Source organism: Simochromis diagramma, unplaced genomic scaffold (genome assembly GCF_900408965.1).
Source record: "Simochromis diagramma unplaced genomic scaffold, fSimDia1.1 OVJJ01000557.1, whole genome shotgun sequence".
Lineage (NCBI taxonomy): Eukaryota > Metazoa > Chordata > Actinopteri > Cichliformes > Cichlidae > Simochromis > Simochromis diagramma.
The window spans coordinates 1,705,842-1,814,047 of record NW_024387156.1 but is presented as its reverse complement, the minus strand read 5'-3'; the positions used below and the strand labels follow the sequence as shown (position 1 = coordinate 1,814,047).

Genomic DNA, 108,206 nt, shown 5'->3' with positions numbered 1-108,206 from the left:
CACCATCTCAAGCTCCTCCCGCAGGGCGCAGATGGCTCTCTCCTTACTGGAAACCAACTCCTCCAGGTACTGGTACCTTAGCTTCTTCCGGGCTCGGCACTCGCGGGCGCTCTGCCGGCTTCGCTCCAGTTTGGCCTTCAGGTCGATTTTGGCAGGTTTACGGCCGCGTTTTCCCGGCTTCTTCACTTTGCCCGCCATCTGATGACAAGCAGACACGAGCGATAAATTAGACACAGGACAGAGACACCACCAGCAGACACCACCAGGTCTGTTAATGTGCTTTGAGCAGAGAGGTGATACCTGTTATTTCTGACTGGATTGGTTGAGCCAGCCTGGATGTGCTAAAGTTCATTTACAGTGAAAGCTCTCAAATTAGCTTCCAGATTAGACCTGAATGAGCAGAGTTGGCAAAAGTACACACATTCTCTACAATACTACTGTTAAAAAAATACTCCAGTAAAAGTTGAAATTTTATTCAAGTAAAAGTAAAAAAAAAAGTACCTGCTCTGAAATGTACTCAGAGAAAGAAAAAGTAGCTCCTCAAAGAACATTTCCTCCATCTATTTTTATGCAGCATTGACTGAACCTTGTGTTATATGAATGTCATGACATAACAATATTAGTTGATATGAATACAAACTTTATTTCAGTCTAAATTTTATTTCCAATAATTGTACTCAGCTTGAATCGGTTAAGTAGAACATGAGCAGGAAGGAAAATAAAAACTCTGTTTTCTGGTGCCTGCATTGTAGAGGGTGACTTTACTTTTAAACAGCAAAATGAATGCAGTCAGGGGCTAAAGTGGATTCAGCAGGTGGGTGAACACTAAAATCAGTTTTAATTGCTCAGTGTTGGGGGAAAAAAATCATAACTCACTATATTTTCTACTGAGAGCTCCAGTAAATTTTCTTAGTGTACAGGCTGTGATCAGCTGACCTGCTGCTCTTTGTGGATTTACACACCTGAATTCAACCAGATGTTTCATGAGTTGTCCTGGCTGATTTCCATACACTCACAGTACACTGTTTATGCTGTCTTTATATTAGACACTATAAAGTTGGTATGAAGGTGGAATTCAGTGAATGAGTCTCAGCATCATAAGCTAAAATTCAAATGAATCTCTGCTACACTTCATGTAAAGTAAATCTGACCATGGAACCACAGCCACTGTGCACCAGTCACATACTGTTCTTTACTTTAAATCCATCACAGTTTAGCAAACTAACCTGTTTATCCTGCACTAACCTGCAGATGATTTTCATGCAGGCCTTAAATAACACAGTTAAGTCTACCTAAGTTTGTTTAGCATGTTTCACAATATGAAAAAACACAGTTGCACATGTACAGACCCAATATCTGATTGGATAACATACTTGATGAGGACTTACGAGTAAGCTTTAAATGAGCCGTCCTTTTAAATCTAAGCTCTCTTCTTCGTTTCCTGTCCTTTCTTATCTTTCTCCATCTCTGAGTGTAGTTAGCCCTCTTTCTTTTCTCTCCCTGTGAAATACAGAAGCTAAACCTTTAGCTAGCAACTGTGTGACAAACTGCACACAAACAGTTCGTGTGTTTGCTGATGTTTGTTAAAGTGCTGCATTTCAAATTACCTAACACAAAATGTTACTCCCTTTATACTCGCTCCTCTTCAGTAGCTAGCTAGATGCTGAAGTACCGTGAACACAACCTATGGACACCTGCAGTCGTTCTAGTGTTGTGTTAAAAAATAAAAATTTAAAAACGTAATAAATGAATAAATAAATCAAAACTCCGGCCCACTGTAACCCCTGACTACATCTCTTTTTATGCCACATCGCCTGGTGATTAATAAACGAACGGGATTTCCTTTTATGTGTTTCTGTTTAGGCTCAGATCGGTTTTAAGTTTGGAGGCTCGCAGTGACTGAAATAATGACTCCCCTCAAATCAGTTAAAGGAAAAGTAATGAGCCTGTCTGAAACAGTGACGAGTAGAAAGTTAAGATATTTGTTTAAACATGCAGGGAGTAAAAGTTAAAAAGTAGTCAGGAAAAAAAAACCTACTCAAGTAAACTACAGATACAGTAACAAAGTATTTCTGACTGACTTCTACTCACCAATCAGAACACTGGAAAACAGCGTCAGCAGTCCTGAAGTCCCCCAGACCTCGGTGTGAGGACAGCAGGAAGGTTTTTTTTTAATAATATCTGACAGCTGATGAATATCAGCATTAAATAAATAAACTTCTTGTGAGCTGCAGACAGTCTACAGCAGGTTTGTTGTTCTATAAATAATAATTTCTTATCCTTCCTGAAATAAACATGTTTACGGCACGGGGAGCTAACGTAGCCTCGGTTAGCACACAGGATACACTGCTGTAATCTAGCTCATTAAAGTAATTCCTTCTTTAACCTCCTAAGACCCGAACTCTTCCACTGAATGCATTTTTAATTTCTCTTTGATATTTGGGTATATTGGGGCCCGATGGATGTAAAAACAATTTTTGTTTTTAAGAAAAATGAGAGCCATATATAAGCATAGTCGTTTAAATTTTTGATAGACCAGTAGCAGTATGTCCTTGTAAGTGGATATCAGGCCCTTGTAGAGCAAAATTCAGTATTTTGGTCTAAATAACCCAAAATGTGATGTCCACATATGTGGACGGCAGGTCCTAGGAGGTTAACGACACTATCGACACTGACAAAGGTGAAGTGACCAGACGTTGACTAGTTAAAGCTACTAATTAGTACCCCGCAGTTTCCTTTAGCCGTTAGCAGTCCTTAGCTAGCTCACCTTGTTGTCTTCCATGTTGCTAACGCGCAGGCTGCCGTTAGGTCCGCTCAGAGATCACACTGTGTTCCCGGAAGTCTGGACGGAACGAACCGGCTCGGTATCATCAGCGAGGGCTCCAGAAGCAGCTCATCAATCAGTCTGATCACCGATCAGTCTGACAGCTCCCTGCTTTGTTTACATCTGCTGACGTCTACGCGTTTACGTCACTTTTTTTTTTTACAAACAAAACTTTATTAAATAAAATAATGGAACAAAGACAGCTACCACCAAACCGGAAATAGTGAGATGGTAAAATAAATAAATAACGTCAAACCCGAGTAAATAGTCAGATAAAAACTAATTATATTCTTAACAAGTATATTAAAATATATCTGACACACTCAAACGTTTAATGTTCAGAAGCCAAATATTAACAATTCGAAAATCTGTAAGTTAGCAGTAACAAATTATATTTATATGTAATAAATAAGCTCCAGCTTTAGTTTAATATTGAATGTATTTATACCATTTTATATGTTTAATGTGCATAAACAGTATATCTACTTAAACCCTAGTGTAATCAAAGAAGTTACCACGCCTCGTGATATCGCCTTTAAAAAGCTTGTTCATTTTACTCTGGTGAAGAAATGAATTGTTGTGATATCGTCTTCATGATTTGCAGTAGAGCACAGAGCAGGTCTTGAAAAGTGCGTTCTCTAACTACACGATAAAACTCTGGGTTTCCCAAAATGAGGGAACAATAAAACTTCTGCTTTTCTCCGACCCGTTCCCTTTTCCTTTCCCAACCCTCCTCTGACCAGAAATTCTCACTTTTCACAATGACGGTCTGAATTTGGACGTTCAGTTAAAGTTTCAGTCTGAGATCACGCCATGTGAATGAGTGAAGTTGTTTTTTAGAATCTCATAATTTGGATCTTAAAAGTAAAACGCTTTACTGTCTCTCTGATGAGTTTTGCCTCTAAAATTTAAAAAGTCTCCTCAGTGAATTAAATATCAAACTTTAGAATCTGAGGCTGAAAGTTCACACTATTTACCCAAATGCTTTACGAAGTTGATACATACAGATATATTTTTCAACCTTTGATGTTTTAAATAAAGTTTTTCACCTGCATTCTGCCGTCATCTGGTGTAAAGAAAACAGAATAATATGAAGAAGGTTTGTAAGGGTCGCTGTTGTCACAGAGAACAGATGGTCAGTGTGTGCAGGACAGAAACTGATGAAGAGTCTGAGCTCATCTTTACTGCTCAGTCTTCAGTATACACCAATTCACTGTTGGATATAAATGCACATATATTTTATTATTTTACTTAAAGTCTTTAAAGAGCCATAACTTATAACCATAACCACCTCTCCTCTTCCACAATCATCTCATCATCGCATTCAGAGGGTTAGAATTCATTCATTCATTCATTCATTCATTCATTCATTCATTCATTCAATTATTTATATTAAGAAAACACATCCTGCTGTCCCTGAGAGTGGATTCTATGATGACATCTCCTCACAGGCCAAAGGGTCAAATGTATGTTAATCTACCCATGACCTGCTGACTAATCCTGTTACATCAGCTGCTGGAAATTTAGAGGAAATGAAGATGATGTTGTGGAAGAAGGTTATACAAATATCAGAGCTTCTGTTCTGAGTTTACTTCCTCAGCAAGCTTTAGTGGGATTAGCACAAAGAGACATGGAGAGCAATCATGGTGGTGCTGAGACTGTTCAGGTGAAGTATGAAGTCATCAGGCTACTGTTACACACACTTTGTTCATTCCTCTGATGTCACTGACAGTAGATGTTATTTTAAAGATCATGCCCAGTTCTGTCATGATACGTGTGAACACGTGTGAAGAGAGCCAGAGATTAATAACTTAACAATAACTAATGATTAAATGCAGAGAGGTGTATAAGCACATAGTGAGTGAAGAAGAAACACTCAGTGCATCATAGTGTAGCACCCAACCCATGTAGCTAGTATTCAAATTAGATCAAAGGGGTGTTGTAGCACTGAGTAGGGCCGTGGGTTCTTTAATTTAGTGGCTTGCCCTACTAACCTGTAATGCTGATGTACCAGATAACACTTCAGAAAGTGCAAGCTGTCAGTAATGCCTGGGGTTGCTGTCGGTGAGGCAGCTCTCTATGCTCCTCCTGTAGGCCTCCTTGCCCTGTTTGATGCCCCTGCTACGTTGGCTCATGCAGTGCTGTACAGGGAACTATCCCTGTTCTGATTAGAGCCTGTACTCCACTTGTCAACCAAGGTTTTCCATTAGGAACAACCCAGATGGTTTTAGTCACTGTCACAGTCTCTACGAAGCACTTAATGTAGAAAAGGACTGACTGATGATAAGCCAATATTGGAGAATTCTGCTCTCCCTTTCTAGTCCCTGTCAGTACTCTTGCTGCGGCATTTTGTATTAACTGAAGGCTTTTCATCAAACTTTTAGGACATCCTGATAATAACGAATTACAGTAGTTCATCCTAGAAGTAATAAATGCATGAACTAGTTTTTTCAGCGTCACTCTGACACAGGATATTTCTAATTTTAGAGATATTTCAGAAATGGAAGACACAAAACAAGACACAAGAAGACACAGGCTTACATATTTGTTTAATTAGTGCATTAAAGGACATATCCTGGTCAAAAATGATTCCAAGATTCAAATGTCCAGCTGGGATAACCACATTTACTCAGAGCCTTCTTGATATGTTCTTCTGCTTCCCTGGGCCCTGTGTCTGTGGGGATGTTGTTCACTCTGTGTTGTAGTGTCCTAATGACACCCAGTTTGTGCTCCAGTGGATAATGAGAGTCAAACCTTAAATACTGATCTGATTTACGGTATACATCAACTTTTAAATGTCCCCCATTATTGATGGAAATCTCACAGTCTAAGAAGGCTAACCTGCTACTTTTCATATTCTCCCCAGTGAATTTGATGTCTTGGTCCATTGAGTTAATGTGACCACTGAATTGTGGTATGTCCTGAGATTTAATTTTCACCCAGGTTTCAGCCACATACCTGAACTAATGACTTGGGGGTGTTCCAGGGTAGCATAACAGAGCCATCTTTTCCACTTCTTCCATGCACAAGTTGGCCACAATGGGTGAAACTGAGGAACCTCAGTTAGCACTGGAACCCTAGGTAGTACTGACCCTTGTATGTGAAATAGGTGGAATGAAGACAGTTCCAAAAGCAAACACACTTGGTCTATGCTGAAGAGTGGTCCTGTTGCTGAGGTTGGGGTCATCCTGTAATCTCTTACGAACTACCTTCAATGCTTCCGTGACTGGGATGCAAGTGAAGAGAGATGTAACATCGTACGAGACCATGGTTTCATCTGCCTCCATAATGACGTCTCTCACCTTCTCAACAAAATCTAAGGTGTTCTGGATGTGGTGTTCAGAGCTGCCTACCAACAGGTTGAGCATCAAAGCCAGAAACTTTGAGATGTTATAGGTGACCGAGTTGATCATACAGACAAGTGATCTTAAAGGTACACCCCTAGAAATAGCCTGTGGTATGCGGTCCGGTCAGTAGCGTTATCTTGTTCTACCTGCTCCAGAAAATCTATCACCCTGTTCCTGTAGTCACTTCCTGGGTCTCGTTTCTGGGCTCATGAGTATTTTTGTCACTGAACAAATTTTCTCATGATAGTCTATATGGTTTAGCAAAACTGTGCACCTACCCTTGTCTGGCAGAAGGATGATAATGTTGTCATTACAAACTGATGTAAGTGCCTTCCTCCGTCATGCTGATGTTGGATGCTGGGGGCTTTGCATTGCTGAGACATGCAGAAACTTTTGTCCGCAGCTGCTCTGCTTCTACGTCTGCAATGTTGTTGTTTCAAATTTCTCTTTCTGTGGCTGTGATCAGTTCAACTAGTGGGATTTGCTTCAAGAAGCTGGTCAGGGACTTCGTTTGCTCTTCACTACCCGACTCACTGGACCCTCTACAATTTGCATACTGCCACAACAGGTCCACTGATGATGCCATAGCCCTGACACTACACACTGCCCTGTCACACCTGGAGAAGAGAGACACGTATGTGAGAATGCTGTTTGTAGATTACAGCTCAGCATTCAACACCATCGTTCCCTCGAAGCTGGACAGGAAACTGCAGGATCTAGGACTGAGCAGCTCCCTCTACACCTGGATCCTTAGCTTCCTGTCTGACAGACGCCAAGTGGTCAGACTGGGCAGCATCACCTCATCCTAATGAACACTGGTGCTCCACAGGGGTGTGTACTGAGCCCTCTCCTGTACTCACTCTACACCTACGACTGCACGGCCACTAGCAACTCCAACGTCATTGTGAAGTTTGCGGACGACACTACAGTGGTGGGTCTTATCACCAACGGTGATGAGACGGCCTACAGGGAGGAGGTCAGCGCCCTGACCCACTGGTGTCAAGACAACCATCTCACCCTCAATGTCGCAAAGACAAAGGAGCTGATAGTGGACTTCCAGAGGTGCAGAGAAGCACACACCCCCATCACCATCAACGGCGCTGCTTTGGAGAGAGTGAGCAGCTTCCGGTTCCTTGGTGTACATCCGGCTGAGGATCTTACGTGGTCAGTACACATAAACAAAACAGTGAAGAAGGCGCAGCAGCGCCTCTTCTTTCTCAGGAGACTGAAAAGATTTGGCATGCATCCTCTGGACCTTCTACCGCTGTGCCATTGAGAGCATCCTCACTGGATGCATCACCACCTGGTATGGCAACAGCACCGCTTACAACCGCAAAGCTCTCCAGAGAGTAGTGCAATGTTCTGAACGGATAATTGGAGGTGAGCTTCCCTCCCTCCAGGACATCTACAGGAAGCGGTGCCTGAGGAAAGCGGGGAGGATCATCAAGGACTCCAGTCACCCCAGCCATAAACTGTTCAGACTACTTCCATCAGGAAGGAGGTTCTGCAGTATCCGGTCCCGTACCAGCAGACTGAGAGACAGCTTTTCCCACCAGGCCATCAGACTGCTGAACACTTCATAGACACCTCACCTTCACTACTGGAACTTCAACATTATTCACTCCACACTGTATATAAATGCCACTGTTTTGCACATGTCCAACTACCAACCTCTGTATATTTTATATATTTTATTTTATTGTTTACTCTATTTAATTTGTAAAATATGTATACACACACACACACACACACGTAGAAAAACATATTTAGTATACACATCCAGTAATGCATACACTCTTATATTGTACATATATTTATTACTCTCAGATTTAGCCATTCTTATATTTTGCTTGTTTTATGTTATTGTATTGTTGCACAACTCTGTTGCTTGTGAAACTCGCACACAAGAATTTCATTCGCATGTACTGTACCAGTGTACCTGGACTTGTGACGTGACAATAAAAGTGAATTGATTTGATTTGTCTCTGCATCACAGATACCACCATGACTGTCACATTTACCTGCCGTTCCTCCTCAGGTGTGGCTGTCATCTTCACTGTACCTGTACTACATTAGAGCTACGATCAAACCTCTTCATGCAGTGTGATTCTAACTAGTTGCTATGGTTATACCTCTGACCTCTGTACCTCCTGTGGTACCATTAGAGAAAGTGATGTAGTGAAACACTGTGTTAGAATAAAAGACATAACACTGATATTATTCTTCAGGCTTACCGTTTAGAGCAGCTGCGAGGCAGAACATGTGAGCCCATCACTACTCTCTGTGCTCGTTGATCAGATCCTAATCTCTGGTCTGCCTCAGCAATCAGCTTCTCTCTGAATCGAACCGAGCTGCCGATCTTCTCACAGCTTGTTCACGCGTGTTTTAGCGTTCATTACTTTAGATTTATGGTCTGCATCATAACTACAACGTAGCCACAAACTCCCCTAATTCCACACTCTAACCTAACCTGCACCTCTAAAAAGGTAACTGTACGTCAGGTTGATGCAGCTGCTGTGATTGGTCTGTTGAACACCGTTGATTCTTCCTGTGCATTTCCAGCTACTTTTTCAGCAGCCAGAAATTCTTTTAATTATTTATATTTTAAACCTGTTGGCGTGAGCTGAACCAAAGATGAAAGTCTTTACTGTGAGAAGAAACAAGTGTGCTCAGAGCATCTGAAAGCAGGCATGAGATGACAACCGTCTGTCTGATGCCTTCATCAGTGAGAGTTAGTCATGCGTCCTAATTGCTCCAGTATGAGAGAGCTTTCAGTTTTCTTCTGCTTGTGTCGCTTCCATTGTCATCTCTGTGCTCGCCATCCCAAGACAACTAGCTGATTCAGAAACATTACACAATCAGCAAGGTTACACAAACACACAAAAATATCCCATCCACCACAATCTGACATTTTACCAGCATGCTGGCAGTATTTTTTAGTGCTCCAAGTACACAGGTTCCAGATTAATGCTTTCACTGTTTTTCCAACACTTTGAGTGCACCAGAACACATGAAAGTCTCAAGCCTGAAAAACACTATCAGGCTCCGTTAGATCAGGTTTACACTGCATTCGTCACGAGAGCAGGACTTTTATTCTGTGAGTAGCACCTGTGTGATTGATCAAAGTCTGAATAAACTGTTTCTGTGTCGGAGAGGAGCAAAACTGCGTCCGTGTTTGATCTGTGTTCCTCACAAAGTGCATTCTGGGTAAACTTTCAGGCTCATATGAGTATAGGTGTCTGCGGAAAACAGGTGAGAACAGATGGAAGGTCTTCTTTCATCTGAAACCAGGATCATCTTCTGCTGTGACTTACACTTTGCAGTATATTGTACAGTGAACTTGTCTGTCTATTTCACAGTATAATTTGCAGTATATACAGTATATTTCGGAATATATTGTACAGTATATCTTGCAATATATTTGGCAGTATAATTTACAGTATAACTTGCAGTATATTTCGCAATATAATTTGCAGTATATACACTATATTTTGCAGGACACAGCACTCTCGGGCTTTTCCAGAGGCAGTATTTTGCGCATGCGCACTGCATCGCTGCCTGCGCCTTTAAGAGCCCGCTGCGCCGGGCTGAGCAGCTCTGACGATGACGCCATGCTGTTATTTTTATCGCGGTGACCTCATCGTTCTATGGCAGCACCAGGACTTCACCGAGTCCCTCCGCCGCTTCTGCTCTCCTCTGCGACCCGTCCTCTCCGGTACACCAGGCGGACTCCCCCGGTTTGTCCAGCCGGGTCGGAGGAGCTGCTGTCCGGACTCTGACGTCGAGTTTTCAGACGGTGAGTTCACCAAAATTTCTGGTTAAAGAGTGACCGAGCGGCGGCTGAAGTTCCGTTACCGGGCCTAAAGTTAAAGTTCGCTCCGTGTGTCAGCCCGGGCTAACCCCGCGTCTGAGGGGAACTTAGCGGGAAAACGTCGCTGTTCGTCGGTTTCTTTTTAGGTGAGCCGGAGTGGCGGTCAGACGGTCCTAAACGCGGAGACACACCGATAAAATGCGAGAGAGCAGCGGGCTGAGAGAGTTATAAAACGGCCAACGTAACATCCGAAATGTCGCCCACACCGCCCGAAGCTCCCAGAACCAGCGAGGAGCCTCCAACAGCAGCCAGGCCTCCCTTAAATCAAACTCACACTACAACAGCACAGGTTAGCTCGTATTAGACAGTCTGTGACTGCGCTAAAATATACCGAAACTGCCTTAAAATAAAGACAGAACAATATTTGTGGGTAGTAATGTCCTTTTAAATAATAGTAAATTTACTTATTTATTTAAATTACCCTTAAACTCTGCTGACACCACTCATATTAGCTCATATTACAGTTCCAGTGCCTGTAAGTTCCCTTAAATATGCCAGAACTTCCTTAAAATGAAAACTAGCGTTATGTATGTGTATTAACATCCTTATAAATAATAACTAACCCAGTCTATGCAGGCAGATATCCATTTATTACCGCAGAAACTCTTTTTATCTGCTCATCTCAATTTCATTTTGACCAGTCTTCCTTAAACATGGTGAAACTTCCTCAAAGGTAAAGTATGAGCATTAATCTCCTCGTGATTCACTCAGATAACCCTGAACACCACCGATGACATAGCTGTAAACATTAAGTTCTCCTTAAACCTGCCCAAACCTCCTAAAATAAAAGATAAAGCCTATTTGTTTATATTAATGTCTGATAAATGAAGCACCCTTCAGACTCTCAGATAACCTTTAAACTGCTGAGCATGCTTTTAACAGCACACACTAGACTTCCCTTACTAAATGTCCTTAAAGTTAAAGGTACATTTATTTTAAATATAAATAATATATGTAATGGAAATGTTCCATTATTTTTTTAAGTGAAATAAACCTCCAACTGTAAATAAGTTATTACAAAGTTAACAGGTGACCATTAGGTGTGTGAATCAGGTAAGCTGAGTAAATGAAGCTCACACTTCTCTGAGTGATCTGACCTCAGAGTCACGTTTCAGACTTCAGAAGAAGGTTTGACATTTAAATTTGAGAACTGTCTCTGTTGCATCATCTCTGCACACTGTCAGTACAAACGCAGGCAGCAAATAAGCATGATCAACATACTGAAGGATAATATGAGCATCAGAGGCTCCACACAGCATGTATAATAATAAAACTTTGGATTGAAATACTGCAGGGTTAGATCAACCTAGCCGGCTGCTGTAGGTGTGTGCTGTACAGCTATACCGGTCCAGACAGTCCCCTGAGAGTCTGTGTTCTTACAGATATGCAGACTGTGACGGAACAGAGTTAATGAAATAAAACAATTGTGGTTCATCTCAGTGGTAATAACAGTCTAAAGGAACTGAAAACTGATGGTTTAAGCTGCCAATAATCAATCTGTCAGTAATCAATACTCACCTGTGAGGGTGGACCTTTATCAGCCTAACCTGTGTTAGATTATTTCATAAGCACTGTCAGGTAAGTGAAACCCAGCTAACTCACTTATTATCTGTGTGTTTCCTTCAGGAGAGGAAAACCTCGCCGTTTTCAGTGGTTTGTTTTTAAACGTTTGCACCGATGTTGAGAGGTGTCAGTTTAGAGCCGGTGGGTCACATGACCAGAGCAGTGAATTATTTTTATTTATGCGTTTAAGTTTAGTGAGTCTGCTCAGTGAGGAAATTTAAGTGTCATGCAGGTCAGTAGGATGGTGGTGAAGCCTGATCAGTGTCCTTGAGGGAACCGGAAGTGATGTCAGGGTGACGGCCAGCTGCTGACAGCGTTTCCACCAATTACAATTAAACGCTCAATCATGGCGTTGTTTATAGCCATCACAGCGCTGGTTTACTTCCTCTTCAGCACAATGAGCTGATCATGTGTTGGGGCTGAACCACAAGTTCCTCTCTGTAGCGGCTTTGGAAGCCTCATTTTAAATTTTTTTTATTTTAATTAATAGTTAAAAAAAATCTGCTGCAGCATGCCCCACCCACCTTTTTACCAGCTTCTTATTTTGAATGCTTGCCTCCGGGTGATTGGTCGACACTCCAACGTCATTTTCAGAGTGTTGGCTCAGGTGAGCACAGCGGGAGTCTAACCTGTCTGTGTGTGATGTCAGCACAGGGCTAAAGTCCTGTGATTGGCTGCTTTTAACCTCAGGTCATTCACCTTTGACCGGTCTCCACTGTCAGCTCAAGCTCTGAGCGCACCTGTCACATGTAGAGGCGCAGAGGAGCAGGAAGTGGCAGCGCTCTTTATCTGATGGTGTTTGAAGATGAGGGCTCTCTGTGTCTCAGAGGCCCGACTTCACCGCTCTGTTACACCTGATAACAGCCTCTACCTGGACTCTTACCCGTGGTGTAGAGCTGAGGACGAGGCCGGCGCCCACCACTCAGATTATTTTTGTTTTTCTGCTTTAGTGACAGTGACATCGGCTTGTCACACAAATAACACTCCAGGGCTATTTTTAGGTTTTTGAGTCAGAATGACGACCAAGCAGCCTGTTTGTCTCTCTGAATCTAAATGCAGTAGTGATGTTATACAAGGCGCCTGGTCACCTCACTTCCTGTCACAGATCTCCTGCCGCAGGGGTTCATGTTTAACATGAAAGTTTTATAGGTGGGTTCCAATTAAGATTAATGGTCATGGCTATGGTGGGTCACGTGACCCCGGCATGCCGCCTGAGCTCAGTGTGTGATGTTGCAGGAGGCTGGCAGGTGATTTGGGTCGAGGCGTTTCTGCAGACCGGTGCCCGTGATGCCATCTGTTCCTGCGGCTCGTAGCCGGTAATTTGACAGATCGGGTGTCAGAGCAGGAATGTCCTGGCATGGAAAAACATCAGCGGGATCCGAATTATTGGACTGAAGTGGAACCTGATGTTGGAGACACAGCCAGAAGCTCCAGCTGCTGTTTAAAGGCTTCAGAAAACACAATCGTCCTCTTTCTTCCTGGTTCATGGCTCCAGGCTGGTCTCCTCTTGATTTTACATTCCTCCTTGCAGGCGCTAATTTAGTTCCTCCACATAAACCATCCGTTCTGTCGGGGGGGAATGTAGGTCAGTGCTCTTTGGAGGGATGGCTGTAGTTTACACAATCGTTTTAATGTGGACGTGATGCTAACACACCTGAAGGTTGATGTTGGAGCTGCAGTCTTGTGTGTGCAGCTCACTGTGGACATGTTAACTCTTTAAACACCATCACAGCTCTGCAACCACTGTCCACACTCCTTCAATCATTGGTTTCATTTAACCATCACAGGTACCACTTTCATCAGTCTCATCTCCACCTCATCCTCTTTCTCCTCAAGCTTCTCCTGAGTGAAGTCTAACACATGAAAACAAAGATAAACGTGCTCATATATTCTTGTCGTTGTCAGCAGCTCAGACATGTGACCCTCACGTCTCCCCACAGCTGACAGCGACCCAGCTAAACAGCAGCAGCTGGTTATAAGCTAACATTGTGCACCTGATGTCAGGCTCGAGTGTCTAAAGCAAGGGTCTCAAACTTAAATGACCTGAAGCTCACTTTAGTGTTTTCAAGTAGTAGTAAAAAACAAACAAACAAACAAACAGGAAAACACCCACAAATATTTCCAAAAATGTAGTGTCTTTTGTTTGTTTGTTTGTTTTTTAGATTTCAAATATTGTATAAAAGACAAAACTGCAAACGTGAACACAATTGTTTCCCCCTCACTCTTAACTAACTGAAGCCTTACAATGAACTACCAAATAAATAAATTGTTACTCTCTTTCTGGCCAAACACATGGCAGCACATCTCCTATAATTTTGTTCGTATTTAACAAAATAAGACAGACATTAGTTTTTACACTTTACACATTAGTTTTTGACTGCTGGTGTTTTCTTTACAAATAACGCTCTCACTAACACAGTCAATCCTTAAACATGTTTGTACTCTCTGTTCATATTGCCTTCATATTAAAATGTTTTTTTGCTTTTTAAAGAACTTATTTTAACATTAAATTCAACAACACGTGGGCTGCAAGGGGACCCAGGGCTGCGAGTTTGACACCCCTGGTCTAAAGTCACACTTTCCCTCTGATAAAGTGTCTTAATTACATCTCACATAAATTTATTCATCAACAGTCCAGCAAAGTTAGAGCCACTCCAGAGATGCTGGTGAGTCTGTGGAGCTACAGCGTTGCCTCCGTCTCGTTAACATGTTGTAAATGTGGTGCCGCCAACAGAAGGAAATAAAATGTGGGGACTTTTTCTGGGTCTCCTGGCTGTATACAGGTCAGTCCTGCTTACAGTTACCTGTGAAGGTGATTTGGGATTCCTGCTCTCCGCTGTGTTATCTGCAGCTGTAGAGACCTGGGACCACTCCATCTATCCCAGGTGGATGGTTTCACTTTCCTTTGGCTGGGACCGCGAGTTTAACGGTTGACCACTTGTGCGCTGAACCTCGGTGACATCACTAAAATGAAGCAGCAGGACCCTTTACAGATGTGCCAAGCAACTAAGTCCCACTCTGAGGAGGAGGTGTAACAAGTTTGGGGATTTTTCGGCTCTAACTTTTACAGCATGAGGGAGTGTCCTGGTGCAGAGCTGTGAGTCATCCTGAGACCAGCTTCTGTCATACCTGCACAGCTGGATCAAGTCAAGTCAAGTGGCTTTATTGTCACTTCAACCATGTGCAATGGTACAGTACACAGTAAAGCGAGACAGCGTTCGTCCAAGACCATGGTGCTACATATAACAGACAATCAACACAGGACTACATAAAGTGCAAGTGTGCAAAAATTGCAAAAAAACAAAACAAAGACAGTGCAACACCAGACAGAACAGAACGATACAGACACAAGACAGTGCAATTGAAAGGTGCAACAATGACAGTGGGTTGTGCAAAAAACTGAACATTGTGCAAAAAGTAATTTGATGTATGAAGGTGTGTGTGCGTGTGTGTGTGTGTGTGTGTGAGATTGTGCAGATAAGTGCTTCAACACCTGAGCTCAAAGAAGCAGCTCAATCATTCGTCACACTTTTACGAGCTCGAGCACAGAAACCAGTGCATCGCTGATTTCTTACACAGCTCAGTATGAGGGTGTTATTTGATAATTATTTTCAGCTGGAAGGTGAGATCACCTGCATGTAGTGTACCTCCTCCCAACAAACAACTGATTTAAATCTTTATTACTGACTGTAAGGCCCACTCCAAAATAGGGCTGCTCAATTAATCGAATTTTAATCACGATTACGATCTGGGCTTTCAACGATCATTAAAAATGACTGAGCCGATTATTAGCCCCTCCCTCGTGCTTTACTCTCGCGCTGCTCCATGTGGCAAATCAAGCGCACCTCTCTGCATTTCGAACACACGTCACAACAATTAAGAGGACCCAAGGGAAGCTCGGAAAGCTAAGCAGAAGTTATTTGGAGAGGAGAGTGACTGCCATTGGTTGAAAAGAGAGGTAAAAAAAAAAACTTCAGTGGTGTGGAAACATTATGGGTTCGCGGAGTCAGACATGGATCAAGTAGACATAGTGTGTAAACTTTGCTACGGTGTCGTAGCTGCACCACAGAGCAACACTGCAAAGTTCACTAAACATAGATGTTTACATTTTTCATTTATTTTTTATATTGCAAACATTTGCACTGTTATCAGTATTTGCACACTATTTTATATTATTTTTTAAAGTCATTATTCAATACATTGTTATTGTTAACCCTTTAAATCCCTGTAGAACCTGAACCGTGTAAACTAGCGCAATAATTTGTTTTGCATATGAAACCAGAGGAGTTGTACTTACATCTTATGCCATCAGCTTGTACTCGGTCACGGTTTCCTTCCACATATAGCTTTGCAAAAATTGCATAAAAAGCGCTTGCAGGAACAAAAATATAATATTCCAGAAACACGCTTTGCCGATCCGATCAGCTGTTCGTAACACTTCCCACAATGAAAACGACGTCAACGCGAACTATCTCATGTCCGCCATTTCCTGTCCGAAACCGGAAGTGACGTCATTTTTGCGGAAAATGTAGTTTTTTACTTGTAGGCCTTAAAAGCCTATACTGGTGTTTTTATAAGTCATGTTTGACTCTATACTTTTCTGAATAGTTTCTGGGATGCTTAGAACTCGAATTGCACTGCTGGAAATAGTTTATTTTGATGCACATGCTGTTTTCTTTGCAAATTTGCATCATAGGATTGTTTTTTGTTTTTCCTGCAGTATATAAAAATTGCTGTATCTCCAAAATAAAACTATGAAGACACTCAAAATAAATTTCCTGTGGTGGGAAACTATTTTTTGCAACTTTTTTGTATTTAAAGTTTTGAGGGATAAGCCTCTTAAATTTCCCCAAGTAGAAATATATGTAAAAAAACAAAAACGATTTTCAATTTTTTTGTAGTTTATTGCACTTTTTTGTAATTAATGTAATTACTATGGACTTAATGCATACATATTATTAAAATATGGGCTATAACAGTTGTATTGATGTATAGCAACTTGAAATGCTCCCAAAAATGGCACTACATCATGTAAAAAAAAAAAAATAATAATAATATAAGCTCTGGCAGACTTGGTTCTATGGTAGGTCTTAAAGGGTTAAATAAATATCGTCAAATAATCGAGATCTCAATTTCAGTGAAAATAATCGTGATTATCATTTTTGCCATAATCGAGCAGCCCTACTCCAAAACGCACGTCTGTTTTTCACGGTTTTCAGGAAAGCAATGAGAACAGCGCCGTAACTCTCCAGCTCCTTCCTCTGCTCATGTTTCAGGCTCTCTATAAAGTTTAGTGAAATTGGGCGCGATGCGTTTTGTGTCATCCTGATGTGCCGGACAACCAGACCCACCTGTCTCACGGTCATGGTTTTCTGTGTGAATAAGGTTTGTCCTGATTTGGCGTGGCGTCGTTGAATGTTTCTGAAGCGACTGTGATGCAGACTCACTCTGACTCTGTTTGTGTTTCAGATTTTAAAACTCAGAGTGATGTCATCAGGAGAAAAGACGGCTGTTGGAGTGAATGAAAGCCCCTCCCCCTCGCTGCAAACACACACACTGATGGACTGAACACACACACACACTCTGAACCACCATCTCACACACAGTTGGGATTGGCTCTCTCTCCCTCTCTCTCTCTCTCTCTCTCTCTGGGGCTGCCATCGGGATGACATCATACCCGGCCGACACAATGGAGCTCTTCATCCTCTGAGGTTCCTGGCCAGACTGCATCACTGTGCTGGACTGCCGGCCGGGACGCCCACAAGGAGGGGGGGAGGAGGAGGATTACTACCAGGGAGGGGGGGGGGGGGGTGGTAGGGAAGTGAGAGGAGGCAGCTCACATGTGTGAGCGTGCGGGGTCGCGGACTGGACTGGGTATGGCAAGGCCCGGGACTGTGCGCCCTATCGGGCCAGAAGCTCTGGTAGCGCTGCTGGAGGGGGCGCTGGACCGGGTGGTGCTGATTGACAGCCGGCCCTTCGTTGACTACAATACCTCCCACATCCTGGAGGCCGTAAACGTGAACTGCTCCAAGCTGATGAAGAGGAGGCTGCAGCAGGACAAGGTGCAGATTGCCGAGCTGCTGCAGCATTCAGCCAAGAAGAAGGTGAGTAGTGGTGGTGGTGGTGGGAGGGTGGGGGCTGCTCCGGTGTGGTTAGAATACGGCTCAGATTCAGAACGATGCGTTAGGTTAAAGTACGGAGCAGGCCAGGGGACAAATGACTGGTCACTGTGTCACAAACTGTATATAAAAGATGGACACAGCTGTCGCTTTAAGTGCTGCTGCAATGTTTTCAGAGTCAGACGTGACCGTACCTGATGTGGTGAGTGGAGTTGTTGGGTGATGCTGACATGATTTGCCATTCATCTGCACATGCTCACTGAGGCATTGTTTCTAGTTTCAAGTTGATGGGAATTTTTTATTTATTTTTTTTACAAGCTCAATATCCTTTATTATTATGTACAGATTTATTTTCTCTTTTCCTGATCCTGGATGTACCTGTGTATCTGTGTTGCAGTTGGAACTGCAGGCCGATCAGGAGGTGGTGGTGTACGATCAGAGCTCTGCCGACCCAGCCGCTCTAAGCTCCGAGTCCTTTATCAGTGTCCTGCTGGTTAAACTGGAGAGGAGCTTCCCCTCCGTACACCTGCTCTCAGGTGAGCCTCCCTGCACCTGCGTCGCTCTGCCATAACTAAAGTTCAGAGTGTGGCCTGTAGGGAACGTTTAACTGTGGGGGGTGAGCAGTTCGCTGGGTTCACTGAGTCGCGACGATGAATCTTGAGCTTCTGACTCTGGCATGCAGCTGTAATCTAAGTTTAAACAGGAAACCTCTGAAAGCGAGCGGCTGCTTCCTGCTGGACGTCTCTGCGACGCCATTAAACCTCATTTACACTCGTTAAAGGTGATTAAAGTGAGATGGCAGCAGCTAATGGGAAGGAACCGATCAGATTATTGATTTCTGATCGGCTCTAGCTCTGAGTGAGCATGCTGCAGCTGCCTGCAGCTATTTCTACTGAGTGTGGCGTTATGTAACGATGATGTAATGCTGCACGGTGGCTCCACCCTCACATCAGAAAAACCAAACAAAGTGCTCGCTCTGAGGTTTCAGTTACACAACAGCCACTTCCACTGGGAGACCAGAGTCTTCATCAGCGCCGAGGATCACAGAACACGCCCGCCAGCGAACTGAGTCAGACAGGCATGTGAGCAGGAAGTGCTCATATGCTATGTTTAAATCCATAAACAGACAAGCTGTTAAAATTAGCTACAAAAACACAGAATATTTAATTTTTTAAAATTAAAATAAGAATGTAAAAGAAATGCTTAAAAATAAAAGAAAAAACACAAATCATAAAAAATTGAAAAAAGTAAAAAAAAAAAAGTCAAAAATGGAAGAAAATCAGTCAGTAAATTTAAAAAAATTGTGACAGAATTTAATTGATTAAATGTATTTATTTATTTTTTAAAAAGTACCAGGACATTTAAACCAGCAGTGTTTGGGCCTCAGTTACAAACTGTGTGAACATCTTTCAGGTTCTGTCTTTGGATTGTGTACAATCATGATCACAGGTGTAGTTATAGATCAGAACGTTTTCTTTACATGATCAATAGCTGGACTCACCTGGCACTCTCTGCTGGAAATAAAGCGGTTTCCAAAGGAGGCTGCAGAACATCGATGCTCTGGCTTGTTGCCTGGCAACAGGTGATGAGGATGTTTGAGTCGAGCAGAGACAAAGATTCAGTCTGATTCCTGCAGGAAGGAAAGGAACACGACAGCACAGCTGTTGACCTCATTATTATTTTACTGTCAGTTGACTGTGTGTGTGTGTGTGTGTGTGTGTGTGTGTGTGTGTGTGTGTGTGTGTGTGTGTGTGGTCTCAGGTGGGTTCTCCGAGTTCTCTCACCTTTTTCCTGGTCTCTGTGAGGGGAAGTCCACCCTGGTTCCTTCCTGCATCTCTCAACCCTGCCTGCCCGTCACCAACATCGGGCCGACCCGTATTCTGCCTCACCTGTACCTGGGCTGCCAGAGGGATGTCCTCAACAAGGTGACACAGCACCACCCCCACATCACAGCCCTGCCCCCGAACGCTTTTTAAAAAAAAATGTATTTTATTTTTTTAAATTCCAGCTCTTCTTGGGGTCCAGCCTCTCTGGTCCGGCTCTGATCCAAACCTGTGTTTGTTTTCCAGGACCTGATACAGCAGAACGACATTGCCTACGTCCTGAACGCCAGCAACACCTGCCCCAAACCGGACTTCATCCCAGACTCCCACTTCCTCCGAGTCCCCGTCAACGATTCGTTCTGTGAGAAGATCCTGCCGTGGCTGGATCGCTCGGTGGAGTTCATAGGTCAGCATCACTTGCCCACCTCTCTTGTGTGACTGAATAAACCAGACCCTACTGCTCTCTGCTCAGTCTGAACTTTGTTGTGTTTCAGAGAAGGCCAAAGCCTCCAACGCCCGAGTCCTAGTCCACTGCCTGGCTGGAATCTCCCGCTCGGCCACCATCGCCATTGCCTACATCATGAAGAGGATGGACATGTCACTGGACGAGGCGTACAGGTGAGAAGTCAGGACTTCTGAATCTGACCTGGGACCAAGTCTGTTTGTTAGTTTAAAATGTTTGAATGCTCAGTTTTCTGAGTTCTTCCCCCTGTGATGTCATCAGAGGTCACTGAACTCTGAACATAACCAGGTTGTAGTCATCAGTCAGCCGTTGACGAGGTTTCTGAAGCCCCAACGAGCAACCAGAGACAAGTTTAGACATTTATTTTACATCCACGTAATGTTTGCACAGAATCTGGAGCTCAGACACTCTGTTAGTACGCGAGCCTCACAGCAGCTATATAATTGGGCAGATTATTCAGACGCCACCAGATGGAGCATCGTTGGTGAGAAACACCATCCAAGCTTATCCTTTTTCAGGGTTGCGGGGGGCCCAGGTCGCCAGTCTGTCACAGGGCTAACGCACAGGGACAGACAACCATTCTCGCTCACATTCACTCCCGCATTCACACCTATGGGCAATTTGGATTAACCAGTTAACCTATCCCCACTAACTGCATGTCTTTGGACGGTGGGAGGAAGCTGGAGTACCCAGAGGGAACCCACGCAAACACAGGGAGAACATGCAAACTCCACACAGAAAGACCCTGGCCTGATGGTGGAATTGAACTCAGGACCTTCTTGCTGTGCGGCAACAGTGCTACCGATTGTGCTACCGTGCTGCCCGAGAAACACCATGCATCAGTTAATCTCGGCCTGATGTTTGTTAACACTGTAGTTAGTTCTTTTAAAGGTGAAAGAACTAGATTGAAGGCACAAGTGGCAGAAATTAGCTTTCCCCTAGGAGTGGATGGACTCTGCCTTGTGATAGTGTGAGGAGTTCAGTCATTCATTCAGTCTAAGCTGGAGGAGGGGGTGAGAGGGAGGTCTGGGCTCCCCTGACAACTCCAGATAAGCAGAAGAAAATGGCTGATTTTTGTGCCACGCTTTTCTGTCGCAGTTTAGTTTTCAGATGATAATTTGTCATTAAGCGGCATTTGTTTTTATTGAATACTTACTTTTAGACGAGTCGGTTCATCTTGTTTTTTTCTCAACTAAGAAACAGTCACTAGGACGATCCCTAACAAACACGGTTAGCAGCTACAGCTGCATGTGTCAGCCTCCACCTGTCAGTCAGAGGCCACGCCCCTAATAATGCAAACTTTAAATGTGCGCATGTTTGGTATTGAATGACGCTGACAGCCGTAAGTGTTTGATCCTCATTAACCTGTCATGTTGCTTCCTGTCCATAGTCATGCTCCTGTTTCTCTTCCTCATTCAGGTTTGTGAAGGAAAAGCGGCCGACTATCTCGCCCAACTTTAACTTCCTGGGTCAGCTGCTGGACTTTGAGAAGAAGATAAAAAGTCCTCCTGGTACGGACGCCAAACCCAAGTGTCTCCATCCTCCGGAGCCCAGCAGCGAGGCCTGCGCTCAGCCTGAGGATGCGGTCCCAACGCCTGGCGTGACACTGCTGGAACCTTTGACCCTGCCATGCGTTTTAGCCAATGCCCCCGAGGAGCGCCTGCTGGCTCAGGCTCTGAGTGGCCTGCAGCTCGCCGACGGCTCAGAAGACAGTGCCCGGTTGAAACGCTCCTTCTCTTTGGACATCAAGTCATATGGCGAGCCTGGCGGGGGCAGCACCCATCGAGTTTTTGCGCCTCACAGCGGGTCGGGGGACAGCAATGACTTCTACAAGCCGCCATCCTTCAAAGAGACAACGAGTAAACCCTGCCAGTTCTCGCCAGTGGAGGAGGTTTCAGAGCAGTCCACGCCGGAGCAGAGCCCTGATAAGGAGGAGGCAGGCAGCCCGCAGCCAGCGGTGTCATCGGCCTCCAGCGGCTTTGCTAAGCCACCCGCCGCTCCAACCAACTGCTCCCACCACTTGCACCGGAGCGGGAGCATGGAGGAGAACGCCACCAGCTTCCTGTTCGGCCTCTCGCGGAGCCAGCAGCACCTCGCCAAACCAGGAGGTGGCAGCGCCCTGAAGGGCTGGCACTCGGACATCCTACTGGGCCCTGTCACCGTTTCCACCTCCTCTTTGGCCAGCGGATGGTACCTCTCCTCAGAGTCCACGCGCTTCTACTCTACGTCGGCTATCCTGAGCGGCGGCGGCTTCACGACGTACAGCTGCAACCACGGCTTGGAGGCGGTACGGCGGCGGCAGCGGACACATGACCGCGGTGACTCGAGGAGGAGCTGGCACGAAGAGAGCAGCTTTGAGAAGCAGCTGAAGCGGCGCAGCTGCCAGATGGAGTTTGGAGACGGGATGGCGGACAGCCGCTCCCGCGAGGAAATGGGCACGGCAGGGAGTCAATCAAGCTTCTCGGGCAGTATGGAGGTCATCGAGGTGTCGTGAGTTCACGCACGCAACACAAACCAACGATTCTGTGTTGTGTCAGGGCCGACCCTGACAGTGGAGGACAAGGAGGGGACGAAGCCAGCAGTTGAATGGTTTTTAAATGCAGGTAAAAGTCGAATAAATCAAACCAGCTATGACTCGATCAGGTCAGATTCACGGTGACGGAACTTCCTGTGTGAGTGGCATTCAGGGGCATACAGGTAGTGTAGCAGCTCTTAATCGATGACAGCTGGGTCTAATGGCAGGTTTCTGCTGGGGTAACAACCTTTCATGAAGGTCAGACCATCTGAGTGGTCTCACAGCTCGGCAGCCATCTTGGTAACGCCTCTGAGCGGTTGGCTTTAATCTAATTTGTCACAGTAATGATCGTCTTTCTGCTTTCCACAACGATCCACTCAGTGTGATCGGAGATTGGCCCTCCAATCACATATTTGACATCATCTGTACAGCGTAATCTGTCAGGTCAAATAAATCTGACCCCTGACCTGACTCTACCTCTGACCAGTCTGATTGTTCCCTGACCTTCATGTTCCACAGTAACTGCCTAATAAGTGCCTTTATGCGTTTCAAGATGGCTGCCGAGTGGTGAAGGAGTTTGTGATGAAGCTCATCTGTTTATCTGGTGGCAGGGGCTTGAGAGAGTACTGCAGCTTTACGTGGGCATATCCATAGGGCGGGTTAGAACCATAGGTTGGCGTGACCTCTGAGCTAATATCAGGATATGAGGTCTGGAAGAAGCACTTTGGGAACTGGTAGACATGTCCGTGCTGCTGTGGTAACTCGTTAAAGGGCCAAAACGTCACTCCAACAGTTTAAAAACAGGAAATGCTGAAATGCGTCGAATCAGAGAGCTGCTGTGACTGAACACTCACCGCTGCTTTAACATGTCGTGTGCAGACCTGTCTGAGGGACTCGCACTTTAAACTTTTTTTTTCATTTTTAATCAATTCGTGATTGAAAATTGTGGCTGTAGTAATCAGTACCTCCACCGGAGGCAGTACTCACTGCAGCCTGTCAGCTTTGGAACGATTTTTTCTGTTTTCTGACATTAGTCCATTGGGAATAGTTTGTTCATGGGACGTTAAATCAATACACTGATGTCAGACATCGCCTATGTGTGTTGCCGTGGTGGCTATTCCTGCCACGCTTGGACCTTGTGATTGACGACAGGAAGTGAAACAAAGACTGCCAAGACTCTCGGGGGGGGGGTCAAAGGAGCTTGTTGGCAGGTTAACTCTCAGGTGTCCTCTGAGGCAATCAGAGGGGATCTCTGGCCTCACCTGGATGGACAGCAGGTCATGTGATCAGACGTATTCACAGGTAATCTTGCACTACTGTGGTATAGAGGTTGGTTTGATTCAGTGTTTAAAAAGAATAAAAAATATGACTTTTCAGATGTGTAAGTTTGTCTGCTTCATCTTTAAACTTCTAATCTCGCACTGTATGGAAGACCAACACTGCCAAAAAATACAAAATACATGCTCTGACGTGTAATTAAAGTGGACGTGAAACTACACATACAAAGGCTAATTTACACCTCTGAGCCCTGCTCTCAGACACTGACATAGATGTAACTCTATCTGTGAAGCTTGATTTTTAGAAATAAATTCTTAAAGTTTTAAAAACATGTTTAGCACAATGTTCTGTCAGTACGGAACACATTTTTTTTCCCATATTCATTTTCCTTTGGATTTATTGAGCATAAAAATAAAGTGGACAAATTATTGATTATAAAATAATCAGCTAATTTCACCTTGTAGAATAAAATTAATTGAGTGTAAAAAAAAAAAAATCATAATAATAATTTCTGTAATTGTTTTTCCCATATTTATCAATAAATGAGAAATATGAATAGATCTAATGTAGTCAAACAGTTTGAAATTTTAACAAAAGTTTATACGCTATCAAAAATGATACATTAATTAAACAGATACTCCTGTTTTATTTTCTTATGTGTTTCCTGTATGGGAGTCTGAAATGTACAAAACATAAAAGAAAAAGTATAAATAAATCAGAATATATGATTCAGTTTTTTTTTTCATGCAGTTTTCATCTGTATGAAACGTTGCTTCATCATCCTCGTACTGTAAGTCAGGTTTAATGTAGTTTTTGTATTTTACATGTAAATATTTTCCTCCTGCAGATTTGTAAGTAAACAACGTCGATGATGCTGTTTTATTCCAGAGCAGTTTAAAGATTTAAAGCGACCGGTAATGTTGCTAATGGACCAATCAGAAGGCTCCGGTCAATGACCGCTCCTCTGGATGCTGAGGCTGTGGTGACGCATGCTTCAGTAACAAACAGGAAACTGTGTTTAAAGGTTACCCTCCACTGAAGCTTTCACCAGCAGGGGTCAGCATTGGCTGCATTACCTGCATGTCCTCAGCAGGCTTCCCTGTTTCCAGCCAGCCAGGAACAGGCTGTTAATGACTCACCTGGTAAATGAAGGCCACACTGACTCGTTTAAACAGGATTCAGATGTGCACTGTGATTGGTCCAAACCTGACCACAGTCATTAGGGTCAGCTATTTATGAAGCTCTAAGAACGGGGTGCGTTCCAAGTATCTGCATGATGGCCATAATCTGAGCTGTTCCAGTTCTCCAAAACACTAAGGAAAGGAGCGTCAGTGCTTCTTGTATTGTTTCCTTTAGCAGAGGAGATGCTGGACCATCCTTTATGAAAGGGGAGGAGAAGACACCACCCTATAATAATAATGAATTCTATTCTATTCTATTCTATTCTATAATTCATAGTGACTGAGCATCTCACCCTTTATGACAATGACAATACACAGCAGAAATGAGCATATAAATGTTCAACATAACAGTATTTTCCATTTCACCCATAACCTTCTGACATATTCAGTTTTTATCAGCAGCTGTTAAAATGACATGCTACATTTAAACGTCACACCAGTGGAAGAAAAACTGCTTTCTGTTGACCTGCTGCTGCGTGCAGAACGCTGTATGAGCTCAACATTATGATCTATAACAACTGATCAGAGTGTGTTTAAGGTTCTGTGTGGTCACTGTTCAACCCATCAGGGGAGAAAAGGAATTATACACAGCAGGTAAACATAAGAGAATAAGACAGGTTTTACTTTACGGACTACTGGACAGATTTACTAAGTGGGGCAAATTATTGTGATGTCACAACTGAAGATGATCTGACAATGCGCTTTAAAGTTTCACACAAGTGTTTCTCTTTGAAAACAGGCAGGATTTTTCAGATTTTGTGCAGTTTGCAATTGTGTGTCAGACTTAATTCACATTTGCCATATTTGTGTGACTCATTAAGATATTCTCCTCCTGAAGGTGAAACTCTTACAAACACGTGTGCATAAGGCTAGCCGCAGTCACGAACTCTGAGTCTTTTCACAAAAGGTTTTACAGAAATTCCAGTCACATGACTTCCTGTTTTCATTGTCGTCACCATGACAATTGACTGATTTTTGGATTATTTTCATTACATTATTTCATCATTCACAGCTCTTCTCCCTGAGGATTCTGGCTAACAAACTGATCTCTGGGTTCAGGCCACGTGGAAGAGTCCTGACTATAGTCGGATACTTTTACTGAGTACTAGTACCATGGTGTTGTTTTACTGCAGGCAGAGGTTCTGCCTCTCTGTTGCTGAGTGTGTCCTGTCCCAGCAGGGGGGGCCCTCGCTGCCTTATCACTGCGAGGGCCCCTTCTTCCCTGAGTGTAGGCTGGAAGGCAGCTTTAGGTGACCTGATCAGCACTGTCTCAATAAATTGAAGATTATTGGTTTATTGAGACATTTATAGATCAAAAATCAATATGTCCCTCATTTTGGAATATTTTTAAGATATTTATAGCTTTCAGTGGCGAGCACTGAACTGGTGCACTAATAACATTCAATCCACAATAATGTAAAATCCATCTAATGTAAAAACAGGTTAATTACGTTTTTACACTGTGTTATAGACAGGGCTAACAGATGCTAACAGAAGCTAATGGAGGTTAGTAGCAGCTAACGTAGCCCAGCAGTGGAACAAACAGCAGTGTTACGGCAGAAAAGTTCAGCATATCCTCAGCAGCTCACCTATAGTTTTTATCAGTGGGATCTGAGCTTAATAACTGAGTCATCGACTCATGTCTGAGTCCTTTCATGAAGTTTTGCAGCCTCCTCCAGAGTAAACAGATACACACTGCCAGCCTTTACAAGAGGGAAAACTCCGAGCCAGATCTGAACCTCCAACTTTGCAGATGAACAGTAGCCCACATTTTTGAGGTGAACCCAACATATCTAATTGACACATTTCTGGGTTTTATTCCAGATTTATTGCTAAGTATTGATATTATTCAAATGTGTTTATAATGTATTTTTTAAAAAGTAGTAGAAATATGCCAGTTGTTATGAGGTAAAATCTAGATTCAGTGTCTTTGATCTCTCTTGGCTGATTAAAACATTTTTGTCCTACAGCAGCCACCGTAGCTAGGATTATGCTCTTGATTTGGGAGGGTTAAGAACACAAAACTCAGCAGACTCCAGCTACTGACATCTGTTAGTGAAAAATTGACACACTGTAACTTAAATAAAAAAATATTGATAATAAAATGTTTCCAGTTATTTTTGTTTTTTATTTCTCTGTATTACCAATATCATAACTATTTCATTAGTTCATATTATCCGATTGTTCAGTCTGACGTCACTAGCCGTGTCTGGGCCTAAACTCTGCTGCAGGTCCATATATCAAATGATCACTGTGGCATTACTGAGAGTTAAAACACTGTCTAAAGTCTTTCATCTTTAATAAAATGATCAGCGTTCTGCTCTACCAGGTGTAACAATTGAGTTTAACATCCAGGCATCCATGAAAACGGAATTTATGACATTTAACGGAGTTAGAAGTTAGCAGGAAGTTAGCTCGCTAGCTTCTATCTAAATACAATATAGCATGTCCTGACTGCGGGGTTTTGGAAACAAATTAAAAGGTACAGCTCTGTTATCACGTCCAACATAAATGAAGACAGAAAACTAAACAGCAGTGACGTTTGTAGGGCTACTGAAGTTTGGCTAGCTGGTATATAATGATGTGCTACGTGACCGCTAGCGACACAGCTATGTTAGCATAATATAAACAAGCTAACTTTTTTTCCACTCGATAAAAGTTAACGTGACTGTTCTCGGTGGTCAGGAACAAATGTCAGGATGACGTGACGAATCCTACTTCCGGGCCTAAAGTAGTCTGCGTTTAATATGGCTTTTGTGTTGTTAACATGTTTAATGTTTTGTATTTTCTTCTATTTAATCTCAAAAAGCTCCTAAAACAGTCAGTGATCATTGTTGACCTCCCTCGGCTTTTATTACCGCTAATCATTTATTTAAGCTCAGTTTTTGAAAACCTTACGATGTAACTACAGCCCAGCCCATGCAGCAGTATATGAATGACTAACCTCGTATTGTGGATGGATTATCTCAGTTGTTCTCCTGGCTGAAGTTTGGTCCTTTTACAGCATCCTGCCATGCGATTACATTTGTTCCTGACCACCGAGAACACTCACGTTAACTTTTATCGAGTGGAAAAAAAGTTAGCTTGTTTATATTATGCTAACATAGCTGTGTCGCTAGCGGTCATGTAGCACATCATTATATACCACCTAGCCAAACTTCAGTAACCCTACAAACGTCACTGCTGTTTAGTGTCTTCATTTATGTTGGAAGTGATAACAGAGCTGTACCTTTTAATTTGTTTCCAAAACCCCGCAGTCAGGACATGCTATATTGATATATATATAGATAGAAGCTAGCGAGCTAACTTCCTGCTAACTTCTAACTCCGTTAAATGTCATAAATTCTGTTTTCATGGATGCCTGGATGTTAAACTCAATTGTTACACCTGGTAGAGCAGAACGCTGATCATTTTATTAAAGATGAAAGACTTTAGACAGTTTTTCAACTCTCAGTAATGCTGAGTAATCATTTGATATATGGACCTGCAGCAGAGTTTAGGCCCAGACACGGCTAGTGACGTCAGACTTAACAACCGGATTGGCGTGAAGGGGGCGTGGTCAAGTAGGCAGACTGTCCTGTCAGTCCTCACTCAGGGCACACACCGCCCTCTACTGCGGTCCGTTGCTTTAAAGCTGATCCAGAGTCAGCCGCAGATTAATCTCCGCTGGAAGCTCCCGCAGCCGAACAGGAGTGCAGTTATTCAGACACAGAGTGCAGGCAGGAGCCGGTGAAGCGCCCGGAGCTCTCAGCGCAGACTGTGCCATGTCTCTGTGACCTCGGGATTTTTGAAGCCGCACCTGCAGGTGAGTCTTCTGATCCGCCGCGGAGGGGGGGCGTTGAGGTCCGGGTTAGTCCGGCGGCTCTGAGCCGTGGGTGGTGGTCTGTGAGCGGCTTCGAGCCTCTGACCTCAGTGGAACTGCGGACCGGAGCAGCTGAGCTGCCCTCTGCTCTGTGGCAGCAGCCCTGCGGTCACGGGCTCCCACACCAGATTCCGCCGGAAAGATCACACACAGTGAAGCTGTGACCGCGCGCGCGCGCACACACATACCCGAGTCCTCTTTACCTGAAGCTCCAGTGTCTCGGCCTCAGTTCGGCTTCACTCAAAAACACAGACAGGGCTCAAGTGAGTGTAAATTAAACTTTTATGGCCGCTCTCTCTGTTGCTGTTGGTGTGTCTCAAAGAGACTTAGTGGACGGGTGACTGGAGCTAAAGACCAACTTTAATGCCAGTTTATTCCGGATAGAGGGGCTAGGAGCGGGCAGTGTGTGCGCCGGAATGGGTGGAAGCTTCCATTTCAGCTCCCAGCTTCTCATTTACAGCCCACACCTTCATTTATTCTGGCTGGAGTCCAGTTCTTCTTAAATCAACAGAATCTTAAATGGAGTTTGGCACGCTGTGTGTTCATAATAGTAAATGAAGGTGAAGGGCAGCTCCTCCCTGCGCCCGGGTGCTCGCTCTCTCCGGAATAAAAACACCTGCCTGCTTTTGATGGCGGATCCGAGCAGTCAGCGGGCAGGTGTGTGAGGCGGCCCAGGCAGCAGGCGACCCTCCCCGGCTATATGCACAGGGCTGCCCGGTGCTCCACTTGTTCGGCTCGGCCTGGAAGCTCTCTGCTCCTCCCGGTGGTACCGGCTAACACCTGGAATCATGTGGTGCACTGAACCTCGTGCCATCACTGCCGAGAGCAGAGCAGCTAGGTGAGTGACCTGACCGGGTCACAGTCACCTGATGTTTATCAGAAAGCTCCTTCCCCCATACACCATAATGAGCCTCTCTGAGGTCACGTCTAGGTCACTGTTACTTCACTGAAGTGGTTCTGACAGAAGGTGTGATCAGACCTGCTTCAGCTGTGTGTGTTTACTGCTGGAAGATGGGGTTGTTTTTCCTGCAGGTCAAAGGTCAGCGGGCTCTGAAGCTGAACAGTTGGAGGACCTTTGAGCTGGTTGTGTAATCGAGTGTTTGTATGTGGGCTTCCTGTCAGGCTGCTGCAGGCCACAGCTGGTCTTGGATCAGTGCTCTTCATGGGAACCATCGTCAGCCTGCCATCCTCCTGAGAGCCTCGCAGGATATTTCTGGATGTTTCCATGCCTGTGCTGCTCCACTCCACCTCTGATTGTGTTCAGCTTGGTGGTTGGAGGGATTTGTCCATGGTGAGCGGGTCTTAACTGTGCTGTACTGTGCACCATAACTGACTCCAGGGTCAGTGGACGTGTTGTCATGAGGGTCTGTGTGTGATGTCAACAGCAGGTACAAATGGAGTGGAAACACGCATTATGATGATATCACTTATAAACTTTTCCCATGAACTCTGAGATCAAAGTGAAAAACGTCTGTCCCATCTTCTGGGCGTCTCCCTGGAGCTGTCCCTGTTTGGCTGTGTGTGGTTGTGTGGTTGCTGTGACGACAGTGTGATGTAACCGTACCTGCCAGGTGTTGCTACAGGATTATGGCTTTGAAATGGGAAACTGGGGGCGGTTGGGAGTCGGGTTTCGGACTGAGCCAGCGGTCTGATTTTTAGCAGAACAAAGAGGAGGCAAGGGCGTCGGCGCACCTGTTTCACCTGAGACTCACCTGTCTCACCTAACACCAGGTGTCACACGCTGTCGTAAGGAGCAGAGACAGGAAGTAAAGGAGCTCAGGACCTCCTGAGGGACTGACTCTTCATTTACTGAAGCACACCACGACCCGCCTGCCCCATCCTCCACACGGAGGGCAGCATGGACCAATCAGAGATGAGACTGTACTCAGAAACAGGAAGTTGAATCTGAAAGTTGAGACTTTGACCTGTTGGGGGCGCTGCGATGCACAAAGCTCGGTGAGAAGAATCCGAGGACATTTGCTGTGCTCTACTCGAGGATCCAACAACAGAAGAAGGAAACACAACAACACGCTCACGTGTGTTAGGTACCTGATCAGAGTCGGTGATATCATCAGGTATTAAAGTCCTGCCTGGAGACTGGTGTTTGGTTTCTGTGACACTACTGAATCGTCAAAGAGGAGTCGTGGGGACACATTTGGTTTATGAAGCCATGAAATGCCAGATCAACAAATCCCAGGTTCTTCTTCTCTGCTGATCAAACTTCTGATCCAGTCCAGATGACCTGTGAGCAATAACTGATCAATAACTGAAGATCTGTCTGCACTCTGAGCTTCAGGAGAAGCTTTGAGTCTGAATCAGAGGCTCTGTTGATCAGCTGCTAAAGATCAATAAGTAATCGTGACACTGAAGTGTGATGTCATCAGGCAGCAGCTGTGTGAAACAAATAACATTTTATTTTTAAAGCGGGTCAGCACCACAGATGAATCAGGACCCATTATCGCTGCAGGTTAGATTAAACTTTATTGATCTCCATGGGTGTGGTGGGCGTGGCCTGCTGATAAGATGCGTTTCCCTCACAATGAGTCATTTATTCTAAAAGGAAACAAAAATAAACCGCACATTTCCTTAGCGACCAGTTTTGATAACAGTATTGGGTGTTGCATGACTCTTCTGCACAGAGTAAACTGAGAGTTTTAAGCCCACTCGGTGTTTCCACTGCCACCTGTCAGTTGGAAGCCCCGCCCCTTCCCTATCCTCCACCTGTCCGTCATTAGTGATTAGTCAGGCTTAAAGCAGAGGATCCTGGACACCAACTCGCTGCTGCAGCAAATCCCGGTGCTGCACCAAGCCCTGGATCCTCGCTAATCCGCCACATGATGCTTGGAGTCAGAGAAGCTTTATTCGAGCTGTCTGCGGGGTCAACCTCACACTCCGCTCACCTGTGGACGACTTGGACAGGTAGGTGCTCGCTTGGTTTGTTACCGAGGCTTTGTGGTCTGAGAAGATGCCGTCTGTGGGTTTGTCTGCTGCAAGGATTCCGCGGTTCAATTTCTGGATTCAGAATAATCCGCTCTCAAAGTTCTAGCTCCTCCCTTTCAAAGCTGCTTCCTGTGATTGGCTGTCTCTCACAAACTGGTGGTCTCAGGTCACAACGATCTGAGTTTATCATGAATCACAGCATCTGCAGCCAGATGTTTTGAGTCCCGAGGAGATCTTTGTTAAACTCAAACCTCAGTCAGACAAGTGACTGACACTCCCTCCAATGGAAGCGAAGAGAACTGCTGATGTGAGTGGGCGGGGTTTATCCTAACCTGAACAGAATTTAGGACCAATAAACAGGGACTGAATGTCTGTGAATGATCCACGTGGCACAAAACATTGTATCAGAGCTCCTGAGGAGACAACAGGAAGTTGCTTTTATGCTGCGATTCTTTTTTTTTTTTTTTTTTTTTTTTGGATCCGCTGCAGTCGTCACTGAGGCTGCAGCTTGGCAGTTTGAGCTGGTTCAGCTCATGGTGCCAAAGGTTTCCTGTCTGTCCTCAGGGTTTAAATCATCATGTTGGTACAAAACAGAGTAGCTTTGTTGGTTTGTGGGGGTCAGAGGTGTGTGTGTGTGTGAGAGAGAGAATCTGGTTCAGTAATAACATCAGTCTGGGTTTGTGTGCTTAGCTCTCTTCCACCTCATTGTTAACGTCACAGAGCCAAAGTCAGACAGACTTCAGTGACCCAGATGGCGTGGACGCCTCTTTATTCTTTTCCGCTTTTGTCTCAAATACCTGCTGACGAGGTGGATTAACCAATCAGGAGGCCCACGGGGCGTGTTTGTGCTTAGCAGCAGGTGTAATCAGAGCTCAGAACTTCTTTGAGATCAGTTCAGTTCTGTGGCTCTGACTGGAGGAAGTTTCTGCTGAACCTGTTTGAAGCGCCCTTCAGTGTGACCTCCATGATGTCAGCAGGTCATGGTTGTGACTGCTGCCGTGCCTGCCACAATCTGTGTCAGTCAATGATGCTCGGTGTGTTTGTAGATGGTGTGTTTGTTCACTGAAACTCACTCTCACAGAGACGAGCCACTCTCCACTCGCTCTGTGCAGTGTGCTCCTCGGTACTCCCTCGCTGTGAGCCGGTGTAACGAGGCCGCCTGTAATGGGCACCGTGACCCTCTGAGCAGGAATGAAGACATCAGCACTTTCAGGATTACTCAGGATTATTTTTAGCCTCCTTTACTGTGCCGGCCCTTGCGGACCTGCTCTTGAACAAACTGCAGGTGGAAAGGTGCCTCCAGCTGTGGGTCTGAAAGCAGGTCAGCTGGCGAACATGTGCTGCAGCGTCCAATGTCAGTGCCACACGGTCACTGCTGATGAGTATGGATCTTTTCCGGAGGTGATGGAGCTGTGAGCGAATTGGTGTCAGTGACCTGATCACTGAGGCAATTTTTGTTTTACATTTTTGTTTAATACAGTGTTTCTTCAACATACAGTTCACATTCAAATCTGCAACAATCTTTAAAAACTGATTAGAAATAACACTGTAAAATAAAAAAATGAAGAAATAAATGAATGAAATTATATTTTTAAAGGTACTTGCTAAAAAAAGAAACCAGGGAAATCTAAAGAGACATGATTAAATAAAATTGGAAATGAGACAAAACACTGCAAATAATTGAAGTTACAAGAAAGTCATGAAAACTGATTTTAAAAAAAATAATACACCACCTAAGAAAAATTCTCACAAATGTAAATAAAATAATAAAGAAAAGAGTTAAAGAAGTCAAAATAATTTACAGAAAAATATAAAACTAGAGAACATGAAAATAAACGTGTCATAAAAGATTTGAAAGTGAACTTTGAGGCATCAAACTGTTCCTCCTGCTGAAGCTGCAGAACACGCTCAGTATTTGGGTTACAGACCAATCGGAGGACGTTAATCAATGTCTCCTCACTGTGAAGCCGGTCACATGACTCATGACCACCATCCAAGATCAGGGACTGGAAAACTGAAAATTGGAGGGGCACGGTGATGAAGTTGTGATTGAGCGGATGAGACGTGGCGATGGCTCTCCTGTGTCAGCTGATGGTTTGTGAGGCAGCGGCAGACACCAGAAGCAGTTTCCATGGTAACAGAGCTGTTTCACAAGCAGTTTAATATCTGAGAGATGAGCAGAGCTCGTTCACAATCTGCACTGAGAAACATCAGTGAGGAAACGGGAAAAACTCTGAGATTCAAACTAAGAGGAGGAGTTGTAGAAAATGTCTTCTCTCTGAAACATGGATGCAGTGTGAGCGGAGCACTGGATTGAGGGTGTGTGTTCTTCTCCACCTTCACTTGTATTAGAGTTTGATCCTGAATTTGTTTCAGGGGAACGCTGTGAGGTGGATGTTTGTTGTCGGAGTAAAGATGGAGGGAAGCCGACGGTGCTGCGGTGACCTTCTGAACCCTGACATCAGTGTCATCTCTTTTATGTGGGTGGAGTCTCACGGTTCTTGCTTCATGTCAGACCTTTCCAGGTCTAGAGGCCCAGAGCGTGTGGCGGCCCGAGCAGAGTTTTTTTCCAGTGTCTGAGTGTCGACGTGGAAACGGCTCCCAGATCAAACACACAGTTAATGAGTGACCGACAAGGACGTTCTTATCAGCCTGGTGACTCCCCGCTTCATCTCTTTTCTTTAACGTGTCACTCTCCTCTTCTCCCGCCGCTCACCTCAACACATTTATTATTCACAGCTGGAGTTCCTTTGAAAGCAGACCTGTCCTCACATCCATATTTTTGTGACATCACAGCGTCCTATACTCATAATGTACACTCATAATAAACATGGCATTTTATTTTTTGTAGCCTGATAAGACTGACTAATGGATTGTGGGTAACTGAGGGGGCTTTTAGGTGTGACTAACGGCGAGAATCAAAGTGAACTTCTTTTTCTTTTCCTGACACAAACCAGTAGTGCTGGGCGATATGGAAAAAATATTTATCACGATATAAAATATATATATATTCATTCTCTCTCAATCACGATATACCACAATATTGCCACGTTTCCAGTTATTCTCTGAAAAGTTTCTTTTCTCCAACTTTATTTTGAAGAGACATTTAACGGAACTGTCACAAATGACAAACATACATTTTAGTGCAGCAATATAAATGTATCAAATGAAAACAGCTGTGTACCTGGGGATCCCGCAGGCAAATGGGAACCATGAAGAGGCCGCTAGAAAGGCTGCAACCACCAAGTACCTGCAGAGGGTCAGGCAAGTCCTGAGGAGTCAGCTGAATGGTAAGAACAAGATCCGGGCCATCAACACGTACGCCCTGCCCGTGATCAGGTACCCTGCTGGGTAATAGGCTGGCCAAGGAGGAGATAGAAGCCACTGACATAAAGACAAGAAGCTCCTTACAATGCATGAGGGTTTCACCCCAAGTCCAGCACCCTGAGGCTGTACGCTAAGCGGAAGGAAAGGGGGCCGGGGACTGGTGAGTGTCAGCACCACAGTCCAGGATGAGACAAGGAACACCCAAGAATACATTGGGAAGATGGCCCCAACTGACCTAGTGCTCAGTGAATACCTCAGGCAGCAGAAACCCAAGAAAGAGGAGGGAGACGAGGAACCATCATGGAAGGACAGGCCCCTGCACGGTATGTACCACCGGCAGATAGAGGAGGTGGCTGATATCCAGAAATCCTACCAGTGGCTGGACAAAGCTGGACTGAAAGACAGCACAGAGGCACTAATCATGGCAGCACAAGAACAAGCTCTGAGTACAAGATCCATAGAGGCTGGGGTCTATCACACCAGGCAAGACCCCAGGTGCAGGCTGTGTAAAGATGCCCCAGAGACAATCCAGCACATAACAGCAGGGTGCAAGATGCTAGCAGGCAAGGCATACATGGAACGCCACAACCAAGTGGCCGGCATAGTGTACAGGAACATCTGTGCCGAGTATAACCTGGAAGTCCCGAGGTCAAAATGGGAGATGCCCCCAAGGGTGGTGGAGAATGACCGAGCTAAGATCCTGTGGGACTTCCAGATACAGACGGACAAAATGGTGGTGGCTAACCAACCGGACATAGTGGTGGTAGACAAACAGAAGAAAGACGGCCGTAGTGATCGATGTAGCGGTTCCGAATGACAGCAATATCAGGAAGAAGGAACACGAGAAGCTGGAGAAATACCAAGGGCTCAGAGAGAGCTCGAGAGGATGTGGAGGGTGAAGGTAACGGTGGTCCCCGTGGTAATCGGAGCACTAGGTGCAGTGACTCCCAAGCTAGGCGAGTGGCTCCAGCAGATCCCGGGAATAACATCGGAGATCTCTGTCCAGAAGAGCGCAGTCCTGGGAACAGCTAAGATACTGCGCAGGACCCTCAAGCTCCCAGGCCTCTGGTAGAGGACCCGAGCTTGAAGGATAAACCGCCCGCAGGGGCGTGCTGGGTGTTTTTTTTTATATATATATATATATATATATATATATATATATATATATATATATATATATATATATTTTATTAGTCATATCGCCCAGCACTACAAACCAGTTTAAATCTGTGTGCTTTTACTTTGAAATCCACATGGCATTTAAAGGATTAAAGTGTGTGTCACAGGATCGGTAAGGAGCTTTAACTCTACATGGGCACACACACACCTAATCCCCACCTTCCTCCTGCTGAGTGAAGGATACCGGGAAACGTTCAGGAAACTTTATTTAAACAATCATGCTGTAAACGCCTCGTTATCGTAAAGCTTGCTGACCTCACAGCGCCATTGATGCCCCGCCTAAGATAAGTGAGAAAAGAAGAAGAGGCTCTCGCCGTGGTGACCGCATCTCCTCCCAGAGCAAATAGAGATGACAAAACTGAGCCTAACCAGTGTGATCTTTGACCCCTTCAGCTTCCTGGGGTGTCAGGAGGAGGTGGTGGAAAATTAACTTCATATCCATCAGAGTGGGCGGGGCTTTGTGGGAGTAATGATGAGGATTTAAAGCCACTGGGGCTGCACAGGTGGGTGGACGTGCTCAGGTGAGCAAGTTAAAGTCAGGATGACAAATTTGGAATCGGTGTAGAATCAAGCCAGATGCTGATGGTGGAGTAAAACGTAAATGATCATTCAAATTTCGAAACACTCAAACGATCCTGCAGCAGCGTCACCGCCCACCAGAGACATCACAGCCTTCAGACATGAACATTTAGAGCTGAACTGGATTTTCAAAAAAATTTATTTCCTGAACGTCATTAATCAGTGGCGGTGTTCCTGCGTTTGGATTGTATTGGTTTAGTGGAGAAGCACACAGCGGATTATGTGGTTGGTTCTTCTTCATTGCTTTCTGTATCTGCTGTCTTTGTACCTTTTGAAAACATTGACGGCGCCTTGTATATTTGGCTCCTTTAAGCTGTGGATTTTGGGGTTGTGATGGCTTCCTGTCACGCTGGAGGCAGGGTCTCAATGAGGTCACAGATCCGGCCTTGGCCCTGGTCTCAGTTGGTTTGGGTTGTAATGCCTGTACCTTGACTCTTCCTCACCTTTGTGTTCTCATGTTTCTGCTGCTGTCACCCGCGAGGGCTCATGATCGGAGGAGCTAACCAGCCAGTGTGTTTTGAGATGGTGTTTTGGTATTTTCACTCTGCTGTCGTTACATCACTTCCTGCTGTGGACTCATCTCTCCCTGATTGCGGTCTCACAGGTTTTCCTCCTCTGCAGCACAAACAGTATGGCTGCAGCCTGGTTACCATGGCTATGAGTCCCAGCTGAATGGCGCTGTGGGAAAAGTAATCACGCGTGGCTGCACTGTACATACTGTGTCATTAACTGCCATAAATCTGCTCGGGCCCCCTTTGTGTGCCACGCAGTTTTAATTTCCCTGCCGCTCCGTGGGGAACGCCCAACGAGCCATTAATGAGATGAACTCTCTGAGGGCGACTCGCCACTCAGCACTCAGAAACATCCAGATTAAACCTTCGCGTTTCAGCAGCCATCCTGGATGCACTGGCAGTACTCGCAGCAGCCATGTTGGCGGTCAGGTGGTTGCTCTGTCATCGTAGCGTCCATACCTTACAGGTTGAACCACTGCTGCCTCTGCTGGATGTCAGAGGAACGGCAGCGTGGCAGCTTCATTTTCAGCTTTTAGGAGTTATAGAGTTTTAGGGGACCCACAGGCCTCTGAAGAGCTGCTGTTTGGCCTTTTTTGTGCCGTTTCCACTAATTTAGTTTTAGTAAAGTGATGAGTTTTGACGCCTCAGCATATATCAATAAAATTGTGGTTTAATGGCACCAGTGCATTCCAGTAGTGTCAGGAGGTATGAGCTTTGTGCAGATGTTTGGTCACAGCAGATAAATGTATTACATTTACCCGGAGCTAGCCTTTGACCCAGCAGTGTGGTCATGTGACTCATGGTGCGTCTGCGTCTCTTTCAGCTGATGGTCCACCGTGAAGCAGCATGAACGGATACGAACCTCCAGCTCTCGCCTCGGGCGTCTTCGGCTCCTACAGCTCGCCCATCAAGTGAGTTTCCCAGCAGCCTTTTCTGCTATTAGCCATGTTAGCCACGTTAGCTCACATGGTCACTTTTTGAATGTGAAACACTGTTAATAATGCTTACTCTGATATGAGGCATAACCTGTGCTGTTTCTGTTGTTTATGATCAGTGTGACACTGATTGTTTCTGAAATAAGAGAATCTCTTCAGGTTTTAAAGTTTTATTTTAATACTGAGCTTTTACTGGACTCTGGTAAATTTCGTCCATCAATTCTTTAAGTAAATCTATAGTTGTAAATATTCTTTCTTTATGACTTGGATGTAAATTAAAATACTATTTTGGTATCTCAGGCAGATAACCTAAGCAAGAAGTATGCTTACATGATGTACATACTGTGAATGTCTGTTTTTGAAACCTTAATAAAAAAATATAAATCAAAAAAAAAAAATCTTTAAGTAAATAACTGAGGTTAATGTATAAAACATTTTATTTTGAACAGTTTCAATTTTCGTTATGTGTGTATTTTGTGGCTATTTTTAAAATAGTTTAAACAATTTGGTAAGTATTAGTTTTAAATATTCAACAGATTTCAAAATAAGATTACAAAACTACAACTTTTCTTTTTAAAAATACCATAAAATACAACCATAAATTTGTGATGTAAATGAACTGAGTAAATTTAAGTGTAACTGCAGATTAATTGTAACGACTGAAATCTTTCATCAGTAAGTCTTGTATTATGAATTATTATAAAATAGTAATTATTATTTAAAACATACTTTTGTATAGTCTTTGGTAAAGCTTAAAAAATATTTACAGTTTCAATTTTAAATGTATTTGAAGTGTGCATGACAATGTTCAGTTTTGTTAATAATTCCAGTTATTACTGAGTAGCGCCCATTAAACAGTTTTAATGATTAAGTCAGAACTTTTGTTGTTTGTTTGTAAAATGACAGTTTTTGGAGGATTTTTGTGGCCAACTGAAAGCGTCTCTGAGTTTCTTATCCGTGCTGACGCTTCTCGTCTCGCAGCAGTAGAAGTTAAATATTACTGCAGCTCAGCTTCTCTCTGAGAAAACCTCAGATTAAAAATTAATGAAAACTCAAACCGGACACGCTTCAGGAGCTTTATTGGTCTCCGTTACGTCTATACTGAGGCATCTGCTTCTGTGACGGTGTTATTAAGAAATAAACTGAGATGTGGACAGGAAGCAGCTGTCTGACCTCTGGAGGAGCAGAGACCGGATCTCATGGTTTCTGGTTCTGAAGCAGGACCATTCTGTTTTTCCTGGTTCGTGTGTTTATTCACTGTCCCCAGCCCTAAAAACATCAGCGTGTCCCTGCCCACATAAGAGGATAATCTGGGATACACCAGCTAATTTCTCTGGCTTGGAGTCATATATGGAGACTGGATATTGATCTGAAATCAATGATTATTGATTTTATTTATTTATTTATAAAGTCAATAATCATTTAAAGAGGATCTCGTGTATAACTTCATAAGAATAACTTCCTGTGAGTTCCTGGCACAGATTCATTTGTGTGGCAATCCTCAGCGGTGTGTCACATGACCAGCTGCTGCGCTGCGCTTCCTGTAAGGTGTCAGGTTTCGTGCCGGCGTGGCTCTGATGTAGTCTGTAATCGCGCTCATTCATTATAAACGTCTTCATGCGGCGAATTAAAGTGTGAACGTGCAAAAGTATCGAGTGACACAGGTGGGATGTCGGTTTGAGATCAGCACAGGAGGGGACGCAGGAAGTGACATCATAAATAAAACTGTAACAGAAGCCAAACTCGGACACCTCAGAGATGAAGTGAAATAAAACCAAACACTCACGCAGTATCCCTGTCGGGTAAAATCACCTGGCGTCCAATCAGAAGCTGCTGTTGGTTGCATCATCAGCTGATCTCAGATCTGACCTTTGACTTCCTAACTCTGTTCTGCTTTCTGTCCCAGCGGCCATGATGCTCCATCTCCAGAGCCTGCAACGCACAAAGCCAAGACCAGTGCCAAAGCTCTTTACGGTGAGGACCCCCCTTCCTCCCTTCTCCCTCCTCCTCCTGGGAAACGGTGAGGCCGTCCTGGATCATTCTGGACCTGATTTATAATAAAGCTTGGTTCAGAGATGACATCTGTGATCGGGGTGGTACAATGGGTAGCTGACTGTAAGGTGTCTGCAGGTGTGAATGTTACCTGTGAGAGGAGCTGATGTTAGAAATGGTTTAAGGTCATGACGTCAGTGAGGACTAAACAACATGCACAGATTTCTCTGAACACCACATGCTGTAGTCTTCATTACTTCAGATTTAGGTGCCTTTATTCTTGAAACAAACTGAGACTTGGAGTTGAGTTTGAGACTCCAGGTGAGTCAGGTGAACTGAACCTGAGCAGGTAAAAATCCTCTGTGAATCTTTGTTTGATTTATTGGGTTTCAGAGAAATTAGACATGATCCATGACCTCATTATCTGCTTTATCTTTGTTCACAGGATCTGATGAAATCTATTTTCTTCGTTCGTCTGCCAAACACAAAAAGAAAAGTCACAGTGAGACGTGTGTGTGTGTGTGTGTGTGTGTGTGTGTGTTTTTGTTTGCGTGTGTACGACGTTAACATATCTTTGTGAGGACCAAAACTTGGAATTGTACTATTTTTGTGGGGACCAACAGTCCGTTATGGGAACAAAAGGCTGTCCCCATGAGATTTGAAGGCATTTTGAGACTCAAAATGTGGTTTTAGTGTGAAGGTTACAGTTATGGTTAGGATTAGGCATTCATTTTTGATGGTTAGGGTAAGTTTTTAGGGAAAGCATTATGTCAATTAGATGTTCCCACCAAGATATGTGTGTGTGTGTGTGTGTGTGTGTGTGTGTGTGTGTGTGTGTGTGTGTGTGTGTGTGTGTGTGTGTGTGTGTGTCGTGTTTTGCCTCGTTTGGGCGTTACGTGTTTGCAGAGTCGATGTTTCTTGTGAAGCATCGATTATCTTCAGACAGAGGTTTGAAGTCCAAACTCGGGGGTACGACTCGTGTTGTCAAACATCTGTAATGGGACAAATGTTTGATTCGTGTGAGCTAGCCCTCAGGTCTTACTGTGAACACGTGTGCAGTAGCTCCTGGTCTCTATCTCCTATGATCTCCGTCACAGTGAACTTTACCTCAGTGAACATGTGACTGAAGTTCAGACCTCCAACTTTAGACTCTTCAGCCATTGACTGAGGCCTCCTCAGTTCATCAGCAGGAAATCAAAGTTTATGCTCACATTGACATTTACCACAGCTGTCCAGCGGGCCTACTGTTGATATAAACTTCAGTTGAAGGCGCTGAGTTAAGGCTGAGTGTGAGGTAAATGTGATGTGATCAGGAGCTGCAGGATTATGGAGCTGCTGTGTGTGTGTGAATGTTCTCACTGCAGGAACGATTCCTGCTGAAACTTTCTGCCATGTCTGAGGCAGGAGGAAGATCTGCAGCGTCCAGAGACTCCAACCAGGATTTGGACGGCTGAGGGTTAACCTCGTCAGAGGCTCAGTGTTTCCTCTGAGACATGTTTTCAGTGATGTAGGATCTGGTTACTCTGGCTGCTCGGGTCATTCGTGGGATACAAGTCGGCTGCTGTTCTCCAAACTTTTGAACTTTCAGCTCTGCTCAGGATTTCATTGCCAGGTTTATTTTGCTAATTCGCTCTGATCCCTGTCAGTCGCCCAGGGGCTGTTTGGAGTTGCTGCCCATGTCCGAGGAGGCTTCAGGTCACCAAAGAGACGTCAGCACTGTGTTTGATCATGTAACCAAGATTAAACAACGGTTTTGATCACATAGGTCACTTTAACATTTCCTGGGACCAATGAAGGAATGGCGTCCCTCACAGTCTCAACAAACCCAGTTAGCCCCGCCCTCTAACCTGCAGGAAGTCCAAAACGTACACACACAGCTGGACTTTAAGGCAAAACTTTCATGTGATCCCTCCCCCGTGTGTGGACAGGAAATTTATTCAAGTGAAGAAGAAGAAGAAGAAGCTCCAGCCTGAGCTCAGGTCGTTCCTCTGTGATGAGAGCTGAAGGATTCAATGCTGTTTTTGTTTTCACACAAATAAAAGCCAAATGTCCTGGCGCTTGGTGGAGAGGAGCATCATGGGTAATCTGTGAACCCGTTACCTGTTGGTGCACATGTGGATGAGTTTGTTTAAAAACTGAAACGACACATGGACTCTAGCAAGGACGTCGCTGTTGGCTGTTGTTCTGCTGCTTTGCCGCTGATTTGTGAGCAGCTGTGTGCTGATGTTTGCCGGTCCTCCTGCCGGGTGGAGATAATGGTGACGATGCAGATTTGGCTCTTATCTGCGGCTCTCAGCGGCCTCTTTGTTCCCATCACAGCTGATAACATCTGTCACCTCCTTCCGGAGGGGCTCTGAAGCGGCTGAATTACTGACGCCCTCCTGCAAACACCACCTTTAATCCATCACATGTCCAGGTTCACTCTTCTTCTCTGCTTAATTCAGAGCATCGTCATGTGTGGTGCTTTAGTGTCACTTGTAGGTCATTGGAGCAGCATAAAACCATCTTCTCATTACAGTTTCCTCAAGCCTTCTCTGAGTCCATAAAATCAAAGCTGAATGCTAATTTCCAGCTTCAGCCATGAAATATGAACACAGTCAGGTTCCCAGGGGGACTTTAGGGAGACATAAACATGATATTCACAGTCCAGAATAAGAGTTTTTCTCTGTTCTTTTTAACAGAACAAAGGAAACATTACACCAAAACCAGCATCAACAGCCTGACAGACACATCGCAGTATCATGTGGAGGTTGGTGCTCACGCCTGCTCCTCTTGCCTTGCATTTTATCAAACCAAATGTGTTCAAATTTAAGGTTTTCACATACAAAGTGACCAAAAATCACCACTTAAATTATAAAAAACATAAGCTGTTTTGTTTGACTGTGATTGCTTGAATCTCCTGTTGTCCTGCTGACGTTCAGTTTCCTGCCGTTACTCTAAATCTGTCTGTTCAGCACCTGACCACGTTTGTGCTGGACCGCAAAGACGGGATGATCACGGTGGATGACGGCATCAGACGCCTCCGTCTGCTCGATGCTAAAGGGAAGGTGTGGACACAGGAGATGCTGCTGCAGGTGGAGGAGAAGATGGTGAGCCTCATCGACTTAGGAACAAAGGTGAGGCTAAAAACAAGGATTTATTTTTGGTTTTGTTTTTTGTGGGGGGGGTTGTTTGTTTGTTTTAATTACAAAAGGCAAAAAAAGAACACTGATTCTCAGTGTGTCCTCAGCTTTAAGCTCAGTGTGACCCACTCCGACTTTGACTTGTGGGTTTTTCTCCTTCAGAACGAGCTGGAGAACTTCCAGATTGGCTCGATCCAGCACTGCCAGGCCGTGATGAACGCATGCAGCTACGACTCCATCCTGGCTCTGATCTGCAAAGAGCCGGGTCAGGTCAAACCCGACCTCCACCTGTTCCAGTGCGACGAAATCAAAGTAAACAGCCTCTGATTGGGCAAGACACTAAGCTAGCCCTGAGGGCCAAAAGTCCTAAAACACTTTAAAGTTGACTTTACTGTGTGATGAAGGAGTTTGCTGTGAAACCTGTTTGCTGCTAGTAAATGAAAACTTTGATTAAAATTCAGCTTTGATGTAAACGGCAAAGGACCGAGGGCAGAGCCCTGTGGAACTCCAACAATACCGGCCTGTTCGGACAGAGTCAGATGTCACGTTATAAATGTGTTTCGTCCTGATGAACAACTTAATGATCTATGTTCTTTCTCTGCTAGGCGAATCTGATCCAAGCTGACATAGAAAGTGCCATGATGGATGCCAAAGGAAGCAAAGTGAAAAAACGGCCGGAGACCCTGAAGTAAGAGCTGAGACACTCTGAGCGTTACTAAGCCCAGTTTCTCATCCTAGAAGCTGATTGGCTGATCTGTCTGTCTGCAGGATGATCCTGAAGAGCGATGGCATTATCCCCCCTCCCCCTTCCGCTCCTGCCCCCCAGCCGCCACCGTCACCTGATCCGGTGGACGTAAAGAGTCGTGCAGCAGCCTGGTCGGCATGGACCAATGAGCAGTATGAGGGTGAGTTATGTCACTTGCTAGAAGCCCCAGTCACCTGCGGTTCAAACCTTCTGGTTGTGAGGGACAGCCAGTCAGAAGAAATTTGGGTTAAAGTGGGAGGAGTTTAAGCGGCTTGTTTCGCAGAGTATTTGGGATTATCTCTGACCAGCTGCTTCAAGCTCACATGGGTTTTGCTTTTGTTTTGTTCTTTTCTTTTCTTTTTGATAGTGAAAGCAACAAATACTGAGATTTTTTTTTTTTTTTTTTTTTTATAATACAAAGGCTGCAGGTAAAGTTTATTCAGATGAATCATTCTACTTTTTATTTCTTTGAGGATTTACTGTGATGTGACTCTGTGTGGAACTGATATGGGCGATAGGACGTAGTAATAAAAATGTCTGTGTTGGTTTTCAGTCATACTTTAATGTTTTCTCATGAATCGGGTGTTACGTTTTCCTCACACGTGTGCTTTCTCCCTTCTGCAGCAGACGATAGACGGCTGTCGCAGGACAATGGGCCGGTGGAGATGACGGCAGCTCGCGTAGATCGCGATGTGGTGAGTGTCCCATGTGTGGGTGGGGTTTCAAGGCTGATCTGAGAGCAGCTGGAGGAGCTAAACTTGAATCTGAGGTCGGCCCGGGGTTGTGGCACAATAGAAGATTTAAGCCGATTGAAGAAGGCTGCTTCATTCAAGCATAATCAGAGTTTGGAAGCTTTGGAGAGCAAATCTGCTTACATAAGGGAGCTGAGAGTGCTGAAGGCTGCGCTGTTGTTCAGGTTTAATCATTAAATAACGCATACAGGAAACCTGCAAGCCACCGTGAAGGTGAATCAAACATTAAAAGATCCTGAGCACAGCTTCTCCTTTTCGCAGCAAATCCTGAACCACATCTTGGACGACATTGAATTTTTCGTCACCAAACTTCAGAAGGCTGCTGAGGCCTTCGGTGAGCTCTCCAAGAGGAAGAAGAACAAGAAGGGCAAGAAGAAAAGCCCCGGAGGTGAGAAGGCAGCAGAGCCACACCAATCAAAATATGCAGTAAAAGTGCTGATACTACAATACAGTACTGTCCACACAGACAGATCCTGCTGAAACCAGAGTGAGGGATGTGCTGATCAGAGATCAGCTCACTGGCAGCTGTTTCCCATCAGGCTGCTTCAGATTTCTGAATCACTGCGTTCCTCAACAATACATTTATTGATTTATTTTCAAACTGTTTTAATAAATTAGTGTGAGTGACAGGAACACCTATCATTCCTCCCTCCTCTGAGTCATGTGACCTGTGACTGACCTCAGTTAAACAAACTGACCTCTGTCATGTTCTGTGTCCACCAGAGGGCGTCCTGACGCTGCGCTCCAAACCTCCGAGCGAAGACGAGTTTGTCGACTGTCTGCAGAAGTTCAAGCATGCCTTCAACCAGCTGGTACCTCCTACCTCCTCTTTCTCTTCCTTCTCCTCCCCTTCCTTCCTCCTTCCTCCCTCCTCTCACAGTTTATTTGCTGATATAAAACTCGCTGATCATAAATGAATCTTTTGTCCGTGTTTTCTCTTGCGCAGGTTAAATATATTGATTATTTATTGTCAGACTGACTGAATAGTTTTGTTGGTGATGAACCTGCTTCTTGCCTCATGAGCTCTCTGTGCTCCGTCTGCAGGGGAAGCTGAAGGACCACATCCAGAACCCAAGCGCCGTGGAGCTGGTCCACTTCCTGTTCACACCACTAAAGATGGTAAGTCAGCGTTAGTGCCTCACACAGCTACTTCCTGTATGTGCTCTGACTTCAGGCATGGAGCTGGAATAAACCCTTAAGAACTAAAGAAAGATAGAGGCTCCACCTATCATCCATCCATCCATCCTTTAGCTGAGAGGCAGAATCTCTCCTCCCATCAAACCCCTGACATGGAGGAGGAGCATGAGGGACTCGAGACCTAAGATCAGTGTGATGGCTGGTCCACAAACACCGTCACATATCACAACTGCTGCTCCAACCTTGAATCTCAGGTTCCAGTCTCAGTTCCACCCTCAGACCTTCAGGTGGAACACCAGAGCAGCTACACCTAAGACAACCCCAAACAGTGTTGTAAATGTAAGTAAAAAGTTTTTATTGTCACACCCTCCTCCTCCTTCCGCTCAGGTGATCCAGGCTTCGGGCAGCGTTGATCTGGCTCGTAGCGTTGTCATTCCTCTGCTGACCAAAGACGCCATCGACTTCCTTCACGCCTCGGGGACGGCGGAGGAGAGACACTTGTGGGTTGCCCTGGGAGACGGATGGACAAAGAGCAGGTCAGACAGGAAGTAACCGATGGATCAGTCGACTGATTTTAATTGATTGATTGATCAACATCTTTGTCTCCTAAAGGCTGGAGTGGCCGAAGGACCACTACTTCCCGCCGTGTGTTCTGAGGTTTCGGGATGGTTGGGAACCACCTGCGTTTCCGGCGACAACCCCGAGTCGTGAGCAGGAGCTCGCTCAGCTTGCCGAAAGCCTCGCCAACGCCAACCTGCAGAGACCGGAGGACCCAAGGCCGTGGGTGGCTCAGGAGGTAAGGCGCGGGACGTGAAAGTGGCTCTGAGTTAAGCTTGTCTCTCGCTGACGCGGTACTCACTCGTGGTGTGATTTCTGTTTTTGCTGCAGGTGGCGCTGCAGAGGTTCCCCCCTGCTGACGGGTATGCCTTCACCAACACCTCCTACAAACGCATGCAGATCCTGGATCAGGACACGGCCGTGGCTGCTTTCAAACACGCCGCCAGCCGCCGTGTAGACCGGTAACTGCAGGTCACATGACGCCCTGGAGAACTGATCCCACTGCTGTGCTTGCTCTGCTCTACGGAGGCCTGGGAGGGGCAAAATCAATACAGCAGAATAAAGAAAAATCACACAACAATCAACAATGATTAGATGAAATAAAAACAAAATTTATAAAAAATTAACTAAAGAAAAGAGGAAGTTCAAACATGAGCGAATAAAGAAAACAGTAAATAGAAATTCATTATAAAAATTCAAATGAAGATATTTCAAAAGTAATAAATGGTTAAACGACTACGTATGTAAACAAAGAAAATATACCAAACCAGAATTAAGAAAGAATTCAATCTAATTTTCCTTTTTTTTTTCTTCTTCTTCATCAACATCATAACAATAATTATTATTCAAATATTTATGCATGCTAAAATAGAATAATTAATAAGATTTCATAATAAATTAATATAAATATACTAGCGCTGTCGGCGTTAATCTCGTTACAGTTAACGCCATAACCGCATTAACGCAGCAAATCTCCCTTAGCGAGTTAACACGGATCGCCCCGTGCAAGGGGCTTCACGGCACTAATGCGTTAACGAGCGACCCGCGTTAACGAACTAACCGCACTAACGCATTGATTCTATGCAGCCCTCGCACGGGGCGATCCGCGTTAATGAGCTAACGTAGATTTGCCGCATTAATGCAGTTATGGTGTTAACGTTAAGTAAATGTTTTGAAAATAATACATGCATTAATGAAGTGTTACTGAATGTGACTCAGTTTAATTATCAACGTCAGAACATTTCATTTATATTTGAATATAAAACAGAGGTGAGGAAATATAATCATTGATCAGTAAACTTTAATCAGCTAAAATATTGATAAATCTTCTGTCACTTCCTGTTTGTCCTCCTGCTGCTGATTGGTTTTTGTGTTGCTGGTTTTCTTCTTCGCTCGCTATGATCTTTGTCTTCTTCTGGCTGACGCTCCTCTGATCTGTTGGTGGGACATTTCTCCACGGCTGCAGCCGTTTAGTTTATGTCATCACATTTTTACGATGTTCAGCAGCGTCATGGCGTCAGATCCAAACTGATCAGACTCTTAAAGTGAGAAGAGGTTTTTGTTTGACCTGATGTTCCTCCTCGGAGACTGATCTACCTTTAAAGTTCGGTGTTTGGCCCCGTGGAGCTGCTGTGCTGCTGCGGGTCCTCTTTCTTTTTCGGACTGAAGTCTTCCTTGTTGGTGTGTTTCAGAGGCTTCGACGCTGATGGCAGAGGGCAGCCCAAAATGTTTGCCAAATCGAAGTACGACTTTGTGGGGAGGAACAACACAGAGCTGTCGGTGCTTAAAGACGAGGTGGTCGAGGTAATCGTGTTAGTTTTCTTCTGCTCGTGGTTTATTCCTGGACTCTGAGTAGCTTTGCATGATTCACAGTTCAGAATAATCCTCATGTAGCTGATACTAGACCTTAGTGTGGCCCCTCCTCTCTGAAAGTGCCTTCCCCTAAAAACAGGTCTCTTCTGATTGGCTGGAGAAGGTTTTAAAAGCTGGTAGGTGGGGCTTCTGTGTCTAAGATGACATCAAAGCGATCCAAGAGTATAAAAAACTGAGATAAACTGAGTGTTCAGAGCTTTAATGTGTAGACACTGACTTCATGTCATATTAAACATGCCCATCTCTATGGGAACAGAAAATACGCAGCAGGAAGTGAGGAGGAGGGGGAGACTGAGTGAAGTAATCCCTGACTCTTGCCTGGCAGGTGCTGGACGACAGGAAGCAGTGGTGGAAGGTTCGTAACGGCTGCAGTGCGACGGGCTACGTGCCAAACAACATCCTGGAGATCACCAAAGCGGTGGACATGACCAGCCGAGGAGAGCCCATCTACAGCCACACCGTCCAGGTAACGCACGCTCTGACGCTCACCGCAGCGGCTCACTTCCTGTCCCATCTCAGTCACCTCAATTCATGTTCTGTCTTTATGATCCATCATCAGCTTATGATGCCAAGGAGGGAGTTTGAGTTGTTCAAGGTAGGACGAGCTGGGTGTGTATTTCTAGCTCGCTGTAGTTTCCACTTCCTGCGTTTGATTTGCTGTGATCTTAAAGGGACAGTGTCACGTTTGAGCGAATCTGGTTACCTTTAAATTATGAAATGACTCTCAGCTGAGAGAGAGATTAAAGCTGTTTTTCCTCTCAGTGCTTAAAAGTCAGTCCTGTGGACTGGACCAGGAGGACCCAGAGCTCCATCATAGCTCCAAGGACATTTTACTTATTGTTCTAATATCTACTACTACTTGTTGTTGTTGTTGTTGTTGTTGTTGTTGTTATTATTGTTATTATTATTACTTTCTAAAAATGACCCGTGGTGGGTGAAATCCGTGAAGTAGCCAACTTTTATTTTTTACAATTATTATAGATGTTTTAAGGCTGTAAAACCCCTCACTACACACTTTATACACTTTTCTCAGACAGGCACGAACATTTTCAGATTTTCCTCTCTTGTTTAAACACTCTCAAAGTTCAAACCTTCGTAGAAAAATAAGTCCAGTATTATAGAATGAAACCAAAGGCACCCATGGTTGCCTCTGACGGTACAAAATGTTTTGTTGACATTGTTGTGTTTGTTGGGGAGAAAACATACAATACAGCACTCCAGATCACACTGCTAGCAATCGAAGATTTGAAAATTTGTAAACTTGACATGCTGAACGCATTCTGTATTGTACAGGAGACACGGAACGAGATTGATTGATTGGTCTACAGCCAATCATTGTCAATCAGGACGCAGAACACAATGCGCTGTCAAAAAAAGAAAAAAGAATGCAAAATTGCACAAAACGCTGTCTTGCATTTGAACTCCATTATAGCGAGGGACCACTGTAGTAGTAGTATTATTATTATTATTATTATTATTATTATTTATAGTATAATATGAAATGTTGCTAATACATTTTTAATTCTTAACAATTACACTTACATTTATTCAGTTTATTTTTACTTATATTCTAAAAGGGCAAACGTGCTGATCTTTAAAGGTGGAATTTCTGTGGTTTAACAGATTACAATTGTGATGGATTATCTTTAATACTTTACTTCCTGTGGAGGTTTTCAGTGTAAAATGCCAAAGCCGACCGAAACTCGGTGACGTTTGTCTTCGGTTCTTCGTGGCGCTGCTGTAGATCGCTGAATAAACATTTACTGTTGGTGCCGCTGTTGTCTGAGCAAGGCTAAAATAAAGCAGTGGGCTGTCCCTTTAAGAGGTTTTCTAGGATCAGGTCAGTCTTAGTGACCAGTAGTGGCCCCTCACAGACCCTGGGTCAGTTTGCAGTGAGTTACACATGTTGATTCATCGTCTCATCGCCATCATCTGTCTCATTTCTTGTTGGCAGCAATTACTGGGAGAGCTTAACGAGGTAAACACCACTGAGACTCTGATTGTTGCTGTTTCGAGGGAAGCACTCTGCTCGCCTCCAGCTCTGAACAGACTCCACCGCTTTAGATATTTCAAAGATCAAAACAGTTTTTCTTCGTTCACAGAGGTGTCTCGTCATTAGTCCAGGTCCTTTTTTTACACCACCTGAAGTTCCAGCAGAGGGTCGGAAAACCCTGACTGCAGGAAGCCTAAACCCTGACCCTGAAAAATCTGACTGATGAGAAAGTAGAGGCTGTGCTTTAAAATGTTTTAAAAGCTGCTGCAGATACTGGTGGCTTAAAATTACCTGAAGGGCTTGACCAATCAGGAATATTCAGCGCTGCAAGCCCCGCCCCCAAAGTTGACCTGATGGCATGTGGAAAATGATTCATTGCGAGCTCAAGTTCCTGAGGTAGAAATCAAATTTATTTTATACAGACAGCTGAAAACAATATGTGCTGCCCCTCTGCAGGCTTCCAGGAGTCAGCCAATAAGAAGAAAGCAGGCTTTTAGGGAGGAGCTGCAGCTAATGCGCCGAATAAGATAAATGAGGATTATTTTGAACTGTGAATCATGCAAAGCTGCTCTTGAGGAGTCATGAGTAAAACATGGAGTTGGAGATGAACAGACATGCTCACCTGTACACTCAACTGTACACTGAAAAACTCATCTGTATCCTGCAGAAACAGACCACAAGGACAGAGTTTGTCCCCAGCCAACCCGTTGCCACGCCAATGCCCCCAGCCCCCGCACCGGTTCCTCCTGCTCCCGCCCCCGCCAGGGTCCCCACGCCGCCACTGCCTCCTCCGGCCACCGAGCCCACAAAGCTGGCCGCCGGCAGCAGCACAGTCAGCCGACAGAACAGCAACGCGTCCAGCGACATGGGCAGTGTCGCCATGAGGGAGCAAAACAAGCAGAAACCTGCTGTTGCCACTGGCAGCCGTAAGTCCAGAAACACCTGCTGATCCAGCTGTTCAGCCCCAACACCTGTTTTAGACTAAAAACACAAACACTCCATCTTTTTTTAAATAAAGTTCAGGAAATCAAACCGTGATCAGTTTGAATACTTTTTATATTCAGACTTGCTGAATAAATGTTTCTACTTAAAGAATCCAGACCATCAGAGGCAGGTGACGTAGTACAGGTAACCCTGTTTGTGTTTCTGTCCGTAGGAAGGAAGTCGAACATGGAGGAGGTCCAGGACGAGCTGATGCACAGGCTGACGCTCGGTCGCAGCGCCCAGAAGAAGTTTCAGGGTCCCGCCCGCAGTGGCAGCACGTCGTCGGTCAGCATCACGTACGACTCGACACCAGAAGAGGTCAAAGCGTGGTTGGAGGCCAAAGGCTTCAGCCCCGTGTAAGTCTGCTGCTTTAACCCACACTGACCCACACGCTCAGTTGATCCTAAAGTTTAAACCTGTGTTTAGAGTAGGAAGGAAACCAGAAAAACACAAACTGGACTCAAGTCTGAGAGTCAAGTCTGAATGAGACCAATCAGGCATGATCCTGACAGTCATGTGACTAAAACGTTTGGATTTATGACCAAGAACAGGAAACGTTCACTTCTGGAAGCTTTAATGACAGTTTTTCAAAGTAAAATAATCCACAGTATGACTTTCATGCTTCAAAGTGGGTCATATAAATAAAATGATGTCACTTTCTTTACCCGTCATCATTTTTAACCATCTCATGATTGTAGTGTGAAACCACAAACTGTAAAAGGAAAGGGGGACATATTTGGAGAGGCTATAATGGTGTGTGTGTGTGTGTGTGTGTGTGTGTGTGTGTGTGTGTGTGTGTGTGTGTGTGTGTGTGTGTGTGTGTGTGTGTGTGTGTGTGTGTGTGTGTGTGTGCGCGTGCGCGCGCAGCACCATCACCAGTCTCGGCGTGCTCACTGGCGCTCAGCTCTTCTCACTCAACAAGGAGGAGCTGAGGACTGTTTGTCCTGACGACGGCGCCCGAGTCTTCAGTCAGGTCACCGTGCAGAAGGCGGCGCTCGAGGTGGGTGTCACTGCTCAGACCCGACGTCACCATCAGATTTATTCCTATTCATTATAATCAGTCTGATTTTAAGTAAAGGAAGCAGAAACGTCAGTAACTGCAGGAAAGCAACAGAGACAGGAAGTCACTCTGAGGAAATGTGTGCAATATTTCAAAATAAAGGTTTGGTTTGATTAAAGCTGGAATATTTTAGAAATAAAACTACAGTTATCAAACCTCATACTTCAAATCTTCAAGAACAGCAAAAATATTTTAATTAAACACAAACGTATTTAAAATATATTTTTAGAGTAAAGTTTGTGTATTTAGAGAATGAGGCAGTCATAATGTAGGATATATTCTTATAAAACAGGAAGCATAATTTAAATGCTGAAGTTAAACTGGTCTTAGGTTTCATAATCTTTATTTCACTAATGAGTTCATACTTATTTGAACAGTAATATTTTACACTCTATAAAATGAAAAGTTAGCCTGTTCTAATATCCTGAAAATACAGTCATGTTTATTATTATTATTATTATTATTATTATTATTATTATTATTTTAATTAATTTATGTATTTATTTTATTTTATTTTTTTATATATATTTTTTTTAAACATCACACCTTTTGGATTTTTCACTGAATTTTTTTTTTTTTTTTTTTTTTTTTTTTCAGCTTTTTGAAGAATAATAATTAGACTTTACACATTTTATTAAAAGGCTTTAACTTTTTCTTTAAGGACTAAAGGAGATGAACTGCAAATAGCTTAAGATTGCATTACAATAATAACTGTATTATACATCCATAATATTTTACAGAAGAGTCAGTCCCATGCATCCCATGAATCTAATGGTGGAGCCACAATATTTAACGAATAAAGTTTGAATATTAAAAGAATAAAACTGACAAACTACAACTTTAAGTTTCAAATAATCTAAAAATGAATTTTGACCTGTACTTCCTGCCTTTATTGAGTTTAAACAGCTTCCTTAGAGACATCCTCATCATGATTATGTTCTTAGATTAAAGGATCATTGACACAAACGTTCTGTATTAGAACAGATTAGTTTTCACAAATGAATCTTTGATGGTGAAATCGTGTTATTGTTCACTTTAGTGTCTGTCAGTGTGGTTTTATTACTGCATTTTATCAGATCGTGTTGTTAGTTGAGGCCAAGCTTCCTGACAGCTGATTGGTTCATCAGACAAACGCGTGCAGCAGGAAACAGAGACAAAACCAAACCTGAGTATCTGACATGCCGATTTAACTGATTACTGAAGTTAGTGAAAATGAAAGAGGGTTAAGTCGCTGAGTTTGACCACCAGAGGGAGCCAACAGGCTGTTGGTGTTGACAGACAGATGAGGCCTGCTGAGGTGTATTATTATTATTATTATTATTATTATTATTATTAAAACGTTTTGTGCTGGAATACAAATCGGATCACTTCCTGTAATAAAATCTAAACTTCTTTGAAGGGAAGTGTATTATTTGTAGACAACAGCAGCACTTATGATCCTGATCTTGACGTTGTCAGATAATCTGAGGGGTCAGAGATTGTAATCTCTGTAATCTGTTTGCTGCCATGTGTTTGTGTCTGGAAGCTGGAGGCCTCTTCACGATCTTTTCTGTCTTTAAGCTTTCTGTCGCCAAACTCTGGCGAGGTCTGGTGTTCTGGTGTCTGTTTCCCACCTGCAGGTTTTCTTCTGAGCCTCCTTTGATCTTCTGATTCTGTTACCACACTCATTAAAGGTATCGTGTTCATGTAAATGCAGCTTCGTTCTGTTGGCCAGATTTAAGCAAACTGCATGAGATGGAGGACTCGTGTGGTATTCAACAGGAGGTCCTCCATGACTCATGACAAAATTAAGATACTTAATGGGATTCAAGTAAACCCTTAATTTTATGTCCTCTTTGGGTACCAACATGTTCCAGTATCTGTTAGTACCGGTACTAATTATTATTATTATTATTATTATTATTATTATTATTGTTATTATTATTATTATTTATTTTTATTTTTTTTAAACTTGGTCAGAAGATGTCAGGCTAACGTGAGACTTGTTCATCCTGGCGTGAGGCGCATGTTTGAGGGGTCTTAACTGGGACTTGGCCCTTTTTTGGGTTAGGGATCATGGTCAATAAACCACTTTAAGTTCAACAACAAAAATTGAATCAACATTTACCATTATTGTGTCTTGCTCTTCTTCTTGACTTGGCCTTGCTGGTCTTGATGTGGGCATAGGTTTGGGACTGTTGGCGATTTTGGACAGGTTTTGAATTTAGATTGTTGGACTCCTGTTTCTCTTAATTAGTGACATGACTGGCCCTTTTGGATTTATAGTCTATAATTAGCCCACAGATGAAGACCAACATTGACTGGTTGCACCGGGGGATTTGTTCGTATCGACACAGGACTCCAGACTAGTTTCTTTTCTCAGAATTCCTGAATCTGGCCATCAGAACGAGGCTCCAGATGTTTCATGTGTAGCAGCATTTTTAAGGTAGTCAGCATTAGGCTTCCTGCTGTGGCTGTGCACAAAGTCCTTCTTAATCTACCTGAATGAAGCAGCTCCCGAACAATGCCCTTCCTGTTGACCTCTGACCCTCACCTGTTGCTAACTCACAGCCCCACCCTCCCATAGAAACCTGGATGTGTAGTAATTTTCACCTTCTTTTGGTAAAATGTGCAAACACATTTTCCATGTACGGATCTGGGTTTCAGGACTTTCTCCAACACATCAATTGTTAGTTTTAGCTCATATTTTTATTTTTTAAACACATTTAATTTAGATTTAATATCTACTGTTGTTAGTTTGTCCTTTATAAAGAAACGAACACTGAAAACATCCAGATTCAGATAATCTGCTGAACCCACAATCTAGACATGGACCATGCTGAATGGTTTGAAATACCATCTTAGATAAGTAAAGTGGCGACATACCTGTGAAAGCACCTGTAATACTGAAGCGTCTGGTAAGTATAAATTAGCTGTCTGTGGTCCTGGATCAGTTTTTAAAACAGTTTTTTAAATAAAGTGACCAAAAAGTTTCAGATGTCAACCAAACACTTGCCTAAAATTGTTCAAGCTGCCTGTAAGCTCTTCTTCTGCACCTCTGGACCTTTTGCAAGCTCATTAAAGTAAAACTACATGTGAAAAAAACATTTTAGTTCACTAAATATGAAAATAGACTTTTGAAATAATAACAAAAAGGGAAAATAGTTTGAACTCATTAAACTAAAGTAAAAATACAATTTTGTTAATTTAGTATAATTTAGTACTAATTTAGTATAATTGTTGTTACATGAGATGTGAATGTGACATTTGAGCTCTGAGGAGGACTCACAGGTCACAACAGGAAACATCTGGAAGAGGTCCAGAGGTGCACATGAGACGACGCTGAAGAGCAAACTGATTAAATTTCAGTGGCATGAGGGTTTTTCCTGTAATTGGCTGCTTCCTGTAATCTTTTTGATCACTTCTCGTACCTGAACACCTCAAGCTTCTTTCCACCTGCAGCTGGTTGCACAAATATCGGCACTTCGGCCTCAAACGCTATATTTTCTCCCTGCGGTGAACGAACTGCTCCAGATCATCTCGTCTCTGGGAACACACAGACTCTGGTGTAGCAGGTGTTTGTGCCACCAGTTTCAGAAAATCCCGTTACCCAGCATGCTTCTTGACACCACACCGTAGACACATTCATCCACATGCTGTTTGCAGCTTGGCAGTCGCCAAAGGCTTCCTGAGGCTGAGTTTACACCAAACTGCAGCCAGCTGGCGCCGCTAGGCTCTGACCGACAGAAGATTTCACCTCGACGCGCCGAAAAAAATCTTCTAAAGCGACGGCACTGACGCTCAGTAGATTTTACATTTATTGCTTGAAAAGCTCAGAGGTCGAGGGGAGACTTTCGGGGGCGCTCTAACGGGCTGAGGTGGTCCGGGAAAGCAGGAGCTTGTAGTTTGTCCAAGGTAACAGACCGATGTAGATAAAAGCTGTGGATAATTACCAAAATTCAAACTTAAGATCAGCTTGAAGAAAAAAAGTTTATAATTACATCGTAGTTTCTGACGTTTCAAGTTCATGGAGAATTTTTATTTTTATTTTATTTTTTTAAGAAACGATTCATGGAAACGTGTCTTTAAAGTCGCGATGCTTCTGTTGATCTGCTTTACTGTAATTTCTTTTTTCCTTTCATTTCCTCAAATTTGCATTTTAATGTCAGAAGAGAACTTTTTTTTTTTTTGTTCTCGTTCTCTTAAATTTCCCTTTAACCTTGGATGGCCACCTGTAATCTGTGGAGAGGAACACTCTGTTTCAGTAAAGCTCAGCGAAAACAAAGTGGTTTTAGTGCGTGATTATTGGTGGAAAACTAAACTGCAGTGAGTCAGGCAGGCTGTCTAAATGGGCTCGTCTCACGAGGCGGCGCTCGAGAGTTTCCCGAGATCAAATGTGCGTTTGTGTCCTGATGAGTGTTTGTTCATGTCTCTGTTTCGTCTGCGTCTCCAGAAGAGTGCAGGCTCCGAGCTGCAGGAGATCATGAGGAGGCGGCAGGAGAAACTGGCAGCCAGCACCTGTGATTCAGGGGTGGAGTCTTTTGATGAAGGCGGTGCCCACTGAGCTCCACCCAGCTCCTCTCCTTCCTTCCTCCCTCCCTCTTCCCTCCCTCTGCTGTACCTTATCCTTTTTTTCAAACCGCAGCCTGCTGCTCTCTCAATCCTCAGGCGGCGGCCGACCGCGCGGAGTTCGTGGAGATCATGCGGCGTAGACAGGAACTCCTCAGCTCATCTCCATAGAAACAAACCGACCGCCCACCGGACTGCCCACACACACAATATTCTGCCATGTTTGCCTGGAGTTCACATGAACACTTTGGGGACTCGTTTAGTTGGTGAAAAGCTGTTCGCTCACCGTTTCCAAAGCAAAGCCTCGCAGTATTAACATCAGTGCCGCGCCCGGTCCTCTCCGCTCCATCACTGCGGTCAGGTCACACATAGGAGCGTTTCATGATGTAATGATCTAAACACACTGCACTCTAAGAAGACTCGTGGACCCAAGACATTCAGGATTTATGTCTTTTGAGTTAAGATTGTGGAAAAGGCTAAAAGCAAACAGGAAGTGCTGATCCTGTGTTTTTATTTCCAAAGAGGGATTGACCCTGCACACGTGGATTATTCCCTCTGTGCCTGGGCACAGTGAGATCACGGAGAGGCTAAAACTGAGCCTGGTACTTTAGACATGCCTGACTGCTTGTTACAAAAATGAAATTCACTAAATGAATATTATTCTATCATCTATGCTAACAGACTGATAAATATACATTTAAATGTTTTTGAGAGTTATTTGATGGGATTTCATTTTCTCAGATTATTTTAAAACTAGAAGCAAAATGAAATGCACATAACTTTATAAAAATAACTTATGAAGAACATCTGTCACAGAGTGAGTGATCAGATTTCTTACAAGGAAATGATATTTGGTAATCAGCATTTTTGCACAGGAATAAAAATGCTGTTGTTTTTCAGGCAGAGGTAACAACCAGTGAAACAAGCCGAAGCAGCTGAGGTGTTTGTAATGGCTCAGATCTGAAAGTCTTTCTTTGACTTTGTTCTGAGGGTAAAAACACAAAATGAATGTAGTTAAACTCATCACGCCCCGTCCAAAGCAACAGGTAGCCTCATGTTTCTGTCTCATTGGTCATCTTACCTGTTCGAGCTGCAGGTGATGTGATGCCAGCGATTGCTGACTATATTCAGGTCGAGTATTTGCCATTACTATCAGCCTCCTCGTGGAAGAAAATGGGGGGGGGGAAATCTACAAATTGAACTCTGTATACTCTATCAAAAACCTGATGGAAAAGAAAAAATTTTACCCCAGAAAAATCTGCATTTTTGTTCTTCAGCTCCACAGAGTTGCATTCTGTCTGGATGAGCTCGAGTGCGCCCCCTGTGGGACAGGAAGTTCACAGGTTTAAGTTCACATTTTAAAGGTTACACGCACACATTCACATGGACTTGATTTTGAACTAGATCACAATAACGACTCACACTAAGGAGTCCAGACCTTTCACATTAAAAGTTGAAAAGGGTGTAATCTGTTTTCTTAAAAGGCTTTTAATGTGAAAAATCTGTCCTTTTTGATCACTCTGAAAACCACCCAACCCAATGAGTGAGATGACCACTGGGACTGAAGTGATGATGTGTTCTAACAGTCACGGGTGTGATGGTTCCCCCTGTGACTGGATTGGTTCGTGCTGGTCACGAGCACGCTCAGACATTATTTGAACACTGGCTATTGTTTGAGAATTTACCGCCAAAAATCAGCAACAGAAGATGTTCAGATCAGTGAGCAGTAAATAAAGTAAAAACATGCAGACTGTTTCTGTTTGTACAAGCAGCCTGAAAACACTGTAAATGAAAGATGTAAATGCTCATAGAAAAGGAAATGTACAGAAATGAGCCTGTACTCACTGTGGCATTGATTGTATTGATTTTGTTTCCACTTATGCACTTAATCTTCTGAAGGAAAGTTTTCTGTCTTTGTCTGAACTGTAGCACAGCACTGTAATACGAATAATGATTAAAGCAGAGTAGTTCAGTTTATGGAGAATTGCTTGTTGCTAATGAGAGAACAGTAAAAGTGTATGTAGTGTAGTTTTACCCAAACAGATGTATAGAGGCCAATCAGGAGGAAAGGTTAGAGTTCATTTGTACGTGTATAGTTTTCTTCGTGCCTTTTCCATGTAAATCTGCTCATTCTGCAATAAAACATTTACTAAAAGCATTTTTTTTTTTAATGTCATCACGGAGCTTTTTTTTTTTTTTTTTTTTTTTTTTTTTTCTTTTTTCTGTAATCTTCACGTCTGCTTCTGAGCCATCTTTCTTTCAGAGATTCATTTCACAGCAAAGTTCAAATTTTAAATTCATTCTTTATTTAAATACCACGCTCTTCATAAGATTGACTCAGTATATCATGCCTCTTTACGGTTTATTACAAACTGTAGGGCTTTGACCCATTGTTGTGATCTGTATGCTCTAGTGGGATGGCCTTCGTTGTCCTCCAGGAGGTTTGATCACTGGTGCATCTTTATTTACAAGGCCCTGCTTGGACAAATGCCCACCTATATTTGCGATCTGCTCACATGGAGGAGTACTGTTTCTTATAGCCTGCGTTCAAGCGATCTTCTTCTGCTCAATGTTCCATTTGCCAGAACTGAACTGGGAAAGAGGGCTTTTACTTATGCTGCCCCTTTTACATGGAACATGATGCAGAAAGACTGGAAGATAGCAGATCTTATTTCATTAAATGCTTTTAAGTCCAAATTGAGAGAGCCAGAGAAAAATGTTTTTTAAAATGTAATTGTTACTTATAACATGTATGTAACTTTGTAATTTTAACATGTTGTCGCCTCTTGGCCAGGACTCCCTTGAAAAAGAGGTTTTTAATCTCAATGGGACTTTTCCTGGTAAAATAAAGGTTAATAATAATAATACCGTATTTTTCAGACCATTAGGCGCACTGGATTAAGCGAAACAAAACAGTCAGATAAGTCAAACTTTACTCAACTAATTCTTCTTGCTTTCTCCACTTCCGTTCCATTGATTCATTAATGCTGAATTCTTTCGCAGCTCCTCTATTCCCGTGTTGTTGCAGTATATTAATGACTAACCTCGTATTGTGGATGGATTATCTCAGTTCTTCTCCTGACTGAAGTTTGGTCCATTTACAGCATCCTCCAATGCGATTGCATTTGTCCCCAACCATCGGGAACCCTCACGTTAACTTTTATCGAGTGGAAAAAAGTTAGCGTTCATCCTCCAGCCAGAGTTACAAGTAACGCATTACTGTAATCTGATTACTTTTTTCAAGTAATGAGTAAAGTAAGGGATTACTATTGCAAAAAGGGTAATTAGATTACTGTTACTTTCCTGTAAGCACGCTGCGTTACTGCGTTACTAAAACCATGATTTTTTTTTTTGTGAGACTGTCTCATGACAATGACGTAAACGAGTGCGACGTTCGTGGCAACAGTTGTGTGCAGATAAAGCGTGGAAGTACTGACCTTACTTTGAGTTTGATTCTGTAAAAAGTGACAAAAACATTAGTGTTCACTGTTCACTGCATGGGAAGAAAACTTCTTTTTACAGCGAAAAACACCCTAAACTTCAGAACAAGCACAGAGTACGCTGCCACAGAATGGGAAATTCACAGAGAAACTCCCGGATCCTTCCACTGACCGCTGCGACACACCTGCACCAGGGCAAACCTCTGCCTGCTTCACTCCTGCTATACAGGTGAAAATAGAGCAACAGGACTGCTGAGTCTTTGACTTATTTTCTGCTGTGTTTTACTCGCATCTATTTGAAAGAGTGAGTGTAAACACAAAAAACTATTTTATTTTATGTGCTGGAATGTGCAAAAAAAAAAAAGGTTTAAATGTTCAACAAATTTCTTCCAGTCAGAGAATGTTGCATATAATTTAATTTTTGCTTGATGCATAAAGTTAAAAGATTAAAACTAATAAACAGTGTTGGGGAGTAACGGAATACATGTACCGCCGTTACGTATTTAAAATACAAAATATGAGTAACTGTATTCTGTTACAGTTACCGTTTAAAAAGGTGGTATTCAGAATACAGTTACTTTGTTGAAATAAATGGATTACACTGCGGTACTTTCCTGTTTCATATAGTCGCGGGTCAGGACTGTTTGGTTTTGTTTGACAGCTACGTTCTGTTGTTCCAGGCGGCAGCGTTACGGTTGCCATGGTTACAGGGCGACGCTCTCTCTCTCTCTCTCTCTGCGACTGTGTGTTTCCTGGGTGAGAGAGCGCCTTTTCGTTGTTGTTGTTGTTGTTGTTGTGCTAAGCTAACAGGCAGAATGCTACAAGCATAGCTCTAAAGAATGTAGCATCATGGGCAGTTTAGTCCGTGTTGCAGGGAGAATGGACTGCCATACACGTTATGGGTCTGTGAGCGTGAGGAGGGAGAAAAAGGGGAGTGGAAAGGTACGAGTTGTCATCGAGGAAAAACGGGAGCTGGAAGCATGTAAATATAATAATAACCACTTCAGCCAAGAAGAGTGCCTGACGAGCCCAGTTGTAAGTAAGCTATTAAGACTCGACTGTACACCGTGTTCGTGTTTTCCTCCGAAAACAATAAGTTCCGTTGGAGCAGCCTTTCGACGCCTCTCTCTGTCTCTCGCAAGAAAAGTTGACCCACACAACAAAGTAAAGCTATTTTTCGGCTACGAGCTGACAGGGACCCCGCCGTATTAGTCAGAGGTCCCTTTACTACAGTTCGGAGTCGCGGACCTTCAGTAATAGTAATAAATCACACAGCAATAGTACATTCACGTTGTTGTAAAAAGCATGATAATATATTAAGTAATCCAAAGTATTCAGAATACGTTACTGTCATTGAGTAACGTAACGGAATACGTTACAGAATACATTTTGGGGCATGTATTCTGTATTCTGTAATGGAATACATTTTAAAAGTAACCTTCCCAACACTGCTAATAAAACCAGTTTTAAAAAGAGACATTTTCATTTTACATTACATTTTATATGATGGATTATGTAAAAAAACGTACAGGTACTTACAAGTACTTCCTGCTAGCTTCTAACCCTGTTAAACCAAGCACACCATTGTTTTTCTTGTGACATTACCAATAACTTTGATGTGTCACATGGCCCTCTTCCTATTGAAAAAAACAAAAACAAAAGTTGTATCCAAGATGGCCGACTTCTAAATGGCCACCATGGTCACCACCCATCTTAAGGAGTTTGCCACAAACAGGACTTTAATATCACCAACCATTCCCATTTTATTATGGTGCATCCCTATAAATGGCCCACCGTGTAGAATTGGGCTGAAAGATTTATTATTTATTTATTTATTACCTATTCAGGTTGTAAATCATGTTTTTAAAAAGTAACTAAGTAACTAATTACTTTTGTAATAAGTAATCAGTAAAGTAACGGGATTACTTTTTGGGGGAAGTAATGAGTAATTAGTTACTGATTACTTTTTTCAAGTAACTTGACCAACACTGCCTCCAGCTTCACTGTGTTTATGCTAACATAGCCGTGTCGCTACCAGGTACATCACGTAGCACGTCATTATATACCAGCTAGTCCAACTTCAGTAACCCTACAGACATCACTGCTGTTTAGTTTTCTGTCTTCGTTTATGTTGGAAGTGATAGCAGAGCTGTACCTTTTAATTTTTTCAGAAATCTCGCAGTCAGAACATGCTATATCATGTTTAGGTGGAAACTAACGAGCTAACTTCCTGCTAACTTCTAACTCTGTTAAATTTAATAAATTCTGTTTTCATGGATGCCTGGATGTTAAACTTAATTGTTACACCTGGTAAAGCAGCAATGCTGATCATTTTATTAAAGATTTAGACCGTTTTTAACTCTCAGTGATGCCACGGTGCTCATTTGACTTTGGGACCTGAAGCGACGGAGTTTTGGACCCAGATACTCAGAGTCCTCGAGGCTCCTGACTACAGTAGCCGTAATGCTTCGACAATCCATCAAGCGGTCTGGTTTCGTAGCTTACCAAAGTTGTACTAAAACATTTTTGAGTGCCGTGTACCACATAAAATTGTTTCGAGGTCAGTAAGCACAAACACAATTCATACATAAGGTGCACTGTTGATTTTTGAGAAAGTTAAAGGATTTTAAGTGCGTCTTATAGTGCGGTAAATACGGTACAGTGAGATGGTCAGAAAAGCTAGAATCATATATTGTGGCACAGTGTACTCCATAAAGTTGACGTTTCAGTTGGCGACCTTCTGATTTTATTTTCCCCTCAAGTAGTACTCAGGACTCTGTTGTTCAAAAGAGCTACTGTTTTATATTCATGGTGCTATGTAAATCTATGTATTCATAACTATTGTATTTAAAAATTATATTGCCATTATGCCAACACACATGATGGTATCCTAAATTATTATGTAAGATCATACAGTTATACTTAGCACACACTGTTTTTACTGCAACATTTTTATTTTGTTCCAACACACACAGTAAAACTCTGTGACGGCGACCCGAGCTCGGGATCATCCTTCAAACTGTAAGTGACACAATGCACAATAATGGCACCAATGACGTACGAGTTCGACTGGACACACACTAAGCAAGAAAGAACTGTAGAAGAGTTTCAGTGCTGAGCTTCACAAAACTGTCTGCAAGTTCTGTCAGTTTTTAAAAATCTTTTTTTGACAGTCATACCAAAGTGCATTTCTCAGACCCCAGATGCATCCTCCACGTCCACGTCACGCTTCTAAACGCTGAGGCTTAAGAAACGGCGCCGGCGAGAATTCAGCTCCGAGCTCAGAGAAAGATGATTCACATTTACAACAACTTTTAAAAAACAAACTTCTAAAGCAACATCTCCACAAGAATAACTTTGCAATGACGAGTAGAAACAGAATAGTTAAGCAGTAGTAGTAGTAGTATGTACAGTACATCTGATATCTAAGAGTGACATGGAAACTATTTCAGATCGAGCGGCGACTGAACCGAAGTACCCAACCGTTGAGGATCTGAGACGGCTGACAGGTAAAGACTTCAGGTGTGGTAAGCACAAGGCCACAAAGATGAATCATTTCACAAGTGGCCAGTGGCCTTTTTAAACATTCATTAATTACTGAAATATTTGCACAAACTTAATGCAAGGTGTCGTCAAAATAAAAATCTGTACTTCAGCATTAAGTGAGAGTTACCTGGTTTAGTATTCATTATGGGAATAACTAGCAAAGCAATTTAAAAGCTTTGCTCGATGTGCCGAAATGTAATTATTATGGGAAAAAAACTAAAATTCAGTTTGGTATGAAATCAAATTGAATTTTGATTTCATTCATCTGAAATGTGCTCCACTTTTCCCACCATGTATGTTGCAGTACACTTTCTAAAATAACAATAAATTTTGATTGTAGACTGTAGGAAGTGCGGAGTTTGTGTTATACATTTTATAAGCTTGATGAAATTTTTTAGCATTTTACCAAATCTTTTATTTGGATTGTTCAACCAGCTTTTGTGATTCATTCCAAAGTCATAGCTATCCCAAATGATTATACTCCCCGTCGCCCAGAGTTGAGCTCTTATTTTGACGACACCCTGTATGTCCTGAATCAAGTGTAAAACTTTGGGTTCATTGAAGTCGACCACTCATCTGCTCAGTAGACATTCTCTACAATCATTGAGGAATGATGGAAATGTGAATATTCTTCTGCCCTTCATGTGAAATACTCAGTAGAAAGATGAACAATGAAAACTAAATCGCTGAATAGAATCTGATCTAACTAGCAGACACTGATGCTTCAATACTTTTCTGTACAGATCGAATTTGATGAGTCGGTCTCAGCCATTCGCAAACCGACACCAGGGGCCCAAAACCAGCAAAAACCTGAACTGTGGTGTTTTTTATTAAATGTCCGTGCTCACTGGTTTTCTTATAATGCCCAAAAAATCATTTCAAAATGTTAAACTGTGGCAAAAACAAAACCCAGCAAAATGCATTTTAGTGAAATGCACATGTTTAAAATACTTTTAGTCTAATACATACTAGAATGTAGTATGTGACATGGTAAAAAGGTAGGAAATACTACATAAAATGTTAATGATTAAATTTTGGGTGTTTTACTCATTGAAAACACTACAAAAAAACCTGTAATTAAAGTTAAAATAGAAAAGCTTAGAGTTCAAAATGAACGAGAAAACAAATCGTTGTGAAGGAAGTTTCTTTTAAACTGTCAAAGATACTTACAGGATGCGTACATTCTGTTTTGTTGCACTACAAACGCTGGATCACACGTGACGTCCAGTGAAATGTACGCTAAACGTTTATCGGTGTAGTACTTCTTTATAGGAAGTCACTGTGGGCATGTATAAGAAAACCACTGACTGCATCGGGACATTGAAATGCAGATATTTTTGTAACTTATGTATTTATACTTTCTAGTCCAGATTCAAAGGTATAATTTGTAGTTGTGCAATAACTGACTGCACTTCTAGACGGTGAAAAACCAATTTATGTGGGACCCAGAAGAGCTCTGCTGATATGCTGAGCAGATATGTTTCTGTGACTTCGGGCCAGTAACGGGGAAACTTGAGAGATTCTGTCTCCGATGTCCATGCTGTCGGATACGGTCCTTTTCCTCTGCCAGCCCGATCGGACAGTCCAAAGCTCTACAGTAGTCCTAACGTTAATCTACAGCTCCAAGCATGGTGACTGCGTGCTGATCGCCCACGGTGGGAAGCAGCAGCAAAATGCTTCCCTTCTTGTTCAGCAGCTCAGAGGCCTCAGTGCAAATACAAACTACAGCTCTACAACCACAGTCTCTAGCTTCTAAACTGGCCTCAAACACGCCGAGCGGCGACGGATGGCAGCGTGGGTACGGCGTTCCCCTCGACTCGTTTGTGCCCTCTTGTTGTACAGACCTAGCAAACATTCACACCGCTAGGGTTGATCACGATAAAGTTCGGATAGTGTTATGATGATGATATTTTTCTGCCGTAATTTGGAGCAGAAATCTGAAAAGTTCCTCATTTTTCACTTCTGAAGTTTGGCATATGCAGCCATGATGGAAAGATGACGTAAGTGTCTCCAAACATCCGATTTGTGCTCATCTTGGGTTCGCTCTTTAGTGAATGTTTGCTGGGTTCTTCCTGTGCAGCAGTCCTGGCAGTTAATTAGCAAGCTCGAGCCATTGGGGTTTTTAATTATCGACGTGTGCGGTAGGTGTGGCAGTGCGTAACGATGAAATCTACCGCCGCCGACTCCTACGCCCCAAAAAGCCAGGAAAGCTGCACCGTGCAAGACGACGGGCAAAGCAAAACCTGAACCTAAAACAAAGGTTTGAAGGGGAGAAAGAGGCCAGTGTGCTTGCTGGTTTTACAGCGACTCCTGAGATTAAAAACATAAATAAAAATGAAAAACCACTGACTCCGTTCCACCGACTCGTTGCCTCAACAGACGCAGCTTGTCAACGCTCCTCCGAGCCCACGTTGGTGTGAGTCAGTCCAATTCAGAGGGCAGGGCTGTGGTTGAACATGTTGGTCAGTCAGTGAAGGCTCCTTAAGGCAAAACTCCATCCCATGCTTTAACACCAATTCAAAGAAAGAGACTGATAATAGTTTTCTCTCGCCCAGATGTTCTATGTTGTGTTTTTTTTGTTTTTGATACTGATGATGAAGCGAGTCTTCTTCTGCAGAGAATGGATGCCTGAAGCACAGGAGGTTGGGGTGTGTTCACAGCCTGCAAGACAAGCAGAAGGGTTTAAGCACAAAGGGAGGATTTAGTCTAAAGCACAAAGACATTTGTTTGGATCAACAAGAAGATGATGGATGCAGAGATAAATTCAATTTAAATTTAAGGTCAAACTTTTTTTTATCACAGATTAGTTTCTGAGGTAGACAGCTATCAAACCATGGCATTTATATTTATACACTTAAAAAAAAACTTTTCTTCATAACAGAGTTTAGGGTTGGCCTGACTCAGACCTGACAGGGTTCACTGAAACTAGTCAAAGATATTTAACCACTTCCTCTAGAAAGTTGTTGCTAATCATCATTGGTACCAATGAAGATTAGCAGGGTTCTCTCCGGGTACTCCAGCTTCCACCCACAGTCCAAAGACATGCGACCTGTCCAGGGTAAACCCCGCCTCTCGCCCTAGGATAGCTGGAAAAGGGTCTAGCCCCCGCGACAAAGATGAGGATGGATGGATGCTCTAAATCATTTTCTATACCGTGAATAACCAGAAAACATGTCGCGAATCGGGACGAGCCCTGATACTTCGGGTTGGACTCACGTCTGGAGGTGTCCTCATTATGTCTTGCTGGCATTCTCGTAGATGACGTCCGAGGTGATGGACTGCTGCTTTTTCTTCTGCCACATTAGCATGACGCACTGATGGATGAACACGTACTGCTCCTGCAGACAACAAACACCCTTTGATACTCACGATCACAAATTCAGGTCATTGAGGGCACGTTGGCACAATCCAGTTGACGGTTTCTAAAGTGTGGACACTTAATGACTTCTTCAAGTAACTGTCTTATTTACACATGTATGTGTTGGTGTGATGTGCCAGTGTCTGACCTCAGTCTGAACCATCGACAGGCGATGCGATCGCATTTCCGACACCATGCCCAGGATGTCCACATACTCATGCTCTCTGATGTGCTGCATCAGGCGATCCAGAGCGATGAAGGTCCCAGTCCTGCCGACTCCAGCACTGACACAGACAGGCGGCATCATTAGAAACCAAATCGCTGCTGTCGCTAGTCCTCTAATGGACATCATAATGGCCATTACATCATCTCTCTAATTGCATTTTTATGGCTCAGACTGTCAGGAAACGAGTCGCCTTCCTGCTCTGAGAAAATCAAACCTGCAGAAATCAAACTCGGATAAATAGATTCACTCCGAGGAAGAATGAGGACATCTACCCGCTCATAAAACCTGAACGCAAACTGGGACGTTAATGGCAGGTGGGTCAGTTTCCAGTAACGGAGAACTGACTCAGTTCTGGTTCTAATACAGAAGCAATATGAAAAAACATGGACCTCATTGGCTACCAGAAAACACCAAGAGGAGGACTTTTTATGTCTCAGTTACAATAGAAAACCATTAAACATCTGTCGAGCACATACCCATCTGTCAGAGTCTACATGGTTCCAAGTATTTCTACCAAAGAAACGCTCCACGGCTCTAAAAGTTTTAAATGACATCTAAGGAAGTTGGTGGATTGAGGGTTTTAGGAAAAGCCATGAAATACAAGATGATGGGGTTTGAATGTGACAGATTTACACGATTTTTAAAATACCAGGGAGTCTAAATGATCCAGTCCGTGGTTCTAGTGTTAAGATGGCTACACAGCTCCACAGATTACTGGTCCTGAAGTTAGAAACACTGAGATCAGGGAAGGGCTACAGAAAGAACCTCTTCAATGATTCACACATTCCCACAAACCACCATTTCTTCCTTTTAAATAACCCCAATTTTTTGCCACATTACTAATTCTTGCGCTTACTGGTTCCAGGCGCTAGGACCTGGGTTTGGTTTTTTACTTGATCCAATTCCATCGAGGATCCTAGAATCTTTGCAACCATCCAGAAAATCCAGCCCATGTTTGTAGAACCATTAATAGTGGCATATATTGTGCACTAATGTTTTATTTTGAAGACATTTGCGCATTGCTTCTCTGTTTAAATAATCAGACTGCACCACCACTGGGTACGCTGTTTCATTTTATTTCATTTAATGAGCAGGAATGACGAAAAGTTTCAATAATGGTGATTTATTTTAGATTTTCCATGTATCCACCAGAGGACGCTAACAGATGAGTCACAGCAAGATAAAATATCTGCAGATGTTTTTAAGGAGTGGCCTTACCTGCAGTGGACGATGATGGGGTCTTTGGTCCTGTTGGCCTGCTGGCGGACGATATGGACGAACTGCAGGATGCTCTCAATGGCATTTACCGTGGGGACGCCGTGATCCGGCCACGAGGTGTAGTTCAGGTGGAGGACGTCCTGACTCTCATCAGCCTGCAGGTGGCAGTAACAGTTCACGTTCGATAAATGCACTAACTGGAAGCTTTTGTCAGTAGCCGTTTGGAAGTCAAAGAAACTCACATATCCAAGTCTGAACTTCCTGATGATCCACTCTGGAGACTCGCTTTCAGATAGCAACTCTACACTGACCTCACCGTACATCACAGGGTCCTCATTGAAGGGCCAGTAATGATCACACTTCACCTGAAAACATGAAGAAAATTACGGCCACAGTTAACAATGACCACCAGGGGGCAGAATTGTGCAACTTCTGTCATTTTACTTTATTTTTTTTAAAGAAATTTTCGTCTTCAGATTCCCCCCCAAACACAAAATATTTGTGTGTATGTATTTTCCCCTTATTTATACTAATTTAGAAATATGACATTAATAACTTCATTATGCAAATAAAAAACACAACATCTTATTTGTTTTTATTCTTCTAATTAAACAAGAATCATTTTCTGATCTGATGAAAGGTGAAGATGGTGATTCTGTGCTGAGCCGTAGGTGGATATGTGTAATGTGACTGTCTGTTGATTGTGTTAATCACATTACTTGTGCTCAGTCTGAATAAAACACCAATAAATAAACACCAAAAAATCAGAATCCTTCGAAAACCATTTTTAGGAAGTATTTGCTACTACAATTTTTCTTCAAAACATTATTTATTAATCAATCTTTTAATACTTATTCTAATGAGTCATCTTTACGTGTCTGTCTATTTTTACGTGTCTGTTATTTTTTTGATTTAAGTATAAAATTTAAAGCGGCTTGAAACCTCCAGATTTTCCACTTACAAAGAGTTAAACTGATTAAACATAAAGTCTCACCCGGCGCCGTTCACTGCACTGTGTGAGCATGACGATGATCGGGGATTTTTGCTGCAAAACCATCTTCCAGAAGTCATTGCGGGTCTCAGGCAGCGGACCCTGCGTGGCGATGTACTCTTTATTGTGTCTGTAGCCCTGGAATCCAAACACAAGCACAGCTTTACAGAAGAAAAAAGTAATTCATGCAAAACATGGACTATAAAAGAGATGAAAAACAAATGGATGCTAATTCCTCACGTTTGTGTTGTGGATGTACTCACGGGTATGTAATTGGCGTTGATGTAGTCTGAACCTTCGTCATTGTGCATCGAGATCAGCTTCACCCGACTGAAGTCATCTTAGAGCAGATTTTCTCTTGTTAGTCCCAAGATAAACTACAGGTCGTCACCAAACAGTAAAACTTGCCCTCGTACTCCGAGGAACACAAACGCTCACGTGACTTTAGAATCAGAAAAAATGAAAGCTCTCCATTTCTATAAAAGCACTTAATAATGGCATCTTCACTGTAGTGGTGTGCGCTGGTTTCAGAATACAACTCTGACGAGCTGGATTTTTAAGTCAGAGAAAAAGCACCGCGAGGCTCCATTTTACACATTTATTACAGACCGTCTAATGAAAATAAATTTTCTCTGGGCAATAAATCAGTAAAAGTGGAGGCTCACGGTTGATTTTATGGTTTCCCCATGATCAGCGGGTTGCTTTCAGTCCGGCCCCGCCTTCCTCTTTGTTCTGATGATCTTGTGTATTTTTTTTATCTAGATATTTAAATCTAGATATATACATGTTAGTGCAGACTCACAGGGGAGGATGTTGGTGTATCTGTTCTTGGGCCTGTTGATGGGAAGGTCAGCAGCATCATGGGAAAGATCCAAACCGATGCTCTTTAGATCCTGGAAAAAAAAAACATCAGTACTAAAATTAAGGATGAGGATCATTTAAATCTGAGTCAGATTTTAAAATTAAAATGCTCTTAAAAAGCTCCGAGGTTATGTGAGATGTAAAATGGACCCAGGGGTCTTCTCCTCATTTCCTGTTCCTGTGCTGGATGTTCATATTAAAAATGACCAGAGTGTCTAATAATCAGCTCAGTGCATGTACACAAATCCCTGCAGCCTGTTCTAAACAGCGTTTATCACAGTTTTTCCTACTCTTGGAAATGTATGATGTAAGAGAGGGTAGACAGAAGCCCCACCCACCTCCTGTTCAAGTTCAAAACAAGTGATTTGACTTGTTTCTGTTTGTGAGTGTTAGAAGAAAGCTGGTTTAAATGAAGAGGAGCTAAAACGGGTTGTTTCAAAGAGCGACTGAACTGAAGCTTGGCATCAGATAAAGAAGGATTATTCTGAAGTGTGAATCATGCATAGCTGCTTGAACAGTCAACAGTAAAAAATGCAGGTGGAAATAAGGGGAATGGATCCACTTTGAATAAATGTATAATACTGGGTGTATCATAAGTTAATCAGATTTTAAAACGCTGTATTTTTTAAGGAATTCAAAATTTTAAAATACCTGGATGAATATAAAGTTTTACATAGAAAACTTTATATAATGTCTGCATGTGTCTCCCTCCAAATGAGTGGCACGTGTCCATACGACAGGAAAACCCATCCCATGCTCTTGCGAGCACGTCTGCAGCCACCACTGTTGCCATGCTACCTACCAGCACGAATCTGCTCTAACAGGACATGTTTTGATTGTTACTTGTGAACGGCCGTGGAATAAAGCACCCTAAAATCAGATGACACACCCACTATGCAGAAAAAGGTTTAAGCCTCACTGCAGTTTGAGCGCTAGAGGAACATTTTTAAAAATTTGATTTCATTTTCAGTTTTAGTTTTTTGTGCTTCAGTTTAGACCGTATTTATTTATGTAAAGAAAAACACAAAATCAGGCGCCACATGATAATTAAGCATCTCGCTGTTTTCCCAAGTAAGGGGAAGTGTCGCACAACACCCTTGAAAGGCACACCCATGCATCTGAATAAATATATAACTAAAAGACATATTTCATTTAAATTGTAAACATTTAAATGTTATGTGTGAACTGATGAAATATGTAAGATCCTGCTCACTTGCTAACGTCAGGCGATGTATTAGAGCAGCATTCACTCCTGCTGATCTAAATCAGACTTTATTTGCAGACTTTATTTCATCACTCACTAGCCTAGGAGCTTATCAAGGTCATTTTGGGACATTTATTCACTTCCTCTTTTGGTTTTTCCTACAGAAACGTCACCAGAACCAAAGTTAAATGATATAAAAAACACAGAGGGTTTCAGATGCTTCCCTCTGCTTCTCAGGACAAACGTCAGGCCTGTTGGTCTCAGAAGACGTGATTAAAGCTGTACCTCGAATTGCAAGGAGAACTTGTAGGCAGAGTCCTTGCTCATGTCTTTGAAGAAGGCCTCAAAGTCGTCCAGCTGCACAGGGCTGAAAGCACAAAAAAACACACTATCAAATGGCTGACACCCACCACCGCCTTTACATTTCGCTTTTAATCTCACCGATAACGAAAGCTCCAAGTCCTACGGGCAGATGTTTGCTGCACAAAACCTTTAATGAGCTCTAATGTTGGACCTGAAGATCTCTTCACCCCAAACAACCTGCAGCTGGTTCTATGAAACCCTCAGGCTTGTATATTCAGTTCACCTCACCAACATTTCTTTAGCTCACACTGCAGCAGTGTAGAAGCCTTGATGCTGTCAGCTCATTTATCCATGCGCCTCACTGGCCAGCTTGCCCTGTGCAAGTCATATTTTCAGCTATCACAAGAGAATAACCAGCGCCTGATTCAGAGTAGCTAAGCTACAGCTAGCTTGCTAATGTCAGTTTTTTAAACTGGAAAATTTTAAATTAAGTAAGTTTAAATAAATTAGTCAAGAAAAATAAAGAACAAACTGCTCTAATACAATCCAATTGCCCTGAATGACAGATGGGCCTATGTCTATACAGCACCAGCTCACAGGTAGGCAGGTAAGTAGGTAGAAAGAAAGAGAAATAGGTAGGAACATAAATAGGTAGGCAGGTAGAAAGTAGGAAGGACATAGCCAAGAGGACAGTTAGGCAAGATGGGACGGAAGAAGGCAGGTAGGTAGATAGGAAGATGAGAAGAAACGTAGAGAGGTATACGTGGAGGTAGGAAGGGAAGGTAGAAAGATAATGAAGATACAAAGGTAGGTAGGCAGGCAGATAGATGTAATTAAGGAGAGAGTTAGGTTAGGCAGTAGGGGTGCAACGATATTCGTATCGATATTGAACCGTTCGATACAGTGCTTTCGGTTCGGTACGCATATGTATCGAACAATACAACATTTGTAATTTATTTTATCAACTTTCCTTCCGACGATGCTGTCTGTGTTGAGCGCTCAGTGAATCTGCGTTCGACTACTCCGCCTAGGCTGCACTGTCGAGCGCAGATCCACTGAGCGCTCAACACAGACAGCATAGTCAGAAGGAAGAGCGCAGGGCAAGCTAGCAAGACACATGGACCTCCCCCACCCTCATTCAGATCTGGCGTTTGGAATTATTTTGGTTTTCATGTGACGTATGACCCTGAAGGTAAGCGAGTCATGGACTAAAGTAAAACAGTATGTTGGATGTGCCATGCAATGCTCAATTACATGGGTGGGAACTAGTGTGTTAGCGCAGTTAGCTCGTTAACGTGTTGGCCGTCTAGCCCCACACACGGGGCGATCGGCGGTAGCTCGTTAATGGAGATTTGCCGTGTTGTGGCGTTAAGGTCATTTCAACGAGATTAACCTGAAAGCACTAGTGGGAACACAACGAATATGACTGCACATTTACGCCGACATCATCCTAGTGCAAAGACCAAAACAACAAGCATGCTACTAACTTTAGCCGAGTCATTTAGACAGCTGTTAGCACATGATTCTCCTTATGCTGCTGAGAATATAGCCCAGAAGAAGCGGATAGTATAGCTTTTATTTTGGAAAGAGACATTTCTCTGTAATAAACTCTCTTTTCCAAAGATGAGTGATTCCTCAATCAGATACAGGGCTTGCAATATCGCTAGCCCGACGTCCTGGAGCTAGCGATTTTTTTCAGTCGGGCTACCAAAATCTATCTCTGCCCTGCCCGTCGGGCTATTGTAGGAAGGAAAAATATATGTCAGTGCTTTTGCATTCTTTCAGAAATGTAGCTGGGTAATTATGTCATTGGCATCTGTGAGCCACTGTCAATATGTGACATATTGAAATCGCGTTTGAATTTGCGCTTGTTTTTTTGCTTTCACTTTGCAATCGTGCGAACTGTGTATAGAGAGCGACAGCACTGATCTGTGAGTGATGATAATTTGTGCACCAATTCCTCTGACATCGTCTTATTAATCGTTAGCTTACTATGCAAACATGACAAGTGAAATCTCCCGCAGCAAGCTTAAACATGTGAGAGGTTGATCGCGCAGAGAATCGCTGAGCTTATGTGAGTGCGTGTGTAAAAGCAGCAGGATATATATATTTTAGTTCTGCTGAGCCAAATAAGACAGGTCAGGGTGAAGAAGTGACAGACAAAGAAAAGCTTACCACAAAACGGAGAAGTTATGACAAATCAGACTATAAGGCAAAAAGAAAGTGCAGCTTTATGGTTTCATGGACAAAATAATTTCTGTGGCTGCAATATGACGAGCTATATAACCAGGGCTGCACATAAGTGGTCCGCAGGTGCGCATTCGCTGTCAAAATAAAAAACACGCACAACGGTTAGGGTTAAATTTAAAAACTGTACTTTTGAGTTAAAATATATATTTATAATTTTAATAAATGACAAATTAAAAAGGCATGAACATTTTTTTGTATCGAAAAAATATCGAACCGTGACACCAAAGTATCGAACCGAACCGAACCGTGAATTTTGTGTATCGTTGCACCCCTAGTAGGCAGTAAGGGAATAACAGGGATTTGGGGAGGGAAAGGGTAACATAGGTAGGTAGAAAGGAAGGTAGGAAGGGAGTCAGGAAGGTAGGCATATAGTAAGGCAGGAAGACAGGTAGGGAGGTAATTAGGTAGGAAGGTAGATAGGTACTAGGAAGGTGGTTAAGAAGATAGGTGGATAGATGGCAGTTTGAAAAAGTTGGACAGTATCAGAAACGTCAGGCTTCAGACTTCTTTTACATTTGTTGATCACCAAAAACTTTGCATTGGTTCTTAAAACACTGTTACAGGTAACCAGCATAAACAGGTAATTAACACATAGGTACTACACTGCACAGGGAACACTTACTCCATAGTAATAATAAGATGGAGCAAAAATGTATCTGTTGCCACCTAAAGGTCGAAGTTCTTGCAATGCATTAATGGGTTCATCACTAAGGTAAAGCATGAGCAATTTCATGCACCTGAAATAATTTATTAACAAACCTTTAAACACCCACAAAAGTCAGAAATCCCTCTGAGTACACAGTTAATGTTGGTTCAATTTCTCAGGAGACTGCTGGATAAAACTGTTTTCTGGCTGAAGGATGGTATTAGTGGTGAACACACGCACACACACACACACAGAGAAAGATGAAGCCCACAGGCTGAAAGCTGCATGCAGTCGTCGTTACCTTGTTAGCTTCCGTTTCTTTAAAGCAGTCTTGCTCCTATAAAATACAAACATGTCAAGTCCTTGTGATGATTTCTGACCCCTCCTTCATTCACATCATTAGCTCATGTTGGGCTTTGACCGATGCAGGTTTTTACCCCTTAATGTAGCATCTCCCCCTGCTGTGTGGTTTGTTTTCAGTTCGTTTGTAAATTGCTCATTAAACCCAAAAAGCTCCAGCAGAACAAACACGATCCAGAGGTTCAGTTCAAGGACTCCAATTAGCTGAGGTGAAGCCTAGCAGACAGCTAGCTGCTACACCTTCCTGTGTTTCCATATACCTGACAATCAAAGAGGCCACACCCCTAATAATAGAAATTTTAAGCCATATTACAATTTAAACATGTGGGTTATAACAACATATAAAATTTCACCCCTAACAGTTTCATATTTGTCTCTGACTCCTGATATGTGCCCCACTTAAACTGCTAAAATCTTCTTCAATATGTAATAAGTATGTAATAAGTTTAATACAGTTGTTATGAAGGGGAAATCACCTATAGAGATGAAAACAGTTTGTGTATAAGGCTGTAAGCATGTTTGTTTCTGCTGTAAAGTTTTAACAGTCTAAAAAGTTGATTCTGCTCATGTAGATGTAGCGTAGTTTCTTGATGATAAATATCCAAACTGTCATGACCATTGATCAACAACCACTGATCAAAGACCTTTGATCAATGACAACTGATCAATGGCCATCAGTAACAATCACAGTATTGTAAGATGGTGACAGATGTACCCTTAGGCCCTCTCTTCAATTCAGAGATGGTCTTTCCCTTTTCACGTAAATGGCCTCCTTGACTCCCCGCTCACACCAGTGTTCCTCCCTGTCCAGGATGTGTTCATCCTCATCATTGAAACAGTGTCCACTGGCCTGTAGGCGTAAACAGACTGTGAAGTCCTGCTTGATGAGGTAACTCTTCTGTGTCGTGCCATCCACTTCGCCAGAGGTTGTTTGTTTCCCTCAAGTATAAATCACAGCAATCCTCCTGGGACTTAACAGGGTACACTATATTACACTGTTTGTGCCAGGGGACCTAATTTTTGGCGCAGTGTGTTCAGAGTAAAATGCGTGTCGACTGTTCCAATACTCCTGACACATAAGGGATCGCTAAGGGTTTTTGCCTAGGCAGCAGTTGTTCTTCTCTCCTGGATCGCCTGGAGCTTTCGCTCACCATGTTAGAATACTGTGATTGCAGCCTCTGCTAGAGATGAGAGGAACTGGAGGTTTTCAGTGTTTGTGCCTATTTGCGCCCCAGAGGCTGAAGGTTCAGACTTTAGTTCCACAGTTAAGAGTCATGGGCAGGTAGAATATTCTATTTAAAGCATTTCCTGTATACATTTCTTGAATTATGGTTCTGTGGTTATTATTAACACGAGAAGTTATTCAGTTTTAAGTCATGTCCTGCTGAGTAAAAGCCTTTACTAAAATATATCCAGACTTTAAGTGGAAATAAATGGTCTATTTTAGATCAAATTTGTGAACTGCCACAATGCTTAAAATATTAAGACATTTGATACTGTAAAACACCAAATATCTTTCTTAAAATGTATTTAAATGTTATCAATAATCACTTCATTTTTACTGACAAAAATTAGAAATATTATTTCTTTTTTGGGCCTTTTTTGATAGAAGCAGTGAAGAGTGACAGGAAAGCGGCAGGAGAGAGAGGGGAACACATGCAGCAAAGGGCCACAGGTTGGATTCTATTTTATTCTAGACTAGATCTCACATTTCATTTTTTGGCGTGAACAAAATTTCCAGGTTATGATGAATGAGCAAATATAATTGCCTGTTTTATGATGCACCATGGCAACAATAAAATATTTCACTTGCTGGGCCCACGTCCTCATTTTAGGTTTGACAGTGTTTTAGTGGGTAAAAATGAATGCTTTGACATGAATTGAACTGTGGTTTGGGGAAAGCCTCGAAGGGGACTGGCGATGGCTCCCGGGCCTGGCAGATGCCCATGTACTAAATAGAAATGAAGAAGTTAAAGAACTGAGAACAAGAAGGGAGGGAGGGTGGGGCACGTAAACCAGAATGAACAGCTTGCAGAACTGGGGGAACCTATATAGATGACAACCGGAAGGAGCATGTTTGGAGGCGTGGTCCTGCTCCTGAAATTCCGATAGATAATCTCCAACTAAACTGTACATTAATTATTCCAGTCACTTACTGAATTGCATAAAAGCACCAAGTCATTTTGTTTTGGATTTAGTCCCAGATAAAATGATGGGTTGTAGTTTTTAGACATTTTTGCCTAACTGAAATCTTATTGAGGTTGCTATTCTGTCATATATCTACGCAATAATAAAAGGGCTAGGGTTATGGTTATGGTCTATCTTCAGTAAGATAGATTCACACAAATCACTTTTGCATATAACGCCAGTACCGAACCCAAGCATCGGTCCAACCCAACAAAGCAGAACTTCAAAGTAAGTCGACCCATCAAAGCAAGACAATGTCATGCTCACAAGTATCGTCTTCATCTAGATCTGCTACCTGCTTAATGCTACAGTCACACTAAGGAAAACAAACCATGGCACAACCTGAATTACTGCAAAAGTGTGCAATGAACTTGCCTTGCCTCTGAAATAATTTTTGAATTTGCTTTGGAAATTTGCTTTGGAAAAAAGGGACCAGGTCTGCAACCATTCAGTCAGTTGCTGGCTTCAAAGTGTCAACACAGCATTAAAACAACAAAAAGATGGAGTCAGTCTGCTACCAGTTTACAATTACATTGGGTCAAGTTGGCAATAACATGCAATCTGTCTGTGATAATACGGCAATTAACTGGGATACATTTGCTTAAATTACAAATCTGTTGCAATCAACAAACACAGAAAATAAAACAAACACATTCATCTCATAGATTTAAAAATAACACAAATAACACAGCAGTTTACCTGTACACACAAGCTTGCTTTTATGTAGGAATATAATCAGATTATAATCAGCTGGCAACCAATTGAGTTGAGGTCCTTATTACAAAGTGATGGATTGTAGACGAATTGCAATTATCAGTGCAGACTGACTCAGACTTCAGTATATTGGCAATCTGTCTGCATTTATACATTATCAAGATCTTATTTGTCAATCTTCTCCAGTTTTTTTGAGAGTGATTGCAGTCAGTCCGAGTTGGAATACGACCGTTTCAAGACAGGTTGCTTCCTACCAGGCGACCTGTACAGTCATCTTGTGATTGCCCAGATTAAAGGTGTTACACAGTTAACCTCTGGATTACCCAGGAGGTCAAGGAGGTCGCCGTCCTATTTTCACCCTAGTGTGACTGAGCCATTAAGTTTCTCCACAATCATGCATCTTCTGTAATTTTTGCTCTTCATACTTCTGTATCTACATTCAACCATTTAACACAAATTGTGTTAAATTGGGCCAAATTTCCCCCTGAATCACTCATGATGTCCTGAAAGTTCCTTGGTTTACAACCAAGTTTTCAAACATCAAGTGGGAGGAAATCTGGAGACGCTAAAACACAATCCGCTAGTTCATCTTGATCCATCAACATGCACATCACATCTACAATCTATGAGAGAACAGAAATCACAACTGAGTAACAAAGAGACTTCTAAAGAGAAAGTCCACAAAGAGAGAGACAGGGAGCATGCAGACACCAAAGCCGGAGTTAGCATCGAGAGTTCGCTTCATGCTGAAGTACATCCAACATGTTAGTAGAAATACACTCAATGTGACTTTGAAGGTGTAACCACAGACACAGCATTGCAAGACAAAGTTCAACATGTCAGAAATTACATCTGACTACCTATTTACCTCGGGAGTTCCCTGTAGTTTCAAAATGAAGTGTCAAAATGCTAAAGAAAAGTCTGGTGATGTTTTATATATTAAGTTTGATATATTTTTGTTCTTGTCAACAAACAGTCACATGTCCAATCCAACACTGAGTTTTGTCTCCTGCTAGCAACTAACACTAAAGAAAACATTACAAATAAAAATAATTTATAACACAAAAAAACCTAAAGGGTTCCAAAATGGATCCCTGAGGAACACCAGATTTCATATTCACAGAAGCAGAATTGCAAGTGATCTATTTATACATCTAAAGATAATATTTTGTTCTTGTTTTTTTTCTTTTATTTGACTGTTTTATTTGATATTTATCTACATATAAACATGAATTAGTAAACATGAATAGTAAGAAATCCCAGCTGATTATACTAGATAACTTAAAAATGATCACATTTGTTTTTTGGTTTAGTCCCAAATAAATTGATGAGTTAGAATTTTTGTGAGCATTAAGTGTAACATAATGCTATAAACACACACCCAAAATTGTATTCAAATTTGAGGACTAAAGGCCATGCATAAATAAAACAGTAAATCCCTGGTGACAGAAAAATAGATCTTGAGTGCATTTGTAACATAAACTATGTATTGTGCTGAATTGAGGTAGCGGTTCTTACACAATAAGTACCAAACTGAATATCCTGAAGCTTGGTGGCGACGTGGAGCATGGATTATTGAAGAAACCTGTTACATTTTGGTTTTAATTCATTTTAAACTTGCAAAAGAAGACAATGGCTTTGCAATTAGGCTACTTCATTCAGTCATATTAAATGAATGTGTCCTGGAAAAACAACACAGGCCTTGAAATGAACCCTTGTGAAAAACTAGATTCACTATCTAATCTAAGTAAATTTGCTAGAATTAGAGAACCATCACAGGACATTTTCAGCCACACCATCCCTATGCAGGCGTGGTATGCAATGAAGGCACTAGTTTCTTAAAAGATAAATGAGTGTATTTTGGCTATAGAAGCATGGATAAAACTCAAGGAGGAGCTCAAGGTGGTTGAATAGGTCTATTAATGTTGTACTTTTAAACAGGACATGGCTATTTGTTTTCTACCAACCACCAAAACAGTCACTGCCCTACTTTAACTCTGTGGTTATTATTTTAAACTTGATGAAGTGGTTATTTTAACCCAAACCACAATGTTTCCCTATTGAAATGCACCAAAACACCTATAGCCAATCAGAAGTTATTTCATTGCTACAAAGAAGGATCAAAGCTTTTGACCCATTAATCTCTCACTTCTCTTGTTTTATGTGGACCATTGTTGACCAATGAAAAGGACTGTTTTGTTGGCAATAGTTTGGTTTTCTTTGTAATTGATATTAAAAAAAATATTGACCTAAAAATAGAAAATATGAATGATGTAAACCCTGAGGTACATCACACTGACAAATGGATTGTTGTTTTACTCCATACAAAACACCACCAGACTTATTTGTGAACTCTGGATCCAGAGGTGATCCGTGACTCCTCACTTTGGTTAATTTTGAGAGTAAAACAGTGTCTCTGATCAATACTGTCGGCTGTGGCTCTGCTTAGACATGCCCCTGAAGTGCAGTGTTTTTGGCCAGCAAGTGCTTACTTACCAAGGATTAATATAAAAAGCCAAAAGATAGTCAGTCCAAAGGCAGGATGGCAGTAGGGTAAGGAAGGCAAAGAGACTTCTTCGCCTGAAGGGGGTTCAAATAAAAACAAGAATAAAAAAAAAAAAAAAAAAAAAAAAAAAAAACAGACACGAGGGGGGTGATAGGTTGGGGACAGAACATGGTGCTCCATTAGTAAAGAGGCACAGAGCGTCAAGAGCTTCACATTAGTGCTGAACACAGAGTTAATGCATCATGCAGCCGCTCAGAGAGTGTCCTGTTGTGTCTCTGGAGGACAACAGGAGTCTGTATGCTGCTGGACGTCAATGGCCACTCTGTTTCTTTTACACAACCCCCCAGCCTGAGTCTGTGACATCACTGCGTCCTCCCTGCCATCCCACAATGCAACCCTCAGCCAGGACCGACACCATGTATAAACAGTTCTCAGTTTGTCACTTGGCAGTGACAGCCACCTTTATGAACCTGATGATCTCATTTACATTTGTGGTGCCTGGGTAATGACCCCACTGATGCCGATACATTTATGAACTCCTCTTTGTCCGTCTGGGTTTTCCTGAGTTTTCTTGATGAAGCTCAGGAGCACAAACATTAAAATTTAAGTCATGTCAAACTTCTACATTTTATTGCCACAGACTTAAATGTCTCTGTAGTATCAAGTAATAAAACTAAGTCTAAAACTAATACTAAAACAACTTACTGGATGAATTATCTTGCTGACTTGTTCATAAAAATGAGAAAACATTTAGCCGGCTAGATACACTGGATAATACACTGTTAGTTTCATTCCAATTTTTATCATTGAAAAATATTTGCATCACCTTCTTGCTAATAAAATGATCTAACCTATGTCATAAAAGTGTAAAACTGTGAGTTTAAAAAATGAATATCCCAGGAAGTGAGCTTTGAGGTACACCATACTGGTTTACACTGGTTGCTTTGGACTTTTTTCAGGATTTGTTGAAAGCAATCAAAGAATTCAGATAAAAATCAGGTTAATTAGAAGGTAAATTACATTAATTACATTAAGACTTATCTTCCTTAAGTCTTTCCCCCACAAACATGACATTTGACGACCTCCCCTGAGGTGTAGCAAGTTTCTACACTTCAGTGTATATTAATGAAGAGGTGGTTTGATGACAATTACAGTCATTTTTGGGTTTCTCCAAGAGTAGGTCCATTGGAAGAGACCACCTTTGCTAAATTCTGATGCGCTATAAGCAGCCTGACATATGACAGAAACTGCTCAGTTCATATAAGAACTCCTATTAGGCTTTCAAGGCATAAAAAGTTCAATCAGAATTAAACATAACATTGTACAAAACATATGGAGAATTGTTCATCATGATGTGTTTCTTGCTTATACCTTTCATATTTTACAACTATAAATAACCTAACTGTACATCATATTTATATTGTTTTGCTCTATTTTTTATGCTGTTTGTGGCTTTTGTTTTTGTTTAAGTGGTTCCATTGTTATATAACATAAAAAAGGATCATTTAGTTCTTTAAAACTTGATATATTCAGATAAATGCTCTCGAAAGAATTTCCTTTTGGAGCATCAGTGGGGCATCGCGTTTTCATCACATCCACACTGCTGTGACATCACACAGTGAGTCTGTCCACATGCACATTAAAAGCAAACTGCACCATCACATCAAGAAGAAGAAGACACTCTGATGGAAATGTGCATTTAGTGATGGAAGGTCAAATACAACAGCAGATGGAAGCCAAGGTTCTGCCTTAACTGACCGTCTTTCAGCTGTTATATTAATCACAAATCTCCAAATGTTTGTCAGAAATAACATGTGAGACTGAATCTGATCCATCAGCCACTTCACAGTTTAAAAACAGGCACTTTTTTGCCTCTTCTGCTTGATTTTAAAGGAGAAATAAAATTGAATTATCTTTTCTTGTTTTGAACAAATTAACACGACTGACTCAAAAAGCAACATTTTGTCCTTTTAATCTGAGATTAGGGGAAATTCAAAGCTTTCATCATCATCAAACACCCCATTTCAGCTGGTCCAAACAAAGCAGGCAAGGGTGCTGAGCTCTTTGTCGTCGTCATCATCATCATCATGGTCATCGTCACCTCAAGCTGTATAAAGCACCACAGATGAGCTATAATCTGTGCCTATATGTTCAAATCCCTAATCTGCCTCTTCAATCCCCCTTCCGGGCTGCTAATCTGCCTCTGATTGGGTCTTTCGTGGGTGTTTGGACATCCAAACCGAGGTTGTGTGATTACTCTAAATCCAAGCTAAAACAACATCCACCCGTGCGCGAACGCTTAATTTGTGATCTGAAGATGAACAAACACATGACGAAGCTCGTACCAGTTATATGGAAGCTTTCCGTCTCTCTCAAACGAGGCGAAGTTGACAAAGGTCTCCGCGCCACACTCTCTGAAACAGAAATTAAAAAGCACATGTGGTGAGAACAGCTCAGTTTGAGGAACTCAGAAATTATAGATGACTTATAAGGAAATGGAGGAAGCTGTGAAGTGAGTATGAAAAGAAAATTTACAGTGAAGTAAAGAATTTATCAAGCCATCGGAAAATAACGACTTTCTTTGCTCAAACATTTTAGAAACATTTTAAAAAATAAAAATTCAAAAAGGTGAAAAATAAAAATGAAAAAGATAGAATAACTGGAGAGATGATGCAGGGTAAAGTTACGATCATAAGGTAATCATAACTTTGTAACACAGTTTAAACATTTTAACATCTGCATGTGATTCACTAGTAAAAGTCTGCATGCCGCATTCTGATTGGCTCATGTGAAAAATTTGAAATAATTCTGCTTACTGATGTTTATTAATGCTTTACATTACATTTTTTAACGACTTTGGCCACATAAAATTATATGTAGAACTATTAATTTATAATTTTATAATGTTAACTTTTGCATTAAATTATTTTGACACATTTAAAAAACACTACTCAATGTTAAAAAGGTTCTAGTGCTTCTGTAGTCTGACCTACATTAAAAAACCTGAATTATAACGTAAGTGTAACGAAAACTGTTGAGTAAAAATTATATGATTTAATTTTAAATTAACGTCAACATTTTTAAATGCACCATTTTAATGTCACAGCATTTATATCCTGCATAAATATGATACAAAAACTCCTGAATTGAATGTGCAAAGTAGAAACTGATTTAAAATGTATTCATTTTAACTTTTGTATTAAATAGATTTTTTTTTCATAATTTTCATGTTAAAAAAGTAAATCTTTTATTTTTGTCATACGTGTAAGTATTTTTTATTTTCCACATTATATTTGAAATGTAGCATTAAGATACATTCAAAAAAATCTGTATTTTCTTTTAGTACAAAAAAGAATACCATTATTCTATAAATCTGTAAAACACACATATTACAGTACACACAGTGTAATTCTGTGTAAATATTGCTTCCTCAATAACGTGTAGGTCTATAAAGTGCCTCGTAAACACCGCCCATGCCGCTCAGCCTCCTGACAAGAGGAAGTAGTTTGTGTCCTAACTCGTGCGTGTCATGACTCTAAGAAAAAAAGGTGTTGTGAATTATGAATGCCAGTTAGCTGGGCATTAACGGCTGACCACAGCAGACCACAGCTTGACCGCTTTACAGATTAGTGTACAGCATGCAGACACCCTCTCAGTTATTTCCTCAGAAATTCAGCTGTGAATCACTCTGAAGCTCCAAGATTATTCATGCTCATAAACTCCAATAACTGTGATCCAAATTCCATCATTTCTATTCTAAATGAAGGACTTTACTTTTCTTAAAACTAGAATAAAGTCCATAAACTGATCTCAATGGGCATTTCAAAAACAAGACATTCAGGACACATGCTTGTTTTTTTTTTGCAGGATCTACTGCAGAAATGCACACCGAAACTAACCTCATACACTACAACTCATGCACAATAAACTCATACACTGTAACTGTCACACAGAGTGAAGCTGTGAAGGCCAAATGAACAACAGATGACTGCGTGACAGCAGAGGGCACTGCTGCTGTGCTGACTTTGAGTTACCTGGTCATCTGCAGGTGTTTCTTGCGCAGCACAAGCAGGAACAGAACGAGCAGGCTGATGAGCAGGATGCTGAGGACAGCCAGAGCCGAGATGGCAGCAACGCTTGGATTCATCTCTTTGGCTGCAGATATACAGACAGACGCACAGACAGACGCACAGACAGACGTTGTTACCTCTCAGCACAGTCCTCTCCGATTTCATCAGTTTTCTCAACACAGAACCCTTCCTGTATGGTACTTTCACATTAAAGTTCTTTTATCAAGCGGGTGGCCTCCAACTGTACTTTGCTACAAAGATATACTATAAAAGACCGACATAGAAATTGTGAGCTTCTTGTTGTGTTGAAAGAGGGGTGGATCTCACAATCCTTACTCACTGATTTACAACCTGTAAATCAATGCTCACTGGTTAACACCTGTTATGACAAGGTGCTAACCAATGAGCTTGCTGCTCCTCTGTGACTAACGGCACCAAAACGTTTCACTGAGTCGCTGCAAGCAGCTGGAAAGAGTTCACTGAGCTCAGCTCCACAGCACAAATCTTCTTCATGTCACACTCACACTCAGTGGCTGCAGTTCACTTTACTGCCTGCAGGAGTGACTAAAAACATTTTAAATCTTCAAATTAAAGAGCTGCACTTAGTTCAGTTTTCACTTTTAAGATGTTTCAGGGCTCAAATAAAGACAGTCACTGCCCTCCTACGGTGCAGGTAAATGGTGCCACCTACCAACGGTGCTGACGCTGATGTGTGTGGGTTTGCTGGGCGTGCTGTAGCTGAAGCTGGTGACGGTGCAGTTGTAGCTGGACGATGGTATCAAACCAGAAATGGTGACCACGTGGGAGGTGGAGGTCTGCGGCTCAAGGGCCTGAGGAAGAGGAAGAAGAGGTCAGATTTGTAGTCCAGATAAAGACAAAGGGCTGAGCGGCTGCTGACCCCAGCCTGGTGCTGAGCAGGAAGACTGAATCACTAAAACTGTATTTTTGTTTATGACCACATATTTCACATTTTCCAAAACTCTTTGGTGTTTTGTTGTTGTTACTACAATAACCCTGGTTCCAGTATGTGCTTCACTGCTAAATCTGTCAAGACGTTTAAAAAGAAGAAGCTAAAGAAAATTGTACTGTCTTAATTTTCCCAAATATTTCCATGGTTACGTGGCACTTCCTGTTTCTGCAACTCTAATTTTAAATTTGGTCAAACGAGAGACTTCTCACTGGACAGAAACCACCGAGCAGTGCACTCAAGTTTGAATCATTAACAACTGCCTGAAGCTTTCCTTGCCATTCTACGATCAGACATCTTATTGACCTGCATCTCTGCACACGTGTTGCCAAATTACCCTTGGCAGCACTCGGCCTATCTAAATCCTTTTTGTTAGTCTCCTTTTATCGCCTACCTCTTCATATGGAACCATGGATGTGACCAAGTTTCTGTTCTCAAGGTCCAGACCTCCAACACCAGTTCCTGCTAACCTCCCTGCAGTCATTCACCTTTATTTTACCTGAAAGCTGGACTCATATCAAAAATGTTCTCTTAGCGAGTCAGCTGCTGTACAAACTCACAGCATCCCACAGATACCACGCAGCACATATATGTGATCCACAGCCATCCACAACGAAAACACGCCTCCTTCACCATGTTCTTCATCATCTGCAGAAAAAACCTGTCTGATGACTCCAAAAGCAGCTGTTTTGGAGCACAGCTGGAAACAGCTGTAAGTTTCCTGCTGTCAGAGGCTTTGGGTTCTAACGTGCAGATGACCCGAGAGGTTGTGGTCAAATCATCCAAATGCATCACAGGCAGAAAAAAAAATTCTCTCTTTTTAAAAGTAAAGTAGGATTTATTTCCAAAATAAAAGATTTATTTCACTTTTAACCTTTCTAATGAGATTAGCTGCAACTGATCAACATAAACACCAACTCGCACCAGCAAACACAGGTGCTGAGCGGCTCTTTGGGACATCATTTTGCTTTCATGATAAAAAAAACTTCAGCCTGCAGACGGTAAACCAGCCATTACACTGAAAGGACGTTAAAAAACAACAAAACACAGTCAGGGATGAAAGCTCGATACGGGAAGAAAACCATGTTTTCTAAACTCTTCTCCTATAGACTTTAAGACTGACAGACGCTCAAAAAATCTGATCAGAAATCAGCTGATTTTTTTCCTTTCAGATGCGAAACAACAGATTTCCCAAACGTTTGCCATTTGTCATTATTTAACTGCTTAAAGGGATATACGCCAGCTGTATAAAAATAATCTTGTTTTACTGTCCCAACAATATCAGACCGATCGTGCTCTCTCCACCTCAGCTGGTGTGGGTCAAATGCAACCAATCACAGAGTCCTCACAGATCTGAGTTTGGTCTCAGACTGAAAGTGAAAAGTTTCAACTGGTTTATGGTGCTGAAGAGCTCGAGTTTTGGACCTCCTATAATTTGACGCTGACTCATCCTTTTATATATAATCTGATTCATTTCGAGACACCATGAAAGCTTTTCAACTCGCTGCAGGACACCCCGACCACAAGACCCAGGCCTTTCATGACATGTCATCATGTTTTACTGCAGACTTCAGGCTTTGTGTGAGTTTGTTTTGAGTCAGTCTGCTCTCAAGTTTTAAACAGCTAAAATAAAAGAAGGAAACAATCAATCATCTCCCCTTAGATGTGAACTCACTCTATTCTGCTTTCAGCTTTGATCACACTTTCAGTTCTTTAATTAAAGCCGGCATCCAGCTCGTTAGCTTGGGAACAAACTAAATTTCAAGCCTGCAGGTAAAAACACGTGTTCAGCATCAGCAGCTCGTTATCTCTGCAAACCTGGTCCCCTGTGTCTGTGTCCGGGTTCATTACTGTGTTCAGGGAGCTTCAGTTTGGGATTATTGATTACTGCATTTTATTATTCTTTGGGTCACATGATCAAAAAACTGTTAATACAGATCCCATGTGGCCAATATGAAACAAATTCACCAGCCTGAGAGAGCCTCAATGAATTTATTCACGCTGATGCTCGAAGAAAACGTCTGCGACTTCTGTCATTCCTCCTCTTTGTTTCTACAACAATTAAAATCTGATTTGCAAAAATCGAACTTTTTAGTTGTAGCAGCTAAAATGAGGCTTGGAGTTCCCCAGGGATCGATCCTCGGTCCTCACTCGATCTGTCTAGTTTATTTCTCATCAGCATGTCATCTCATCTCATGTTTAACAACTTCCACATTTCTGCGGGATTATCTCAGAAACTTTCACATCAGCAAAACACAAAAGTAGTTCCTTTATTATTGATTTATCTGCGCATCACATTTTTATTTTCACAATTAACAAAAGTTTGGTTGACTTAATGTCTGAACAACATAGAAAAATCTTTGAAATGAATGAATTTGTATGAGTTAAAACAGAAAACACTTGCAGAGCTGAAACTAACTTGTAATCTCGCTCTTTTGTAATCCTTTCCTAATCGTCTCAGACCTGCAGCTGAGGCAATGAAAGCTGATATAGAGCATGGCTGAAGCACTTTTACCTTGAGCTGCTCCTTGCTGGCTTTGCTGGGTCTGCAGAGGACCTGGTAATAGTCGACCACTCCCTCCTCGGTCCACAGCAGAGTCACGGACGAGTGAGTGGCGTTGACGGCATACAGCGATCTGGGAGGAGCCGGCTCTGCAGGAAACAGCAGTGAAAACCCTTCACGAGAGCTTACAGTACAGGACGAACTGCGGTGGTGAACTGCAGGGCCGAGCCGAGCCGAAGCTTGCTAAAGACCCCGCACTTCCTCTGAGGAGGACTGAAATAGTCTGATACGCTCAGAAGGGGAAGTGGAGAAAATGAAGTTTCATGTTCACTCTGTGAGTCTGACCTCAGACCCACAGCACAGATTAACAAGCAGAGAGGCTGCCGCGCGGCGATCAGCACCGAGACGTCTTTCCCACTTACATCCTTCACGTTTTAAAACTCCTGCAGCCCAGGGTTTCATTTTCTCAATTATCTCTCTACAAACTGACAGAAACAGCAAACACGTTTTACACGTCATCCTATCACAAGGACAGAATTTTTACCCCCATGAAAAAGAAGTGCTGCACAGCTCTTCCAAACATCCTGGTTTTATTTTGTATGCTTACATTGTTTTAATTTGCACACAGGAACTAAAGTATTCCAAAAAAAAAAAAGCCTGCTCAGTGTCTCACACTCCTCTCCTAAATGATCCCAGCCCGTTCTTCTTTGGAGAACCTCTCAGGTTCCTCCAGATCTGCCCCCAGATCGTCCTCAACATACTTCAGTCTGACATGAAGGTGTCTCTTCTGCAGAAGTGGAATTGTTCTCAGTCTGCAGCCTCATTACTCAACATTATAACTTGATAATTTTCTAAATCCACCTCCTGCTTTATGAGCATAACTGATTCTTTTTCTCAGGTCTAAAGTGATTTCTTTGGTTTAACGCGTGATGCTTTCTCAGCAACAGCTCAAACTTTTACTGGAGTTTAATACTGAGTGTAATCCAGAAGCTAACCCTCCCTTTAACTCAATTTTACAGCTCTGAGAATTACAGAGTTAAAGGTCAGTCTTTCAGTGGGGTGAAAATATTGTTCAGTTATAGTGTACTAATATAAATCATTTATGCTTTCTCAAGAAAACTGGGATGATTCTTTTGAAAAAGCACTCGGGGAACTTTGGGGGAGTTAGTCTGTTAGCAGTGAATACCTTTGTATTCTTTGTTTTTCTTAGAGTTATTATATCTTTGTTAATTGCAGTGAATACTCGCTGACCCAGTTTGATGATGTTTGGCGTGGACGTGTTCCTGCTGCGCTCTGTGCATGCCGTCACCGTCAGGTTGTAGATGTCTCCGGGAGGCAGAGGGAGGCTTGCCCGCATCACGTTCCGAGTCACCTGACACAGCACCACATGTAAACAACACGTAAACAACATGTAAATAACACTTGAACAGCATGCACACAGTCAGTCCTGAGTGCCCCCTTCCTCCATCTGATGGGGTCATATTCTGCTCTGCCTCTGTCCCACGCGGAGCTGCTGAAAGATTAACAGTGCAGGTATTTTCCTAAAATATCTTTTTAATCTGCCCTGAATAAAACTAAAAATATCCCTGCAGTAAATCCTCACAGCTGTCTGTGTCTCCGTTTAGTCACTGTGACCGTCTGCTTCCACCACGAACTAACGATTAAATATAAAGGATCAGCTCTGAGTGTGGAAGCTTCATTAAACTTCTGCAGACCTGCTGACTCAGTCTTTGTACTCTTATATCTAATAATAATTTTAAATTACATTCAACCTCAAAGACCGAACAGACTGTATATAAAAGATGGACATCACCAACGTGACGTTAGCCATTGCTTTGCAAAGCCATGTCCTCTAACCTCCAGCAGAGGCCCCAGCAGTGATGGAGTCCGTAGAAACTCTCAGGTTACATCATTAGGGGTGTGGCCTCTTTGACTGACAGGTGGCTGTAGCTGCCAGCTGTCAGTTAGGCTTACATTCAGCAAACTGGACCTCTGGACTGTGTTTGTGTTGTTGGAGTCTTTTGGAGCATTTTTAATGCCATTATCTGACCAATAATAAAGCTGCTGTGAGATTATTATAGAGACAAACTTTGCTAAACAATGCTAACCAAGTTAGCTAGCATTAGATGATAACTTAGCGTGCCACCCTCTTATCCAAACAAAACAAACATTTTAAGAAACAAGAAAACAACGAGCTGGCGCCCAGAATGCTAACAAAACTAATGAATGATGTCATGGTGGCTATGCTCATCTTTTATATACACATTTGACCACATTTGGAAAAGGAAGTGTAATTTTTGGTTTCAGTCCCCGAGGTCAATGCTCATTACTGAGATTTCTATTTCACATAAATTCTTCAAAATAAAGTTACATTTCTCTTGTTTGTTGTGTTTTTGTAAGCTGGTTTAATTGTTTACACATTCACCAGAACTATCAGTAGCAATCTAGTAGAAATGAAGACTGCTTAACATCCTGAATATAGCTGACATCTACACGCCATTTGTATACGCTCTCAATTAAACCTCCAACATGGCTTGGGACCCTCAGACACTTGATCACAGAAGCGAGCTCAGGCTACGGTGGTAATTGGACTCGTAGAGCAGCGACGTCTGCAGGTCATTCTCCTGCTGCTAATCAGACCATCGAACCAACCCGAAGGAGAGAGTCAATAACAGCTCCGCTCGACCCTGAAATAATGAGCTGCTGCTGGAGACACACTCATCACCGCACAAACGCACAAATACACCTAAAACAGCGAGAACGTGTCTCAGAGTGTCGTGAACACCTAGACAGATGTGTCTGGACTCACGTCAACGGAGTACGTCTTCTCCGGTCCCTTCTTCCCGACAGCGACCACTTGCCAGTGCAGCATCCTTGAGTGCGACAGGTCAATGAAGAGCTCGCCGTATGTCCAGCGGACGTACAGAACGCCATGAGAGTAATCCACAGAGGAGATGTGAGGCGCCTCGGGAGCTGAGAGGAGGAAGAGGAAGGAGACCTGCATCATACGTTTGCAGACACATTAAAGATGTGCCGTCTGGATCTTCACAAGAAATATCAGCAAATAAAAACCAAAATAAAAAAAAACGTAAGAAACAATAAAAATTCATGCATTTTGTTCTTCATCTGTGAGCTGCATTATCAGTAAACCCAGAAAAAGATATAAAATAAAAACAAAATTAGAATTAGATCATTAAAAATATACATTTATTTTATTTATTTCTGTTTTTATGCATAAATTTTAAATTGTATATTTATTTTATTATTTCAGGGAGTGACCAAATTGAGTAATATTTAAACAAAATAAAAAAAATATTTAAAATGTTAAACATTAAAATGTGTTTTAATTTTGCATGTTTTTATTTCTTAATTTATTTTTGATTTATTTTTAGAGCTGATGGATGAATACAGAAGAATAAAAAATATTCATGAAGAAAAAAATGGCTTGAAATTATGTGTCTAAATGTCTCTTTATATAAAAACTAAATAAATCAGTAAAAACAAATTTAAAAGTCTATTTATTCTATTTTTAAGTCTAAGTCTGTTTGCTGGATCCTGGCCCAGCCTCCCTCGCAGCGTCCTTGCAGCGGTGAGGCATTACCTGTGACGAAGCTCACGGTGGAGCTGTCACAGCAGCTGAGCGGTGGGTCACCCCACGTCACCATGGAAACACGGAAATTATAATACCAGGCAGGCAGCAAGTCAGTCACCCTCTGAGAGGAAATAGACACAAATACGGTGAGGTGGACGCGGCATGGTGCCATGACATGTTTCCTGTGACGGAGACAGACTGGTTACCACTGAGGCGATGACGGAGGCAGTGGCGGCGATCTCGTAGTAGGTGGTCCACTCAGAGGCAAGCGTGACGGGGTTGAAGAAGAAGGTCTGCAACACATATTTCCTGAAGGCAACGTGGTATGGACGCTGCCAGCTGAGGATCACCGCCGTTGGACTCAGGGGGTAAACGGTGAGCTCGCGCACGCCGGTGGGCTCTGACACAGCACACCGACACAGGCGGGATTTAAGAGTGGAACAGGAAGAACAGGAGCAGTGAACAGGAAGTGGGACTGAAAAAGACGCATAAAGTGACGCTCACCGATATCGATGATGACGGGCTCCGACGGCGGGCTGATCAGGGGTCCATTGGTGTGATAGACGACCACCCGGTATTGAGCACCCGGCGTCAGGTGGGTGATGATGTCACTCGTCGAGTTTTCCTGTGATTATATATATATATATATATATATATATATATATGTATTAAAAAATTTTTTATTATTTATTCAAAAGACCCCCTGTGTGAGCTTCAATCTGCGGTGCGCAGCCAGTGATGAGTGCCGTGCCATACCTCGCTGCAGTAGGTGTTCTCCATCCTCTGGCTCAGGCTGGGCTTCAGGCAGGTGGTGGAAACCACTGACACCAGGCTCCCATTGTGGTTCTGCAACGATGGCGCCCAGGAGATGGCAGCGGTGCTCGAGTCCAGCAGCCTGACGCTGACGGCTTGAGGACGCTCTCGCAGGTCCTCCAGCAGCTCACCGCTGGGACCTGTAACCATTAATAAACCAGCGAAGGAGCAGGTCCACAGGAAGTGGATTATGTTAACAATGACAACACTAGAACAAAGATGCATTCGATTGAATCCATCCTTTATTGCCACACGCTGCTGCATGCGCCATAATCACTTCCTGTACACTTACTGAGGTAGAAGGTGAAGGCAGTGTCGCCACTGCTCTCTCGGGACTCGCAGTCTCCAGACGAGCTCAGTGTGGTCACTTGCACAAGGTATATTCCCGGCTCCGTTAACTCTGTAAAGAACTCGTGAGTGCTTTCATCCACCGTCGCTGTTTCTGTCGAGTTACCTGAGGAGCAGAGCGAGAGGTTCAGATGCCAACACGGGAACATCTGAGATGTTCTTTATTCAGCTGCTTCCTGCTTACCATCTCTGTAGATGTAGACGTTGAAACCGTCGTAGCTGGTGGGTGGGCGCGGCGGCAGCCAGCGCAGTTCCAAAAGGATTGGAGGAAGCCTGGTGGGCAGGACGGAAGGCTCGGCAGGGAGTGCCATGGCCGAGCCCGGCTCGTTGGAGTCTTCGTACTCGGGCAGCACGCCATTAACGAACTCCTCATCCTTGTCAGCGGGAGATGGCTCCGTCGGATCCAGCCAGTAGCTCGAAGGCTCTGCCTCCTCCGTGCGGCTGTTGTTCACATCAATGGGGGCGCTCACCGTCAGCACTTTTGTGGAGTTGAAGGGGGCGTAAGTGACTCCTATTACCTCATCTGAGGTATTCTCCTCAGCCTGGGTCTCCTCCTCCTCCCGCTCCTCCATCAGTGGGACGTCCCGGGCCTGGCGGGGGGATCGCTGCCCGCTATCATGTGGGAGCATGTCGGGGAGCTGACCTGGAGCTGCCCTCTGGCTCAAATGGATGATCTTATAGGAGATGTTGAGGGGAGGGTGGGGCACTGGGGGGAGAGAGGGGAGTGAATTATTCTGAGCAGGAAATGGCTAGTCAGCTCGCCAGATGAAGCTCCTCCCGTCTCATCATACATCACTGTTTAAAAAAATGAGGCAGCAGGTCCTCGCTGGAGGCCTCTGAACCGGGTCGCCATGTTCTCCAGACCTGATCACTGTATTTACTAAGGCAACGATTCCTGAAAGTAGAACTTAGAGCTTCATGCAGGAAGGTCTGCCTCAGAGCCGTTCTAATCTACTCAGTACAGAGCAAGCACTGGACTCTCACAGTGGGAGGGGCCTCACCTGTCCGATGATGCAGCGGTGTGTGAGTGATGTCACTGTGGGTCACCAGTGCAGTTTGGTACACGGTGGCCTCTGAGATCAGCTGGAAGGTGATGTTTCGGTAACACATCCCCGGTAACCAGTGCTTAAACACTGTCTTCCCTCTGTAGAAATCTACAAACAACAAGCAGAAAGAAACTGTTAGCACAAAAACACTCTCTTTATTCCTGGAGCTGTGTTAACATCTGTCAGCAGTCAGGACATGAACACCAAAGCACTGAGCGACTATGAGTCTGGAGCAGCTGAAATCAGGTCTGGTCTTTCTCACTCACTATGTGTTAATAGACCCCTCAGCACTGAATCATACTTGTTATTAATCTCTGGCTCTCTTCCACAGCATGTCTTTTACACTGTGTTCCTTCTCTCTCCCCCAACCGGTCGCAGCTCCCTGAGCCTGATTCTGTCAGAGGTTTCTTCCTGTTAAAAGGGAGTTTTTCCTTCCCACTGTCGCCAAAGTGCTTGCTCATAGGGGGTCATATGATTGCTAGGTTTTTCTCTGTGTGTATTATTGTAGGGTCTACCTTACAATATGAAGCGCCTTGAGGCGACTGTTGTTGTGATTTGGTGCTTTATAAATAAAATTGAATTGAATTGAAATGGAGTTCCTCGGGGGTCAATCCTGGGTCCTCTTTCCTTTATATTTGCCTCCACTGAGGTGTGTGTGCAGGTAAACTTGAAATAACTTGGTTCAGCTCAATTTAGTTTTATTTATATATAACACCAAATCACAACATCAGTTGTCTCAAGCCGCTTTAAGTGGAATAACGTGCTTTCAGAAATGCTTTCCATCAGAGAAAGGCAAGGGCGCACCAGAGTTCCCCGGAGGATTTCTACCCAATCAGAATCTTCAGTTTGGAAGGGGTCGGGCATTTATTCAGACAGACACATTCCTCTATCGCTACTCAGGTGCCTTCACCTGCCGGTGAGACTGTGAACTACAATAACTGTCCTCACATTCGGGCAGAAGGCTCATATTGGTTTACAAAACACTAAATTACACTAAATAGCACCCACTCATACAAACGAATGAAATGTTCTACCTTTATAGAGCATCGATCGGCGCTCCTGTCCTTCAGTGTAGCTGATGTTGACTCTGCTGAAGACGTTTCTGGTCGGAGGATCGATTTCAAACACCACGCCAGTCTCTGGAGCCTCCTTATAGTCCAATATCTGAGCGCTGCGGACAGGAAGCGGCTCTGAGGAGACAAACGAAACTGAGTCGAACATCACAATCACAGAACTACAGAACAGAGATGTAAGCCCTTTATTTGAACTACATGTCTAATATGCAAAATTTAAAAAATAATAACATTTTCCTAATCCTTGCAACAACAGGTTTTTTTAAGGAGAATTATCCTCATGTTGAGGATAATTCTCCTTCATATATGCTCCTGTATTACACATAATCAATTAAACAAACCTCAACCACTTTTAAAGCTTAAATCTACAGAATAATCCAGATAAATCAGACTTTTACAGCGTTGACTTCCAGAGATGGGCAGTAACGCGTTACGCGTTACTGTAATCTGATTACTTTTTTCAAGTAACGCGTAAAGTAAGGGATTACTATTGCAAAAACGGTAATTAGATTACCGTTACTTTCCCGTAGGAACGCTGCGTTACTGCGTTACTAAAACCGTGATTTTTTGCGAGAATGTCTCACGACAGTGACGTAAGCGAGTGCGCCGTTAGTGACAACAGCTGTGTGCAGATCAACAATGGATCACATATCGATTGTGGGAGAGAGTATGAGCGTGTAGCGTTTAAAGCTTGGAAGTACTGACCTTACTTTGAGTTTGATTCCATAAAAAGTGACAAAAACATTAGCGTCCATCGTGCGTGGGAAGAAAACTTCTTTTTACAGCGAAAAAACCGCCAAACTTCCAAGCAAGCACCGAGTGCGCAACGACGTAATGGGAAATTCACAGAGAAACTCGCGGATTCTTCAACTGACCGCAGCACACCTGCACCAGGGTAAACCTCCGCCTACCGCAGTCCTGCTTTACAGGTGAAAATAGAGCAACAGGACCGCTGAGTCTTTGACTTTATTTATTTTCTGCTGTGTTTTACTTGCATCTATTTGAAAGAGTGAGTGTAAACACAAAAAATATTTTATTTTATGTGCTGGAATGTGCAGAAAATAGGTTTAAATGTTAAACTAATTTATTCAAGTCAGAGAATGTTGCATATAATTACATTTTTGCTTGATGCATAAAGTTAAAAGATTAAAACTGATAAAACAAGTTAAAAAAAGAGACTTTTCCATTTGATTACATTTTGTATGATGGATTATGTAGAAAAAGTAGAATTGGGCTGAAAGATCTATCGCTTTATCACCTCTTCAGGTTGTAAATCGTGTTTTTAAAAAGTAACTAAGTAACTAAGTAATTAATTACTTTTGAAAATAAGTAATCAGTAAAGTAACGGGATTACTTTTTTGGGGAAGTAATCAGTAATTAGTTACTGATTACTTTTTTCAAGTAACTTGACCAACACTGTTGACTTCTGCAGTCACCGATGATGATCAAGCTAAGAGAATTTGAAGGTAAAAACAGTCTGCTGATTATTTCAGTTGATCGTTTAACTGGTTTTAAAAACATCAGAAAACAGAGGAAATGTCCAAAATGACGTTTCAGGTTATTAAAAATGGAAAGCAGTGACTCTCAGGTTTATTTCCTGTAAAGGCCAGCAGCTAAACATGGTGCGATCCTGTAATATCAGAATCAGTGATTTTGAACCCTCCACCCCCCCCCCCCCCCAATCCCGTGATTGGAGAGGTTCTTACTCGTGAGCACGGCAACTGTCTTCATGGGGCGGGACCAAGCCTGTCCCCGTCTGAGCAGCAGCCCCACCGTGTAGCAGAGGCCGTGGAAGGAGGCGTTGTACAGCAGAGGCTCGCTGGTGTTCACGAACTGGATCAGGATGGTTCGAGGTTCTCCAGAGATCTGCACCGCATATGCCGTGACGTTCTCCTGCAGGTCTGAGCTATCCAAAGTCGCCACAATCAAACCTTCTTCGTTTACGGTCGCCTGGAACGCCGTCGTGCTCTGAAAAAGAAAAATGTGAGCAAACAAAGAGGTTAACGTTTATTTCAGCTTAGATGAAGCAGCTCCTTTCACTCTGACACGCTGAGCTCTGGTGAGGCCCAAACGCACTGGATCCTGCCCCTCAACAGGCTTCCCAGAATAGGCCAATCAGAAGAAAGTGGGCTCTAGGATAGGGGTTATTAAAGAGACAGCTTTGTTTAGATAAAGAAGGATTATTATTAACTGTGAATAATGCAGAGCAGCTCTGGTGGAGTCCAGGAAGAAACATGGAACAGAACATGATTTATTTCTGAAAGTTAAGAAATCAAAAGTGAAAACAGCTCAAAAGCTGCACAGCCTCTCACACTTGCCAACAGCCAGCCGTCAGTTTTACCCCCTGCAGTCTCAGTGTCCATGAATATGATTTCCCATCATGCTTTGGCCCCAGAGCTCTAAGAATCAGGCCAAAGAGAAAGAGAAGACACAACACTGAGGATGCAGAGAGGGCTCCCATTGGCTGGTGATCAATTAATGACCAATATTAAACACGTTTGACTGGGTGAAGAGAAGCCTCAGACTGAGCATCGGAGTTCCCGTAATCTCGGCCTGTTTTATTCTATTCTCTTCTTTCTGAGCGCAAAGATGATTTGTGTTCCTGTCTCTCCTGTCCTGAGCTGAGCAGGCTGGTCTGCCTTCATTAAATCTGACATCAGGAGGTCGACTCCCCGCCAAGCACCATCCGTGTGCATAAAGGTCACGCTGCTGATTGAATCACATGATCACAGCACCACACATTTCATTCAGTTACAACCCACTATTTGATACTGGTCACTGATTGGTTCCTGGTCTGAAACAGGAGATGTCAGCTGATTCCACCTTAAAGGTGTTTTTTTTTTCCTGATGATAAAACCATACAGAAGTGTCAAAGGAATTCTTGGATTCATGTGTTTTGGTTCTGTGTATTTATTATGCCGTCAGTTTCCATGTATCTTATCTAAGAGCGGCTGCGCTCCGGCTGAGGTCGGATCGGTCGGTTGGAGCCTGTGTTTCCTGTTTGTGGATCAGCAGCAGCTCAGTGACACGATTGCCTACAGCAGCTTCATGAAAGCACTGCGACCTGCTGTGACTGCGGAGCAGCAGATTATCCATCCGCACAGAACCTGACCCACATTTCAAACAGTCACGAACGTGTGCTGCACCGAGGCAGGATGGAATCTACCCTGACGCCGTGAGGACGTTAAATATTCAGCGACAAACAGAGAAAGCGAAGCGGGTTAAATGTTAGTAAATGTAAAGTGTAGCAGGAGCTGACCTACATCCAGGAAGGAAACATTTCTGAACCTGTCAGCTGAGAACAACCATTATCCCAACTCCTCCATGCAGGACACAGGCTCTGGTTTTATTGTCTTTTTAGCGCTGTGCTTAATAAGAATACAGTGAAACCTCAATCTAGACTTTACAGACATTTGGATCGCTGTAAAAAAAAAAAACCCTCAGGTTGAAAACATCAACTGAATTCTATTTAAAGAACATAAAAAAACACTGTGTAAATATATATGATCTAAAAATGATAAAACTGTTATCATTCAGTGTTTCACACAAATTCTCTCAAAAAGCCATTAAAGAGGTGAGGGAAATGTTTTGTATGATGTATGCAGAATCAAATAAAACTATCAGTTTTATCAAAGAGCCATCTTTGTAATTACTGTGCCTGATATAAAACTTTTGTATTTTCCTTCAACTGCTGTTAAAACTCTCTGTGAACGATCTCCACCTACGAAGCTTCACCTCCTCTAACAGCACGCCTCCACATTAGACTGTAGAAGATAAATCTCTCTCTCTCTCTCTATAGAAAGGAGGCAAATAAAAGCTCGGCCCACTCTGGTTTGGCCTTTTAAAATGCCAGGCCGGCACTCTGGCTTAATGACTGCTGTGGTATTTGGACAGAGCAGGTCCATAAAGATGGGAAGGGAGGTGGGGGAGGAGGTGCTGAGGTCTATTTGTGGAGTTAGATAAAGAAAAAGGAAGAACATAGGTTTGTTTGTGGAAAGGAAACTGACTGTGTGGTGCACCTCATGGCTCGATCCTGGGTCCTCCTCTTTTCTGTACTTACATCAACAGTACATCTAACTGAGCTTTTTCCTGTATGCAGGTGATACTCAACTGTACCTCTTTACTTTCCTGAAGCTGGAGGTCAGGGTATTTGGAGGATGTTGGATCCTTAAAAAGAAATATACTGTAAAAACAACCAAAAATTAAACACTTTGGGACTTTTCATTCTGTCATCATTTCTGACTTGCTCTGAGCCCAGACTAGATTTTTTTTAGATTCAATTCAATCTGTTTTATAGAGAACATCCATGTGTTAAAGATCTTTTTTTATTTTAATTTGGCAAAAACTACAAAAATTATGATGCTTGACAGGTTTATACATCTGCTCCAGAAAAACAAAAGAGGAAAACATGTAGGCATCTTCAAAGCTAACGCTGGCGGTGGTGAAAAAAAAGATTATTTTTATTTTTAAAATCCCTCAAAATGAAATTGTTCTTCTGTCTGTCTAGGTTTTCTGTCATTAAGGTCACGATAATCTAAGGAGCTTGGAAAGCAAGCAGGTGGCAGGTGGACTTCTTTAAATTTCTTGAAGGCATTTCACCTCTTATTCAAGAGGTTTCTTAAGTTCTTAAAATGTGGAGAGTCTTAGCTATCTACAACCTTGTGGAGGTTGCCCTTATTTTGAAAAACAAAACCTTTTTTTTAGAATTAATTCATGATTATGTCATTTTGTTTTGATTTGATTCGTATGTGGAGCATGGCTCTCATTGTTTAGAGCTTAATCAATAACCTGATGGAAGCGGTAGATGAGCTGATCCTAATGGGAACATGAACCTCCAGAACATATTTAATCACAATCCACAAGCCGCTTTCTACTTTCTAAATTAAAGGGTACCTATTCTTTATTTTCTTATTATCTGTCATGGATATATTGTTTCACTGTAGTACACCTCATAACCTCTGGGTGCTGCCCCTCTGCATGCCTGTGAAGTTAGTCAATCAGAAGATAGTGTGCTTTCAGGGAGAAGCTAAAACAGCTTGTTTCAGAGGACCAATTAAGGGGCTGCACCAATATCCAGTTCAAATTCCAAGAGTAAAAATAAGTTTCAAAATGAGCTGAATGTATATGTCAGCTTCACACAATCAAGTTTTGAAAACTTATTTTAGATGGCAAAAATTGATACTCAGATATTAATCAATACTTAAATTACAATCAGATCAGACAGTTATTCTGGGTTGAAAGAACCCCTCCCATCACTAACACTAAGCACAGCTTCAGGAGGAAGTTCAGAGGTCAGTGGACAGACCGGTTTGTCTTTATGACCGAAGCAGAAAAGTCGACCAGAAGCTGCACAGAAACAACCTTAAAGTACCAGTCACATAGTTACTGTTGTTACTTCTGTTGTTGTTTGTATTGTTCCAGTCTTTATTTACAAGAAAAACACTAAAGCCTCTAATTTTTCCTGTGGTACTGCAGTATTCCCATATATGCAATACTCTCTTGGGGATCAGTGATGAGTTAGAAATTCAAGTATCGTGACAACCCGAGCTGTCGCCACATTGCAACCATCGACATCAGCCTGAGTGAGAGTGGAAGAGAAAATCCACACTGACTCATTCAAGGCTCCACTGCTCTGCTGTCGCCATGGCAACAGTGATGAAAGGAGCACCACGTTTAGGGTGGGTGGCGGCGCAGCAGGATTACCACGGAGACGCTGCAGAGCATGGGGGCTCAATGCTACCAATGTACCCCCAACCCCCACATCGGGCCAGAATCACATGACCCCAGCTGTTTCACTGATCAGCAAGTTTGGTCAATAAGAAGATCCTCTGAGAGCCTGAACATCAAAACCTGCAACACATTTCCTCAGGTTATCTTTAGTTTCACCCACTGTTCACTCATTAACTGTCCAAATGATCCTACAGCTCCAAGAGCTACACACTCAGCACCGCTTACACTTTTCCAAAGAGAAAGGTTTTCGATTTCTCTGCAGATCACAGACTTTCTGAGGGTCAAGCACTGCCGTACATACTCAGACAGGAACAAAACAACATCAATGGTCTGTCAGCACTGATCAATTTTCTTTCAATCAATGTCTGTAATGACACACTGTAAATAAAAGATGGAAGCAGTCACTGGTTTTTGGACTCATCTTAGAAAAGACTGTATGGGAACAACATACAGACGCTGATGCCTGCTAATCGGTAACATCTAAATAAATTCCTAAAACTGGTGCTCAGACTTCCTGGATAGCCTGTTAGTACAGTAATCTCACAGCAGCCATATTATTGGTCTGATAAAGTAATTAAAAATGCTCCCAAAGGCTCCAACAGCACAAATATGGTCCAGAGGTCCAGTTAAGAGACTCAAATTAGTTGACATAAGGCAGGTAGAGGCCACGCTTCTAATAATGCAAACTTTAAGCTCTAATGCAAGTTAATAAGGTGACTTACAATAATATTCTCCCCTTGTGCAGTTGTTTGTGTCTCTAACTCCTGATATAAACCCCAGATAAACTGTTAGTCTCCTTCTTCTCCTGTATATAGAACTGTGTCATCTGCGTATAGAGACGCTTTTCTTCTCATTCCTCTCTTTTACTTACTCTTATCTTTATTCCTTAACAAAAGTTTGGTACAGTTGTAATGAAGGGGGAAATTATCTATAGAGACCACAACACTTCTGTATCAGGCTGTAAACATGTTTATTTCTGCTGTAAAGTTTTTAACATTACAGTCTATGGAGACTGACTCACTGCTTTGGCCTCTACTGGGCGCTAGAGGAACTGCAGGTTGTGGCTTCTATTAAACCAGGAGTGTCCAACTCCAGGCCTCAAAGGCCGGTGGCCAGCAGGTTTTAGATATCACCCAGGGTCAACACACCTGAATCAAATGATTAGTTCATTACCAGGCCTGTGGAGAACTTCAAGACATGTTCGGGAGGTAATTTAGTCATTTAAATCAGCTGTGTTGCATCAAGGACACATCTAAAGTCTGTAGGACACCAGCCCTTGAGGCCTGGAGTTGGACACCCTTGTATTAAACTGTGTTAATGATCAGGTCCTGATGAGTGTTTCTATTGTAAAACTTGTTCTGAACTTCTTACAACTGTAGGCTGATCATAAAAAAGATCAAAATTAAAGTAACACTAAAATTTCTAAATAATACAAATGAACTGAAAGAAGCAAACAGAGCGTAGAAACTAAAACTAAAAACACTGAATCCTCAGAGTTGTGTCAGGACACCAGCTCATCCTTTCATGAGGGGAAAGTGATTCTGAGTAAGTGAATGAATGTGACCCTGTGAATGGCTACAGACGGACAGCCAACAGGGGGTGGAGCCAGGGGTCGGGAGGCTTCACCCTCAGGCAGCTGCCAGCATTATCATGCAAACCTGCAAAGCTGTGTGGAGGCAGGTGGGGAAGACGGGGGGGGGGGGGGTTCTGGGTGGGCTTTTTTCAAATTTTTATGGCTCACCTCAGACATTTTTGGCTTGATTAGAGCAGAGTAAATCTTCCCTTTTTTGAATGTAGTCTGGTGAGGGTAAATTTCATAACTCTTAAAAACAACCTGAGCCTCACAACTTCTGCAGATTCCTCTTGACTCTATTTTTCCTGCGTGGAAAAGTTCAGCTTGGTGTTTTTTTTCTGATGAAATCCAATCTGAGGCCTTTCCTCCATCATGTTTCTGGCCTCTCTCTTACAAGAGTGTTACACTAAAATCTCCACTTTTCTTTATGGAGCCTGGTGAGGCTCAGAGGTCTTTTCATGCGGTGCTTCCTTTCACCGGAATAACAAAAGATGGCTGACAGCTCTCTGCCTCATTCACAGAACAATGAGAACCTTTCCAACGAGCTCTCCAAAGCAGGTTCCCACAGAAGAAGCTGCTGCAACAACCAAACCGAATGAAGCGGAACGCAGAGGTACAAACATCGGGCATCAAACGCCGGGAAGAGAGTTTACGGCTCTCAAGATCTGTAAAAAAACGGAAAGAGACTGAAAATGTTTTTCCCACACTTAAGAAGCTGGAACAGGGACTTGATTGGTTGATTATTTCAAGTACTATAACAAGCCTAATGAGGTAATGTGACCACAATAAGGTAAAATGTCCAACATTTAGGGCTGGGGCTCATTGCTGTAATCAAAAAATGGAGAAGAAACTTCTTATAAGTAAGTATCAACTCCAAAAGCTGCAGTTCCTCTAATGTCCATTAGGGAAGTTTGTCTTAACTCATGTGAAGACGCTCTGGTAAAGAACACGAGGAAGGAAACTAAAAGTTAACTTCTGGAATTAAATTCAACACGTTACTGTAAGTGATGTTTTTCTTGACCTTAAATGTGGACTGAGGGGTTCAGTGAACCTCATTTTCATCGCCTGTCACTAGAAAAGATCCAGAAGGATCTGCAGCTCCATATATATTTTAGATTCAACCAATCAGATGGCCCCATGTGAAACTGTGGACCAATCAATGACAATGCGTCCCTCCACGGGGGCTTTCTGTTCTCACCGTCTGGATTCTGAAATGAGACAGAGCTTCAGGGTGAAGTTGATCATTTTCAGTCCTTCATCAGATCCCAATGTATCACGGTGGTGGAGCTGGAGGTGGAGGAGCTTCTTTATTGACCTTCCTAAACGTTTCATTAGAGCTCAGCAGGAAAAGTGGCGAATCACCTTCTCTTCATCAGCTCACCATAACCATCATCATGTGACTAACAACACGTAAAAGGTCCATCAGCTGATTACACAATCAAAGCCAACAGGAAGCATATCTTATTTATAAGACCTTTCAAAATAAACGCTCCCATTAGTAGGGAGATAAAAAACCAAAGTTGAGCTGTGATAACTGTTATTCTGAAAGAGAGGCTGAAGCAGGAAGAACCTTCCATGTTCTACAGAGAGGATGAGGAAGGATGAAGGCTGGTCGTGTGTGGTGATTGGCTCTGGATCATTCTGGCACTTGCTCTTTATAAACCTTTGACCTAAAGAAGCCCGTCCAGCCTCTGTTCTGGGTGTCTGAGGTTGTACTCGTTGTTATTCCACTCGGCTGCGGCTGAATCGCCCATTTAGCCATCGAACATGGGCGACGTGGCGGCTCAAAGAAGAAGCTCAGTGTTTGCTCTGCAGATCTAACTCTGATTAAATTCTAATCGGGCCTCTGTTAACCCTCCGCCGCTCTGATTATGCCCTCACATTATTGCCCTCTGTCACATACAGGGATAAACCCTCCAACGTAATCCAAGACGCACATTAAAGTCACGAATGTGTGAATATTCAGAGACCGTGTGGAGCGCCGACTTAAACAGATCTCTGAGTCACAGCCGGCGCCACATGGTTACTGTGGGCTTACAGTCCAGAAGTGACCCCAGAACCATGATGCAGATCTGAGGACATGATGGCTCACGCATTACCCATAAATCTCACTGATGATGTCAAAGCCACAATAATGAGAACAGCTGATTGACATTAAACAATTTCCTAAAAATACAAAAAACTGCTGTTATTATCTGACCTCTGAACTCCAAGCTCATCCAAACACTAATAGGACCCACAGCACGCCCCCTATTCCCACCTCTACACCCGTATGTACAAAAGTCATCCATCCATCCATCCATTCTCTGCCGCTTATCCTTTTCAGGATCGTGGGGGCACTGGAGCAACAACTCCACCTCATTGTTTTAAAAAACTCTGTGCTTTTCCTCAACATTTTGCCGCGACATTTCAAAGAGCCGAAAAGTAAATAAACGGCAGACAGAAATCAGGCAGGTCGAATCGTCTTGCTTTTCACGCATACGCAATACAGGAACGTGTTTCCTGTATTGCGTTTCAATGTGGATGAACAACTCTGTGAAAACAAATGAAAACAATAGTGTGGATGCGGAGTGTTTTCAGATGTATACGCCATTTTCAATTTTATCCTGGCTAGTGTAGACGTAGCCTAACTGCATGTCTTTGGACTGTGGTAGGAAGCCAGAATACATAAGTAACAGCTAAACAGGAAGTTCTCTGAAGTTTTCAGGTGCCAAACTCAACATTTCATCAGGTCGCCTCCATTTTTGGTCAGCTTCATCTGAAGGACCTCTGAGACATAGGTTTCACTGGGGGGCGTGGCCACAGTGGCACAGTGAATTTCAATGTGCCACCTCATGGCTCTTAGCTAACTTAGCTGTTAAAGTTCCTGTTCAGACCTGAAATTACACCTGCACTGAGGAGATGCAGGCTTGTCTCATTCTACTGTACAACATGAACAGTGGATGGGTGCAGTGGAGAGATGAACAGTCTTTGTTCATCACGGGCCACATAAAACCTTCCCAAGGCCTTCAGCCCACTGCCACAGTTTGGGAATCCACGGCATCCGAGGCCCTGGATGCAGGAGACCGAAAAGACCCAGGAGTACCAGACCTGGCTGAGTGACTATCTCCTACTCTTGGATCCAGACACCTTCTGGGCAGTCCTGCTAACAAATCAAGGAGGTGAGTTATGGCTAAACAGTGAAATGTCCCATCAGCCAATCACAGAACTGTTTGTACAAACAGTGAAGAACTGAGTTGATAAACACTGACTCCCATGGTGCATTTCAGCAGACCAACTAATCACTGACTTCAAATTCAGTCTGAAGATAGCACTGATTTTAAATATGTTTTACTAACAGCTGCAACATATCAGTGATTTCAGCGTCTTCCTCAGGATTGTGGGCAATGTAGTACGCTGCTGTTAAACCTGAAATTTTAGAGACAAAGCAGGAGATTCGGATAAAAACAAATCTGGATTTGGATAAAACATTTATTCTTCAAAATAAAAGTTCCTCACACGGTTACATTTGTTAAAATGTGCGTCGTATTATGTCCAAATAAAAGTCCAAAACTTAAGATGCTGATGTCAGTGAAACAGGAAATGCTTCATAAATTATTCTTCTTCATACTCTTTACATTCAGCGCCTCAAATCGGAGCAGCTGTCAGAGGACAGAAAATTGGAAGCTTGGAGCATCAGATAGCGCTCAGAGCAGGATATTAACACCGCATGCGGATAGCGAGGATAACGAGGTGGAGGGGAACCCGTTACACTGTAAACCCGCCACGTTACTTCACAACTATCTCGACACTGAACAGGAAATAAAAGTCTGCAGCTTCCAGATGATTTTACAGGGACAGGAAACAGAAACTCGCAGACAGGAAGTTGTCCAGCATCAGCGCAACACTCGCTGGTCCTTCACAACAGGCTGACTTTAACCGTGAAACCGACGGGTGCTTTATAAGCGTCCACAGGTGGCATGTCACAGGGCCATTATCATCTCGCCATCTTCACCCCGGTGAATAGCGCTGCATGACAAAGGTGACATCATCATCACTGGTCAGGCACCTCTCTGTTTTTGTAACCTCACTTGTGTTACTGTGCCCGCAAAAAGCACAAATGGACGAGTCTGTGTGATGATGTCAACAGCTGATGGACTACACCCACAGGGGGTGCTATAGTAACCTCTGGCTTCAGCAGAAACATCAGGAACATCTGGCTTCACACATGACCACTCAGTCACTTTACAAAGAACAGACTGAGCATGTGCAGGAGTGCTGTAATAAAGGCATTGCTCCTAATACCTGTAAGTGTAAAGTAGATTTACCCAGATGCACCAGCTAAGAGTGAGTCTGTATGTGTGTGTGTGTGTGTGTGTGTGTGTGTGTGTGTGTGTGTGTGTGTGTGTGTGTGATGTGTGCGAGACTGTGTGTGTAAGTGTCTTTGTGTGAGTCTGTATTTGCGCATGTGTGTGCGGTGTGCCTGTGAGACTGAATGTGATAGTCTGTGTGTGTATGGGTGTGTGTGTGTGAGTGTGTGAGTCCGTCTGTATTTGTGTGGTGTGCGTGTGAGACTGAGTGTGTGAGTCTGAGTCTATGTGTGTGTGTGATGCTGCAGCCGACTGACCCACTTTCCGCAGACACATCGAGCTGCTGGCTGTCGCGTGTCCGCCGCGCGCGCGCGCGCGCGCACACACACACACACACACACACACACACACACACCTCCCTCCTCCCCTTCCCCGGTTCCTGCGGTCGAACAAAGCCGCTGCGGCCGGAAGTGCGGCTCCTTACCTGGGTGAAACAGAGCAGGTGGAGCACGAGGAACAGCGGGTGCAGCATGGTGCGCGTGTCCCGGTCAGCGCGCGCGATCCCTGGCCTTCTTCCTCTCAATCTGCTGCGCATCCAAACAATGGCGCCTCCTCCTCCTCCTCCCGCTGCTGCATCGGAGCGCGAGCCGCGCCACGCGCACAGGTCTGTGTCCGCTCCGCTTCTCTGAGCGCGCACCGCCTTCACCATCAGAACCGCGGGAAGCAGCACCGGACCGGCCCACACTCACATACAGGCCGGGCAGCGGGGTCCATGCCGCAGCCCGCAGACGCCAGCAGGTCGGTGACGGTGTTAGTGATGGAGCTGCTGCTGCTGCTGCGCGCCGACGCCCCGCCCTGCGCCCCGCAGCCGCTCCTCCTCCTCTTCATCAGCTCCCTCTGAGAGGCGCTCAGACTGAAATTACTCACGACATCCTGTCTCCAAACTTTATTTCACCGCAAACATAAAAAACACAAGGAAGAAAACACAACCGTCACGTGACGTCACATCACACATTGAAATCACATCGCTCTGCTGTTCACTGACGCAGTGATCACTCTTCACTACATCAGAGCTCAGAGTAACTGTAACTCAGAGTAACAATAACTCACAGTAAGTAACTGTAACTGAGATTAAGCAACTGTAACTCAAGAGTAACTGTAACTTAAAGTAAAGAGCCAGCATGTCTAGCTGTCTCTGTACTCAACAATGAGATCTCAGTAAAAATAATGATTCCAAAACAGATTTGTTTTTCTGTTTTTAAATGGAGACAGAAATGAACAGCCCCTGAACAGGAAGCAGTTTCCACATGG

General features: G+C 42.9%; 4 protein-coding genes across 13 annotated transcripts in view; 2 read left to right on the top strand and 2 right to left on the bottom strand.

The window, feature by feature from the left end:
• Positions 1 to 2,981, bottom strand: part of crebl2 (cAMP responsive element binding protein-like 2) — a 4,303-nt gene extending 1,322 nt beyond the window's left edge. Inside the window, exons 1-2 of one of the 2 annotated variants that reach the window (XM_040048318.1) lie at positions 2,768 to 2,981; positions 4 to 198 (exon numbers count right to left, since the gene is read on the bottom strand). In XM_040048318.1, coding sequence (XP_039904252.1) covers positions 4 to 198; positions 2,768 to 2,782 — 210 coding nt within the window. In that variant the 5' untranslated portion in view covers positions 2,783 to 2,981. Of the gene's footprint in view, positions 1 to 3; positions 199 to 2,091; positions 2,147 to 2,767 lie in introns of those variants that run through there. The other variant, XM_040048319.1, reaches the window with a different exon arrangement.
• Positions 2,982 to 17,412: 14,431 nt separating this feature from the next.
• Positions 17,413 to 23,907, top strand: dusp16 (dual specificity phosphatase 16). The gene is made up of 6 exons (XM_040048437.1): positions 17,413 to 17,709; positions 18,122 to 18,260; positions 19,486 to 19,649; positions 19,794 to 19,953; positions 20,042 to 20,165; positions 21,430 to 23,907. The coding sequence occupies exons 1-6, from the start codon at positions 17,446 to 17,448 to the stop codon at positions 22,502 to 22,504; spliced, it is 1,926 nt and encodes a 641-aa protein (XP_039904371.1). The 5' UTR covers positions 17,413 to 17,445; the 3' UTR covers positions 22,505 to 23,907.
• Positions 23,908 to 28,561: 4,654 nt separating this feature from the next.
• On the top strand, positions 28,562 to 58,406 carry eps8a (epidermal growth factor receptor pathway substrate 8a). Of its 7 annotated transcripts, none has more exons than XM_040048461.1 (21): positions 28,562 to 28,789; positions 38,207 to 38,294; positions 40,225 to 40,292; positions 42,992 to 43,059; positions 43,265 to 43,426; positions 43,595 to 43,744; positions 44,038 to 44,120; positions 44,201 to 44,337; positions 44,805 to 44,872; positions 45,191 to 45,317; positions 45,653 to 45,741; positions 45,974 to 46,048; positions 46,454 to 46,602; positions 46,679 to 46,862; positions 46,955 to 47,085; positions 48,316 to 48,427; positions 48,822 to 48,962; positions 51,157 to 51,415; positions 51,646 to 51,829; positions 52,341 to 52,473; positions 56,966 to 58,406. In XM_040048461.1, exons 2-21 carry the CDS (start codon positions 38,230 to 38,232, stop codon positions 57,074 to 57,076), a joined length of 2,496 nt encoding a protein of 831 aa, XP_039904395.1. In that variant the 5' UTR covers positions 28,562 to 28,789; positions 38,207 to 38,229; the 3' UTR covers positions 57,077 to 58,406. The 7 variants fall into 7 exon arrangements, with proteins under 7 accessions (XP_039904395.1, XP_039904391.1, XP_039904396.1 ...); XM_040048457.1 differs by having other exon boundaries at positions 44,802 to 44,872; XM_040048462.1 differs by having other exon boundaries at positions 44,802 to 44,872; positions 54,153 to 58,406.
• Positions 58,407 to 64,472: 6,066 nt separating this feature from the next.
• On the bottom strand, positions 64,473 to 107,718 carry ptpro (protein tyrosine phosphatase receptor type O). Of its 3 annotated transcripts, XM_040048400.1 has the most exons (27): positions 107,380 to 107,718; positions 97,010 to 97,271; positions 95,265 to 95,420; positions 94,186 to 94,338; positions 93,369 to 93,890; positions 93,129 to 93,290; positions 92,780 to 92,976; positions 92,528 to 92,648; positions 92,230 to 92,423; positions 92,033 to 92,144; positions 91,241 to 91,404; positions 89,683 to 89,803; positions 88,444 to 88,580; positions 85,653 to 85,791; positions 84,926 to 85,046; positions 83,237 to 83,305; positions 80,882 to 80,965; positions 75,426 to 75,461; positions 72,211 to 72,292; positions 70,663 to 70,753; positions 70,124 to 70,200; positions 69,864 to 69,998; positions 69,112 to 69,234; positions 68,870 to 69,024; positions 67,574 to 67,709; positions 67,284 to 67,405; positions 64,473 to 66,728 (listed from the first exon to the last, which is right to left on the bottom strand). In XM_040048400.1, exons 1-26 carry the CDS (start codon positions 107,602 to 107,604, stop codon positions 67,301 to 67,303), a joined length of 3,879 nt encoding a protein of 1,292 aa, XP_039904334.1. In that variant the 5' UTR covers positions 107,605 to 107,718; the 3' UTR covers positions 64,473 to 66,728; positions 67,284 to 67,300. The 3 variants fall into 3 exon arrangements, with proteins under 3 accessions (XP_039904334.1, XP_039904335.1, XP_039904336.1); XM_040048401.1 differs by lacking the exon at positions 80,882 to 80,965; XM_040048402.1 differs by lacking the exons at positions 75,426 to 75,461; positions 80,882 to 80,965.
• Between the last annotated feature and the right edge of the window lie 488 nt (positions 107,719 to 108,206).

Excerpts from the sequence above, each read along its gene's own strand:
- eps8a (XM_040048457.1), top strand. The coding sequence starts at position 38,230 with ATGAACGGATACGAACCTCCAGCTCTCGCCTCGGGCGTCTTCGGCTCC. Across the intron at positions 43,745-44,037 it reads TCCAGTGCGACGAAATCAAA|GCGAATCTGATCCAAGCTGA; the intron begins GTAAACAGCCTC and ends TTTCTCTGCTAG. Across the intron at positions 45,318-45,652 it reads CAAGAAGAAAAGCCCCGGAG|AGGGCGTCCTGACGCTGCGC; the intron begins GTGAGAAGGCAG and ends TGTGTCCACCAG.
- dusp16 (XM_040048437.1), top strand. The coding sequence starts at position 17,446 with ATGTGTGAGCGTGCGGGGTCGCGGACTGGACTGGGTATGGCAAGGCCC. Across the intron at positions 18,261-19,485 it reads CTCCGTACACCTGCTCTCAG|GTGGGTTCTCCGAGTTCTCT; the intron begins GTGAGCCTCCCT and ends GTGTGGTCTCAG. Across the intron at positions 20,166-21,429 it reads TCACTGGACGAGGCGTACAG|GTTTGTGAAGGAAAAGCGGC; the intron begins GTGAGAAGTCAG and ends TTCCTCATTCAG.
- ptpro (XM_040048400.1), bottom strand. The coding sequence starts at position 107,604 with ATGGTGAAGGCGGTGCGCGCTCAGAGAAGCGGAGCGGACACAGACCTG. Across the intron at positions 92,145-92,229 it reads CCTCCGTCATCGCCTCAGTG|AGGGTGACTGACTTGCTGCC; the intron begins GTAACCAGTCTG and ends ATTTCCTCTCAG. Across the intron at positions 75,462-80,881 it reads GCTTTTTATATTAATCCTTG|GAGCAAGACTGCTTTAAAGA; the intron begins GTAAGTAAGCAC and ends TGTATTTTATAG.